At 45.0% G+C, this 143,349-nt stretch overlaps 4 protein-coding genes across 5 annotated transcripts; 2 read left to right on the forward strand and 2 right to left on the reverse strand.

Moving 5' to 3' along the window:
• Nucleotides 1–9,033: 9,033 nt before the first annotated feature.
• On the reverse strand, nt 9,034–28,673 carry KRCC1 (lysine rich coiled-coil 1). Of its 2 annotated transcripts, XM_082672138.1 has the most exons (4): nt 28,537–28,673; nt 19,141–19,247; nt 18,605–18,777; nt 9,034–10,398 (listed from the first exon to the last, which is right to left on the reverse strand). In XM_082672138.1, the coding sequence occupies exon 4, from the start codon at nt 10,377–10,379 to the stop codon at nt 9,606–9,608; it is 774 nt and encodes a 257-aa protein (XP_082528264.1). In that variant the 5' UTR covers nt 10,380–10,398; nt 18,605–18,777; nt 19,141–19,247; nt 28,537–28,673; the 3' UTR covers nt 9,034–9,605. The 2 variants fall into 2 exon arrangements, with proteins under 2 accessions (XP_082528264.1, XP_082528263.1); XM_082672137.1 differs by lacking the exon at nt 18,605–18,777.
• An 8,404-nt stretch (nt 28,674–37,077) lies between these two features.
• On the forward strand, nt 37,078–80,049 carry SMYD1 (SET and MYND domain containing 1). Its single transcript, XM_082672428.1, has 11 exons — nt 37,078–37,104; nt 38,000–38,210; nt 53,309–53,485; nt 56,038–56,251; nt 58,893–59,023; nt 61,391–61,429; nt 64,095–64,284; nt 70,898–70,990; nt 73,036–73,199; nt 74,345–74,513; nt 75,735–80,049. The coding sequence occupies exons 2-11, from the start codon at nt 38,074–38,076 to the stop codon at nt 75,891–75,893; spliced, it is 1,473 nt and encodes a 490-aa protein (XP_082528554.1). The 5' UTR covers nt 37,078–37,104; nt 38,000–38,073; the 3' UTR covers nt 75,894–80,049.
• Nucleotides 80,050–88,373: 8,324 nt separating this feature from the next.
• Nucleotides 88,374–94,390, reverse strand: FABP1 (fatty acid binding protein 1). The gene is made up of 4 exons (XM_082672787.1): nt 94,217–94,390; nt 92,103–92,275; nt 90,547–90,639; nt 88,374–88,493 (listed from the first exon to the last, which is right to left on the reverse strand). Exons 1-4 carry the CDS (start codon nt 94,281–94,283, stop codon nt 88,443–88,445), a joined length of 384 nt encoding a protein of 127 aa, XP_082528913.1. The 5' UTR covers nt 94,284–94,390; the 3' UTR covers nt 88,374–88,442.
• A 20,221-nt stretch (nt 94,391–114,611) lies between these two features.
• On the forward strand, nt 114,612–132,018 carry THNSL2 (threonine synthase like 2). Its single transcript, XM_082672304.1, has 9 exons — nt 114,612–114,691; nt 117,603–117,837; nt 119,076–119,270; nt 119,955–120,107; nt 123,345–123,575; nt 126,438–126,586; nt 126,693–126,818; nt 129,027–129,178; nt 129,670–132,018. Exons 2-9 carry the CDS (start codon nt 117,615–117,617, stop codon nt 129,893–129,895), a joined length of 1,455 nt encoding a protein of 484 aa, XP_082528430.1. The 5' UTR covers nt 114,612–114,691; nt 117,603–117,614; the 3' UTR covers nt 129,896–132,018.
• Nucleotides 132,019–143,349: the final 11,331 nt, after the last annotated feature.

A 143,349-nucleotide genomic window follows, 5' to 3' on the forward strand; every position in this document is an offset into this window, starting at 1 on the left:
TTGTGTCATATTTAAGATGTAATTTCCTAACCCTAGACCAGAGTTTCTCCACTTCAGCACTACTGGCATTTTGGGTTAGGTAACTTTTAGTTGTAGAGGTTGTCCTGTGCATTGTAGGGTGTATGGCAGTATCCCTAGTCTCTACCGGCTAGATGCCAGTAGCAACCATCTACTCCCAGTTTTAACAACCAAAAATGTCTCCAGGGATTGTCAAATGTCCCCTGGGGGGGCAATATTGTCCCTGACTGAGAACCATTGCCATAGATCGTAAAGATATATTCTCATAGGATGTCTTGTAAAAGTGTCATGGATGTATGATTCAGCTGGAATTGATTTTTGTCCAAGCTGTGAGGTAGGCATCCTACTTCATTTGTTTTCACATCCAGAGACCGTATTTCCTCAACACAGTTTATTGAGAAGTCTGTCTTCCTCGCTGCTCTGAAGTGCTGCTTTCGCTACATTAAAAAAACAAAATTCAACTGAGTAAATTTGAAGATCTAATTGGCTTTATTCAATAATCTGGCAGCTTCCCTTCTAGAAAATAGAAAGGGGCTCTGAGGAGTTGAACAAAATGGAAGGTTTTCATAGGCAGAAGGAGGGTGGGACAAGGAAGTTAAGAGTGGATCATTTCAGGCAAGGTCACTGTCCCTTAGAGGAAGGCAGGGGGGTTTAGGCAGATTACCTCACTGGAGCTGACCAGGTAATTCCAGATGGACTGGTTTAAAATTCCACTCCTGGGAGAGGCTGAAACTGTGATCACGTTAGGTATTAAGTCTCTGTGGGGCTTAGCACAGGTGATTCCATCTTCGGCTTGTTTCTTTGAACAATTATTGACCAAATGTCCATCTGTTCATGGCTCTGCTTCTGGGTTCTGTTGTATCTTTGCACCAATACCACTCTGTCTTAATTCCTATAGTTCATAATAAGTCTCAAATAGCTTCCAGAGCAAGTCCTCTCCCTAGCTTTTCCTTATCTGAGTATGTTTGGATTATTCTTGGCATTTTGATTTCCTTAAATCTGAAATTTGGCTCATTAATTTCCAAAAAACACTTGCGATTTTGCTTGGGAGTCACTGAACCTTTAGATCAGTTTGAGAACTGACATCTTTCCAATATTACATCTCTCAACATATGGATGTAGTTTGTGTCTCTATTTATTTGGCTATTCTTTATTATTCTGTATTCCTGTGGACAGACTTTGTCCTCTAAACCTCTCCTGATCACAGAATCACGAAAGGCCAGAACTTTTTTTTTTAAATTAATTAATTAATCTTATTTTTGGCTGCATTGGGTCTTCATTGCTGCGCGTGGGCTTTCTCTAGTTGTGGTGAGTGGGGGTTACTCTTCGTTGTGGTACACGGGTTTCTCACTGCAGTGGCTTCTCTTGTTGCAGAGCATGGGCTCTTGGTGCACTGGCTTCAGTAGTTGTGGCTCGTGGGCTCTAGAGCGCAGGCTCAGTACTTGTGGCACACAGGCTTAGTTGCTCCTTGGCATGTGGGATCTTCCCGGACCAGGGATAGAACCCGTGTACCCTGGGTTGGCAGGCGGATTCTTAACCACTGCGAAAGGCCAGAACTTTTAAGCCCTGGGCTCAATGCCACCTGTGATACTTGTGGAATCTGTGGGCTTGTGTACTAATTTATGTCAGGCTTCATTTCAAGTAGCTTTGAGGCAGTTCACAAAAATAAGAACTTTATTTGAAGAATGTTTGCAATGGGAGAAATGGGAGAAAGGAAGTTAAGGTGGGTCGGATTCTGACACCAATTCCACCAAGCAATTCACTCCATTCTGACTTTATCTTCTGGGAGATAGCATCAGATCCCACAGGCTAAAGGCTCAGTCCAAAAGACTCCCTGGTGATCTCCGCCCCCTTCAGAGGCCAATCACAAGTTCAAGTTGTCACCTATGCAGTTACAGATCATATGATTCAACAGCTGCCTCCCGGGGTTTTGTTAATTTGCTAGAGCAGCTCAAAGAATTCAGAGAAACATTCTACCTACTAGATTGCCAGTTTATAATAAAAACACATAACACAGGAACAGCCAGTTAGAAAAGATGGATACCTCATGTCCTTCAATGCAGTCGAAAATGCACACAAGCTGATCTCAGTCCATTTCTTAACTTCAAAACTCCACTTAATGTTATGTTATACAAAGCAAAGAGCATGTCAAATATTACGCTGAAAAAAACAGATTAACATCTGAGTCCTCAGACCCCGCCCCTCTCTAGGTCCTCCCTTCTTTCATGCAACCTTAGTTCACCTCATCCTCGGTCTTTTTTTTTTTTTTTTTAATTTTTGGCGTCGCCGAGTGGCCTGCGGCATCTTAGTTCCCCCACCAGGGATGGAACCCATGCCTCCTGCAGTGGATGCGCGAAGCCTTAACCACTGGACCTCCACGGAAGTCCTCTCACCTCCTTTCTTATGTGAATACTATACCGAAAACATTAGCCTCTTTCGCAGACATCTTTGTTGGCTTCTTGATTGATCAGTGACTTCTCGCGTCCTTTCTTGCGCGCGTCTCCCCTGGGTTGAAGCGCCAGTTAATTTGCGTGTCCTGCCCACTATCCGCCCCTGCGGGGCGTGGCCACCACAGCTATAGCCTCAGCGATCGCCGCCTTCTTAGGGGAAAGTCGTTTGAGACGCTCTGGGGCGATCCTAGTGCGGGGTGAGACACAAGTTCTGTCCGGAACTGAGGGGAATCTGGGGTTGGGTGACGGTAAGAGAAGGAAACGAAGCTGCTTCGTGCAGAGCTGTCAGCACTCACCAGAAGACAGTGTGCGCACGGATGTCGCTGACATGAGTTAGTGATGGAGGAGGACCAGGTGGCCTCGCAGCGCCCTGGGTACGCGAGCGAAGGCAGCAGCGCGACGAAACCAAGGCTGCGGGGCTGCACCGAAGGGCGCCGCTTGGGGCCGTTTCTCACTCGCCAGAGACCTTGGGCGGGGAGTGAAATGGAGGGGAGACCTGGGAGGGGAGAGAAGCCAGGCTTGCGGGGGAGCTCACAGTTGCTAGGTTCAGGCTGCTGCAGATGCGGAAATGAGGTCCCCTTGAGGCGGAGCCTGCTGCTTGGACGGGAACCTTCTAGCCCATCCAGTCCAACGCCCTTCTTTTCTGCCTAGAAACCGCCCGTTACTCCCTTTCCTATTAGACCAAGGTTACACCTAACTTTCCAAGCCCCTCCAGGACTCTGCCCACCGTCCTCTGCATATTCTCTCATACACCGTGGGGCCAGCGACTCCTTCCTTCCCTTCAAAGTCTGTGGTAAACCCAGTTCCTCACCCTTGGCCCCTTGGGGAAGGCAGCACCTATCTGCCAGGTACCCCGACCCAGCACAGCTCCTCCTGGACTCCAGCTCCCTAAATGGGGGGTGAGGATTGAGGGGAGGTGTTTCAAACCTCAGACCTGGAAGGAGATGGGCCTGGGCTCCAGAGTAACCCTGGACAAATTAATCTCTCTGAGCCTCAGCTTTCTTCCATGTAAAATGGTGGGAGTAATGGCAGTTCCCTTTGTGGTGGCCGTGGGCATGAGGTACACAAGGATGTACAACATCTGCCAGGACCCAGGGCCCAGTCGGTGTCCACTGTTATCAGGGACTCTGGTCTTCAGGCAACCTGTGATACATTTCTTTGATTTGGACATCCATCCTGCCTGGGAGGGTTGTCCTTTTCTTTGGCTTGTTTCTTTCTTTTTTTAAAAAAAAAAATTATTTAATTAATAATTAATTAATTATTTTTGGCTGCTTTGGGTCTTCGTTGCTGCACGCGGCCTTTCTCTAGTTGCGGTGAGCGGGTGCTACTCTTCCTTGCAGTGTGCAGGCTTCTCTTGTTGCAGCGCATGGGCTCTAGGCACGCAGGTTCAGTAGTTGTGGCACGTGGGCTTCAGTAGTTGTGGCTCACGAGCTCTAGAGCGCAGGCTCAGTAGTTGTGGCGCACGGGCTTAGTTGCTCCGTGGCATGTGGGATCTTCCCGGACCAGGGATCAAACCCGTGTACCCTGGGTTGGCAGGCGGATTCTTAACCACTGCTCCACCAGGGAAGCCCTTTGGCTTGTTTCTTGTCCGCAGAGGTCCATACTTTACGTTCCCAGAGGAGCCAGCTAAGTCACTGAGTGCCCCTGCATACATCGCTGTGGGGGGGGGGGCGCTGGAATGGGGTGGCAGGTGATGATAGTGGCAGGGAATAGCCTAGAGTGCACTCCCCCCCCAACCCCAATGACTAGTGCTGTGGCCTGGGGCATGCACCTGGTAGCTTGGCCTCTGCTGCCCCAGGCTCCCTCTGGCATTCTAGATTTGAGGACTGCTTACAAAGCACTACAGCTGTGTACCCCAGCCTGAGGACGGCCACCATTCCAGCCTGCAGAGGTTGGTTCTTTTTATTATTGAGTGTTTATGCTGTGCCAGGAACTTCACATATATTTCCTCGTTTAATCCTCAAAAGAGCCCTCCATGGGTAATTGTTTTATCTCTGCATCACAGGTGAAAAAACTGAGACTCAGATTAAGAAACTCACCTAAAGTCATGCAGTATATAGTTTTTGCTGCATTATAAACTGCCACAAAACTTATGATTTAAAACAGCAAACATTTATTTCTCACAATTTTGTGAGTTGTTTGGGTTGGCTCAGTGCGGGCTGGGTGGCCAAGGTGCCTTGTATCTGGTGAAGAGGAAAAGAGTTCAATGGCACCTGGGTGGTGCCGACGTAGCCACAAGTCTCTCATTATTCAGTACGGCTTGTACGAGGTGGCTGAGCTCCGAAAGCAGCATGAGGGCAAGCACAGGCACTTTCTAAATCCAGCTCGCATCTTATTTGCTGTTCTCCCATTGGCCAAAAGCAGGTCACATGGCCAAGCCCAGCCTTATTGGATGGGAAACAAGGGGTGGCTACAGGGAGGGGAAATTATCGCTGTCATTTTCCCCGACAACGAATCTACCACGCACAGCTTGTAAGTGCCCAACTGAAATTCAAAGCCAAAGTTGTCAGAGTTGAAAGCTCAACTGTCTTGGGGTCTGATAATTCAGAACACTCCATGCGTTGCCCAAAGTCAACAGTCAACTGTTTTGCAAATGTGTATACATATTGTTGTCATTAATAAACAAATAGTTTTAAATGTTTGTGCTGCTTCATTGATTCTTCTTCTTTAGAGACTCCGGTATATTTGGATCTCCTTTGCTCATCTCTTATCTTTATCGCCTTCTTGCAAGGTGTAAATTTACTTTTGTTGGATTATCTTCATTACTCTCTTTCTTACCGTTTATTTCCCTGTTCTTTCTATGGTGTCTATACTCTCTTGTATTCCTTTTATTTCTGAAATGATTTTTTTTTCTTTTACTAATTTTTTCCTGTGTCTGTCAAGGTCATTGTTTAGTAACATGTCTGGCTCAAATTTGATGCTCAATGAATATTTTTGACTAAAAAAATACAATTACTTTTTCTTTACTGCATTATATTTTATTTTTCTTGGAATTAATTGTTGTCTTTTTCAGTTGCATAGTTGTCTGGCCATTTTATTTCAGAGTTCTTTTTCCACTTTATGTGCTTTTCTTAAAGCTTTAATTGCTTTCTTGATGTCTTGCAGCCTTGTTTGAAGGGTCAGATTAGAGTTTTCATCTGCTTTGTGTTTGCATTTTTCTGGTGTCTTGTCAAAGTATTTTAGTCCAATTTTCTTTTGTAACACTTTGTGTGGCTAGATCATATTCTCCTCCACCTTTCCAAAGTTTAAATGAAATGTGGTGACCTGGACTACTGTGAACACATTTTTGTGGAGAGGGAATGGCCTAGGGTACCTTTCCCAGCATCATGGCTTGAGGGCTCCCTCTTGTTTCAGTGAAGGGCTCAAAATATGGCTACTTCTCTGCCTTTCAGAGCTAAGTTTGCTTCAGAAAAGTTTTTCTGCTCTATTTCCTATAGGCCTACGGGTCTTGCTTGGCAAGGTGGTATTCTCACCTCAGATGTATTTTGCTGTCGCAGAATTTTCTGGGTTCTTCATCTGGGACCTTCTCCCTACTATTGGTACCTTCTCTTTCCCTTACCTCTGGTGTTACTTCCCTGATCTATTAGGTTTCTTAGCCTAGCAGTTTTCTTTTCAGGTAAGGCTTTGTCTTTCTGGAAGGAAATATTTGCTGGATAGTTTTGAAATCCTCAGTGCTAGATGACCATGATATTATTTGGTCTCTCAGTACTCCTGTTGCTGGTTTTGCGCTCACCAGCTCAGAGCCTCTGATGACTTCTCCCAGTTTTCAGCTTCTCTCAGACCTATTAGTCCTGTTTGGTACAAATAAAACCAAAATAATACCAGAGATAAATGATGGTTTGGGTCAGGGTGGTGGCAATGAAGATGGGGAGAATTGGACAATAGGAGAGATAATTTGGTGATATAACCAGGAGGAATCACTGATGGCTCTGATGTAGGAGAGAGTCAAGTGTGCTTTTAGTGATTTTTGGCTTGAACAATCAAGATGGTGCTGTTATTTGCAGAGATGAGGAAGACTGAGGGAAGAATGACTGGTGACGAGGGATGTAAGTGCCCTTTTGGTGTTCTAGGTGGAAATAACAACAAATGCAGTTGGTTATGAGTCTAGAACTCAGGGGGAAAATCTAGTCTAGAAATAGAAATTTAGAGGTCATCAACTGTCTTAGTTTGGGCTGCTGTAACACGTTACCATAGACTGGGTGGCTCAGCTAGCTCTCTGACCTCTTCTTATCAGGGCACTAAGCCCATTCGTGAGGGCTCCACCCTCATGACCTAATTACCTCCCAAAGGTAGGGAGGTACCTGCTCCATATACCATTACATTGGGGATTAGATGTCAACATATGAATTTGGGGGATGACACAAACATTCAGTCCACAAATCAACATACAGGTGAATTTAAAGCCATGAGCCTGGATGAGATCACTTAGGATGTGCAATTAGAAAGAGTGGTGGTCTGGGATTGGCTCCTGATGCAATATACATGATGCATTTAGAGGTGGGTGGAAGAGGAACCAGTAAATGAGCCCATAAGGAGCAGCAGCTATGGAGGTAGGAAAAAATCAGGAGAATGTGGTGCTATGCAAGCTGAGAGAGGAATGTTTCAAGGAAGAGGGACTGATTGACCAAATGGAAGCTGCTGAGAGGCTGAATTGAATACAAATAAAAAATATCCATTGGATTTGAGAACATGGAAGTCATTGGAGACTTTGATAAGAGCAGCCTCGGAGGAATGGTAGGAACAGAAACTAGAATAGGTGGAGGTGAGAATGAGAGGTGTCAGTATAGACAGCTGTTGTAGACAAGTTTGATGTAAAAGAGAAAGGAGATAGCTGAAAGAGGATGTAGGGTGTCAAGGGAGTTTTGTTTTTCTGTTTGTTTGCTTTGTTTTTTGAAGAGGGGAAACAGAAGCTTGTTTGCATATAAAGGAATAATCCAGTAGAGGAGAGATTCAAGGTGCAGGAGAGAGATGAAGTCCTTGAAAAGGTAAAAGGGTGTAGGATTCAGTGCATGAGGGGAGGGATTTGTCTTTATTAAGAGCAGGGACACTATTATTGTAGAGAAGACAGAGAACAGAATACTTGAGGGAAGTTTATAGATCCAGTGGTAGGACAATGAATAAGTCCCCCTCTGAAGGCTTTTGTTTTTTTTATTGGAGTGTGAGGTGAGGTCATCAGCTGAGAGAAAGGGGGCCCTGTATGGCAGGTACCAGGGAGGGGAAGGTTTGAGGAGAGAGGGGAAAATATAAGACATCTCTGAGGATGGGAAATTTACTAGGGAAACCTGATGGGTTGGAGGTTTGTGGTCATTAGTGTAAAATAAAATGGGTCACCTACCCTCTCTCCCTCCTCCCCTTCCTTCTTTTTTTTTTTAATGTATTTTATTTATTTATTTTTATTTATTTATTGGCTGCGTTGGGTCTTTGTTGCCGCGTGCGGGTTTTCTCTAGTTGTGGTGAGCAGGGGCTACTCTTCGTTGCAGTGCGCGGGCTTCTCATTGTGGTGGCTTCTCTTGTTGCAGAGCATGGGCTCTAGGCGCGCAGGCTTCAGTAGTTGTGGCACGCAGTCTCAGTAGTTGTGGCATGCGGGCTCAGTAGTTGTGGCTCATGGGCTCTAGAGTGCAGGCTCAGTAGTTGCGGTGCACGGGCTTAGTTGCTCTGTGGCATGTGGGATCTTCCTGGACCAGGGCTTGAACCCATGTCCCCTGCATTTGCAGGCGGATTCTTAACCACTGCGCCACCGGGGGAGCCCTCCTTCCTTTCTTCTTTGCTATTTGGGACCCACTGAGGTAGGAAGCTAGGCAAGGTGGGGACCCAGAGAGGTGTCAGAGCTGAGTAAGGCAGCAGCCTAGCAAGGGTGGTGAGACTGGTTACATGCAGAGAGTTGAGTAGGGGAAGGGAATATATATGATTAAAAATAATTTAAGCAAAGTAATTTTAAAGTTAATATTACAATAAACATGTAAGCACAACATTGTAGAATGCAAAGAGAGTTTTCATATCACAGCATCTTGTTATCCAAAGCATTTTAGAGGCCAGTTCTTCTAGGTATATTTGATAATGAGGAAAATAAAGTGAATTCCCCAAAGTCACATAACAACTTGATGGCATAGTTGAGTCTAGAATCCTGGGATTCAGATTCCCAAGTCACCACTCTTTCTACAACAAAATAGCAGTGCTCAAAGACTTGATCTGCTTATCGTAAAAAAGTGGATTATCAGAATGAAAACACTGGTCAGGAAAGAATATTCCAATGGCTTTTTTTTTTTTTTTTTTGCCACATCACACACCATGGGGGATCTTAGTTCCCTGACTAGGGTTGGAACCTGTCCCCCTGCAGTGGAAGCTCAGATTCTTAACCACGGGACTGCCAGGGAAGTCCCTCTAATGGCATTTTCTTATAAATTCCCCAATTTCAACTATTTGGAAAAATTGTGGTCGTTCAGATTTCTGCCCTAAAAAGTGGGTTTATATATGCTCAGTTATTGCTCTTCCAGAAGAACATCTTTGTTGAATAGGAACACATCACTGTGTGCTCAAAAATGCAGAAATCAGAAAACAAAAAAAATTGTAGAAATTAGAACTTTATTATATTATAAACATTTCCAGAATATAAACTGATTTTGTATCAAGACTTCTTGAAACGTTTAAAACTGTATGTAACTTAAGCTTATTATAATGTATGTCATTTTCCACTTTCCAATCTAGAAAATATACTGCAAGTTAGATCTAGCGAAGGGAAAAAAAAATCAATCTAAACTGCTTCACAGATATATAAAAACACCCACCCCAAACTAAAAGCCAATCAAGAAATAGATTCTGTAAAGCCTATTAATCCTCCAATTTAAAATAAATGACCTCCCAAGGGAAAAATACTTCCACCATCATAGCAATTTGATGAATAAAAGCAGAGCCACCCTCATTAAGGGAAATTACATTACGCATAAGAAAAATGTAGTAATGATTTTAGAAGAGAAGAAAAGTAATTTCCATGTTGGAGAGCAAGTACATTAAATGTTTTCTGTTCACTTAGGCTCTGTACCTGTTCACATGAAAAGAGCGATATGAACGTGGACAACGTAAAACCAAGCTCCTCAACTATTTTTTCAGTTTAACCTCAGGAGAACCAATGCAAGAGCTTCAAAATCCAAGGATAGACTGGTCCCAAAGCATCTCCTCTTCTGTCCTTTCTTTCCCTTGTTCCTTTTTCTCTTTTCTACGCTTACGTTTCTCTTTCTTAGAGGCTACATCTCGGCTTTTTTTCTCCTTTTGGTTCTTAGGCTTTTCTGTACTGACTCTGACTGTTTCCGCCTCTGTTTTGTTTCTTTGGATGCTCTTGTGTTTGTCTAAATCTATTTCCTCATAAGCTTTCTTCCTCTTACGCTTGGGCCGCTCCTCTTCTGGCTTTTCCTGGCCTTCCTCTGGGTGCCTTTTTCTCTTCTGATGTATCTGTTTATAACTATCTTGATGGGCACTGGTACTGTTTTGTAAGGAGAGGTGCCTGTAAACTCCAGATGCTACACTGTATGAGCTACAGTTATACTCTTGTTGACTAAAGTTCAGGGCTACTGGTTTTCCTGAGAAACAGTCCCTGGTGAATTGACAGTTGCTCAGGGAGTCTAGTCTCAGCCTGCTGTCATGAGCTGGTAGCCACAGAGGTAACTGCTTCTCCACTGCTTGTGAGATATTGCATGGTCTTCGGTAGGTCTGGATGGGTTCATAAGGGAGTCTTTGATCAAACATTCTACACCTGGGTCTAGAATCAACCTCTTCTTTGTATCCACAGGTTTCCAAATAATCCTCTCTCATCTTTCTGAAACAAGTCTTTGGCTCTAAGCCTCTGGCTTTCTGCACTTTGATATAATCTTCAAGTTCATCTTGAAAAGAGTCAGATGTCTTCTTTGAACGATTCATTAGGTTGACAAGGGATTCTCTGTAGAGAAGATGGGAGAAAATTCTTCTTACTATATTATTTTATGCTGAATATTTCCTTTACTCTTGAAAAGAGTCTCAAAAAACAAAATAAAGAAGCCCAAACAAATTAAAACTACTTTGGCATGAAAGTTAAACATCATGACATTAAATGCCAAAAAGGAGCATCAGAAAGGTCAAATACTGCCTAGGCCACTCACAAATAATTTTATCTTTCTCAGAAGTGGGATGAAGAGGGTAGAAAGGAGCTGACATATAGAATTCTTTTGTAGGGCTAAAAACGTAAGGAATTAGGGATACAACAACTTACACATCCATGGTGACTGTCCTGATCTGAATGTTCAAACAATTTCTAAAGTTCAGAATAGTCAATTTTTTGTATACTGTTGTCTAAGAAAAGAAATAAACCATAGAGAAGTAATTTGATCTTTAAAAATCTTCTGTTTACTCACACAAAATAAAATGAACACATATACTCACCTGACTAGAGTATTTTAAGACTTAATAATAAAAGGATGTTTGTAAAATGGTTTGGGAATGCTGGAAATTAGAAATTCAGCTATGAGACAAAACTAATCGTAGGTACAGGGCATGAGGAAAGACGAGGGACAAGAGTTCCGTATCTTCCGAACAGGGTCTTGGATTTCATTCCATTACTTCTGATTGGTGAAAAAAGCATTCTAGAATGCCTTCTGGTTTGTTCTCTATTAAAGCACTGGTGGGAGGGGTAAGGAAGGAAATGGAGGTGACAGCTGAGAGGGGCTAGGATTTATATGTAGAGAAAAGTTTCAAAAGAAATTTAAATCAGATAATGCTAGTCTTTGTTTGCTTGTTTAAATTTCTTTTGGCAGGTGGGGGCAGTACAACTACTATTTCTCTTTCTCTCCCCCCACCTCAAATCCTGCGTTACAAATCTAGCAGAAAAGGTACTCACTATGAGATGATAATGCGCTAGATATTTTTGTGTTGTACTTTATTTCCAAAAATTAGGAGGCAGCGTAACCCATGTAGAATCACACATTTCTGTCCATTAACAGAACAAGTCTGAGAGCAAAATCTAGAGTCACTAGTGATCAGCTAGCTTTACTGGCAATTTGAGATTAAAAAGAAAATCTAAATGAAGCCTAATTTGGTGAGCCAGAAAATTCAGCCCTTATTCTACTCAAACAGTATAAAAATTCTGACTAGAGCAAAATAATGTAACAAATAATTGATTAAATATGGGTAAAAAAATTTGAACAGACACTTCAGAAAAGAATATATACAAATGGACAATAAACAAATGAAAGATGCTCAGTGTCATTCGTCATCAAGTAAATGTCAATTAAAAGCACAAAAAGGTACTACTTCACACTCACTAGAAAGACTGAAATTAAAGAGACTGGTGAGGATGTGCAACAACTGGAATTCTCATACATTGCTGGTAGGGATGTAAAATGATACAACTACTTGGAAGACAGTCTGGTAGTTTCTGAGGAAGTTAAACATACACCTCACATACGATCCAGTTATTCCACTCCTAGATATTTATCCAAAAGAAAAGGAAGTATATGTCCACATAAAGACTTATACATGAATGTTCATAGCAGTGTTATTTGTAATAGCCCTGGAAAGGAAAAAAAAAAAAAACCCAAATATTGATCAACAGGTGAATGCATAAATCAAATAGTGGTATCTCTATAGAATGGAATCAATGATAAAAAGGAATAGGTTATTGATACACTTGAAACAGATGAATCTCAAAATCATCATGCTGAATGAAAGAAGCCTGACAAAAGAGTACATACTATATTATTCCGTATATATAAAGCTCTTGAAAATGGAAACTAACCTGTAGTAACACAGTGGTTGCTTGGGGATGAGGCAGGAAAAAGTAGGAGGGAGTGATTGTAAATGGCACTTTTGTGGGTATGGATATGTTTACTATCTTAATTGTGGTGATCATTTCATAGGTATATACACCTCTCAAGACCTATCAAATTGTATACCTGGAATACATACAGTTTACTGTATGTCAACTATACCTCAATAAAACTGTTAAAAGTCACTAATAAGATTAAAAAGATGTTGATAATTGTTAAAACTGGATGGTGGGTACATGAGCGTTCATAATACTGCTTTCTCTCCTTATATGTTTAAATATGTTTTATAATAAAAAGATTTCACCTCATAGCCGCTAGGCTGGCTATAATCAAAAAGACAGAGAGGTGCCACTTGTTGAGACACAGATCAAGGAAGAGCCCCTGTAGCAATCATCTATCCTATAAGCTTATAGCCTCATCCACCAGAGGGCAGACAGCAGAAGCAAGAAAAACTATGATTCTGCAGCCTGCGGAAGGAAAATTACATTCACAGAAAGATAGACAAAATGAAAAGACAGAGGACATTGTACCAGATGAAGGAACAAGGTAAAACCCCAGAAAAACAACTAAATGAAGTGGAGATAGGCAACCTTCCAGAAAAAGAATTCAGAATAATGATAGTGAAGATGATCCAGGATCTTGGAAAAAGAATGGAGGCAAAGATTGAGAAGATGCAAGAAATGTTTAACAAAGACCTAGAAGAATTAAAGAACAAACACCTAGAAGAATTAAAGAACAAACAAACAGAGATGAACAATACAATAACTGAAATGAAAAATACACTAGAAGGAATCAATAGCAGAATAACTGAGGCAGAAGAACGGATAAGTGACCTACCTGGAAGACAGAATGGTGGAATTCACTGCCACGGAATAGAATAAAGAAAAAAGAATGCAAAGAAATGAAGACAGCCTAAGGGACCTCTGGGACAACATTAAACTCACCAACATTCGCATTATAGGGGTCCCAGAAGGAGAAGAGAGAGAGAAAGGACCCAAGAAAATATTTGAAGAGATTATAGTCAAAAACTTCCCTAACATGGGAAAGGAAACAGCCACCCAAGTCCAGGAAGCACAGAGAGTCCCAGGCAGGATAAACCCAAGGAGAAACACGCTGAGACACATAGTAATCAAATTGGCAAAAATTAAAGACAAAGAAAAATTATTGAAAGCAACAAGGGAAAAATGACAAATAACATACAAGGGAACTCCCATAAGGTTAACAGCTGATTTCTCAGCAGAAACTCTACAAGCCAGAAGGAAGTGGCAAGATATACTTAAAGTGATGAAAGGGAAGAACCTACAACCAAGATTACTCTACCTGGCAAGGATCTCACTCAGATTTGATGGAGAAATCAAAAGCTTTACAGACAAGCAAAAGCTAAGAGAATTCAGCACCACCAAACCAGCTTACAACAAATGCTAAAGGAACTTCTCTAAGTGGGAAACACAAGAGAAGAAAATGACCTACAAAAACAAACCCAAAACAATTAAGAAAACGGTAATAGGAACATACATATCAATAATTACCTTAAATGTGAATGGATTAAATACTCCAACGAAAAGACACAGACTGGCTGAATGGATACAAAAACAAGACCCATATATATGCTGTCTACAAAAGACCCACTTCAGACCTAGGGACACATACAGACTGAAAGTGAGGGGATGGAAAAAGATATTCCATGCAAATGGAAATCAAAAGAAAGCTGGAGTAGCAATACTCATGTCATATAAAAGAGACTTTAAAATAAAGAATGTTACAAGACACAAGGAAGGACACTACATAATGATCAAGGCATCAATCCAAGAAGAAGATATAACAATTATAAATATATATAGACCCAACATAGGAGCACCTCAATACATAAGGCAACCACTAACAGCTATAAAAGAGGAAATTGACAGTAACACAATAATAATGGGGGACTTTAACCCCTCACTTACATCAATGGACAGATCATCCAAACAGAAAATTCATAAGGAAACACAAGCTTTAAATAACACAATAGACCAGATAGATTTAACTGATATTTATAGGACATTCCATCCAAAAACAGCAGATTACACTTTCTTCTCAAGTGCTCATAGATCATTCTCTAAGATAGATCACATCTTGGGTCACAAATCAAGCCTCAGTAAATTTAAGAAAATTGAAATCATATCAAGCATCTTTTCTGACCACAACGCTATGAGATTAGAAATCAATTACAGGGGAAAAAATGTAAAAAAACAAACACATGGAGGCTAAACAATACGTTACTAAATAACCAAGAGATCACTGAAGAAATCAAAGAAGAAATCAAAAAATACCTAGAGACAAATGACAATGAAAACATGACGATCCAAAACCTATGGGATGCAGCAAAAGCAGTTCTAAGAGGGAAGTTTATAGCAATATAAGCTTACCTCAAGAAACAATAAAAATCTCAAACAAACAATCTAAACTTACACCTAAAGGAACTAGAGAAAGAAGAACAAACAAAAACCGAAGTTAGTAGAAGGAAAGAAATCATAAAGATCAGAGCAGAAATAAATGAAATAGAAACAAAGAAAACAATAGCAAAGATCAATAAAACTAAAAGGTGGTTCTTTGAGAAGATAAACAAAATGATAAACCATTAGCCAGACTCATCAAGAAAAAGAGGGAGAGGACTCAAATCAATGAAATTAGAAATGAAAAAGGAGAAGTTACAACAAACACTGCAGAAATACAAAGCATCCTAAGAGACTACTACAAGCAACTCTATGCCAATAAAACGGACAACCTGGAAGAAATAGACACATCCTTGGAAAGGTATAGACACATAGGTATAACCTTCTAAAACTGACCAGGAAGAAATAGAAAATATGAACAGACCAATCACAAGTAATGAAATTGAACCTGTGATTAAAAATCTTCCAACAAACAAAAGTCCAGGACCAGATGGCTTCACAGGTGAAACTGTAGAGGAAGGAAAACTCCCAAATTCATTCTATAAGGCTACCATCACCCTGATACCAAAACCAGACAAAGATACTACAAAAAAAGAAAATTACAGACTAATATCACTGATGAATATAGATGCAAAAATCCTCAACAAAATACTAGCAAATGGAATCCAACAACACATTAAAAGGATCATACACCGTGATCAAGTGGGATTTATCCCAGGGATGCAAGGATTCTTCAATATATGCAAATCAATCCATGTGATACACCATATTAACAAATTGAAGAAGAAAAACCATACGATCATCTCAATAGATCAGAAAAAGCTTTTGACAAAATTCAACACCCATTTATGACAAAAACTCTCCAGAGAGTGGGCATAGAGGGAACCTACCTCAACATAATACAGGCCATATATGACAAACCCACAGCAACATCATTCTCAATGGTGAAAAACTAAAAGCATTTCCTCTAAGATCAGAAACAAGACAAGGATGTCCACTCTCGCCACTATTATTCAATATAGCTTTGCAGGTCCTAGCCATGGCAATCAGAGAAGAAAAAGAAATAAAAGGAATACAAATTGCAAAAGAAGAAGTAAAACTGTCACTGCCTGCAGATGACATGACACTACACATAGAGCATCCTAAAGATGCCACCAGAAAACTACTAGAGCTAATCAATGAATTTGGTAAAGTTGCAGGATACAAAATTAATGCACAGAAATCTCTTGCATTCCTATACACTAACAACGAAAGATCAGAAAGAGAAATTAAGGAAACACTCCCATTTACCACTGAAACAAAAAGAATAAAATACCTAGGAATAAACCTTCCTAGGTAGACAAAAGGCCTGTATGCAGAAAAGTATAAGACACTGATGAAAGAAATTAAAGACGATACCAACAGATGGAGAGATATACCATGTTCTTGGATGGGAAGAATCAATATTGTGAAAATGACTATACTCCCAAAGCAATCTACAGGTTCAATGCAATCCCTATCAAATTACCAAAGGCACTTTTTACATAACTAGAACAAAAAATCTTAAAATTTGTATGGAGACACAAAAGATCCTGAATAGCTAAAGCAGTCTTGAGGGAAAAAAATGGAGCTGGAAGAATCAGACTCCCTGACTTCAGACTATACTACAAAGCTACAGTAATCAAGACAATATGGTACTGTCACAAAAACAGAAATATAGATCAATGGAACAAGATAGAAAGCCCAGAGATAAACCCACGCACCTATGGTCAACTAATCTATGACAAAGGAGGCAAGGATATACAATGGAGAAAAGACAGTCTCTTCAATAAGTGATGCTGGGAAAACTGGACAGCTAGTTACATGTAAAAGAATGAGATTAGAACACTCCCTAACACCATAAATAAAAATAAACTAAAAATGGATTAGAGACCTAAATGTAAGACCAGACACTATAAAACTCTTATAGGAAAACATAGGAAGAACACTCTTTGACATAAATCACAGCAGGATCTTTTTTGATCCACCTCCTAGAGTAATGGAAATAAAAACAAAAATAAACAAATGGGACCTAATGAAACTTAAAAGCTTTTGCAAAGCAAAGGAAACTACAAACAAGATGAAAAGACAACCCTCAGAATGGGAGAAAATATTTGCCAACGAATCAACGGACAAAGGATTAATCTCCAAAATATATAAACAGCTCAATATTAAAAAACAAACAAACAACCCAATCCAAAAATGGGCAGAAGACCTAAATAGACATTTCTCCAAAGAAGACATACAGATGGCCAACAAACACATGAAAGGATGCTCAACATCACTAATTATTAGAGAAATGCAAATCAAAACCACAATGAGGTATCACCTCACACCAGTTAGAATGGGCATCATAAGAACATCTACAAACAACAAATGTTGGAGAGGGTGTGGAGAAAAGGGAACCCTCTTGCACTATTGGTGGGAATGCAAATTGATACAGCCACTATGGAGAACAGTATGGAGGTTCCTTAAAAAACTAAAAATAGGGCTTCCCTGGTGGCGCAGTGGTTGAGAGTCCACCTGCCGATGCAGGGGATACAGGTTCGTGCCCTGGTCTGGGAAGATCCCACATGCTGTGGAGCGGCTAGGCCCGTGAGCCATGGACGCTGAGCCTGTGCATACGGAGCCTGTCGCTCCGCAATGGGAGAGGCCACAACAGTGAGAGGTCCGCGTACCGCAAAAAAAAAAACAAACTAAAAATAGAATTACCATATGACCCAACAATCCCACTACTGGGCATATACCCACAGAAAACTGTAATTCAAAAAGACACATGCACCCCAATGTTCACTGCAGCACTATTTACAATAGCCACGTCATGGAAGCAACCTAAATGCCCATCGACAGACGAATGGATAAAGAAGATGTGGTATATATATACAATGGAGTACTACTCAGCCATAAAAAGGAACTAAATTGGGTCATTTGCAGAGACATGGATGGATCTAGAGACTGTCATACAGAGTGAAGTAAGTCAGAAAGAGAAAAACAAATATCACATATTAACGCATATATGTGGAACCTAGAAAAATGGTACAGATGAACCTGTTTTCAGGGCAGAAATAGAAACACAGATGTAGAGAACAAACGTATGGACACCAAGGGGGGGAAAGTGGTGGTGGGGTGGTGGTGTGATGAACTGGGAGATTGGGATTGACATGTATACACTAATATGTATAAAATGGATAACTCATAAGAACCTGCTGTATAAAAAAAGACAAAAAAAAGACATAATAATAAGTGTTGACAAAAAGGAGGAAAAACTGGAAACTTCATTCATTCTTTTTTTTTTTTTAATTTAATTTATTTGGTTGCGCCGGGTATTAGTTGCGGCTTGCGAGCCCCTTAGTTGCAGCTCGCCTGGCTCCTTAGTTGCGTCATGCATGTGGGATCTAGTTCCCTGACCAGGGATCAAACCCAGGCCCCCTGCACTGGGAGCACGGAGTCTTAACCACTGCACCACCAGGGAAGTCCCACTTCATTCATTCTTGGTGCGAATATAAAATGTGCAGCTACTTTGGAAAACAGTTTGGCAGTTCCTCAAAGTGTCAAACATAGAGTTACCACGTAACCCCAGCAATTTCACTCTTAGGTTTCAACGCAAGAGGACTGAAAATCTATGTCCACACAAAAAGCTGTACAAAAATGTACACAGCAGCACTATTCCTAACAGCTAAAGGCAGAAATAACTCAGTGATCATCAACTGATGAATGGATAAATAAAATGTGGCAATTCACACAATGGAATATTATTCAGCAATAAAAAGGAATGAAATACTAATAAATAGTACAACGTGGATGAACCTTGAAGACATGCAGAGTGAAAGAATCCAATCCCAAAAGATCACAGATGGTGCAGAGATCAATGAAGAGGTGAATGGAACCTTACCCTTATCAGGTTGAGAACTTGGTGGAGAAATTTGATCATATTCACCCATTAATTGCTTCAGTTTCTTAGCATGAACTTTCCCCAAATAGTGACACGGTGCAACAACTGAGCTAAAAACCATGATGCAGAGATTTAAAAATCTATTTTTTGTACAATACTCCACTCCCATTTACCTGAAACCAAACACAATCTTGTTATAACAATTAAATAATTCAAAGTTTAGAATTACATCAACATAGATCAATCATCTGAAAATGCATAAAATGCATCTTCAATTTCTTATTTTGCTCCCTGTATATCTGAAAGTAAACCTAACTTTTTGAGTATGTATTTTACCCTTGAAAAATAAATAATATTGTTTATTTTAGAGAAAGCGATCCAAAGTTTACACCTCTGAATTTGAAGATAGCACTCATGAGTTTTAATATATCTGATCTGAATTAACACTTTTAAGAGTTTTGCTTGCTTTCAAGTCAAAGTACCAGCTTCAGTATAAAAAATACTAACAATTTAGAAGCCCTTTATTTTCAACCTACCTCATAATGTGAAATCCACTGCAATTCAAATTATGGCACTATTCCTTACAAGCCTTTTACAAAAGGTATCTGTAAAAAGTTCAGTCTTTGCTCATTCAACGTGGTATCTATGAATAAAATAAAGGGAGGTAAGACATTTAGGGTAATATTTTGAATCTTCAACTGAATATCATTTCATATACCATCTCAAACCTTAATTTCCTAAGTGCTTGCAAGGCTAACGTACTGGCTTTTTGCTTATTAGAATGACAATTTTAGTATAAAAACATCTAGTAAGCCTCTGATATTTACTATGGTAATACATTTTTTAGTCCAGAAAATACCATTCTGAAGGAGAAGTTATTAGGGCACCAGTAGAACTCTGGACTTTATGGAAATGAGCTGGGGCATCCAGCCTTAGTACTTCGTGTCTTACAGCAGACATGTTACTGACTTCTACTGACCTCTGTAATCGCTAAAATCCCAGAGGTAGCATCTCTCTCCCCACATTGGCTGTCTTCTCCCATCTGGTACTTAATGTAATTGACTAATTTCTCTAAATGCAGGACTTTACACTTCATCTTGTAATGGGTTTAGGCCACCTAAACCTCTGACGATCTTTAAAATTCAAATTGTTTTAATCTTGACATTTGCTACTTTTCCCACACATAGTTTTTATATGCATTCAGTCTATGTGTTCATCCATGTTACTGGTGAAAACTTTAAGTAGGAAGACAGTAAGATAATACCTATGGCATGCCACAAAGAATTCACCTCTTTCCTTCATCTAGGATTGATCTATTCATTCCCAATAAGAAAGACATTAAGAATTTCATAGAATCTGAGTTTATTCCAAAATTAAATTCAGCATCTTTATGTGAACACTCTATGCTTCTCCACCGCGCTCCCCACCATCTTCCTTCTTATGAGTCTGATTATTCAAATCCATTTGTACTACATAAATGTCTTATTTTTCCATTTTATTAATATTTGAAAAATACATGACATGTCTTCCTAAATTGTAACTATTCTTTCTACAGCAATCGTTCTCAATCTCAATCATTTTGACCAAAGCATTCTATACAGTCAGACAAGTGAACTCTTATTGCCTGGAGGTCTAGGGAGTATACAGCCTAGAGATCAATCACAGAAAGATGTATTTCAAGTTTCATGATTAACCTTAAAAACTCATGAACTTCTTGAATTCTAGTCTTAAAACATCCATTTTATGTAAAAGTTTTAACTTAATCTTTAAATAAAATGTGCCATTTAAACTTCAAGTACCTCCTGGCACACTGCTGGATACCCCAAAATCTCACGGAAAACTGAGTGTCCTCACTGAAGAATATGATCCCACACATTCCTCTGATCTACCAGATGGTTCACAAAAGAAAATAAGGCATGGCATCACTTGTACTTTTAGTAAACCTGAAACTGCCTTTTATGGTCACTTCAAAGTATTACATTTACAAGTCACCTATTAATAATTTGTTCTGTAACACTTACCCAGCATTGCCCTTACCATGTACCAGGTACTATTTCAGCACTTAAGAATAGTAACTAATTTTATCCTCCTAAGAAGCCTATGGGCTAAGTACTGTTATGATTCATAGTTAATAGATGAGGAAACTGAGGCATAGAAAAGTTGAGGAACATGTCTGTGATTGCAGTTAATAAATGACAGGAGCAGTCTGGCTCCAGAATCTGTTATTAACTGATATGCTTGGCTGCCTTTCGAAATGATGTAAAATTTCTCCACGTCTGGAATCCACTTCCCCGCTTTTACAAAACCTGAAATATTTTCTGATCTCCAGGGCTTTACACAGCTCTCCATTAAAAAAAAATGAAAAGTTAGCCACAAAATGGTGGAACGCATTCTTATTTCATACATCAGACAAAGGACTTACATCTAGAATAAATAAAGAACTCTATGACTCAATAATAAGACAAACTCAGTTAAAATGGGCAAACAATTTGAACAGACATTTCAGAAAAAATATATAAACAGCCAAGTAAATGCGAATTAAAACCAGAAGATAATACTACACCATCATCATCAGGACTAAATTAAAAGGACTGAAAATACCAAGTGTTGGTAAGGACGCTGAACAACTGGAACTCCCATACACTACTAGTTAGAATTTAAAATGGTACAACTTTACAATCTGACAATTTCTTTAAAAGTTAAATACCTACTATGTGATCCGGTCATTTCATTCATATGTATTTGCCCAAGAGAACTGAAAACATATGTCCATGCAAAGACCTGTACATGAATATTCACAGCAGCTTTATCTGTAATAGCCCCAAACTGAAACAACCCTAATGTCTATCAACAAGGGAATGGGTAAACAAAATGTGGTATATCCATACAACAGAATTATTCAGCTGTAAAAATGAACGAAATAGCAAGACATACAACATGGATGAATCACAAAATCATCATGTTGAGTAAGACACAAAAGAGTACCTACTATGAGTCTACTTATAAAAAGTTCTAGAAATGCAAACTAATCTATAGTGATAGAAAGCAGATTAGTGGTTGCCAGGGACAGGGGTGGAGGGAGGGATGGACTGTAAAGGGGCAGGAGGAAACTGCTGGGGTTGGTGGAAACATTCGGCATTTTGTTTAAAATGTCAAAACTCTGTCAAAAACTCATTGAACTGTACACTTTAAATAAGTGTCGTTTATTGTAAGTATACCTCAGTAAAGTGTACGAGAGGACCTTAAAGATCTATAATGAATGTTTTGAAAAAAAAATTCTACCTTAATTTGTTAAACTGGAGTTTTAAGTGTTGGCTTTGTTTCTAGAAAGATCACCCACCTAACAAAGCTCGAGTCACCTATGCAGAACTACTGGTTGTCATACTATGTTAATTATCTCACTGCTTCTAGGAGCCAGACATAGGGACTCTGGAGTCAGTTCTGGCATTTGTTAGTTATATGACCTTGGTCAAGTTTCTCAACCTCTAACACAGGATGTAACACACACCTCAGAGTTGCTGTGTGTCTTAAGGAAATCAGTAAATGTAAAGTGCTTAGAAGAGTGCATGGCACATAGTGAGTGCTGTACAGCTGCGCTGTTTTTATTGCTATTCAGGATTTCATCTACTTAACTGATAGAATGAAATGTTTTTCCAACCAATTATTCTAGTAACTACAGAAAGTAGAAAAGGTTATGGGTAAACAGGTCAGGAGTGCCTGACAGGAGTACCTATCTATTCTTTGTATTTCAAGCTAACTCATGTTTCAGAGGGACTTTGTTTTTTTGGTTTTTTTTTTTTTAATGAAAGCTGATAGTTCAACTTGATCCTTACTATCTTTTCTGATTGCTCTGATTTTAAACCAACTCTTTATAAAGATTTCAGTTTACGTCCTGTGTTAATGTCTGCTACATACAATGTCTAAAAGAATATGGAGTGTCAAGCAGAAATACGCAGGCTATTTACAAGCTGGTATTAGGTCTCAAGCAAGAAATAGTTTGTCTCTTCTGAAACTAACCTGGAGTATTTTTTCAGTTGTACCTTCTAAAATTTTTGGAAAAAATCTAGCAAAATTCTGAAAACTTGACATTCCTATTTGTACACCACAAGCCTAGTTATAGACCAACACTCACAATGCCATTTACTTCCAGGAAAGATATCATAGTGGAAAGAGAAAGAAAATGGAATCTTTTATTTTGGAGAAATGAAACTATGCACGTTGTTATTCAATTGCTGTACAAGGTTTGGTCTTTTTTATTTCAATATTAGTAGCTAAAGCCATTGCAAAAGCTAAAGTAATAAAAACACTGCACGTGAACTACTGAGTTAAATATGAAACACATGAAGAGTATGAATTACTCGTAATTCAAAACTGTCTAAAAAATGCTTCATATCTTAATAAAATACTAAGAACCACTCCACTTTTCCTAATTCTAGACCTGTCAGAGAGAATTTGTTACATTCCAACCACCCTTTTAGAAATAGCAAAACCTGAATTTAACTTTTGCATTGTATGAAACGTTTTTAATATGCCTCAATAGGTTTAATAGGTTGAACGAGCAAATCAACTCAATTTGAGTGAAAAATTTACTAAAATTTTTCACGCCCACAGCACATTACTTGATTTGTGTTGTGACATGGTATTAAAACATAGTACAGCATAAAGGTTTTAAAAATATTTATTAAATATCTTTAATCACTTAAGAAAAAAATGTTTGAGCAAAATTAGGAATGTTAATTTGCTGAGTTTTAGGTGTAATTAGGTTCCCTTTAATAAATTCTTCCTCTTTAATAAATATACCAAATTAATGGCATGGTCCTATACTTTTAAACTTAGTTCACTAAGAAGCATTAAAAGACAATTTTCCCCACTATTTGCATCTTCTTTCTCTCAGCAATGTTATGTAGCATTCACTGTACTTTGTTAAAGTTAACCAAAAGTATTTTGGTTTTTGATGCAATAGTAAATAGTATTTTTTAAAAAATCTCAATGTCTAATTGCTTGTTGCTAACATTTAGAAATACTATTGGATTTGTATATTGACCTTGTATTTCGTGTCCTTTATGATAAACTCACTTCTTATTCTAGTAGCATTTCCCAAAATTCCTTGGGGTTTTCTACATAGATGATCATAGCACCTGCAGATAAAGACAGTGTGATTTCTTCCTCTCCTATCTGTAAACGTTTTTCTTTTTCTTGTCTGACTATACTGGTTAGGGCCGCTAGTACAATACTGAAAAGAAGTGGTAAGGATGGATATCCTTGCCTTGTTCCTGGCTCTTGAGATTTGCAATCCTTTAATACCATTATAATCTTAGGAAAGACTAAGTAGAACACAGCACTAAGTTTTAGGAGACTAGGTAACTGATTCTGTTATCTTAACCAAAGTATGCTGGGACCTCCCTGGTGGTCCAGTGGTTAGGACTCTGCGCTTCCACTGCAGGGGGCACAGGTTCGATCCCTGGTTGGGGAACTAATAAGATTCTGCATGTCGAGTGGTGCGGCCAAAAACAAAAAAAACCCCAAAGGAACCATTAACCAAAGTATGCTGTTTTATTTCTTTTTGTTTTGACTTTGAGGGTCAAATCCCATTTAAGAAGTTTTGAGAGATGCAGCGTGTACCTGTTAGCATCATGAATATTCTTAACTGTGTTAGTTATTAACCTTGCCTTTTCAGGAAATGAGATTAGTATGTGACCTACGAGTTTGCCAAGCTCTAGCTATTTTACACTAATACTACAACCATAAAAGTAACTGAGGATTTACTATGGCATATTTCCAATGACAAAATACAAAGAAATTAACAAAATCATTAATTACAGGCACTAGTTACATGCTTAACATAAAATATGTCTTAACTTAAACTAAACCTTTGAACATCAATAATTATATGTAAGCTATGGCTAGCTAGCTCAAGGCTCTTGCTTGTGAAATTAGTTTTACTTGGACCCATGGCAGACATCCTATGTCAGAATGCCACCAAATACATGCCAGTCCTCCTAAAAGATCAGTAAACGTGAATGGGTCTGTGAATGCTCTTGTCCTAACACACAGTACCTGGTCCATAGTAGGAGCTCTAACTGTTTTCTGAATAACTGTAAGAAGGGCTGTTAGCTAGATTTTCTGTCAGTTGACGTGAATCTCTGCTTACTGTCAAGAAAACAAAGGAACATTTTTGGCAATTGCTATGTAAATGGATTTATGATTCAATAAGAATTCAGAAATGTTCTTCATTCTTAAAATGAGTCTCATTTTTTTTCCTAAAAAGCAGATAAGCAAGAACTGTTTGCTGTGGTTTTGTTTTTACTGATTTCTTAGGAATATTATTACTCAGTAGAACATTTTTTTTTTTTTTTTTTGTGGTACGCGGGCCCCTCACTGTGTGGCCTCTCTCGCTGCGGAGCACAGGCTCCGGACGCGCAGGCCCAGCGGCCATGGCTCACGGGCCCAGCCGCTCGCCGGCACGTGGGATCCTCCCGGACCGGGGCATGAACCCGTGTCCCCTGCATCGGCAGGCGGACTCTCAACCACTGCGCCACCAGGGAAGCCCCTCAAGAGAACATTTTTAACTATCAAAAATATCTGAGAAACTTGACTGAATGAATTACAAAGTGTCCTGGAAAATCTTCCCCTTGACCATAAATGCAATGCATATTTCTTTTCATATAAGTCTGGTCATGTGGTATTTCTTTGGGTTTTTGTGATTGAGTTTAATTTCTCAATTTCCTATTTATAATCTTACACCGTCTATATATTCCCTGATTGCTAATTTTTAATCCTTACTGACCTTTGTTTATTATCAAGCCCAATACAGAGGAGCTCCTTATAAGAGTGTTACAGCTATAGGTGAAAATGGATCTGCAGTTTTAATAGTATCAGGATCTTGAAAGTGAGAGTGGAATTTTAATAACTGGAAGCATGCCAATTCTTTGATACCTTTTGGAGGAATCTCCTAATATAGTCTTTTAAGAAAAAAAAAAGATACTGGCCGAGTACTAAGCAAATTTTTTTTCTCTTCTTGTTCATGTACTATTATATTGGCAATTACGTTAGGCTTTTATAAATATCTAAACTAAAAATACCTTGGGTCCTACTCCTACTAGTGTTTTAAACAGCATATCAAATATTTACCATGTGTTAAGTAGCAGTTAACTGAAAAGTTAATAGGATATTTACTCAAAGCGACAAGAGGTAATTTTTAGGTAACAAGTTGTATTTTGTTTTTCAAATCCTAGTGGTCTCAAGCATAACTCAACAGACTTCATTAGTCTTTGAATGTCATTTGATGGCCATTAGAGGTCAAAGTTTCATGTTTTATGAATTGCTGTTCTAGTACACAGCCAGGCCATGGAAGGAATACCAGTATGGGACAGCAAAATCAGTTCACAATTTTAGAGCTGTCAAGGAGCTCAGTTTAGTTAGTGCAGACTTCCTCAACCTCGACACTACTGACGTTTTCAGTAGGATAATCCTTTGTTGTTTGTGTTGGTGGCCTGTGCATTTTAGGTTGTTTGCGGCATCTCTGGCCTATACGAAGTAGATGCCAGTAGCACCTGTAATCACCAAGCCCTTTCTTGTCCAGTGGCAAAAACCAAGGGAAAAAAAAAAGGCTCCAAACACTGTTAAATGTCCTCTGAGGAGGGGGTGGGGCAAAAGCACCCCTGATTTGAGAACCACTCAGTTGGGCTAGTCCAACTCCCCTCCCCACAGATGACAAAACTCAAGTCCAGGAAGTTTGGGACTTAGGGTCATACAGCTAGTTAAGAAATTAGCATTAGAACTTAACAGTCAAGACTCCTATTCCAGTATTCTCATACCACCTTGAAGCAGTATAGAAAAGTAACTGCTAGCATCGTGTGAACTGATTTAAAGTGTTTAGTAATTGCACATATTCAAAGTCATTGCAAAAAACCAAGTCTGGCAGAAAGCTGTATTTTTTTTTTTTTTTTTGTAAGAAACTGTTTCCAAATCTTCCTGTGATGTGGCCATGGGAGCTAAAATGAATTGTAGTCTTGACACATATAAACTGCTCAGGCTTACTTGTTAGTGAAAGGCAGGAAATCTGGTACGAAAGCAGAAAATTCAAGAGATTTTATTTTTTAATATCCTAACAATCATACTAACCCAGGTTGATTGAAGACACTAAATCTAGTCTTCCAAAGGTTGTCTTCACTAAGGGACTTAATGGAACATCATTTGGTTGCAATGAAATTCTAACTTCCATTTTTAGTGAATGGAATTTATATAAAGTTCTTACAAAATGTTTTAAGAAATTTATAATACTTTACTGTTTGCCATTCCTCCAAGTGAAAGGTATAAAACATTACCGAATACCACACAAAAATAGAGTATATTGTGGAAGAGGAGGAAAATAAAAATTATTTTAATGAAGTTACTATATTTACTGTTGTCCCTCAGGAAAAAAGAAATTAAATTATCCAACAATGTTCTGGCTTCCACCATCTTTCTCTCTGGAGACAAAAAGCAACATAAGGCAACACTGCAAATACTAGAAATTAATTATGAAGATGGCGTAACGTTTTACTAGATCTTCTGCAGTGGGATCAAGCTCCACCGTCTAAAATCCTTTCCAAAACTTCCTTAAAGCCTAAACTCAGGGTTTGGAACCAGCAGTTTGTTTGCAGGTATACAATAATTGTAGAAACTCAAACATCTCTTAGATTGAGATGATCAAGAAATAGCTTTATGTGTTAGGGAAAATGTGCTGGTGAAAACTCTAGGCAGATATACTCCTTCCAAACTTCTGCACAAAGGCTTGACCAAACTTTAACTTGGCCTCCAGCAGCCTGTGGCTACGGCCCTCGGATGAACCAGCCCCATTTTGAGCTCACATCTGGAAAAAGTTGGGGCTGTCAAAAGACATTTACTGTTTGTTCTAGCCAACACCTGATGACAGGTCCCTGGCCGCTCTTTAGTACTTAACTAAAAAGGGATTACGATTGTGAACCCTTGCTCTGTCCCTCTGAGATGTATGTGTGTACCTCCTACAACTTAGGAGTGTCTTTCTCAAGGATCTGGAAGCCATTCCTTTGCAGTGTAATCATCAGGAAGGACAGGGCCTCTGTCTCCCAGTCCCTGTGGGAAAACAGAATCCTCACTTCCGTAACTGCCAGCGAACTGACACAGCTCGCCTGATGCAAGGACACTACCCAACCCTTTGTAATTCTGCACGTCCCTGCCTCTGCTTGAGCTCCACCTTGCCCCATTCCTACATTTTCTCTTTAAACCCCCCCGGACACCTCTGCGCAAATCGGAATGGAGCTCAGCTCTTTTCCTACTGTCAGTAGTTGCTGAATAAAAGCTGTTTTCGCCGCCCCGATGTCCTGCTTTATTAGCTTTGACGCGGGCAGGTACATATTAAAACTCAGACCACTGTCAAGATAGGGCTGTAAATCTTAGAGGCTTGTTTTACACGGCGTAATCCTCAAAAACCCGGGCAAACTCTACAAAGTGATCCCTCAAAAGCCTCACCCCCTTCTCTCCTCTAGGGCCCAGCACCTTCAAGCTCGCGTGTTTACTTCCTACTCTCCCCGAACTCCGAACTCCACTTCTCCCCACGTGTGAGTGAGGTCGCTACTTTCCAGGATGTTGATTTCACCCTGCGCAGGTCTACGCCCTTCCACGTCTGGAGCCTTTTCTCTCCTCGTCTCTGTCCCCTCGATCTCTGAGTGTCCTCATCACCCCCTTCCCTCTCCCTGACGCTTCAGATCCACGGCCTCGGCCTGGTCGCCTCTCTCCCGCTCCAACCTCAGCTTCCCCGGCAGCGATCCGTGTGGGGGCCCCGGCGCCCGTTTCCGGGCGTGGCGGGTGGAGAGGGGAGCGTACTCTCCCGGCCCGCCCGGCCTCTCCCGGGCCGTGGGGTCGAGGGGCTGAACGCCTGGGCCGCCCCCGCTGCCGGGGCGGGAACTCACCTTCTCTGAGGCAGGGGCGGCCGTCTACAACTACTGTCCCCCTCCCCGCCAACACCGCCGGCCGGTGGGTAGGCCGAGGTGGAGTAGGCGGAGAGGCAGGGACAACCGCTGCCTCCGCAGCCGAGCTAGCGGGGTGGGGGCAAGAGGCGGAGACCTGACTTCCGGAGGGGAAGTCGCCGCCACCACCAGCGGCTAACTGGACGGCACCGCCCCCATGGCGGCGAGGCGCGCTACTGCGCTTGCCCAGCAGCCCCGCTCCCAGAAAGCCCCGTTTAGCCCCGCCTTCCTGTTTACCCCGCCCCCTTCGTCCGCTACTTCCGGGGCTCGGTTCTAACCTGGCTCGCGCCTGCTGTTCTTCGGCTGCTCCGGGTCTCTCCGTTGGAAGGAAGGAAACGCTCGTGGGGCCGCTGACCTTGGGAGAGTGAATTTCAAACCACTAAGAAAAACAGTCAGGAAATCTACGGATTCTACCTCCAAAATATCTGAAAAATATATGCTTTCCTGTTTTATCTGTTTTTCTTTTCTTTGTTAGAACCTTTAATACACAGAGTAGACTGAGCAAAATCCTTGGTTATAATACGTTGTCATCATTGCTCCATAAGTGACGTTTTTCTCTCTCCTTCTGGCTCCCTCAGTATATGCGTATATATATACACACACACACACATTCATCCTTTCGTTCCCTGTCTCCCAAAGAAATCATTACCATGGTTTGTAGTCATCATTTCCTTTCATATGTATATACGTATCTTTAAAATATACATATTTATTTATTTTGGCTGCGCAGGGTCTTAGTTGCAGCACGCGAGATCTTTTCGTTGGGGCATGCATGCGGATCTAGTTCCTCCACCAGAAATCGAACCCGGGTCCCCTGCCTTGGGAGCATGGAGTCTTACCCACTGGACGACCAGGGGAATCCCCGTATGTATATACCTTTATCATATATATGTGTGATGAAAAAAAGTTTAGATTGTTTCTGAATCTCATAAGATTTATGTCTTTCTCTAGAAGTATTCAGGAACTTGTTTCACTGGACACTTTGAGGTTCATCCAGGCTGCTGCATATAGGTGTTATTTATTCATCTAATTGCTGTACCAAATTCCACCCATTTTCCTGTTGATGGGCGTGTCCCTGGGTGCACTGTGCAAAAGTTTCTCTTGGGTATGCTCTCCTTTCCTGTCACACTACTGTTGACCAATTTCAGGTTCTTATCATCTTTTGTTAGTGCCATGGCAACAGCTGCCTAACTTATCCTTCCTCTCATTTCCCCCCTCCAGTCTACTCTCCATACTGCCGAAGGGTTCCATCTGGACGTCATCCTGGCTCCCCGTATTCTGGTGGAGAAAGTCAAACATGACTGCTATTCCTGGACCTCTGTGCGCCTGCCTGATATCATTATCTTCCTACTGTTCTCACCTCCCCACCCTGCATTCACTTGACGATTCAGCAACATTAAACCTTTATTGATTCCCCTAAATGCCAAGCTAGTGCATAACTCAGTTTATTGTATCTTCTACTTCTTCCTGAAACACCCTCTCCCTACTTCCTAAAGAACTCTTCCTCCCCTTAGGAGTAAATACTATCATGAATTCAGTATTTCTCATTCTCATGCCTTTTAAAAAAATTTTATTTATTTTTATTTATTTATTAGTTTTGGCTGTGTTGGGTCTTCGCTGCTGTGCGCAGGCTTTCTCTAGTTGTGGCGAGCGGGGCTACTCTTCATCGCGGTGCGCGGGCTTCTCTTGCTGCGGAGCACAGGCTCTAGAGCGCTTGGGCTTCAGTAGATGTGGCATGTGGGCTCAGTAGTTGTGGCTCATGGACTCTAGAGCGCAGGCTCAGTAGTTGTGCCACACGGGCTTAGTTGCTCTGCGGCATGTGGGATCTTCCCTGAGCAGGGCTTGAACCCGTGTCCCCTGCATTGGCAGGTGGATTCTTAACCACTGTGCCACCAGGGAAGCCCATGCCTTTCTTTATATGTGTATTTTTACTACATACGTATTTATCCCTAACTAACATGAAGTATTGCTTTACATGATTTAAAACTTTATATAAATGTTATTATGCCTGCTGTTTATTCCCCTACAGTTTGCTTTTTTCACTCACCATTGTTTTTTGTTTTTTGTTTTTGTGTTTTTTTGCGGTACGCGGGCCTCTCACTGTGTGGCCTCTCCCGTTGCGGAGCACAGGCTCCGGACGCGCAGGCTCAGCGGCCATGGCTCACGGGCCTAGCCGCTCAGTGGCATGTGGGTTCTTCCCGGACCGGGGCACGAACCCATGTCCCCTGCATCGGCAGGTGGACTCTCAACCACCAGGGAAGCCCCTCACCATTGTTTTTTGATGTTAACCTCTGCTGAGATGTGAGGTTCTAATTCATTCCCTTTCACATCTCTATAACATCCATTGAATGAATGCACATGAGCTATCCGTTCTCCTTTCATAAGACTATGAGCTTATTTCCCATTTTTGCTTTTACAGACAGTGCTGTTTTAACCTTCTTGGGCAGTCTCCTTGTGTACACACCTGAGAGTTTCTCTGGCGTTTATACTTAGGAGATGCTGCTGCTTTTTAACTAAGAGGGCTCAATAATACCCACCTCAAAGGGTGCTGTGAAAACCTATGAGGTGGTGCAAATAAAGCACAATTTCAAGCATTCAAACATGAATTCTTGCTGTTAGACTATCTCTCAAATGTATATGAAAAGCTGGGACATAAAGGGTGATAGTCTGGTGCCAGAATGATAAAGAAGTGTAATACATGTGCTTCTGTAGCTCCCAGAATACCTAGCTGATTGTAATTTTCTGCCCATGTCATGCTGTTTCTTCACCTCCACATCTCTGCTCCTGCTGCTGTGTCCTTGGGCTTGAAATGGTCTCCTCCAGTTCTGGTTCTCCCCCTCCGCACTTATCCCTGTCTGCTACTTCTCTGAAGCCTTCCCTGATTCCTCAGGCTGCCTTAAGTACCCTTTCCCCTTTGCCTCCTACATCTCTCTCACCATCTTTATATGCTTTTCCATAATCCTCTCTAAATGGTCAATGTCTTAGATACAAGGCCTATGTTTTAATCATCTTTGTATCGGGGCACTGAGTATAGTACCTGGTACATGTGCTGATAAATGCATGTGGAATGAGTGAATTTAGGAATTCTTGGGAGGAAAGCAGTTAGGAGCTAAGGATTTCTAAGAGCAAAGGAAGAACGATGGAAGCAACTGTGCTGCTTGAGTAAGAACACAGGGACCAGAGAGAGTGTAAAGTTTTGTCAATGATGTAATTATACAGGATATAATGGACTATTCAGGAGGGAGTCTGCTCCTGTCATTCTGGAATGTGAGTGCTAGGTGTGCACAAGAACTTCTTTGATCCTGTGATTATGCAATGAATGACTAAATCAGCCAGTGAATACACTTGAAAGCAGTGAGCAACCCCTGGCTTATTTAACACTGCTAGGTCTAAAGCAGGATTGGCAAACATCTTCTGTAAAAGGCCAGACAGTAAATATTTTTGACTTTGTGGGCCTTATGGTCTTTGTTGCAGATATTCAACTCTGCTGTTGTAGCGTGAAAGCAGCCATAGAAAATATGTAAACAAGTGAGTATGGCTGTTTTCTTATACGATTTAATTTGTCATCATTGAAATTTGAACTTCATGTAATTTTCATGTGTCACAAAATATTCTTTTGACTTTTCCCCCCAACCATTAAAGAAGGTACAAACTGTTCTTAGTTCACAGGCCCAAAGGAAACTTGTTGACCCCTGGCCTAAATGAATCTTAGCTCTGGGTACAAAGGAAGGTCGAATCCAATGATAAAGGGCTGTTCTTCTACTGAAAAAGGCCTTAGAAAAAGATTTAAAATCTTGCAGCTCCCTTGATTTGCCACCAGATGGTGGTCCCTGCAGATGTGTGACTCAGACAGTGAGCCTTTCAACAGAAGGGATGATTGGAGTTTTTCCAGGTTGTGGTAGATCAACCAGTGCGGTATTAACACAGGCACACAGACTGTCTCAATGATTCAAAACGGTTACTCGAGGTTTCATTTCTCCACCTTCACACTTATTTGCACATATTCTCTGAACTGCAGCATATCCAACTGACGGGAACACAATCATTCTCTTAAGACCTCTGAGATTGTTTGCTTGAAGATCCAGGACAATACAAATACAGAATATGGTTAAAGATTTTAGGGCTGCAATGTGAAATCCGGGAACAGATTCTATCCAAGATGAAAGTTAACCAGTGGAGCTTATAGTAAGGGCTACTTGAAACCCATGTCTAGTTTTGCGATGTTACGCTACTAACGCTCTCCAAAACAGCCCTCAGTCCTGTCCTCTTCACAGCACCTCTTTCTACCCTTTTATTTGGCTGCACAGCGCGGCCTGTGGGATCTTAGTTCCCTGACCAGTGATCGAACCTGTGCCCCTACAGTGGAAGCACGGATTCTTAACCACTGGACTGCCAGGGAAGTCTAACCTTCTGCCCTTAAGGTGCACGACTGGGGATCCAGCATTACCCTTGCTGCCAACAGTGGCTGCCAACAGTTGCCCCACACCCCCTTTAGGGTATGGGAGTACTCAGTAGCCATAGTAATGTCCTTGGCATGTGTGTGTGTGGCCTGAGTGGGGAGGGAAGTTCAGCTAAAATAGAGGTAAATGGGACCGTAATGGTCATTCTCGTCACCCCTTGTCTGGAATCTCCCAGCTCAGACCACTCTCCTGGACCAGGGGTCCTTTGACTTGAACAATCTCATTTTTCTTCTTTTCTCACCACCCTTCTTTATCCAGACATGCCAAAGAAAGAGACCGGATGGTTATTAAAATCATTAACAATGGAACAATTTTCCATCTTTTTGGAGCAGAAAAGGGCTCAACAGAAACATGATCGTGGGGGTCTGTGAATCTCAAGTTTACGATCTTAACAGCTAAACCACATTGCCATATGGTTATGTCCACTCTGCCCTCCTAATTTGCTCTCTCAGGAAATGCAGAATGAATCTACTGCTTCTTCCATACTGTGATGAATGACGTTGAAGAAAGGTTTCATGTCCTTCCTGAATCTTTTCTTCTCTGGCTAAACAGCCCCAGTAGAGCAATAAGAAAACCTTTCAAAACTCTAGATGTGCTTTTCCTGAGGACGAAGACCAGCAATTCTCAATGGAGGCAGTTCCACTAGTTAGGGGGCATCTTAGAAACGTGGGCGTAACTTTTGGTTGTCACGATGACTGAGGGCTGCTACTCACGTGTTGTGGGCAGGGCTAGGGCCAGCAAGAAAGGTTTGGATCCCAGTGGGGAAAAAAAAAGAACTGGAGGGGGGCAGATGAGCAAAATACGTTTACATAGGATTTGTGTTAATACGTAATATAGCAGGGCCCTGTGCTCCCTTCCCTCTCACCAGCCTGATAACTAGAGCCGATATCCCCTGTCTCACTGGTCCTGGCCAGAGGTACTGGATGTCCTGGGAAGCAAGGGACAGCCCTGTACGTTAAAGTTTCTCTGCCCATCCTATACAACTTCAAATATCCCGATGTGTATTTCACTTATGTAAAACTGTTACCAAACTCAGGTTCGACTGCTCGCCACTCAAAAGCTAATAATTTGAGAGGCAAGTGTCAGTAGAAAGGAAGGATACTTTAATCAGAAAAGATGGCAATCTGGGGAAAAGTTGGACTCACGTCCAGAGGCCAACTTTGAAGATTCTGCTCAGCCGTGACAGTTTTTAAAGGGGAAAAAGGGGAAGAATCTCAGTGAATCATCGAGGCAGGAGGTTGGGTTCTGCATCATTCTCGGTTAGGTAGACTGGCTGACTCTTTCTTCAGATGTGATCTTGCCTGCATGATCTACCTGCAGGATTGCTTAAGGGGGCTGTTGGGGGTAGAGAGCTAGTCATTTGTTAGCTGTTTAATTCTTCATTTTTACCTCTTGTTATCTAGGGAAAATATCAACAGATTAGACAAAGCATGGTGTGTATTCAGGAGAACGTAAGTCAGGAGTTAGGTTAAATTGCCTGGTGATCTCATTCCTATAATTAGGTTCTTTCAAGGTTAGAGGGGAACAGAAATGGGCAAACAGGAAAGGGGCAAAAGAGCTGCTTTCAAAATCTTGTTTATATTTATCTGAGTCTAGAACTCTTTTATGTAATCTTAGAGCAGTTTTTATGAAGTTTTAATGCATGGTAAATTTTCCAGGAAGGCAACTTCTTGTTAACTGAAGAAAGATTATACTTTCTTTCATTCAGAGCTTACTAGGAGTCACTCACCATTTCAGAAAATCGTGTCACAGACAACAATGCCTTGTGTGGTATTTGTGTTCCCCAAATCAATCGACATCTTTAGCTCTCACCATCGTAGTGATTCTACTTAGAGGTGCAAACATCTGACTACTTTATCATGTTTTCTAGTGTAGTTGTACTCAAGCATGTGTCTTGTGAGCACATTGACATATTTAATTTACAATGAATATATATACTTTTATTATAATTTAACTTTCATTTTTATTTCTCCCTTATTATGTTAGACCAGTGTCTTAGTCCATTTGAGCTGCAATAACAAAATAGCAAAGACTGGGTAGATTGTAAACAACAGAAATTTATTTCTCACATTCCTGGAAGCTTGAAGTCTTAGATCAGGGAGCCAGCACGTTTGGCTGGAGGTTCCCTTCCAGGTCACAGGATTCTCCTTGTGTCCTCACATGGCAGAAGAGAAGGGCCTAGGGCATCTCTCTGGAGGCTCTTCTATAAGGCGCTATGTAATCTCATTCATGAGGGTTCCACCTTCATGATTTAAGTACCCCCCAAATGTTCCACCTATTAATACCATCACCTTTGGGGGTAAGGATTTCTACATATGAATTTGGTGGGGGACACAAACGTTCAGACTATAGGAGTTAGTAATTTATGTTTTTTAAGTTTAAGAACTGATAAATTCTGTATGAATTTTATTTCAGAGCAGCAAAAGGGATTTTTTTTGTGTGTGTGTGGTATGCGGGCCTCTCACTGTTGTGGCCTCTCCCGTTGAGGAGCACAGGCTCCGGACGCACAGGCTCAGCGGCCATGGCTCACGGGCCCAGCCGCTCCACGGCATGTGGGATCTTCCCGGACTGGGGCATGAACCCCTGACCCCTGAATCAGCAGGCGGACTCTCAACCACTGGGCCACCAAGGAAGCCCAGCGAAAGGGATTTTATATAATACTTACTATAATGAGAAACTAAGTATAATACTTTATGTGTTAGTTTCCTATTGCTGCTGTAACAAATTACTTAGTGGCATAAAATAACAAATTTACTATCTTAAAGTTTGCCGGTTAGAAGCCAGAAATGGGATTCACTGGGCTCAAATCAAGGTGTCGTCAGGGCCATGCTTCCTTTGAGGGCTCTTCGGGGAGCAGCTGTACCCCTGCCTTTTCTAGTTTCTAGAGGGTGCCAGCATTTCTCTGCCCATAGCCCCTTCCTCCAATTTCAAAGCCAACAGTATAGCATCTTCAACTGTCTCTCTGACTCTGACCCTCTTGCTTCCACTGTTACATCTCCACCTGACTCTGACTCCCCTAACCTCCTCGTATAAGGATTCTTGTGATTCCATTGGGCCCTCTTGGACAATCCAATCCAGGGATAATCTCTCTCTCTCAAGATACTTAATTTAATCACATTTGCAAAGTCCCTTTTGCTATGTAAAGTAACATATTCACAGGTGTGGGGAGTAGGACCTGGACATCTTTGGGGAACCATTATTCTGTCTACCACACTTTAATAATATAATTCTTGTTGTTCTGATAAGGTTGAGACTCAGTTGAAGCTAAAGCACTGGGTTTGATGCTCCCTCTCTCCTTCTGACTGTGGCAGGTAGAGTTCCTCCTTGACCCTGGCTTGGGCTGAACCTGTTCCAGGGGTATAAGTGTCTAGAGAAGAACGACACCATCCCTGCCAGGCTGAGCTGCTAGCTCCCAAGGGTGGACTCTGGCTGTTGCCAGGCAATGTGGATGCAGCCATTCTTTTGAAACTAACTAAAAGAACTCCTTTTTAATCATTTTTTTCCCCTGAGAGCATGTGATGTTTACTTTTGGGGGGCACCCAGTTTTAAAGGTCTTAACGTGTTTTGGTCTTTCGGATACATCAGAAGTCACTGAGTTATCCTCTGGTTCCAGGGGCTATGCGTTATGACCTAAAAATTGGGATACGTGGTCTGACAGAGGATTCTGCATCTGCTTCCAAGAGTCAAAGAAGTCTCAGGAGATGCAATTTGGTTAAAGACACATCAGAATTTCTAGCATATCTTGATGGTTTGGGGAAGATAACGTGACAGAATAAATAAAATAAATTTGCTATCATTTAATAAGTTCTGTACTAAGTACCAAGTGCTGTGCTATGTCCTTTGTATATATTATCTCATTTACCAGTGAGGTAGAAATTATCACTCTTGTTTTACAGGTACTATCTCAAAGTTGTTCTAGTAGGCTCAAAAGTCAAACACAGATCTATCTGACTCAGAAGCCAGTGCTTGTAGACTACTACACTCACAGAAACCCGGAGCACAGAAATCTGTACACAGATGCATCCCTGAAACTAAAAATATTACCTTGAAGGTAAGCCATAGCTCCAGATCTGCAAATGTCTTTCTTTTCAGCATCAGTGAGAGCTGCCTGGAGATCGAGATGAGTAGCATTTAGTTCAATAGAGATTTTAGAATAATCCTTCCAATGTCCTCATTCCTGGGAAAGAACAAGGTATTGGTATTTTTCTGGCAGCGGACACCCATTTAAGGGAGATTTGATAGAATGATAGACATGAGGGTTTTCATTTTCAAGGCCTACCTCCTCTCATAATACAGCCTGAGTAATACATCATCAGGGAACGCTCAGACCTCCATGCCCCAGGTGGGGATGTTGTGGGAGCCCCAGGTAATACTGGAGAAGAGGGATGTCCCTTGGAGCCTAAATAGTACTGTTATATACACGGCAAAGGGGTCAATTTAGCATCTGCTGCTCTCTGCCAACAATCTACCCGTGGGGGAGGGAGTAGGGAAACAAGGGGCCCATCTGACTTGAGAAAGTCCAAGCCTGACAGCTGAAGGGTCCCAGAGCAGCAAGCATCACCTCGCCTCTTCTCTTGGACCATGTCAGCTGTCTGCTTTGGATTGACAGAGGCATCTGGCTTCTAAAAATACCCTACTGACCAAGGGCTGCCTATTCCAACTACAGCTGGGCATGACTGCAATCCAGGACTTCACGACTCCTTGCAAAGGAACTTTTCCAAAGTTTTCAGGCCCAATTTGAGAAGCACACCAGCCCATGGTCATTTTCGACTTTGTCAGTTTTGCTGGGCGGTGAATGGGACCCTTCCCAGGTCACTGTCCTCTGGCCTGGCCCATCCCCGTCTCCAGGAAAAGAGGCAGAGGGGGGGTGAGGGCCCGGTGGCTGAGAGGGGGTAGGGAAGGGGAGGTGCCTGTCCATTTATAGTCTTGCTGTTGGGATGTTGAAGGTGCTGAAATAGCAGCGAGGACAAGGGACTTGGCTCAGTGTTAAATATCTGCCGAGCTGCCCGAAGCTTCTGAGATGACAATAGGGGGAATGGAGAACGTGGAGGTCTTCACTTCTGAGGGCAAAGGCAGAGGTCTGAAGGCCACTAAGGAGTTCTGGGCTGCTGACGTCATCTTTGCTGAGCGGGCTTATTCCGCAGTGGTCTTTGACAGGTACGGAATGTGGGTTGTCTTCTTTTCTCCCATTGGTTTGGCCGGTGCCGCATTCTCGAATACTTTGCTCTCAAAATCAGCAGGGAAAGGGATACAATCCATGTGACCATTGATAACGCAGGGCACTCGGACAGCTAAGTGTTTGCTGGCATGACTGTTTCTGCAAACAGTCATGGCCAATGGGGTTCGCTCTGGTGCCCGGGAGGGTTGCAAAGGTGAGCAAAAGCTTTGGGGCACGCTCTCAGAACACCAGTGAACTGGGCCGAGTGGGAGTGCTGTGTGTGGAGAGGGTGGAGGGACAGGGAGTGGAGAGGTGGGTGTGTTGCCCTAGGTAATGTTCTCGTATGGAAGCCTCCATGTTTTTAGTTTCTGAGGTGTAATAAATATATTAGAGGATTAAGTCATTGCTAAGACTTTAAAAAAGTAATTGTAAATACACAAGTAATCTGGAATCCACTTACCTGTAAAAATTAGAATATCTCCAATGAACTGGAATCCCCTTTCACCTTTCCCACCCCATGTCCCAGTCCCCTCTGTCTTTCCTCAGAGGTAACCCTTGTTATGATTTTAATGTGTTTCCTTCTAGAATGTTCTTGTACTATTACATATATCTCTATCTATCTATCTATGTATCTATGTATCTATCTATCTATCTATGTACCTGCCTGCCTATGTATATCCGTACTTATCAAGAAGTATGGCTGTCGTTTGTCTGTTTTTTCTTTTTAACAGAAATGGTGTCATACTTCTTTTTTCTTCTGGCTGCGCCATATAGCTTGGGGGACCTCAGGTCCCCGACCTGGGCTTGAACCCGGGCCGTGGCAGTGAAAGCCTGGAATGCTAACCACTAGGCCGTCAGAGAACTCCCAATGGTATCATACTTTGGATGTCATTCTGGAAATTGCTGTTTTCACTCAACGACATGTTTTGATATATATCCTTATGGGAATTATAAGTCTATAGCCACTTCTTTTAAATCCTCGAAGATCTGTGTTTTTCCTGCCACACGTAGATCTATCCATGTTGATACATGTGCTGTATGGACTGCTGTGGATTTTAACTGCTGTGGACTGTCTACCCTATAAATACATGAACTTTTGAAAATCTGTTCCCCTATTGAGAGACATTTGGTGGTTTCCAATTTTTCATAAAAACAAACATTTCTGTGATCAAAATCCTTGACTGTGTCCACTTGTATACATGTGTGATTATTCTCTAGGATAAATGGCTAGAAGAGGAATCACTGTGCCATAGGGTGTGCTGTTTTCCATTTTAATAGGATCTCCAAAGTGGCTCTATTAAATTACATCCCCATTTCCCCACAATCCTGTCCATACTTGACCACCAAACTTTTAAAGTAGTACTAAATCTTTCTTTATTAACAAAACAAAACAAAACCCTGCACTGTGATAAAATCATGACAGTATCCTCTGAGCCCCAGAACTGGGGTGACCTGCCTGACGTTGAAGTGGTCTGAATTAAGATGGCCTCTGATAATCTAGGCTTTGTGGTTGGCTCACTGTATGACCATCCTGAGAACAGGCACGGCTTTTCAGAGATAATTTGAGTAGCATTCAAATTCTCATTTCTTCCAGTTTACCAAGACCTTCAGGGAAAAGGCAGTGAACAGAGTACACGGCTAGCTACAGCTGAAGAATTTAGGGGGGCTGAGATGACAGTAATACCTCTTCAAGGGGAGCGTGTCTTTATTTACTTGTGTGTGTGTGTTGGGGACAGTTGAGGAGTCAGTTGGATTCAGAATTAAGACATAAAAAGCTAGAAACACGGGAACTCTGAACAATGATCTTGTTACTATTGCTGAGTTGCTACCTTGCCTTTTATGGAACACCTCTGTGGGTGTCTCCAATTCCCTAAAAGCCAATATAGCCAATCACGTTTCGTTTTCAAGAGCGTTTGGAATTGAGCAGGTTTTCCTTTCATTACAAGAGTAAAACTTAGGAAGAAAAAAAATGTATCTTCACGCGAAGCTAGCATTAACACTGTTGTCTATTTCCTTCCAGCTTATTTTAAAACATAGGTTTCATTTGTACTATTAGCTGGGATCTTATAAACTATCATGGCTTTTCATTTAATGATATAAGTACCTTCTGCGTTACTATACTCTCTTCATAAACATAGTGTTTAACGGCTGCGTGCTTTTTGACCACTCCTTTATAACTGGACATTTAGGTTGTTTACCTGTTTTTCTTACTATAAAGAATTCATCATTCATTTGAAGTAATAACTATAAAAAACTTTAGTGTATGTTGTGGATAAGATTCTAATAAAATCTTATATTATTGTTACAACACTAATAAAAATTAGGATGATTGGAGTAAACAATCTTTAAAATGATTAAAAACAATCTAAAAGACTATTTTAAAAAGTGATTTACCCAGCACACCTGAAATTAACACAACATTGTTCATCAGCTATATTTCAATAAAAAAGAAAGATAGATATTCAAATTACTGTTTCACAATTTTAAAAAAAGTGATATACTCAAACTCATCACTGCACAGATGAGGGAACTGCTCGGGCGCACCTGAGACAGCCCAGAGAGGCATCAGAGGAAAGCTTTGCTCATCCTGTCTTCACTCCAATTTTAGACTCCTGTGGAGACTCAGCCACTGTAGAGGAGAAAACTGACTGGAGAGGTAGGACCAGGTGACCCACAAAAGTCACTCTATAAAAGAGGCACCTTCTAATCCACGTTATTGCAAGCCATGTTATTTCTGCCTTACCCTCCAAACACAAACATGAAGAAAGATTTTATCTTTAGCTGAGTACTGCATTAAATGAAAATCTCTTCTTGCAAACGATACATGACATGTACATGTACGTATATATGTATGTTATGAAGCATTACAACAAAGGAACCCCTGTGAAACCACCATCCTACTTAACTAGAACATTCTAATACATGCATCTTCCCTATCTTTCCCTATCCTGTCTCATACTTGTTGCAAAGGTAACTACAGCAGTATCCTGAATTTTGTGTTATTTATTCCCCTGCCTTTTGAATACTAGTTTTATCACATATGTACATAGTCCTAAACAATATATACTTTAGTTTTTATAGTTTATTTTTCATCTTTTCTATATAGTTTTTTTTTTAAGATTTAATTTTATTGATCTTTGGCTGCTTTGGGTCTTCGTTGCTGCGTGCAGTCTTTCTCTAGTTGTGGCGAGCGGGGGCTATTCTTCGTTGCAGTGTGCGGGCTTCTCCTTGCAGTGGCTTCTCTTGTTGCAGAGCACGGGATCTAGGCACGCAGGCTTCAGTAGTTAGCATGCGGGCTCAGTAGTTGTGGCTTGCAGGCTCTAGAGCACAGGCTCAGTAGTCATGGCGCACGGGCTTAGTTGCTCCACGGCATGTGGGATCTTCCCTGACCAGGGACTGAACCCGTGTCCCCTGCATTGGCAGGCAGATTCCTATCCACTGTGCCACCAGGGAAGTCCCTATTTATCATCTTTTAAACCATGGTATAATGTTATATGTGGTTTTATGCCTCTTGCTTCTTTCACTCAAATGTAGTTCTATTATTCATCCATATGGTTTTGTGTTACTAATAAAACGAATAAGCTCTGTGTGTGTAGGTACCACAATTTATTTTTCCGTTCTCCTGCAAGTGGTTGCTGTGGACATTTTTGTTTGTATCTCTTGGTGAACAGATACATGAGGTGAGTATCCTAGGAGTGGAATTACTGGTTCATAATATATGTGATATTCAGCTTTAAAATATAATGCTGCTGGGCTTCCCTGGTGGCACAGTGGTTGAGAGTCTGCCTGCCAATGCAGGGGACGCGGGTTCGTGCCCCGGTCCGGGAGGATCCCACCGCGGAGTGGCTGGGCCCGTGAGCCATGGCCGCTGAGCCTGCGCGTCCGGAGCCTGTGCTCCGCAACGGGAGAGGCCACAACAGTGAGAGGCCCGCGTACCGCAAAAAAATAAAATAAAATAAAATATAATGCTGCACTGTGTCATGCTGACTTGCAAGTTGAATTGCGTCTTTGCTAGAATAGACTGGGCTTAGCATTAAGAGCAACAATCCAGGACTTTATAATATAGTCCTTAGTCTGGTTAGGATCTCTTTAATTTTGCTTGTTGGAAAAACAGCTGGTCTGCTTAAACATAAAGGAGCAAGAATAAAAGAAAGATAATCCATTCAGACCTGGCAAATGTGTAGCACTTGGGCTACCATGATCCCTGGCAGACATGGCTAATCAATCAGGCAATCCTTTCTTCTGAACTCCAAGTTGGCCTGAGAGTTCTTTCTAGCAGGGTACTCCAGGGAGCCACTGCTAATCAACCAAAACTGGTATTTAAAAGAAAGCCTATTTGCCGTCCCTTTTAGGTATTTTGGGTTGGGTGCTGGAAAGGGATGAAGGCGAAGTAAGTGGGTAAGGTCAATTTACCAAGGAGTTGTTTTACATGGATTTGGTCTTTCAAAATGGATGAGACCCCAGGGGTGGTGAAGGGGCTGTTCAAGGTTTCTCTCTGTCCTTCTAGCTCTGTACTTTGAGGGTTCCCAGTTCCAGGGAGAACAGAGAATAGGAGCTCCATGATTCCTTAGCCTGACTGATCTTGCTTATTTCTGCATGAGGTGGGGCTAATATGGAAATTCATTATGCTCTCTTGTATAGATTTTTTTAAAACTTATTTTAGAAAATATAGGAGAACCAAAGTAAGAAAATAAAAATTCTCTGCAACCTTAGCATTTACAGAAAACTACTGTTAACCCTCTGGTATATATCATTACAACTTTTTTTTTTCTTTAAAAATTGAGGTGTAATTGGCTTCTTACAATTCTTTTATGCAAATATGATGCATATAAAATATTTTCTTGATCCCAGCGATTTGTAGGTGGAGGGTAGTGGTGGGAGAAACACTGTATTAAATGTATACCTTGATCATAAAATGCTTCTCTAAATTCAAGATATTAAAATATTTGGGGGAGGTTATTTTACAATGAAAGGAATGTGACACAATATAGTATTTTATCAATTCTAGAATACACGTTTCATTTTAACACCTCTGAAATCATGATGTATCCTAAGATAGATATTGGCTCATTATGATTTAATTGGGAGCATTTTGATGCTGTTGTTTCTTAATGGTAAAAGAAAGTAGTGCATTTAATAATTGATGATATCTTAGATTCAATGTAATTAACATATACATTTTTTCTTTACACGAAAGTGGAAGTATTGTGCAATTTGTCTTCTTTACTTCACGATATATTGTGAGCAACTTTCCAAACCTTGATTATCCTTTCAAAGCATTTTTAATGACTGTATAACATTCCTTTTGTTGACTGTTGTCCATCAATTTGACAAGTGTTATATTTTGGGTATCAAGGTTCTTTCCTACTTTTCCTAGTAGATCTCTCCTTATGTCTCTGATTATTTATTAAAAATGAACTAGAAATGTATATATTTTGGATTCAAAAGACATTTTTAAGTCTCTTATTATAGATCTCCAAATCACCCCACCAGAGGGGATCAAACCAGTTTTCTCCATGAGTAGTAGAGCATTTGCCTCTCCTTCCCAACTCTGGCCAGCATGGAAAGTTATTTTTTACTTTTGTATTTTCCACCTTAACCTTTAAAACTTATTTTAGCATTATTTTGTTTTGAAATTTTTTATTATTATTAGGGAGATGAAAGGTCCTTAAAAATATGTTTATTGGGGAATTCCCTGGACGTCCAGTGGTTAGGACTCCGAGTTTCCACTCCTGGGGGCTCAGGTTCAGTCCCTGGTTGGGGAACTAAGATCCTGCAAGCTGCACAGTGTGGCAAAAAAAAAAAAAAAAGTTTATTGGTCGTTACATTTCTTCTTTTGTGATTTGTCTATTTTATATTGATGCCCTCATTTTAAAATTATGTATAGCTCATTTGTTTATTACTTCTTAATGTTCAAGACTTCTAAATTCTTTTGCATCATTTTGGTTTCTTAGCTCTTTGGATTTCTTTTCTTTTTTTTTTTAATATTTATTTATGTGTTTGGCAGCACTGGGTCTTAGTAGTGGCAGGCAGTGTCTTTAGTTGTGGCATTCAAACTCTTAGTTGTGTCATGTGGGATCTAGTTCCCTGACCAGGGGTTGATGCCAGGCCCCCTGCATTGGGAGTGTGCAATCTTAGCCACTGCACCACTAGGGAAGTCCCCAGCTCATTGGATTTCAATTCTTTTATAGTCCTCAATTAGTTTTGACTTTCTTTAATTTTTCATGTCTTTTATATTTAAAACTATCCATTTTTCTCATTTTACATGTATCTTTTAAAATGATGTCTAAGCTTTAAGTTTCTTTTTTTTCTTTTAGTTTACTTTTTTTCCAGTTACTTATTGTCATTGCATCTTTCATTTTCCTTTTTTAGCTTATTTAGTTCATTTTACATCAAATGGAATGAGAAGATAAATGGTTTTAGTCTTAAGTGTGACTCAGGCCTCAGCAAGGAGATTGGATCCTTATCTTTTCTGTGCTTGATCTTGGAAGGACCCTTCCAGCCCTCTGAAGTACAACCTCCATCTTTTCCAAACTGTAAAATCAATCAGTTGGTTAACCCAGTTGACCCACAGACTAAGGTCCATGGGGCACAATTTATTACAATATGAATAAGTCACATCATCACCATCACCTTCAAACAATACCCACAACCAAAAGATACATGCTCAGCCTGGAATAGATTCCAAAGAATTCACCAGGGGCATGAGTTTGAAGCATGTTTTACAGGAACATTGAAAAACTTCTCCTAATAGCCATCTACCGATACCAAACTGTTATTTGCAAGAAAGAGGGTTCTGAACTTTTTCTTTTTTAATTGACAGAAGAGTAAGAAATGGGCACCTCGAGCAGAAGATACAGAGTCATATTTCAGGTCAAAATGGGAGAGATAAAAAGTCCTAGCCAGAGCTCAAGTCATTTAAGAAGGTCTTAGATATCCTTACCTTTAGAGACACCAACTCACAACATGTCAGAGTGTAGTTTTGCTTACCACTTCTGAATGGACTTTCATAACGCTGCTTTTGAAATTGTTATTAAATTCCAGTTTGCATTTTTGTTTTTGTTTTAAAAAAATTGGAACTATTAAAAGGTGTTATCAGTCCCAATCCTTTTCCTGGGGCACCTGCAAGCTTTTAGGCCTTTGACACTGAGCTTCTATTACCTGATAGGTAGAACAGGGCTGTAGGCACAGTCTGGAGATGGAAAGTGCTATTTTCAAGGTTGTATATTTCCTGGTGACAACCTGGCAGAGATGATGTACACGAAGAGTCGGGCCATAGAGGGGAATTGAGTCATATGACCCTGAGGATCTCTTCCAGCCTGAAATTTCTGGGTTGCACCATTTCTTCAGTACATGCAAAGGACTCCAGTTCAGGAAGAGAAGGGTGCTAAGCTAATATAGGAATAAAGCTTGTTCTGATTATTATTTTATTTTAGCATCAAATACAAGATATGGCATAGGAAATGTGCTTGTGGGCATCTCTAGAAGCCAAAAATACGATTTGATTATTCTTTTTTTAACAGTTCCAGATGTCTTGAATTTAGAGTATATCTAGCCTACTGGTTCCTAACCTGAGTCCACGGATCCTTAGCTAAGGAAACACCTATAATTGGAGGATCAAAGTTTATGTGGATGTGCATGCATGCTTTTTATTTCTGGGGAGAAAGTTATCTCTTTCAAAACGATCCTCAACCCAGAAGAAGGTCAAGACCTATCGAATTCATACAATCGTCTCTTACAGATGAGGAAACTGAGGCTTTCGCCAGGTCACAGGCGTGAGTCATAGGGCAGGTATGAATCTCCCAGGATCTCGTCTGTCATCATTTCTCACTGCCTCCCATGCCCTGACACACAAGTGGGCCCAGCATTGCCTACTTAATTTTCTTCTGTTCTTGTCAGTCCAATGAATATTATTTAGCCTTAATAAAAGAAAGAATACCCATCAGTTTCAGAAGAATAAACATCTGGTTCTGGGGCTTGAGAATGGTTAGATCCAAAAACTCATAGGTAAGAAATAGAAATATACATGTGATTATACAGGAAAAAGAAGTGTTTATAATAACAAACCAATGTATTAGTTTCCTACTGTTGGTGTAAAAATTACTACAAATTTAGTGGCTTAAACAACACAAATTTATTATTGTACAATTCTGGAGGTCAGAGATCTGAAATGGGTCCACAGGACTACGTTTCCTAGACTTTTCTAGCTTCTACAGAATGCCTGCATCCCTGGGTTTTATCTTCAAAGCAGCTACATAGCATCTTCTCCTCCTCCGACCTCCTGCCTCCTTCTCATTAGGACGCTTGTGATTACGTTAGGCCACCCAGATGATTCAGGATTATCTCCGCATCTCAAGGTCCTTAATCTTAATTATATCTGCAAAGTCCCTTTTGCCATGTAAGGTAATTCGCAGTTTCCAGGATTAGGACATTGACATTTTTGGGGGGCTATTTTACAGCCTATCACAACCAATCATGAATTTCCTATTAATCCAATTTATCACCAAAGATGTTAAGAAGTGGCAAGGATAGTGGATTTTTTTTTTAAGTTCTTGACTAGGTCCTAAATGATTCTGTTTAAAGAGTTGAAAGTGCCCAAGAGAATATGAGAATATCTATCTATCTATCTATCTGAGTAGGGAAAAATAAAGATGAGAACATGAGAAAAAGAAAGGTATTTTAAAAGAAATTACTGTCAGCCGGGCTTGTTTGAAAATCAAACCGACTATGAGCTTCTTCAGGTCCTGTGGAGAGAGTTGGGCTTTCAGCCCATGTAATTCTATGTGGGCCCATGGGAACACCAGAATTAACCATGGCATATGCACAAACACAAGTGTAGCCTTTAATCTGGTAACAGCTGGTGGATAGGTGGTGGGGGATAAATGATGCTATAAATGGAAATAATTTAATAAAGGGATTAGAGAAATTCCTGAACAGATAGTTCAGAAAATGAGTAACTGTGAAAGTATTCAGGTTACAGCCTTAAACATTGGCACTTGATTTTAAGGGTAACCACAGTAGATTTAGAAATATGCTTTTAATTTGGTGCTTTAATTTAGCTGTGGAGGTCAGACGTGTTGAAATGTCATATGACCCGTTGTGAGCTGTGTTGCTAAATTTTGTTAACTAATCCTTAAATGCAGAAGTTTGGGGATAATAGCCTTTTAAACATAGATTAGGTCAAATGCCATGTTGTCCCCATAACAATGTCACCTTCACTCATTTGCCTCTAAAGATGTGTTCTGAGCCTGGGAACAGGGGTTTGGTCTCAGGTAGAATGTGGGAGATGCGTCCAGGTCTGAGTGGGGCGTGTGAACCTTGTCCTGGGAGTCGCGGCAGAGAAAATCTTGAGAAGTGCTATTTTAATGAAAGAGATGTTAAAAATAAATAGGTAATCCCTAGGTCTGACCTAGGGATGCAGTACCACCTAACTTCTTCTGCTAAGGTAACTAATCATGCAGATGTGAACCCAGGGATACCCCTTAAGTGTTGATGCGGGCCGTTTAAAAAGGACATTAGGTAGATGCCATAGGGAAAAGAAAGTGAGTGTACCAACTCTGGCCGTGTTTCTCCTTTTTGCAGAAGCCTCCAGTGGCTTCCTTCTGCTGCAGAATAAGGACTTGCTACTGAGAGTTGCATTCCAGGTCCCCCACAGTCCGGTCATTTTTCCAACATCTTTTCCCCATACGGTGCATCCTATGATCTGGTCAAACATCTCCTCCTCTCTCCTATATGTGCCTACCCCGACTCCTCCCCCTATGGAAGCCTTTGATTCGTGCCAGTGCCTCTCCATGGTGGAAGAATTTGACCTTCTGAGTACAGCTCAACTCATCTTTACAGGGTCAGAACAGTGCGTCGCCCCCTCCTCGGTGATCACCTTACCAGATTCCTCCCTCCCTCACCTTGAACCCTGCAGCAGGTTCCCAGCACTCCTGGATGGCATGCCTCACCTTGCTTATATATGTTTATGCCCCAGCCCAGCCTTGGGACTGCTTGAAGGCAAAGTTTGTATCTTCTTTGTCTTTAAGGCCCTCTGTCACCTAGCTCAATGCACAGCACATAATAGAAGCTCAATAAATATTTTTTAATAAACTTAAAAATTTTTAATTTACTTTTTAAAATTGAAGTATAGTTAAAAAAGAATATAAATAAAAACAAAAAATTAAAAAAATTGAAGTATAGTTGATTTACTATATTAGTTTCAGGTGTACAACATATTGATTCAATATTTTTATAGATTATACTCCATTTAAAGTTATTACAAAATAATCTATATTTCCCTGTGTTGTACCCTTATGGCTTATTTCTTTCTTTCTTTCTTTCTTTTTTTTTTTTTGTGGTACGCGGGCCTCTCACTGTTGTGGCCTCTCCCGTTGCAGAGCACAGGCTCCGGACGCACAGGCTCAGCGGCCACGGCCCACGGGCCCAGCCGCTCCGGGGCATGTGGGATCCTCCCGGACCGGGGCACAAACCCGCGTCCCCTGCATCGGCAGGCAGACTCTCAACCACTGCGCCACCAGGGAAGCCCGGTTTATTTCTTTATAGCTTATTTATTTTATACATAGTAGTGTGTACCTCTAAATCCCGTACCCCTATCCTGCCCCTCCTACTTTCCCTCTCCCCACTAGTAACCACTAGCTCGTTCTCTATATCTATGAATTTGTTTCTGTATTGTTATACTCATCCGTCTATTTTATTTTTTAGATTCCACATATAAGTGATAACAAACAGTATTTGTCTTTCTCTCTCTGACTTACTTCACTAAGCATAATACCCTCTAGGTCCATCCACATTGTTGCAAATGATGCCCAATAAATCCTTGTAAAAGAAGAAAGAGGGGAAGGAACAAGGAAGAAAGACAGAATTGAAAATATTGTAAAGTTCTCTGGGTACTTGAGGGATGTGATGTTCTTTAAGACATGTGCCCTCCCCCTCGATTTTTGAGGGGAGACCACTTTGCAGGATGAGAGTTTTTAAGCAGCCCAGGAAGCCAGCACTGCTGGTCCAGTTCTCTCTGGTTGTGCTCTTGGAGGACTCATCCACCTTGCAGACACCTTCTATTTGCATTTATCTGTCCAGTAACTGGTTATTTCCATACAAGGAGCTGAGCAACAGCTGCCTTTCCATCCCACTTGACTCTGACAGATGACATAGCCCAGGGCTGCAGAGCAAAAAGTGAGCGGGGACCGCTGGCTGGGGCAGGGCACACTCAGGGCTGCAGGCAAAGCAGGTAGGCTTGGTGGCTTCCTCTGCCTTCTGTGCTGGGAGCAGTGTCAGCCCTCAGGGACCCCTATGAGAATACTACCCCTGTGAGGATACTGATGACCTGTACTCTAAAGGGTTGTTGTGAAGGTTTAACACAAGAGAACTGCTAAAAAACATCTCTTTCAATTGCAAAGCATTGTGTGAATGGGACTCTTGTGGGGACTGGGAAAATGAGACTAAGGAGGAGAAATGAGGCTTGGTGAAGGTCACTAGCTAAGCTGGCTGGAAGAAGCACTCTTTCTCCTGTCATCTAAAAAGTGGTTTTAAGTGGCAGAGGGGATAAATTGGGAATTTAGGATTAACAGACACACACTACTATATATAAAACAGATGAACAACAAGGACCTACTATACAGCACAGGGAACTATATTCAATATCTTGTAATAACCTATAATGGTAAGGAATCTGAAAAAGAATATATATTATATATATGTATGTATAACTGAATCACTTTGCTCTATACCTGAAACGTTGTAAATCAACTATACTTCAATAAAATAAATAAATTAAAAAGTGGTCTTAGAACTTTAATTGAGGTATAGTTGATGCATGATATTATATGTTACAGGTGTACGATATAATGGGTCACAATTTTCTAAGGTTATACTCCATTTTTAGTTATGATAAAATATTGGCTATATTCCCTGGGTTGTACAATATATCCTTGTAGCTTATTTTATACCTAATAGTTTGTATCTCTTACTCCCCTACCCTTATATTGCCCCTTCCCCCTTCCCTCTCCACACTGGTAACCACTAGTTTGTCCTCTATATCTGTGATCTGCTTCTTTTTTGTTATATTCACTAGTTGGTTGTGTTTTTTATTTATTTATTTATTTATTTATTTATTTATTTATTTATTTATTGCTGTACGTGGGCCTCTCACTGTTGTGGCCTCTCCCGTTGCGGAGCACAGGCTCCGGACGCGCAGGCTCAGCGGCCATGGCTCACGGGCCCAGCCGCTCCGCGGCACGTGGGATCCTCCCGGATCGGGGCACGAACCCGCATCCCCCATGTCGGCAGACGGACTCTCAACCACTGCGCCACCAGGGAAGCCCGGTTGTGTTTTTTTAGATTCCACACATAAGTGATATCATATAGTATTTGCCTTTCTCTGTCTTATTTCACTTATCACTTCCCTCTAAGACATCACGTCTTTTAGATGCTCTCATGGTGGGGAAGTAAAGAAGGGGTGGTATTTCTATCATGGAAGTACCCTTGGCCCCCTACCTATAGGTTCTCTTCCAGTTGGGAAGTCGTCCTCTGTGGCGGCTGCCTGGGAATTAGTGGGTGCTGGAGGAGAGCAGGTGCTCAGAGATCACCTGGCCCAAACTCTGACACCTACTGAGGACTTGTTCTGTGCCAGGCTCTTAGCTGCTACTTTACACGTTGTTTCATTTAATCCTCGAATCACTCTGAGAGTGGGAGAAGTTTGGAACTTCTTTGTAATTTTCTTCTTGCTTGAGTTTTTTAAGATACCAAGTATGTTTCATTAAAAAATAATAGTTGGACTTCCCTGGTGGTGCAGTGGTTAAGAGTCGACCTGCCAGTGCAGGGGATGTGGGTTTGATCCCCGGTCCGGGAAGATCCCACATGCGGCAGAGCAACTAAGCCCGTGCGCCACAACTACTGAGCCTGTGCTCTAGAGCCCGTGAGCCACAACTACGGAGCTCGCGCGCTTAGAGCCCATGCTCCACAACAAGAGAAGCCACCGCAGCGAGAAGCCCACACACCGCAACAGAGTAGCCCCCGCTTGCCGCAACAAGAGAAAGCCTGGGTGCAGCAACGAAGATCCAACGCAGCCAAAAATAAATAAATAATTTTAAAAATTTAAAAAAGGTAATAGTCATTTGTCTAAATGATATCAAGATCTAAGTGTTGCTATTCTCATTTTCACATAAGGAAACGAAGGCTCAGAGAGGTTAGGGTACTTGCTTGAGGTCACACAGTCAGTAGATACTGGAATCAGGGGCTGAACTCAACTCTGACCTACTCCAGGTCTGACTTTCTGTAATACCCATCCCACCACCAACAAAAAGAGATGGAGACCAGAAAGACAAGCTTTTTTTTTTTTTTTTTTTAAACTTCCCCTTCCTGCCTACCTGATACTTCCACACATACTGCCCCCCTCCCGCCCCCCAAGAAAGGGTAGAATTTAGGTTATCTCTCATATCTACATCCATGCTACTTAAAGCTGCAGCATCAGTATCACCTGGGAGCTTGTTAGAAATGCAGAATCTCAGGCCCCACCCCAGACCTGCTGAATTAGAACCACATGATCTCTGATGATGTGCACACACACTAAAGTTTGAGGAACCCCTCTCTGCATCAGACCCACCCTCTTCCTTCTTCCTAGTTCCAGCCTCGTGGCTAAGCCTTAATGGCAGGTGGGGTGATGGAGAGAAAGGTCAGCCTCATCTCAAGGAAATCTAAATTAGGAGATAGCTCATAATACTTCCTGGATTTCACCAGCTTTTAAAAATTGACTCTAAGTCCTAAAAAAATTGTGGAATGAGATTTAAACAGGTGTGTGAGCCTGTAGAAAATACTTTGGTGGTTAACCTTTGGAACCCACTATGTGTTCACTAGGAGAAAAATCATTTCAGATTGATCACGTTTTCTTTTCATGAAAAGTAATTAAACGTTTATTACAGCAAAGTGATTGTAAAGACACTCATGAGACAATAGGAAGGTGAGATATTGTTGAACTGATAGTTGCATTGAGTCAAGGCCTCATAAGGGATTATATGCATGACTGTAAAGGTCTCTCCATCACCCAGACTGGGGTGAAATCTATACTGCAGCATCTTGGGGCTCTGTCCCCAGCCTTCTCCTGGTCAAAGCAGCAGTAGCGGCATAATTATGATGCGCTGCGGATTCTGTGCAACTGTAAGTATGTCAGGGTAATTCTACTCTTCCTCTCTCGTTGGGAAAGCTTAAGGGAATGCAAGGGAGAGAGGAAGACATTATTAGGGGAATAACCTTGCACCTACTGTAAGTTATAAAGAAGCACTAACCTTTCATGCCCTTGAGTACTTCATGACTAGTAACAAATTACTAGCATCACACCTCACAGCAGATGGGGACACAGCAGTTTGTGGAGTTGGCCACCCATCACTTCCACTCTCTCTCTGAGCCGGGAGAATACATCAGATAACATCTGTGACATCAGTAACCTTGTCCATCTTTACTCCTGCAAAACACTATGACATACATCATAACGTGTAGACTTCATTTTGTGTAAAACACGCCATGTTTCATGTCCCATCATATCGTAAGTAGTTACGATATTTTTATTCTTTGGGGAAAGGGACATTCCATTTCAACAATGAGAAGAATATGTCGCACAGTATGCCCTCTCCCGGGCCACGGTGCCAATGACAAGTGACTTTTGGCAAGAGGATTGGGAGGAATTTTCAGCCACTCCCTTGGCTTAGAAGACTTCCTTGGTTCCTCCGTTGTGATCCAGGAATACCCTGTGGCCCCCCTATTGTAGTGGGTGCTCATGCTGCATGGTGATCCCAAGTTCAAGTGTTCATCCAGCAACTTGTGGTATTCCCGGTATAAAGGTTGTAACTCTATGACCTCTTGCTGAATTAAATTGAAGGGCTTATATGAAGAGCACAGTAGAGTTCCCTACATTGGTTTCACTGGAAAATATCTGCCAGAAGCGTAGCTACAGCTAGAGGAGATCTTTGGAAACCCAAGCCCCTTATTTTGAAAAATGAGAATCTGAAGCTTAGAAAGACAAGGACAGCCAGTACCCAAACCCCAGTCCCCCAAAAGCCAGTGTGGTGTCCCCCAATCACAGGTTTTCTCCCTCCATTTCCAGCCTTGTGAACGTTGTGTGCCACACTTGCTTCAAGAGGCAGGAGAAGCTCCACCGCTGCGGGCAGTGCAAGTTTGCCCATTACTGTGACCGCACCTGCCAGAAGGATGCTTGGCAGAACCACAAGAACGAGTGTTCGGCCATCAAGAGATACGGGAAGGTGCCCAATGAGAACATCAGGTCAGAGCTGGGCCCCGAGGTGGAGACTGGGATTCCCAAATGTCAGGCGGGGGATGGCGGCAGGGACAGCATGCCCGGGTCCAAGCAAGCTGGGATGAGTGCAAATCAGGAAAGAGTCCCAGAGAGACAGGATATGGTCACTTCTTCCATGCTCTCCCTTGGTCTGGGAAGCCCATCTATGAGGGGATCTCCACTGGTGGAGCTGGTTGCAGGCTTGTTCCGTGCGGCTCCCCAGTGTTTAATTTTTTAAAAAAATTTTATTTTATTTGTTTATTTATTTTTGGCCGTGTTGGATCTTCGTTGCTGCGTGCGGGCTTTCTCTAGTCGCGGCGAGCGGGGGCTACTCTTGGCTGCGGTGCACAGTCTTCTCATTGCAGTGGCTTCTCTCATTGCAGAGAACAGGCTCTAGGCTCACGGGCTTCAGTAGTTGTGGCTCGTGGGCTCAGCAGTTGTGGCTCGTGGACTCTAGAGCGCAGGCTCAGTAGTTGTGGCGCACGGGCTTAGTTGCTCCTCAGCATGTGGGATCTTCCCGGACCAGGGCTCGAACCCGTGTCCCCTGCATTGGTAGGCAGATTCTCAACCACTGCACCACCAGGGAAGCCCCCCAATGTTTACTTTTTAAAAATTGATCTGCCTGTGTCAAAAAATTAATGAGTGGCAGAGAGTCACCAAAGTGTCCCTTGGTCACAGGCTTTATCTTGTGGGCATGGGCTGCTTAATGGTTAACAAGTGGGCCTTCTCTGCCCTCAGAGTGAAGTAAGGCCCTCTGTCTCATACTCAAAGTTCTGTACTTTCTATGCTGTATAGCACGGGGAGATCAGCTTTGTGACGACCTAAAGGGGTGGAATGGGGAGGGTGGGAGGGAAGCCCAAGAGGGAGGGGATATAGGTATACATATAGCTGATTCACTTTGTTGTACAGCAGAAACTAACACAACATTGTAAAGCAATTATAATCTAACAAAGATGTAAAAAAAAAAAAAAAAAAACCTCCCCAAAAAACAAAGTTCTGGGTTCTGGCTTTCTAGGGCCCTCCCTCTTGTCCCACGTTAACCACCCCCCTTCTCCTCCAGAGCCCTTTGCTCCTTCCAGACGAGGCCTTCCTTGCCCCTGCTCCCTGCATATGCACGTTTGGGGCTGCCTCAGGGCCTTTGCTTATACTGTTTCCCCTCTTAGATTGTCTTCTTTGCCTTCTCTCTATCTAATCATTAAGAATGTGAATAAGTTCACACATGATGTCGACATCCACTACCTCACTTTGTCTCCTAAACACCTCTGTGTTGGAGGAGGGCATTGAGAGGACACGACTTCTGGTTGACCTGCAAGCTGGACCCAGGTCTTCATCCCCTCCCCTGTCCTTGGAATGTGCTCGCTTGCCTTCCCCACCTCCCAGAAGCTGCCCAAGAATGTGGCATTGAGATAGCAATGTGGTGTTGAAACCACCTGGAAGGTATGACTGAACCCAGTGAAGGCCTCTTTATAAACCCTAAAATTCGGCTGGCAGGGACCAAGATCTTTTTTTTTTTTTAATTTATTTTTTTTGCGGTACGCGGGCCTCTCACTGTTGTGGCCTCTCCCATTGCGGAGCACAGGCTCCGGACGCGCAGGCTCAGCGGCCATGGCTCACGGGCCCAGCCGCTCCGCGGCATGTGGGATCTTCCCGGACCGGGGCACGAACCCGTGTCCCCTGCATCGGCAGGCAGACTCTCAACCACTGCGCCACCAGGGAAGCCCCCAAGATCTTTTTATCTGTGGCCGCCCAAGACAAGCCTCCTAAGTAAGTCCCCTGCTGATTCAAACTGACACCCACCAATCTGGAGTGGTCTGCCTCTCTTCCTGCCCTCTGTGGATGGGGGCCAGTTTGTGAACCAACACTCTGCAGGTTAGCACGGCAGGGGATACATATTATCCTCACTTTACTTGCCACTGGAGAGGTTCAGGGAGGTCAAGTGATTTGCCCAGGGTCACACAGTAAGAAGTGGAGTCGTCAGACTCCTTCTCCAGTGCTCATCTTAGCCACACAGTCAGGAGAGACCCAGGCTCCTGCACCTCACTGTGTCCCCAGGCCCCTTCCATGATTACCCAGACCCACGTGACCTGGCTTCTGCCCACCTCTCCACCTTTATGTGATTTCCTCTCCTTGCTCCCTAGCTCCAGCACCTTGCTGTTTCTAATCGTGCCAAGCTCTTTCCCTGTTCCTTCGTACTCGCTGTTCTTTCCCCATCTGCACAGGGCGGGCGCTTGTTCACTCCGCGGGCAGCCAGGGGGTGCCGTGTCAAGCCTCCCCCCATCACCTTGGTTTCCCCTTCCCCAACCGCTCCCTATCAGGTCACCCTGTTTGATTTGGGGCATAGCACTTAACAGTAGTTTAGATTATCTTTTCAACTTAGGTCTCCCACTCTAAGAAGCTTCATGCTACAAGAAATTCCATCCGTCTAGTTCAAAACGGTGTCTTGGGCCCGACCCTGTGCCGGGCGTGTACTAGACTCTCAGCAAGCGTTTGTCGAATGAATGAGCGCAGCGAGGCCTCTCTAACCCCGCCCCTCTGCGCAGGCTGGCGGCACGCGTCCTGTGGCGGGTGGAGAGAGAGGGCGGCGGGCTCACGGAGGGCTGCCTGGTCCCCGTGGACGACCTGCAGAGCCACGTGGAACACTTCGGGGAGGAGGCGCTGAAAGAGCTGCGGGGGGACGTGGACACTTTCCTGCAGTACTGGCCGCCCCAGAGCCAGCAGTTCAGCATGCAGTACATCTCGCGGATCTTCGGCGTGGTAAGATTTCTCCCAAAGTGGCCTTGGGGCTGGGCTGGCACCTGGGATTGTCCGACGAAGGACCTTCCGGATGCTGCCAGGTCCGTGTGGAAGGGGAGGCCAAGAGAAGTGCTGGACGGGGGACAGAGACCTCACATGACGAACTTTTACCCAGTTCTCTTTCCGGTCTTCCTTTACTCTGAGGTCACGCCTGCGTGGCTGAAGTCAGCACCCCAAGCGTAAACTACTCATTAGCTCTGAGCGGTAGATTTTGATGGTGATTTACCTTCTCGTTCATCTGCACTTCCTATATTTTCTCTTCTCCACATTGAAAACGAAGACCCAGTCACTATCCCTTCTTGCCCACCAGTCACTTTGGAAGTAAGACTCTTCCTTTTCCCACATCTGATGTGCTGATCATGGGCAACCAGGGAGAGGAGAGTAGGGGCTTTCTGGAGGGCACTGCCTTGAGCAACCTATCCAGGCCTCTTGAAGCCATGAGGGTCCGGGAGGACGGGGTGGGAGCCCAGGGGGTCAGCAGTCTCAGGCCGTGGGCTATGGGGGCACGTCTCCCATCTGGCAGGCCCGGCCCCTTGTGGGGTGCTGGTGAGTGGGCTGAGGAAGGGGTTATTGTGATAACAGTAGCATGATCACACGCAGCATCTCTCACCATGTGCCAGTGCTTCTGTAATAGTGAGAGTTCTCCAGAGAAACAGAACCACAAGGATGTACTGTGTGTGTCCATGTATGTGCATATATATATATATAGTATATTATACTCTATGCTTTATATTATGGATAGCATATATATATTCTATATGGAGAGAGAGAGAGAGAGAGAGAGGGAGAGAGAGAGAGAGAGAGAGAGAGAGAGAAGGAGCTTTATTTTAATGAACTGGCTCTTGTGATGGTGGGAGCTGCTGGTAGGCCATCAGGCTGAAGACCCAAAGAAGAATTGCGGTTCAAGTTCAAAGGCAGTCCACTGGCAGGATTCCTTCTTCCTCAGGGGCAGTCAGTCTTTGTTCTGTGAAGGCCTTCAACTAATTGTATGAGCCCATCTCCATTGTGCAGGGTAATCTGCTTTACTCAAAGTCTACCAATTCAAATGTTTATCTCATCCAAAAAACACCTTCACAGAAACATACAGAATAATGTTTAACCAAATATCTGGTCACCACAGCCCAGCCAAGTTGACAGAAAGATAACCATCATAGCCTTCCAGATATTATTTTGTGCAGTCTTTACAAAACAAGATGAAGTCCGTGGTTTTAACATTCCTATTTTATAGAACAGAAAGCCTAGGGCCAGAGAGGTTACAGGACTGCCAAAGGTCACACAGTGAGCTGGTGTCCAAGGAAGGTCTAGAAGCAGTCTGTCTGATGCCAGAGTTTCTACTCTCACATGTGGAGTTTCTATGCTCCACAGCCTTGGTGTGAATGGGTGTCATAGACTATCTTGAGTATCTCTAAGGTGGTCTGGGGACTACAGCCAAGGATGCTGTAATCACCAAGGCGTAGAGCTGAAAGGACCCATGAAGATCATCTAGTTTAACTTATTCAACCTACAGATGGGAAAATAAGAGCTCAGAGAAGAAAGAAATTTGCCCAAGGTAACACAGCTTATTAGTGGTACTGACGGGCTTAACTTCATGTACTTGCTGAATGACCAATGAGATTGATGGAGAAAGTGACTGTCCTCTAGTATCAATAACAAATAGCTATGTGCTATACAGATCAGTATATATCTATAAATGTATATTGTGTTATAAATATTATGGATAGCATGTATTTATATATATGATTTTTACATTTGGCAGAAACTTGTGTGCAGATATTAATGTATCCTAGGTAATATTTATGCTTATACATTTTTTATACCCTGAGAGCAGACATTTGGAATCTATTTCTATAAAAAAAAACTTTTTTTAAGGAAAAAGAAAGAAATCAGGTGCCGTATAAGCAGTAACCAATTTGATATGCCTGGCATTCAGAGATAAATGTTGCACTCATCAGATTTTAAAATTGTGGACAGGGAGTACAAGGTATCCACCAGACACAAAATCATCAAAAACAGATGTTAATTTTATTTTATGAATAGTTATAGGAGTTGAGAGTAGTCAAAGGTAGCAGAGGAGACACACACACACAAAGCAGAGAAGGGCACAGAGAGAGAAACCAAGATAGACGCTGGGGAAGACTCGTGAGACTCAGATACAGGAAAAAGGAGAAACTTCTCAGAACCAACATTTCCATCTTGGGCCTTTTTATTTTTTTACTTTATTTTACTTTTTGACTGTGCCACACGGCTTGTGGGACCTTAATTGCCCGACCAGGGATTGAACCTGGGGCCCCAGCAGTGAGAGCACTGAGTCCTAACCACTGAACCACCAGGGAATTCCCATTTTGGGCCTTTTTAGAATACAGCTACCCAAAACTTTCAAGGTGGTGGTGCATTTTAGCAAATAGGAGACTTTCCCACGGTGCTAATCTTGAGGGTCAATTGGAGTCACACAGAGAACAGGAGACTGACTGTCTCGTTTCCAGACTCTCTAAGCATTTCCAGGATGAGACCAGGTTTTCTATTTTTTAAAAAACTTTCAACAGCTGGAGGGTGTTCTGCGCCAAGTCTATGTTAGCTGACTCTCCTCTTTTCCCCTGGGTAGATTAACTGCAATGGTTTCACGCTCAGTGACCAGAGAGGCCTGCAGGCAGTGGGTGTGGGCATCTTCCCCAACCTGGGCCTGGTGAACCATGACTGTTGGCCCAACTGCACGGTCATATTTAACAACGGCAAGTGAGTATGTCTTCAACTTGGGTTGGTATGTTGGGGATGGGGAGACCTTACGGTATTGTCTCTACCCTTGATTTAAACCAAAAGTAACCTGTTGAACCTGAGCTAGCATGGATTCCAAATGGACAGAAAATAGAAATTTTATTCTAGAATAATTGTGAATGGGAGAAACATAATGAGGAAGATGGCAAAGAATTCCACATGAGGAATTTTGGAGTCTCTGTATGTTTCTTGAGGTTGCCTAGATATGTTAGATAAACCTCTAACTGCTACATAATTTAGAACTTGAAGCCTGAGATTTTTCTATCTAGAGGTCATTGCAGAACCTCATCAACTGAGAAGGCGCTTGGCAGGAACAGTCAAGTTCCCAGCAGAAATCAGAAGGCACACGCAGGGGTTACCCTAAGAGAAGTAAGAGCACAATTGACGGAAGTGTGGGTAGAGTCGAAGAAATTGACAAAGAATGGTGAAATGTCCAGGGTCTAGTGACAGAATGAAACCATTACCACCTTTTGACCTGGAGGGGCAATGGAGGAAGTACGGTTCTTGCAGCTGGTGAGAGCTGTAGCCATAGGAGGGGGCCCTTTCTCCCTGCCCACCCCCGCCACTCCAACAGCTTGGCTGTACCTGTAGAGAAACCAGCCACTGCTAGAACTGTGGTGTGGCAGAGGGAGAGCCAAGAGACTAAATACCCCAACCTCTTTCTCCTCCCATCTTCTGATCTCCTCCCATGGGCCAAACCCCAACCAGAAGCCAGAGGGCCAAGGAACCTGGGTGATGAAGCCCTCAGAGGTCAGCCCTGCCCCCCTGGAAGGCACAGGTCGGGACAGGAGGGCAGAGAATGGAATTTGGGGTGGGGCGCAAATGGAGAAGAGTCAGCAAACAGGATGAGCCCCTCGTTGTCCATGGCTTAGGCTGGGGGGCTTTGGGGGAATGAGGCCTAAACAATATTTCTTTTGCTCTTAGAGATGAGCTCTTATGACAGGTGCCAGTTGACTCTAAGCCATCAACAATGAGCAGGCTTCCCCCCAAAGATAATGGTTTCTGGTTCTCAGCCAAGACTCAAGCTTAAGTTCCAATAGAGCGAGGGCTCTGATTTCCCTTTTCCTTTCTATTTCTGGAAGCAAGGGCATGCATGACAGTAGCACTTGAGAAAGTCACTCAAGACAGGACAGTTCATTTTGCACCCAGATGATTATCTTTCCCCAGCATTTGTATTTCCCTTTGTAAGCCTCTTGGGGTCACTGGCCTGGACCTCATGGAATCCTCCCCAGAGGAGCTGGTGTCTGGAGTTACCCTGGTTGGCAGAGAAGATCAGATTCACATGTGGGGCTGGTCTTTCTGGACACCACTCCCCTAAGTGGTGGTGACCCAGAGCTCTTCTTGTCACCACATGTAGCAGCCACAAGAACCCGGGGGCCCTTTCTTCAGATCATCACCAGTGCCCGCTCTGGCTTCCACGCATCCACTAATTTCAAGCAGCCACATTGTACCCGAGCTTCTTGGATGTTGTGCAAGAGGGGACTGCAGTCACTGTCTAGCTGCTGCCATAGTGGAAAGAACACTGGACGCGGTGCTAGGAGCCCAATTCTAACCCCAGTAATTTCTGCATACTTCCTGAGTGATGGGTCTCCAGACACAGTTCAAACTGTTCCCAAAATAGACATTCAAAGAGGCCACCCTTATTTGTCCAAGATGCTTGTTAGTGGGACAATAATAGCCTCCCATGTGTTTTCTTAGCACTCGACTTTTATTTTATTCTTTTGGAAAAGAATGCCTGAAGGAAGGTTTATTTCAGTAGAAGAGAAAGCTGAGCCAGGGTTTGAATCATCCAAAGATCGCCTGATGCTGCTTCTTGGTGGCCACACAGCTGGGGACTCTAAGTTGAAGCCCTTATTGGTGTACCACTCAGAAAACCCCAAGACTCTGAAGGGGTACTCCAAGCCCAATTTGCCCACGATTTGGCGCTCAAACAGGACTGGGCAACCTGGAGCATCTTTCATGAATGGTTCCCATACTTTTTGTGCCCTGCCATTGAAAAATACTGTAGCACTCTACTTTTCGATGCGTTGTCTCGTGACGGTCTCATGACCAGGTTACAGATGAGAATACCGAGGCCCAGGGAAGTGAAGCAACTTGTCCAGGGCCGAATCCCTTTGAACCCAGAACTTCTCATTCCAAATCCAGTGCACTTTCCACTATAGCAGGCTGCCTCTTGTCAAGGGAGCCCAGCTAGGAGCGGCTGGGATAGAGATGGTTGTGATGACCAAAGCTTTGATGGCATAACCTGGAGTGCTGTGCGCCCTTGCTAGCCGTACGGGATAAGCCAATGGTAATGATTTCCATTTGGGTGTCTGTTTTGTTTTTCAGTCATGAGGCAGTGAAATCCATGTTTCACACCCAGATGAGGTGGGTCAGTCTTTGGAAACATCCCTGCTGCTCTGACCCATCTCCCTCACTTGCCTGGTTTGCTGGGGCTGCCCCTTCACGAGACCCCTTGGCTGTCTGTCCGTAATGTCCTTCTGCTCCCCAGAATCTTGTCTTTGCTGGATGCTGTGTGTTTAATGCATTTATAGTAATCATTTTGTTCCTCACCCACCCACTACCTGCTGTGCCTATGCTTCCCTCTCTTACTCCTCATTTCTCTCTCTCCTCCAACCTCAAAGCGTGAAGGTCCTTTCCAGTCCACATCATCTTAGCAAAAACCCACACTCTCCCTTTAAACCCTGCTTATCGTGAAATGAGCACTGTTGATATTACTGACCTACTAAAGGACTCTGTGTTTTTGTTTTTTTTATTTTTTGGTACGCGGGCCTCTCACTGTTGTGGCCTCTCCCGTTGTGGAGCACAGGCTCCGGACGCGCAGGCTCAGCGGCCATGGCTCATGGGCCCAGCCGCTCCGCAGCACGTGGGATCTTCCCGGACCGGGGCACGAACCCGTGTCCCCTGCATCGGCAGGCAGACTCTCAACCACTGCGCCACCAGGGAAGCCCAAGGACTCTGTGTTTGTTTATAACCTCCAACTTCTCACTCAGACTGGTTCTGATGTTTTTGATAAGTATTTATTCATAGTGTTCTCTTTATTGCTTCTGGCCAGCTATGAATTAGTGGTTTAGGTTAGAGTTTACTTCGGACTTTTCTTAATGACAGCTCCACAGCCCCAGTGGGCCTTTTTCTCAAGGTGGGCTTGAAAGTACTTGAAATGATCTTCGGATTAACAACAAAATGCTGTGTGGAAGTTTGGGCTTTGGGAGGGCAGGGGTAGGAGTGGTTGGTGCACCTGAGTCTGTGTTGATGTGCGTTGCGAGGGACTTTGGACGATTCACATCATCTCCTGGGTGTTTGGTTCTACATTTGTAGAGCAAAGGTCAAGGTGAGAGCGTGTCTAGGGACCTTCCTAATTCTAAGTCTCTGTGGCCCTGGACTCTGCTCCTGACCTCTCTACAAGAAATACTTAAGTTGCCTACTTGTGGCTCAATTGGCTGAACTGTAGAACTGCAGAGCATTAGAGATGGAAGAGGTCTGGGATCCAAAACAGAATAGTGGTCACTATTCCTCCCCTGATTCCCAGTGCCAGGTTAGGTAAAGTGGGGCATATTGTGCATTTCTTATACCTAAGTGACTTTACATTAATTTGGTTTTGAAAACTCTCTCATATCATTGAAATAATTTGAGATACTCTGAGACCTTGTAAGAATTGGATTAACCTTGGTGCGAAGCAAAGCTACTGGCCAACTCAACTGGTCATTGATTTACTGTTGAACGAGGACATGTCAATATAGTGAGCTGCCTCTGTGAAAGGGCTAGTGGGAGCAGAATTGCTTACTTATCCTGTATTATCACATATATTGGGCAAGGCAGTGTACCCCACTTTGAGAGAAGGTTCTTTAACCTTAAGCGGTCACCTCAGGGGCCTGGACATGCAAGTCACTGCTGTTCCTCGCTTGGCTGTCGCCTCCGAGCACGTGGAAGGGGCTCCCTCTGACTGGGACCTTTCTCTGGTGCTAGAATCTTCTCTTGCCTTTCACGTGGCATCTGAATCAGCCTCTCTGGGAGGTAAAGGAAATGACCATGGACTTCTCTGTAGATGCTTTCCCAGCCCTCTGCATCCTGCCCCTCACTCTCTGGGTGATGGGTTCCCTCTGGGCAGGGAGGCCCCCTGATGTTGTAGGGATACAGGAGCATAGCTTAGGATCCAGCTTGCCGGGCTCACCCCTCTTTCTGTAGTTTCTGGACTCCTGGGTGGAAGATGCATGGCTGAGAGGCCCACAGGCTGGTCTCAGCTAGTCTGGCTTAGCTGGGTGTCAGTTGTGCAGTGGGATTTTGTCTTCAGTACATTCTGTATCTATATTACATGGTGAGGTGTGTAGTGCTGTAAGTAATTGGAGGGTCAGGTCTAGGCTGGAAGGGGGTTACAGTGTCATCTGCTCTCGCTAACCACCTTCAACCCCAAAGCCATGTCCCCCAGTAAACACAAAAGTGAACAATGCAGTGGGCTAATAAAGAGCTAGCCTTTATTTGCCTCAGAGATCTGCAGGCATAAGTCTCCTCACATAAATTAGGTCTGAACCATTGGACCAAAGGTTAAGGTAAGAGGGGGCTTATAATTAGACACAGAACGGGCCAAGCTTCTGGGTAACTGAATGTGCGTGTTTCTGAGAGAAGCAGTCTCCAAACTAACCAGAAATGACTATCAAGGCTTCTCTTGTCTGGAGTTTTTGCCTTATTATTTCTCCATTCCTTTGTTACAGACAATCAGTAGCTAAATGCACTGGGAGACCTGCAGGCGTGGAACCTTTGTATGCTTTTATGATGGAGCCCAGACCTCTACTGGGAGTCTATTTGAGCTGATTCCAGAGCAATTAGCTGAATGGAGCAGATTTGATTGTTATAATGAGTAGAGTAGAACTCTCCAGAAAACTGTCCTTTACACCACATCTCCCCCTTTGGGGGGGAATGGAGTTTTCTCAGTGTTAGTGGAGGTCGTTGTCTTTGAGACTCAACTTCTTGAAACCTTGAAGAGCATACATCCCACCCCGGATCTGATGGACTCTTCTCCTTTACCCTGCTCCAGAATTGAACTCCGGGCCCTGGGCAAGATCTCAGAAGGAGAGGAGCTGACCGTGTCCTATATCGACTTCCTTAACGTCAGCGAAGAACGCAAGAAGCAGCTGAAGAAGCAGTACTACTTTGACTGTACGTGTGAGCACTGCCAGAAAGGGCTGAAGGACGACCTCTTCCTGGGTGTGAAAGACGACCCGAAGGTACAGGCAGCCCCACCACTGGGGTGCTTCTGGGCATCTTCCCCAGGAGCCAGGCGAGGGCAGATTCCACAGCTAACCAAGGCGCCACTGCCCTGGTGGACAGAGCGGGTGGTGGACAGAGCACGCAGATGGGTCCCAGCTAGCGTCCTGGTACCACTGCTTGCCAGGTGTCTGACTTTGGGGAAGTTACTCTGTTTTCTCATTTGTAAGATAGGAATGATGGCACCTGCTACAGGGGTTGTTATGAGGATTAAGCAAGATGATATATGTAAAAGGAGAGGCATAGAGAGTAGACGCTAAAGGAGAGGCATAGAGAGTAGACACTAAAGAGAGGCATAGAGAGTAGACGCTGAAGGAGAGGCATAGAGAGTAGACGCTGAGGGAGAGGCATAGAGAGTAGACACTCAGTAAATTTAAGTTCCTCTTCTTGCCCCTTTGCAGGTTAAGTGATGCTGAGAATTCCATATAGAGAGACCAGATGGGCAAAGAGACTTGTTGTCGGGTTATCACAAAGATATTCCTAGTCCCATGGAAATGGGCAATGGGGAGATGGAGCAATGTTTGGATTGCTTAATATGCTTAATTCCTGAGTAACTGTTGCCTAATTGATGGTGAGACCACTCAGCACTGGAAGTCTTACCAAGGGGGATGTCCCCCAGCGCCCCCTTCACAATAAGCAAGCCTTCGTAGAGGCTCCTGAAGAAGACCTCAAGACCTCAGATAATCAACTATACTTCAATTAAAAAAAAAATAAAAGAGAGCGAGAGACTTAGGAACGAAGGCACCTGGTCCAGGAATGCAAATATGCGAAGAGCATGACCTGCCGGGGGACCTGAGTCCTCGGCTGCATCTCCCTTCACAGACTGCGGTGCTCTGGCCCTGCACCAAATCCCCTGTGGGGAGGGCAGCTTTCCCCCCACCCGTGAGGCCTGCCAGGGAGAGCCTTTGGAATTGCCTACGGTCAGGTCTGAAAAATCACACGTAGGTTTTTAACCGGGAGCCATTCTCCTCGGGGAGGCTAACCCAGCACTTCTATATAATTCACAGTTCACCAGAGCATTTAAGATACAAATATACTTCTGAATTAACGTATGCATCCTAAGTGTGGGCAGGAACTTGTCTCTGGTTAGAGCAAAGGCTACAAGCAAAACTGACTTCTAGGTTCAGATGGTGGGGCCTCTCTCAATGACTTCATTACCCAGTGGTGTCAGTGCTACTGTCCAGATAGCTCTGTTCCCCCACTTGATGCACCTCTCTTTCATTTTCTGGCTATTCGAGGCTTCTTTTGCCACTAACTTATTTTTACTCTCAATATATAATATTTTTTACCCTTTGGCCAAGCAGTTCTAAGAATTTACCCTGCAGATATACTTGCGTATGTGCACAGGAATATATGTGTAAAGAGATAGTACATTATGGCATTATTGGGAACAGCAAAATATTGGAAAAAAGCTAAGTAACCACCAATAGGGAAATATTTAAGTTAAGAAAATAAACTAATGAGTTAGATCTTTGTGTACAGACATGGAATGAGCTCTCTTTCTTTTTTTTTTATTTATTATTTTTAAAAATTGAAGTATAGCTGATTTACAGTGTTGTGTTAGTTGCTGGTGTACAGCAAAGTGACTCAGTTATACATACATATATATATTCTTCTTCATATTCTTTTCAATGATGATTTATTACAGGATTTTGAATATAGTTCCCTGTTCTATACAGTAGGACCTTGTTGTTTATCATTCTACATGTAATAATTTGCATCTGCTAGTCTCAAACTCCCAATACTTCCCTCCCCCATCCCCCTCCCCCTTGGCAACCACAAGTCTCTATGTCTGTGAGTCTGTTTCTGTTTCATAGATAAGTTCATTTGTGTCACATTTTAGATTCCACATATAAGTGGTATCATATGGTATTTGTTTTTCTCTTTCTGACTTACTTTGCTTAGTGTGATAATCTCTAGGTCCATCCATGTAGCTGCAAATCGCATTATTTCATTCTTTTTTATGGCCGAGTAATATTCCATTGTACCACGTCTTCTTTATCCATTCATCTGTCGATGGACATTTAGGTTGTTTCCATGTCTTGGTAATTGTAAATAGTTGAGCTCTATTTCTTAAGGGAAAAGAGTTAAGGGGCTGGACATTGACGTATGAATTCGTTTCCTAGGGCTGCCATAACACAGTACCCCAAACTGGGTGGCTTACAATAGAAATGTATTGTTTCTCAGGTCTGGAGGCTAAAATCTGAAATCAAGGTCTTGGCAGGGCTGGTTCCTTTTGAGGGCTGTGAAAGAAGTGTCTGTTCTAGGCCTCTTTCTTTGGCTTGTAGCTGGCCCTGGGCCTTTTCACATGGTCTTCTCCTCATGTGTCTTTTTCTCTTCACCTGGCATTGTTTTTTTAAGAACACCAGTGCTGTTGGATTAAGGGCCCATCCTACTTGAGTATGACCTCATCTTAACAAATTACATCTGCAATGACCCCATTTCTAAATAAGGTCAGATTCTGAGGTACTGGGGGTTAAGACTGCAACATAGGAATTTAATTTGGGGGGGATGAAATTCAACCCATAACACTGTGTATGCTACCATTTCTGAAAATTAAATTTATTAAATTATTTCAATTAAAAGGGACACATGCCCTGACACAGATTCGCTCACCCCACCTGGGTGTGCAAGCAGAGTCAGTCTCCAAACAGACAGAAGTAGGAGGAGGAATCTGTAACCAGTGGATCAACGATGCCTAGTGTGGAGAAGTTGAGAGTCATCCCTCCCAGGCAGGATACAAAGCAGGAATGTGTTCCTTATAGGAACAACCCCATTTTCACAGAATCAAAGGTTCTGTTTTCCAGGAAATGTGTATTGACACTTATGTGTGGGGCACTGAACACAGTACCACAGGAGCTACAGAAAAGAATAAGCCACTGTGTCCACCCTCACCCTGACCTTCCAGAACCTGCAGGATAATATGTGTCTTATCAGCAAGCCAGCCAGCCTTCCCTCCTGGTGCCTGGCCCTGAGTATTTTTTTCATAACTTGCTTCCACCACTACCTAATTTTTCAAAGAGGCCAGACCCTCTTTTCTCCCTTCAGAAATTAAGTGAAACAACTGTGTAGTCATTTCTCTAAATTTTTCAATATTTACCTGGCAACTCCAATAGTTAAATAGGTGATGTGTGGCTGTTAGCTCCTGTCCCTTCACTTTAGATATGCTCACCAGCTGGTGACTGTATGCCCACGTCTTTCAGTCTGAATTAGCAGAGCTGACATCTCTCTTGATATAAAAACATCGATGATTTCTGCTTGAACCGACCTTGATTCAAAGCGAAAACTGTCTATTATTTTTATATCACATTGGGTTTCTCTGTTAAAATAAAGAAATAACTCAAAATAAAAATGACTCAACCAAAACAAGTAAGCAGAAGAAAAAATTGAGTATAACTTTTTAAAAGCAAGTGCATCTGAAGGCATAATAAAAAGCCATTATATTGTAGTGGAAAGAATACTGGAGAATTAGGAGGCCTGTGTTCTAGTTCTGGCTGTGACCCTGAATGTCTGAGCTTGGGCACGTCTCTTCCTTGTGGGTCTCAGTTTCCTCATCTGTAAAGTGGAGCATTGGACTAACTTATTAACAGTTCCTTCAAGCTTTTCTATCTATGATGTCATCACAGTTGCTTTTCTTTCTTTATTTAAATAATGCTTTATCCCAGCCTGACAAGCTCCTTTCTATACACCAGCCTTTGTGACTCATCTTCAAACCTTAAATTGGCATCAAAATTGTTTCTGACTCCTATGTATATATTATAAATAACTAAATAAATATAATAAAAACACACACATATAGACCTGGATAAAAATAAAAACCAAATCTTTTAAAAATGAGAACATAACACCAATTTCCCCCGATTGTAGCTTTGGACCCTCCTTGTTTAGGCTGTTTGGTTCTCTCTCTCTCTCTCTCTCTCCAGCCTTCAGCTATGGTTTTCACAATAGGAATGTTCCAGTTTCTCAAGATTGGGGAGCTAATGTCCCTCTTTCCTTCCCCTCCTCCTCTTTTGATTCCTCCTCTGGCTTCTACCCCTTCTCCTCCGGTTCCTTTCTCTTCCTCCCTGTTTTCTATTAATTGTGGTGTGCTCCTCGAGAGGGGAGCCTCTCTCTGTGGGCTTCCTTACATCCTATCTGCAGATCAGGTTTTCCTGCCTTTACTCCGAAAAGGGAGCCAAGTGGAACCGCCCATTTCCCTTCTCAGAATAGCTTTATCCCATGTTGCATGTGTCAGTTAACAACCTTTCAGCCAGGTTGTTTTGAGAACATTGGCAGTTGCCTCCTTGTAAAAATTTAATTCCCTTCCAGAGCTTAAAGTAACACTCTTCCTTACAACATCAAACTGAGCAAGGCTTTCATTAACACCTAACAGCTTGGTATTCCCTGAATTTACCCTGCAAGATATTGATTACCCCAGAAGATTCACTAAGAATTTTGAGTTTTAAAGACAACGGAACGTGCAGTGGGTTGGAGACTAGTGTGATTTTATGAGCCAACACTTGGGCAACAAACTATAGGTGAAACTAAAGATGTACGTTTGATGGATGGGTGACACACCTCCGAACCACCAGTCACAGAACTCTACACAACCAGGCAAGATATGGACTCCTCTCACTAATGTGCTTGATTCAGACAGGCTAAGGAAAGCAGACGCACGCTGAAATGACTGGTCTTGGGACCAAGGCATGGTCTGCTAACTAGCAGAATGCTGAGTAGCGCTCGGGCGGGAAGCCAACATTCGGGTCGTCAGGCAGGAAGGCAGCCAGAAGCCAGGAATCTCAGCCAAATCAAAGGTCAAGGTGAAAGTTAAGTCAGGAGTGAGACCGGCCAGAAGAACTTAGAGCATTGATGGATGCATCAGATGCTGGAGTCAGGCTGTGAGACAGACTTCCATACAGAAGGATATGGAAATGAAGGTAGTCAGAATTTTAGGGATGATCAAGAACTCTGCAGAAGCCAAAGTAGGTGAAGTGGGGAGAAGCATAAATATAATCCCACTTCCTTAAGTGATCTCGACCCTGAGGCAAGCTGTCCTGGGTTCGGGTTCTCCTATTACAAGATGGACACTGTGGAACTGGCTCAAGACAGCTGGGAGCCTGAGGGAAGACCCTTGATCTCCACGTATTAGGGGGCTGTATTTTTAAGGGAACAGATGCCCACTCTCCTGTAACTTTTTGGTAGTTTAGTGACGGTGACCTCACAAAATAATGTGAGCAGCAGATATAAACACAGCTGTTGATCCCGATTCTTTGTGGTGAAAAAATTGGACGACCAGAGAACTGATTAAATTGTTCTAGTTTTGTCCAGTGGAAAACTCTAGTTACTAAAAAGGCGATATAGGTATTTTTATATTTATATGCGAAAATATCCACAATCTACTGAGTGAAAAAAAAAGCAGGCAATAGACAGAAATATGTTATTATTCGAGTTAGAAAAAGATTGATGCTATTGACATATACACACTCATGCATGTGTGTACATGCAGGACTGCAATTCAGCCAGAACACACAGTCATACAGACATACTCTTTGTTGATGTGTCTGTGCCTTTGATAGGTCGGTGCCTTTCCTGTACCAGTTGTTACATAGTTTAAATATTTTTCCTCTGTATAGTCATTGGAAAATACTCCTCAACGTGCTGTGTCCATCTTCTTGTGGGTTCTGGGCATTTCTACTGTTTTCTCCGTACTTTTTCATAATGTTTTAATGTTTTACAGTTTGCATATGTTAATTTTACAGTCAGAATAAATAATAAAGGTATTTTTATTTTGGAAAAAAGTTATATTAGATTTGCCCAAGCAAAAAAAAAAAATCTTTTTTTTCAGAAAAAAACTTCTCTTTCTTTAGTATTTTTTTTTTTTTTTTTTTTTGCTGTTGAGTTTTTTGGGTTTTTTTTGCCACGTGGTACGCGGGATCTTAGTTCCCTGACCAGGGATCGAACCTGTGCCCCCTGCAGTGGAAACGAGGAGTCTTAACCACTGAACCGCCAGGGAAGTCCCCCCAGAAAAGAGCTTCTGACATGGATAAACATAGCAAGCAAACTTTTCCTTTGGTCTTTGAGAAATTTGGCACTTTTTCTTCAAAATTATCGTGCCTTCATGGGAACTGGCTTCTTAATTATGGTACCTCAAATATCAAAACCTCATTTTTTTTTTTTTTTTACAAGATCACTAGACTGCTTAGGCAAACATAGGGAGCCTGGTAGGTCTAGATTTCACGGCTGACGAGTTCTCTCATGGATATCCTTTTGGTCTAGACAAGGAAATAGGGACTGGATGCAGAGACACTTGGAAGGGTTGACAGCCCATAGCTACAGGGCCCTCTTTAATGAGCTCCAATGGCAAACTGCAGTATGATATTTTTTGGTCAAGTCCCCGGCCTCTGCCCTCAACCACTGGACCACCAGGGAAGTCCTGAGCTATAGGGACCTTGCGTGGCATTTACAGAACTGAAGCATTCAATGAAGAAGGCATTCATCTTGTACTACAGTGAATGTCAAAGGTGGCAGCTGTTCAAAGATGCAGTGGGTTGCCTCACAAGGGGGTCTCCAACTGAATGTCCCTCCCTTTTCCAGCCCTCTCAGGAGGTGGTAAAGGAGATGATACAGTTCTCCAAGGATACGCTCGAAAACGTTGACAAGGCTCGCTCTGAGGGTTTGTACCACGAGGTAAGAATTCATTTTTCTTTTTTTGCGGTACGTGGGCCTCTCACTGTTGTGGCCTCTCCCGTTGCAGAGCACAGGCTCCGGATGCGCAGGCTCAGCGGCCATGGTTCACGGGCCCAGCCGCTCCACGGCATGCGGGATCTTCCCGGTCCGGGGCACGAACCCGTGTCCCCTGCATCGGCAACTCACTGAAACTGGGTTTGAGGAGAGCACAGGCAGCCTGACAAACGTCCTGGGGCCAGGGGTGTCTGTGATATCGGGGATGGAGGAATGGAAATGGCAGTGGGTGTCTTGCTTTCTCGCGTCCTGGCTACAGTGTCCAGATCTACTAACTGTGCATTCAACCCTGGTTCTAGAAACACCAGGCGTTCTCAACTGGCTGTACACAAGAATCATTGAAAAAATCCTGATGCTCAGGACAATTCCTCCAGAACCTCTAGGAGTGGGACCCAGACATCAAGATTTGTAAAGCTCCCGAGTGATTTCAACAGGCACCTAAAGTTGAGACCCACGGCCAACACTGACCTGCAGAGCACGTGCCTGCACTGAATTCACAAAGGCAGCTTGTTGGAAGTACAGATTCCCGTGTCTCACCCCCTAAGGTGTGATCCGTCTAGTCTGCAACAGAACACAGGGACCATGAATCAGGATTTTTTCCTCCAAGCTCTTTAGACAATTTGGTAGCTAGGTTTGGATGGCACTAGGGCATGGCAAGGTGGGAGATTAATTTCTGTTCGTTTCTATCTGCTTTTCTCTGATCTTCATTCGCCTCCTTTCCTCACTCATTCTTTGCCCACTTTTGAGCCCTTACTGGGGTGACCAACACACGACATGCTCCTTGCCTCCCGGGAGTTCTGTCAGGTTGCGGGGAGAGAGTCCCATGAACAAAGTGTTGCTGTACAGTCCGGAAAATCTATGGCAGAGGCTCGCGGCAGGAGCTGGAGCTCCGGATTCCATTCCTCTGTCGTCTTCTTCGTTTGTCCTCTTCCCTGCTCACGCTTGGTAGGGTCGGGTGCAGGGCTGGACGCTGCTCATGGGCTTACAAGGATTGTCTTCAGGATAGATTGTCTGCCAGCTCACAGTTTGCCACGCCCCTACCTGGCTGCCTCATGGGCCTCTGGGAGAGTCTCAGAGAAAACTGGTTTCCACGCATTTGAAATGGAAAGAATTGTGTGACATTTCTCCCGTGAGAGTGGCAAGGGAAGGAGGGGAGAACTGTGAACCACTAAAATCTAGAGACCATCTGACTCTGTAGGGTGTAACTGAAGATATGTCTACACATGAATCAGTTGGAAAAGCCTGACTGTAAAGCCGCTTGTGGTCGGGCCCGTCTTCTTCCTCACCAGGACCCATGTGGCCTCCTCCTGATGGGTCGCCTGGCCTCTCTCTCTGCCAATCCCTCCCGTACACTTCGAGCAGGGCATGACTGTCCAACCTCACTGTGCATAAGGGCCACCCAGGGGCAGATGTGAAGGATGCCACGGTCCCTCCCCCGGGTATTCAGTTTCAATTGGTCTGGGGTAGGACTCAGACATCGGGATTTAAAAAAGCTCTCCAGATGACTCCAGAGCACAGCCAGGATGCAGAATCATGGGAATGATGGTTAAGATAAAGCTCCACTGCTTGATTTGAATACTTGCTCCATTGCTCACTTTCTGTGTAACTTTGGCAAAGCACTCGCCGCTCTGTGCTTCAGTTTCCTCGTCTGGGAGAATGGGAATATTAGTAGTGCCTATCTCATTGTGTCGTTGTGAGAAGGAGTACATATATATGTAGGAACATGGCTTTCATAACTCCCTGCTGACTTCTATGATAACTCCTCATTCTGCCGTATCAGCTGTGTCTCCCACTGTTACCCTTGCCATCCCTACATCTTAGCCAAACAGGGCCATTTTGCTATTCAGATCACAAACTTGTGCTTTCCCTTCTCTGCCGGTAGTTTCCTCAAGCTTCGAAGAGTGAGTGTCCAATGCCATCGTGATGCTCCCGTATGTGAGTCAAGCATGTGCTCTGGTGCAGGGATAACAGACAGGGCCTGTGTCTCCTAGGTTGTGAAGTTATGCCGGGAGTGCCTCCAGAAGCAGGAGCCAGTGTTTGCCGACACCAACATCTACACGCTGCGGCTGTTGAGCACCGTTTCCGAGGTCCTCTCCTACCTGCAGGCCTTTGAGGAGGCCTCACACTACACCAGGAGGATGGTGGATGGCTATATGTAGGTGACGATCCTGGGTCTCAGGTAGTCTCCTGGAAACGTGTCTATTCCAGGGATGGCAAAGAGATGGCATGCCTGTCGCTACCTCTCCCTCCTGTGCCCACAGCAGGCATCAGTAATCGATAACTGTCCTCTTTATAACTGAGTCTTTGTATCGTGGTGTTCTGAGCAATAATGTCCAAAGAATCAGATTTGATACCTGAGATGAAATCTATTTGTCATCCCTGGTCTTTCCCAAATCCTCCAGCTTGTCTATCATTTGGGAGGCATCTTCTGCTTGTGGTTTCCTTAAGGCTAAATCTGGCTTGATTTTAAGTGCTTAGAAAAGTTTCTCCCCCCTAAAAATCAACAGAGGCAATCTTGTCAGCTTTAGATTTTATTTTTTTTTAAAAAAAGTGGGACTTCCTTGGTGGTCCAGTGGTTGAGATGCCTCGCTTCCACTGCAGGGGGCGTGGGTTCCATCCCTGGTTTGGGAACTAAGATCCCACATGCTGCACAGCAAGGTGCAAAAAAAAAAAAAAAAAAAAAAGAGGTGTCAGCCATTCTTGCTTATAAATTGTAAAAGGCAGCTCCTTTGCCTTCCCTCTGCTAATGTCCTCTCTTGCCTTATGTGTCCACATGGGCATGTGGATTTGTATTTCTGGCCAAATGAATATGTTGGCATAAGAAAGTTGCATTTTTTTGAGTGGATGTTACTCATAAACAAAATCTGGGAAAACTGTACACCATGCGAAAAGGAAGTCCTGTTAAGAGAGTGCCAAGGAGGTGAAGATACAACCCTGTCCCAAGAAGGACATTCGAATTATTTTTTTTCCCCTGAACTTCCTAGCCCGTTCAAAGGAGGGCTGAAGGCTCCCAGCTCCTTGTACTCAAGTTCCAAGTACAATCCTGACCCTGTTTCCCCATTAGGACTTGGCTCAGTAGCTAGGTCGGAGCCTCAGCTCTTGCAGCCTCACCGCGTGGGGTGTTTGGCATCTCAGTGCATCTCTGTGTGCCCTAGTCTCCCCTGATGGTTGACGCCTCACAGCGCTGGTGGGAGAGTATATGGACTTCATCAGTGAGGTCACTTTATAAGTTGTCAGATGTTGTGCAGATAAAAGGTAGGTTGGGAATATGTGTCATCATTACTTGCTCTGCCCCTGCAGGAAGCTGTATCACCCCAACAATGCCCAGCTGGGCATGGCCATCATGCGGGCAGGGCTGACCAACTGGCATGCTGGCAACATTGAGGTGGGGCACGGCATGATCTGCAAAGCCTACGCCATTCTCCTGGTGACACACGGACCCTCCCACCCCATCACCAAGGACTTAGAGGCAAGTGGCTTCTTGGGGCGAGTCTGGGCTCTCTGAAGATGGAAGCTGAGGGCTAGACTCTGCTTTTGGAAAGACCCTAGATTGCCTGCTAGACCAGAAGGGAATTCAGAAATGCTTAGTCCACTCCCCTTGTTTTATATCTGAGCAAACTGAGGCCCAGAGAAGGGGAGTAACCTGTCCTTGGTCACAAAGCGAGTGGACAGCAAAATTGAGGCTTGAACGCTGGGATGCTCCAGGCCTGGACTGAGAAAACCTAATGGTGTACATGTGTGTGTAGCACGTACATTAGAAAACGTGCCGCATGGAGTAGAGTCAGGGAGCACAGGCTCTGGGACCAGACTGCTGGGATCCAATTCCGGTTTGACCACTTTCCAGCTTTGTGGCTACAAATATTGAGTGTGTGGGCCTCAGTCTTCTCATCAGAAAAATGGAGAAAAAAGGGTAAGGTTGTGGCAAAGGTTCAATGAACTGATGTGTGAAAAGCGCTCAACAGTGTCTGGTGAGTGGCATGCTCTTCATAGCTGCTGGCTGGCTTTGTGCTTTGAGGGCTGATTTATTTGAAAGTGACGGGGTTCAGAGGACTGTCCTCAGGCAGTAGTATAGGGAAAGAGGACAGACTTTGGTGTCATAGAATGTATGTCAGTACATTAAGCTTGTCAAATACAAGTGTTTGTCATTGTATTCACTGCTCTAACCTCAGCCCCTCAACGAAGGCTGGCCCTTGATAGATATTTCTTGAATTAACATATGGGAGAATGAGGGTTTTTCTGTGTCACATAGAAATAGTAATCTTCCCGGCCGTTGTAAAGTACAAGGGAATCTCACCCATTTCGTGTATGAGGAAACTGAGGGCTGAAGGGATTAAGTCACTTGCCTGATGTCCCACAGTGTTGATGGGACTTAAGTTCAGGAACCAGGGTTCAAATCCAGGTCCCCACCTAGCAGTTCCTAAGAACAAACATCCTCCGCTGAGAGCATTCCCTCAAGCTACTCTCTCAGGGGTCTGACTCCCTCTTCCTAACAAATGGAGTCCACTGCCAGGACATTAGACTCGCAGTGTATGAGTGTGTATGTGTGTCCTCTGGGGAGGTACAGTTGAATCTCAGTGGCTGGGAGCCACTTACCCCATAGTCTGTCATTTCCAAAAGGGCCAAGGTAGGTCAGAAACCAACACATCCTGGGGGTTTGTCCTCACTGTTTTCGGTGTATCCGCTCCCACAGGCCATGCGGATGCAGACGGAGATGGAGCTGCGCATGTTCCGACAGAACGAGTTCATGTACCACAAGATGCGTGAGGCCGCCCTGAACAACCAGCCCATGCAGGTCATGGCTGAACCCAGCAATGAGCCGGCGCCGGCTTTGTTCCACAAGAAGCAATGAGGACCTGCCTGGTGGGAGAGGGGCGCCGTGGCTGGGGAACTGGGGAGACATTCTGGAGGTGGTGGGTTTCTGGGGAGACCCTTGATGAGGAAATCAGCGTAACGCTCAGCCTTGTTGCCGCGAGAATGTCCTACTCTTTTTTCCCAGTGTCATTTCGGTTCATTTCAACTCAGTTCAATTCAATTTAACCCTATCCCAGACCAGTCCAACTCCTCCTACAAATATTTATTGGGATAAATATTTATAGGGATAAAGAAGCTCCAAATGTAGCTGGAGAGGCAAAATGTAAACAATTAAAGCACAGTGTGATAATAAATGCAATGGTAAACTCTATGGAGAGAGGGAGTACAGTGGAGGGCATGTGTCTGGTGTGTGTGTGTGTGTGTGTGTGTGTGTAGTGGTGAGGGTGTCATGGAGGAGATGACATCTGAGCTAAGGGTGGCAGGTACCTGGAGTCTCAGGTGGCCGCTCACCTATCTGTGCAGGTGTCTCTGGAATATTCGGGATTTGCTGACTGGGATGGGTGATGTTCAGTTTCCTCAGGCGAGTGTGGAGTTATGAAGAAGAGACTGTCTTTGGGCCTTTCAGGTCCTACTCAGAGAACTGAAACTTCTTCAGAAGGGCACGTATGCAGAAGGAGGGCTTTGCCCAAACCACTTGAGGCCTCAGTTTAAAGTCTGGGTTCCCAGCATTATTCTGAAACTACTTCTAGAACACAGAGAGGGAGTGTTTCCTTTTCACACTCTCCCTGCCAAGCCCTGTGATTCCCATGACGTGGGACTACTTGGATAATAGCTGAGATTTTTCTGACCATTGGCCTCCTAGGATTGGAGAAGTCTCTTCAGGGTGAAGTTGAGGGAGAAACTTGGAAACCCACATACCTGATGATCATGGGTCCAGCGGAATTGGCCTTTGCGTCTTTTATTTTGTCACGTGTGCCTGGGTGGCCTTTACCAGCTTAGAGTTCATCACTGGCCCCCAGTAAATCTCTATTTTTTAGTAACGAATAATTATGACTTCCCTTGCTTGATTTCTTTCATTGTCCATTCCCTGGGTCCTCTGCTTTCCTTACCAGAAGGAATGTCTAGTCTGGACTCTGCACACCTAGGTGAGGACCTCTCTGGGAGTGTGACCAACTTGCCCTCATCTCCTGGGAGGCTGCTCTGGTTTCCACCCAAGAGTGTGGGTCTTGGGAATCAACCGATCTAGTTGTCCCATTGGTCTGTTATCTTCTGGGATCCCAAACTTCTCACGAATGTTTTGGGGGATCCTGGACAAAAGCCCCCCCCATTTGAGAGTGTCACCAAGTCTTCTCTACTCTCTGGGGCCACCCTTGACCCCAGAGCTCTAGCTAACCTCTTGAGGTCAGGTGATCCCATCAGGCTCCATATTTGTCATCTGTGCCTAAAGTGTCAGTTCCTCCATCCCCACCCTTTCGTCCTCAGAATGATCCACTGCCTCCCTTGTAACCTGACCAACAGCTCTGCCAATGTGCCAAAAACTTTGTCCAAAAACTCTGCAAAGGTGCCGCCTCTGTGCGGAATACTGGCACCTGGCACCTGGCTCTTCATTGAGGACACCTGCTGCTTCAGAACTTTCACAGGGAGACTGACAGTTCTTCTAAGCTCACGTAAGGATGGCTCCAGCCCTCTGCCAGGGACCTAACTGTGCCGGTTCAAATGGTCTCTCTTCTATCCTCATATGAAACCTTCCCCCAAACCTCTTCCCTTCCTTGTCACTGTCACCTGCCACACCGCTGGCCATTCCCCCACATTCAAGGTCTTCTTTTCCGTCCCCTCTTCCTCAGATTTGGTGTCTTCGAAGTCCACTTTCACAGACCATCTAAACCACTTGTTCTTCATTTACTCAATTCCAGGTGTCTTTCCACTTCCCCCATTAAAACCCTCTCTTAGTTACACCCTGGACACTGTCATCCCCCATAATTCCTCCATTTTTTGGCCGCCCTCTGTGGCATGCGGGGTCCTAGCTCCCCGACCGGGGATCGAACCTGTGGCCCGGCACAGTGGAAGGGCGGAGTCTTAACCGCCGGACCGCCAGGGAATTCCCAATTTCTTCATTTTTGATGTCTGACTCTCTGGTCATTGCCTTCCATCTGTTCACTTCTCTTTTTCCTCCACCCCTGATTGCTAGATGGCATCGTATTTTCTCCAGTGTGTCCCCCCTCCTCCTGTCTTCACATCCTTCCAGATAACCAGGGCGTCAGCCTCTTTTTCTTTTTGCCCATCCCCCCTTCCTACTCGGCAGAGTCCAGGCCTGGATGAGTTCAGCTGTCTTGTTGTTCCTCTGTTGCACCTGGAGGTCTGAGCACAGCCAGGAAAACGGTACCTCTCACCTCAGGCGCATCCACGGCCTCTTCTCCAACCTCAGCTGGCCTTGGGGTGCAGCCCAGGCGTGCTCCCTGTGCTTCTCCCTTTGCCCAGTGGTTATTTCAGGTCCTCACTCCTGTCCTGGAGCGAGTCCTCTGCTTTCAGCAGAACCTCATCTCCTGCTTCACCCAGAGGCCAGGAGATGGGGTTCCTCAATTTCCTCTTCCCGCGTTCACACATGTTGTGTCTGTGCTCATCCTTCCCGCTTCCATCTCACACCAGTGGCATGAGAGCCCCTCTCCTCCAAAGCCAAACGCTCCACCTGTGCTTTGGATGCCATCCCCTCCTAGGTCCTTGGGGCCTTGCTTCCCGTTTATTCCTTCTCACCCTGGATTCTTCACATTTCTCTGTCTACTGGCTTCTTCAAAGCAGTTAATAGATGTGCTGGGGAAACTCTGATCATAATCTTCAAGGCTGAGTTGCTTTTTTTGTTTTTTTTTTGCGGTACGCGGGCCTCTCACTGTTGTGGCCTCTCCTGTGGAGGAGCACAGGCTCCGGACGCGCAGGCTCAGTGGCCATGGCTCACGGGCCCAGCCGCTCCGCGGCATGTGGGATCTTCCTGGACCGGGGCACGAACCCACGTCCCCTGCATCGGCAGGCGGACTCTCAACCACTGCGCCACCAGGGAAGCCCAAGGCTCAGTATTTTTAAAAAAGGCTTTGTCTCCCACAGTTATTATCTGCCTTCCTTTACTTTCCATTTCTTCCTGAACCCACTGCAGCCTGGCTTCCTGAGTCCATGAATGTGGCCCTTCCCACGGTTGACTCTTGGGGGGACTTTTCAGCCCTCATGTGATTTGGCTTCTCTGCCTCAGTTGGCATCACAGCCCATGATTTCTGGGCACCACATCCTTTGCGATGATCCTCTAATGAGGTTTCTCCCCTGGCCCCGTTTCTCTCCTGCCCCTGGCATTTCCTGGAGCTGGTTTTGTTCATTCGGGTCACTCTCAGTTTGTCCTCATCTCTCTCTGCACACCCTCCCCCATGAGCTCGGCCAGGCCCTTCGTTTAATCACTGCCGTGAGGCTGATGTCCTTAAACCTGTATCCCTTGACCTTGGTCCGCATACCCTCAGCCCCGCATACCCTCTTGAACATTCTGCAGGCCCATCAAACTTGGCGTGTCCAAAAGGAAGCTCTTTCTCTTTCCCTTCTCTCCACCCCGACACCTGTTCCTGCTCAGCGCTGCCCTCCTTCCACCCCTGAGGAGAACATTGACTTCTAGTCACTTCCTGAGTATCTATCGCATCTGAGACGTTAGTCAGGTCCCTTCAGTCACGGGTCCCCAGGTGGCCCATGTTCTTCTGTGTCTCTCTGAGTTTTGAAACATTCTCTCTAAAATACCCGAAACCTGCCAACTCATATTCATCGTTCAACACCCACTTTGGAAATCACCTCTTCTGTGAAGTCTTCCCTGAAAGCCTCAGAGTCAGCTGGCTGCCTGTCGGAGTCTGTCCTATTATCCTTGAGTCTCCCATCATCACACTCCCCTCATGGCCCTATAATTGCCTTTTCACTTGTCTGCCTCCAGCGTCAGATCGTGAGGCTCTGGAGGGCGGGAGCTTTGTTCCTTTATTCATCTTTCTATCCCCAGAACCTAACACAGGTCCTGGGACATAGTAGGTGGTCAGTTAATGTGTATTGAATGAATGAATGAATAAGTGAATGAATTTGCTTAGATCAGAGCAGAAGAGACATGAAACTGTGTATCTCGAGTTTTTATGTTATTGCAGTCCACAGAGGCCATTAAATTTTCTGTATTTCCAAGCAAATGAGTGTGGCTTCTTTCCTTCTGACAGTCTATTCATAGAACCCTCTGTCATGATGGAAATGTGTTCTATCTGTGGCCAATACAGTAGCCACTAGAATCATGTGACAATGGAGAACTTGAAATGTTTCTAATATGAATGAAAAACTGAAATTTTAATTATTTCATTTCAATTATAATAGCTAATGTGGTTAGTGGTTACTGTATTAGACAGTGCAGTTTTAGAGAATACTTCAGTGTAGTTCTCAAGATTATGGACACTGACACAAATTAAGTTCATATCAGCTCTCCTGATATTAACTAGATGACCTTGGACTGGTTATCTCATCCATGCCTCAGTTTCCTTATTTCTGCTTATCACATAGTGTTGCTATAAGAATTACATTTTTGGGCTTCCCTGGTGTTACAGTGGTTAAGAATCCACCTGCCAGTTCAGGCAACACGGGTTTAAGCCCTTGTCCAGGAAGATCCCACATGCCGCGGAGCAACTAAGCCCGTGTGCCACAGCTACTGAGCCTGTGCTCTAGAGCCCACAAGCCACAACTACTGAGCCCACGTGCCACAACTACTGAAGCCCGTGTGCCTAGAGCCCGTACTCCGCAACAAGAGAAGCCACTGCAGTGAGAAGCCCGCGCACCACAATGAAGAGTAGCCCCTGCTCGCCACAACTAGAGAAAGCCCACATGCAGCAACAAAAACCCAATGCAGCCAACAATAAAAAATAAATTAATTAATTTTTAATAAAGAATTACATTTTTTAAATGTAAGGCTCTTAGAACAGTGCCTGGCCCATCGTAAGTGGTCCATGAGCATTCCAACCATGCTTCTATCAGGGTGTCCCTTCTCCTACTAAGAAAGTGGAGGTGAAGGGTAGAGACAAGCAGTGGTATGCTGGACCAGCTCGAGACAGCCAACCGCATACACTTCTTCCCACCTCTGCATCTATCAGCATCATGTTGATAGCCCGCCATTAGCCACAGTGGGAATATTTACATCATGGTAATCGGTTTAACTCTAGAAGAACACATTAATTTGTAGTGTTGTCAATCTATAAGTATGGGGTTTGCTACATAACTGTAGCAGAACAGATACTTAGCAAGACCATTAAAGAAATCTTTACTTCAGCTGGGGTGAGCTCTGCATTCTGAAACCTCTATCCCGCAGGGCCACACAAACAAGTCTAAGACTCTGATTACTACCCCTCCGACTAACCCACTTGTTCACTGCCTCACCAGTGTATTGACAGACACGTGTCTTAAACGCCAGATATAACCACTGCTTGGGAAGATTGCTCAGGGCTTACTTCTCAAGGATGCAGAAGGGAATCTGTATGGAGGCCCTTGGGGAAGAATCTGTTTCTTGTCTTTTCCAGATTCTAAAAGCTTCTTCTAGAATGCCCACACTCCTTGGTTTGTGGCCCCCAGACAACAACACACCACTCCTTCTCTGACCCTCCTGCCTTCCTATTTACTGACAAGAATACTTGTGATTCCACTGGGTCCACTGGGATAATCCAGGATAATCTTCCCTTTTCAAGGCCTTCGCCTTAATCACATCCGCAAAATCCCTTTTGCCATGTGTCACTGGTCTGGGGGGTAGCATGGGGACATCCTTGGAGGCCATCATTCTGCCTAGCACAGCAGTCTTGTTACCAAGTCCTCAGACCAGTCATGCAGACACAGCAGCAAGTCTCTGAGCAGAAGGCTTGGGACTCGCATCCTGATCTCCAGGCACCAGGAGAATGAACCTTCCTTCCCATCCATCACATTGACAGCCATGTCCAACTTACCTTCTTTCCCTTCCTCATTCACCCAGCTTGAACCTATGATGGTGCAGCATTTCCCGACCCACAATGGTTTGCTGGTAAACATTCAGCAACTAAGTTAAGAAGAACCCGATTGGTAACGTTTGCTGATTTTTCTCAGTGTAACTATTCTCACCATGGCCAGTGCCAAGCTTCCAAGCTGTATGTTGAGTCAGGAGCTGCTCCTAGCTGCCTCCAGTACCCCATGCGACCCATGCCAGGCAGTTGGCCCCTTGCTGGGCCCTTCTGAACTGGAGAAGGAGTCCCTGCCCTTCTCTGGGAATAAAACCTCTCGGTCTGTGACCCTAGAGATGCTGGTAGTCAGACTCACTGCTGCCTGGAAAGTTCTGGGAGAACACAGCTGGCATCGAGGGAGAAAAATGAGTTGACAAGGAGAGAGAGAAGTATTGATGACGTTCTTGTAAGGCTTTGGATCCACTCCTGCTTGACAGTTACATGAGTCAGTGAACTACCCCGTCCCACCTTTAATTTTGGCCTAAGCCAGTTTATGTGGGTTTCTTTTTCTTTTTTAAATTTTAATTAATTTATTTATTGGCTGCGTTGGGTCTTCACTGCTGCGCGCAGGCTTTCTCTACTTGCGGTGAGAGGGAGCTCTTCGTTGCAGTGCGCGGGCTTCTCATTGCGGTGGCTTCTCTTGTTGTGGAGCTCGGCCTCTAGGTGCGCGGGCTTCAGTAGTTGTGGCACGTGGGCTCAGTAGTTGTGGCTCACAGGCTTTAGAGCGCAGGCTTACTAGTTGTGGCTCACGGGCTTAGTTGCTCCACGGCATGTGGGATCTTCCCGGACCAGGGCTTGAACCTGTGTCCTCTGCTTTGGCAGGCGGATTCTTAACCACTGCGCCACGAGGGAAGTCCTAAGTGGGCTCCTTTGATTCGCAGCTAAAGGAATTCCCATTGTGCTAGTTTGTCTCCATCTTCCCTTCCCTACGTTCCTTCTCCACCCTTCTCTGCCCGGCTCTGCGCCCAGGAGGGCTGACTTCTGCTTTCTTGTTCAGCCAGTGGGAGGCACTGGCAGGAGATGGGATGGTAGAAGGAGAGAGAGGTGGGTGTTATTCCCCACCATGTTCCCTCTTCCCTGGCCCCTCCCTGCCTAACCAGCGCCTGTTGGGTGGTTCTCGAAGGGTCCCAGCTCTCACTGAGCTCCAGTAATGCTGTCCTCCAGGTTGCCACTTCAGGCCCATGGGTGGTAATGGTTTTCTGTGGTTGCGGGTCCCTGGGTGCCTCACCTACCCCGTAAGCTCCCCTTATTCAAACCACACCTTTGTATATGGTGCTTTCATTAAATTCTCATCAAGAAAACCCTTTTGCGTGAGGCTTATTTCCTGCTGATACATCCCTGACATGTATCTTTCTTTTTAAAAAAATTCAAGTATAGTCGATGTACAATATTACATAAGTACAGGTGTACAATATAGGGATTCACTAGATAGGGAGTAAGTTTTAAAAGTTATACTCCATTTATAGTAATTGCAAAATTCTGACTGTATTCTCCATGTTGTGCAGTATATCCTAGTAGCCTATTTTATACATAATAGTTTGTACCTTTGACTTCCCCATTTCTATATTGTCCCTCCCCTCTGCCTCGTCCCCACTGGTAATCACGAGTTTCTTCTCTCTGTGAGTCTGCTTCTTTTCTGTTATACTCACTAGCTTGTTGTGTTTTGTAGATTCCACACAGAAGTGATGTCATCCAGTATTTCCCTGACATATATCTTTCCAATTTACTTCTCACACCTAGTCACTAGATCCCATTGACTCTAATTCCTAAATGTTCGTGAACCTTTCCACCCTGCTCCATCCTCACAGGCACTGCCTTGGTTCAGGTCCCCAACATCTCTGGCCTGGACCATCGCCGCTGTCTCTTCATAGTCTGTCTGTATTCAGCCGTGGCCCTCTCTTTGATCCTCGACACCATGGCCAGAATGATTTTTCTACAGTGCCTTTAGTATCATGTTCCTCTTGCAGCTGAAAACCCTTCAATGATTCCCTATGGTCTCCAGGGTCAAGTCTAAACTCCTTACGAGAATATTCATGACAGAGACTCTGTGTCCTTCTCAGCCTCATCTCTTGCCAAACCTCCATTTATACCACACCTCCCTGCCAAGCAAACACACTCAGATGCTTTGAGAGTCGGCTGAAACGTCACTTCCGCTGAGACATTTTCTGAGGCAGACAGGCTCTGGTGATTGTACACGTCAGCATCACAGCACGGATCATACTGTCGCCATGTGGCTTATGGGTTGGTCTCCCTGCTAGACATCACGTCTCCCAGGAATTACTGTCTCCTCAGAGCTTAGCATTGGCCAGCCCTGATCTGGCTGAATGAGTCTAGGTTGTGGAAAAGATACATGTAATTCCACATCTCTGTGTTTTACTGGTAAGAAATACTAGAAAATCATAGGATGGTCAAGATGCCTCCAGTATATATAGAAAAAATGGTCTGAAGATTGAGTATGAGCTGTTATATTCAACCCCCCAACCCCCCCCACAAAAAAATCACTTTCTTTATTCTAATGACAATCAGTTGAAACAACAACAGAAATGTCTACTTTTGTGTGGATATAGACACCAAAACTGACTCTTTACAAATCAATCCGCTGTCACAGGGGAAGAGCCGTCTCTGGTAGTGGGATGCCCACAGGACAGGCGGAGGGAAGAGGGAGGGGTCAGAAGAGACTAGGGGTCCAATTAAAAATAGCTGATACCATCAACAGCTGTTTATTCAATTTATTTAAAGCAGGCTTCAGGCCCAGATTTCTCTAGGCACCTGTACGAAATCCAAATTCAGCATTTAAAATGAATTCTCCTTTTCAGGCAAAAACATACAAACAACACCCTCCTAAATCCAGAGCTGTTCCCAGTTAGGAGGAGATTTTGGGAAGTTTGTCAGATCCCTAGAGGCTTTGCTGAGGAGAAGACCTCATTTCTACTACTTTCTGCCTCCTGTGTATTAAGAGTCAAAGAACGTCAGATGCACCATTTATCAGCTGGGTGGTCCTAAGCAAACCTTGTTTCTTCTCTGTGCTTCATCTGCTCACAGAGGTTAATTTCTCTGGGCAGTAACAGAGCTTCTGCTACTAAAAGTCTAAATGTCAAACCCAACCGCAGTTCCCTAGGAATCCAAGTGGCAATGATGACATGTTTTATTTGCATGGTACTGGCATCATTTCATGGGATCCTTACAAAAGCTATGAGAGAAGGTGTTGTATTGCCCATTTTACAGATGAGAAAACTGAGGTCCAAAATCATGGATTAGTTAACTAGAACCGTGCCTTCAAGCCCACTATTTTTACTTGAAATCATCTGCTTTTTAAAAAGTCATTTTAAAAAAGTAGTTCCACAAAATTAGTTCCTTGTAAGAGATTCAAACAATAATGCAAAAAGCTCTCTTGACCTCCCACCCAATTCCTGTTCCTGCCACAGAAGTCATGGCTATTATCTGGTGTTCCAGCCGTCCATGGTCATAGACATATCTGTATATCTATATAAATAGATAATTTTGTTTCATATTTTAATAAAATTTACATGATATTGTACTGTTGATATTGTTCTGAAACTTACTTTTTTTTTTTTTTTTAATGCTCGGTCTTAGAGATAGTCCTATAACAGTACATATAGATCTACTCGTCCATTTAATCTACCAAAGGTTATTTCAGAGTGTGGCCATAGCGCAGTTTATCTAATCCTTTTTTTACTGATGGACATTTGTTTCCAGTTTGGGGCTGCTGCATTTTTTATATGCTTCTTTGTGCCTGTGTTTAAACACAACTCTAGGGCGATGTACAACAGTGGCATTGCTAGGTGCTAGGAAATTCGCATTGAAAATATTAACGGATACTGCTAAGTGGTGCTCCAAATGGGCTGTACCAGCTTACGTCTCCACCAACTGATGGGAGAGCCATTCATCACATCCTTGCAAACACTGGATGTGGTCAATCTTTTTACGTTTTACTAGTTTGATTTGTAAAATGATATCTCATCTTACATCCCTCCTCTGTGATTAACAGTGAGACTAAGGATATTTCATATTGTGAATTCCCTGTATATGTCCTCAACCCACTTTTCCATTGACTTGTTGGTCTTATTGATTTGGGGGAGGTTTTTATATTCTGTCTATTAACCTCTGTTATGTAAGCCACAAATATATTCTCCCACATTATTGCTTCTTTTTGGAAACTGTGTTTACAGTGTCTTTCTTTCATATCAAATTTAAAATTTGTAAGGTGGTAAAATGAATTAATCTTTCCCTTCATGGATGTTGCACCTCGTTTAAGATGGTCTTCTATACTTCAAGTTATTTGTCTATCATCATATCTATTTCTAATATTTCATATTTATTCATTTAGCTCTTTAGTTCATCTGGAATTTATTTTGTGAATGGCATATTGTAGTCTCCTATTAGTTGTATTTCCCCCTGTATCTTCCAACTCTGAGTTCTTACTGAAACTCTGAAGCACTTTCCTTAAGTCTGCCCTAGTTCCTGAAATAATTGTCTCCCATTTTTTCCCCCAAGATCCTGCTCCATATGGAAGAAGGAGGGCTAACATATGAGGAAAACTATAGAGCAAGGAAGGAAGAACTTCATCCAATAGACTGGTGCAGATAAAAAGCCAGAGAGGGAAAGAGTACTTTCAGCTGTACAGTTTAGGAAGCCTTCTTGGAGGAGGTGGCACTTAAATTATGAGAGGAATGAGAGGTTGTTTAACTCGATTGCAGTGTATATTATAGGAAGGGTGTAAAGCTAGATAAGGTGGGACAGGACATAATGGAGCAAAGTTCGGCAACCTATGGTCCATGAGTCAGATCCAGCTGCCACAGCGTGCAGGAATCTTAGTTCCCTGACCAGGGATTGAACCCACGCCCCTGCAGTGAAAGCGCGGAGTCTTAACCACTGGACCTCCAGGGAAGTCCCCACCTGTTTCTATATGGTGTGGGAGCTAAGAATGGTTTTCCATGTTTAAATGGTTGAAAAAAATCAAAAGAAGAACAATATTTTATGACATAGGCAAATGATGTGAAATTTAAATTTCAGTGTTCATAAATAAAGTTTCATGGGAACACAGCCATGCCCACCTGTTTGGGTATTGTTCTGTGGCTGCTTCAGTGCTACAACAGCAGAATTAGGGAGCTGTGGCAGAGCCTGGGTGGTCCACAAAACTGAAAATATTTTCTTTCTGGCTTTTTACAGAAGAAGTTTACTGATCCCTGTTACGGAGCCTTGAATGCAGGTTGAGGAGTTTGACTCTTATGTGTAGGGCAATGCATTATGATCAGTGCTGTTTTTAGGGAAGATGACAATTTGTGGGGTGGAGATTCGCAGGTGAGAGAGAGGCAGGGAGATGCCATAGTGGCCTGTGAAACAATGCAATAACGAGTAACGGGGTTTCAACCCCAAAAGAGGGAAGGTGGGAAAGGTGACAGATTCATTCATTCATTAAAGCATCTTTGTTGAGAGCTTTCTGTGGTCTGGGCACCGTTCTGAGAGCTGAAAGATATAAGGTAGAGATGCTCGAGCTTGGTAGCTCTTTGGGTATGGGAAATGAGCTCTGTGTTCATTTGCTAAGGATGCTGTAACCAAGTACTACCGACTGGGCGGCTCAAACAACAGACATTTATTATCTCAGAGTTTTGGAGGCCAGAAGTGTAAGATCAAGGTGACCAAAGCTACGCTCCTTCTGCAAGAAGTAGGGAAGGATCTGGTCCAGGTCTCTCTCCTAGCTTCTGCTAGTTCCTCGGCTTGTGGTTGCATAACTCGTCTCCACATGGCAGACTCCCTGTGGGTGTATGTGTTCAAAAATTTCTCCTTTTTATAAGGACACCAGCCATATTGGATTAGGGACCCACCTTACTCCAGTATGAGCTCATTTTAACTTAACTGATGACATCTGCAACGACCATGTCTGAATAAGGTCACAGTCTGAGGTAGTGAGGGCTAGGACTTCGACATGTGAGTTTTGGAGAGATGCAACTCAACCCATCACAGCTACCAGAGCCTGGTACAAGGTGCCATTTGGAGAAATCCCTCTTCTCCCATATTCTGCTTCTGCCCGCAGCATGGAGGTAATTTCTACCTGAGATTCCTCTGTCTGCTTCTGGAAGCTTCTCACTCAGCCCTCCTCTAGGAAGGAGAATTGTCCCTAGGTGGGCCAGTGCCCGATCTTTTTGTTCATGTCCCCTGGTGGGTGGGGCTGCTGTGAGCATAGCCTCCCTTCTCCTGCCCAGTGTTTCTGCTGTCTCTGTCCCCATGGGGATGACCCAGCACACAGCTCGTCTCGTTCCAGCTCCTTGCCATGTGGCTGACTGGGACAGCTCATTCCAGGGCTGCTCTACAGATCCAGCCACATCATGTGTCCCTTACAGGGTCACCTGAGCAGGCAGCCTGGGGTCTGCTTTCAGGCTGAGAATCAGACCTGACTCTGTAGGATGGAATGTGCAGGTGATCAAGATTTACAAAAATAGAGGTGATCGGCGTTCAATAACCACATCAATGAAAAGAGGAAAACACACTTTTTAAAAACAAAGTTCACTTTATTACATTAATTGTATATACTAAAAGGATGTGAAATGCAGACTTGTCTAAATTTTCTTGCTGATTCTCTTGAAGACGATGTCCCCCAGTGTCATGGTCTGAAAGCCAGAAAAGACATCGTGAAACACTCATCTGATGTTGAATTGTAAGTGATAGTTAAGCCCCCAGTATGCTAACATATGTAGTAATTCAAAGACTCCTCTGTTTTCTATAGGACCGGAGGAAGGGTTGGCAATCTTTTCTAAAATCCCATTGGTCACTTTACTTCCTGATGTGCAGAGCTGTCCTGCCTTTTACTGAATTCCTTTCTACATCAATGACTGCTACAGCAAGACCATCCAAACCAGTCCAATCTGATCCAATTTCTCAAAGTTTCATTGAGCACCTACTACGGACCAAACATGTGTTGAGCACTGAGGACAAGTGTATGGGGAAACACCTGGGCATCCAGCCTGGAACTTAGTAGGTAGTGCATAATTTCCCTCCCAAAGCTGTGGAGCCTATAAAAACATTAGATTCATTGGATCCGTAAGTGTTTGAGTTTTTGAGGGTTGCTCCTTTCTCCCCCAGCCCTTCCCTCCTGCTGATTCTCTTGAACAAGACTATGGCAATGATGTGGGGTGATGTCATCAGGGTGAAAAGGCAGCCCTTTAGTTTCAACGGCAATGAAATGGAACGGAAAGATCTATGTTTGAACCCTAGTTCTACAACTCATTAGCTGGATGACCTTGGACAGGTCAACCTGTCTATTAAGTCCCCCATCCTGCCTCCCTCACAGGACATGAGAGGAATAGGGGCAATGGATCATATCAAAGACACTGGCCAGGACTGAGTCCAGGACAGCTTATCTACCACTGCCCTGCAGGTGCCTCTCTCTGCTGTGAATGTGCTGGAGACCGCAAATTTCATGGTTGACCCTCACTCTCTCCCTCGTTGAGCGATTTCTCCCCTTGAGCAGTGTTCTGCCTCTGTTACTCCCCAAAATACAACCTGGGGGCAAGGAAGAGCCGGGGGGACACTGTACTATAACTGCAGGAGAAACACTGTACTATTCACTCCCATATCGGGGAGAGGACGTGGCCGACAGCCAGACACCAAGGGTGAAGTGGCACACACAAACCGGAGTGTCAGGTCCATAAGCTGCCATGAAATTGCAGAGAATATGATTCTCCTTATAAATGCCCAAAGGGCAAAGGCATTTACTGAGTTCCCTGGGCTTGCAAGGCAGATGGAGGACTCTGTGTTCATTGGTTAGTGACGCAGAAGGGAAGGGTTATGGCCAACAATTACTGCAACGTCATAAAATAGAAAAAGCAATGAAACAGCCCAACTTTCTGCCAAACCAAGCCTTCCTTGAGCGTGGGTGCTGCGTCCATGGGAAGGTTTCTCCATGAATCAGAGGACCACAGGTGGGAATGAATGGATTTCTGTCCTCCAGCCCGTGAGCGAGACTTGTGTCCACATCCCAGCAGAGTCTAAGAAGTGTGACCTGTGCTGGTGGCTTTGCACGACCCTGTGTCTCCTACCAGGCTCCTCTCCTACCCCATCCTATTTGGGTGTTGGGGGAGGAAGGGGAGAGGAGGCAGGGGATGGCAGTGAGGAAGGAAGGAAGTGGGGGAGGTAGGAGTGGTCGACCCTGACCAGGAAAGTGGTGGTGGAAGGACAGCCTGAAGGAACTGGGAGAGGCAGGGAAGCACCAGCTGGAGCCAACACCAGCACATGGGGGGCTTTTGGTGAATTAGAAAAGTGTGCCCCTTCCTTAAGACACCATACTTCTCTATTGGAAAACTGCCCTAACACACTGCACTGGTTTTATTAGAACAAGATGACTTACTAGCATGCATTGCAAGCCAGTAAGAAATGTACAAAGCTCCCCCGTCTCCAGTAGGAGCTGGCTTCTCCTAGGGTGGTGCAGTGTATCGCCGTGGACTGCTGCCCTGTGAGACAGATCCAGCTCAGAGGAACCCTAGCTCTGCCATTTCCTGGCGGTATGATTGCCTCAGTTTCCCCATTAAGAAAGTTCAGTGTTGGTGGGAAGATTCGAGATAATGTGTGAAAGCTTCCTGGGCGCAGCGGGTGCTCAGTAAGTGGTAGCAGAGATTGACCCCTGGCTGCAAGCACGAGGAACCACAAGTCAGAGCGTCAACTTACGCTGATGGCTGTGTCACCGTTGAATTCAGTCACGGACTTGATGCCTTTGAGAGTTGTCACCAGTTTATTCTCACCTTCCAGCTGAACCACCGCCTGCATGGAACAAAAGGAACGGCCTGGGAGGAAGGGTCTGCGAGGGAGTAAACCTCTCGCTCATGAGGTTGGCTCCCCCGCATAGGTCTCTGCTTGCAGCAACCAAACCCTGTTCTCTGGCTCTGAACAGAAGTGAGGTGCGTGTAAGAACTGAAGAAAACGGCAGGGCTTCTTTTGCCAGACTTTTCATCTATGGGATGTGATCTAGGAGTCAGCATAAGACCCCTAAGCTGTCTCAAATCAAACACAAATAAAATTGATTCAAGTCGCAATTCTCCAAGCCAATGGAGGGAGGGAGTAGCAAAATTCAAAATCCTGGCCAGCTGGAAGAACACATATTTTTGCTTTGTATTATTTTATATTATTCCTTCTAGCACCTTTATCTTTCCTCTTGCGGTCTCCTTTTCATATGCATCCAGGAAGAGGTAACAGAAACCCAGCACGGAGCAGAAGACACTGGCCAACGTTAAAATTTGCCTCCAAAACGGACAATTGTAAAAGGCCTGTGGTAAAACCCATGACAGCCTGCCCCTTACCGTGGGCCGTATAAGAGAATTTCCCTCCTAAAATGTATCGCACATTTCCTGACCTGTAATGTTATATCTAGAGAAGCAGAAATCAAGAGCCAGCAGAAGAGGTAAAAAAAAGACCAACAGTTGTGCGGAGACAGATGCACAAAGTTGTCTGGGGTCAGGGGGTGTTGGGGGAGAGGAGTGAAGATGGCCACTCAGTGGTACTGGTGGTGCTGGGGTGTGTGGGGTTTCGGACGGAGGAACAGAGGCCCTTTGTGGGGGGCGCCCCCCTGCCTGGATCTCCCTGCCACCGCCTGCCCACCATCACACATCCCACACCCAGCTCTCATCGCACACCTCAGCCACAGCCCAGCGGAGGTGACACCGCCCCGCCCGCTGCCTTTGTTCTGGGAAGGGTGACTGTGCCCATTTCACAGATGAGGTAGCAAAGTCTAGGGGCTCATTGACCAACCCACAAGGCTTGGTCTGAAGGCCTGCTTTGGTTCTTTGGTGTCACAGGCACCTCCTTCAGGAAGTCTCTCCCCACGACCACCAGCTCCAGGCTCAGCAAAGCCATTTCCTTTGGCTCACGGATGAACTCAGGGCTCTGTTAGGGGTTTTGCACAGACTGCCACTTGCCCATTGCTGGGCCTGGGAGATTCTGAGTCTAAGACTCCCACTCTGGGCCTGGTTCCCCATACCCTCTATATGGGAGAGCTCGGACCCTTGGGCCAGAACTCCTCCAGAGGGTCGCAGGAAACTGGCAGCTTCCCTAAGAGCTTCTTCCTTAAGAGCTGTCTTTGTCTCTCTGCCTCTCACCCCGGCAGTGGGTTCAGAGATAGGGTATCAGCAGTGGGAATTGTGAGGTGGGAGCCTTGAGGGAGGAAGCCTGGGACCAGGCTCCAGGGAAAGTTCTGGAAGCAGAGGGTGGCTCGAGGGGGCACCTCCTACCTTGACCTTCTCCCCAGTCAGGAATTCCATCTCACACTCCTCCCCCAAGGTGAACTCGTTCTGGATCACTTTGGAGCCAGTGATGATGGTGAACTTGAAGTGGTTTCCGTTATGCACGACTTCTGACACCCCCTTGATGTCCTTCCCCTTCTGGATGAGTTCATCAGGCATACCTGGTGGAAAGCACTGGAAGTTCAGAGGTGGGCAGAGGTGGGAGCTGCAAGGTCACAAGAGAAACCCCGTGATGTGGAGGGGGAGGGGAGATGCCGTGTTTTCCCGGAGGCCCCAGCACTTTCTGGAGTCCTGTGAGCAGTGTGGGTTTTGACCTCTGAAAGGGAAGGTCAGTGGCCTGACCTGGCCTGATCTCATGTACCTACTATCTTGCCAGTTGGTTTATAAAAAAAACACACCCCTCTGCCCGGGGAAGCTTTTCTCGGCCGAGCACCTGCTTCTTACTTGCTCTCCCTCTTCGTTCCTCCTACTTTAAAGCCTTCAGACTTTGCTCCTTTGAGTGTAAAGGATTTTGTCCTCCACATTCAGGGGACCATCCAGCTTGTCTCCCAAGCCAGGTCCCCCCCGAGAGTGGAAGGGGAGCTCTGAATAATTATGCCAGAACGGCAGGCACACACCCAGACTGTGCCTGGCAAACCTATGTCCCCCTATCCTTACCTCCACCTCTGCCACTGAGGCTCCTGAGGAAGATGGACAAGGTGTCCCTTGCCCGGGGACAGAGCTTTACGAATTTCAGAGCATGTCTATGTTGTTACATGAATTGAGCTTCATGAAAACCAGGTGCATGGACAGCGGTGGGGAGGGTCCTGTTGCCCAAGTGGGGGATGCAGGACACAGAGAGGTGTTACGACGTGCCCTACAGGAGAAAGTCCTAGCTCTCAGCTTCCCCGAATCTCCTCCTCTCTTTGCCTCTGCTGTCTTCCCCACCCTCTCCTCTCAGCATCCTTCCTTGTCCCCCCGCCCCTTTGCTCCCTCCCCCTGGAGGACACTCCCCTCCCCCAGCCCCACAGGGGACACCCGCTCATCTCCCAAGGCTCGCCTTCGCTCCTCCCAAGGCTTCCCTCGATGCCCTCCCAGGACCACCACATCCTCCTGTAAGTGACCCGGTGGGGTGGGGCGAAGGGATTTTAAATGTGTCTCTGGGAACCAGAGCCGGCTTCAAATCCCAGCTCAGTTTGGGATTACTGCCTATGTGACCCCGGTTGGGATTACTTCACCTTTCAAGGCCTCAATTGCCTCAATTATAAAATGGGAAAAATAATAGTATCCAACTCAGAGTCTTCTGGTGAGGCATTCACGGGATGTTGCCTGTTCAGGGCTTAGCACAGGGCCTGATGCTGAGTCAGCACTCAGGACACGTTAGCGCATGCTTGACTTCATTTATTTCTTCTCTTTTTCTCTAAATTGTGACCTTGGAAACGTGGCTCATTGCTATCTGTCTCCGTGGTACCTGCCCAGCATGGCACTCATCTCAGCGTGCGGTTGGCCTTGAATCAAAGTTTGTTAGAAGAATGAATAAATGGGGCTTCCCTGGTGGCGTAGCGGTTAAGAATCTGCCTGCCAGTGCAGGGGACACGGGTTCGAGCCCTGGTCTGGGAGGATCCCACATGCTGCAGAGCAACGAGGCCCGTGAGCCACAACTACTGAGCCTGCGCGTCTGGAGCCTGTGCTCCGCAACGGGAGAGGCCACAACAGTGAGAGGCCCGCACACTGCGATGAAGAGTGGCCCCCACTTGCCGCAACTGGAGAAAGCCCTCGCACAGAAACGAAGACCCAACACAGCCAAAAATAAATAAATAAATATTTTTTAAAAAAGAATGAATAAATGAATGAACGAGTGAATGAACAGGGTCACACCATGAGGTACCAGTAGAGGCGGCTTCAATCCAGATCAGACCCTAGTTCAGTGCTATTTCCACTTGCCTAAGGCGTGGCCTTGTGCAGGGAGGACTAGCATGCACTTCGAAAGTAACAGAACAGGACCCCTGGTCTGTGTAAAGCTTGGACCGCTCCTCGCATCCAGACCTCAGGACCCCAAAGCGCCACCACGTGTAGGACCAGACCGTCATGGCCATGGCCCCCAGCCTTGGCCCAGCACTCACCGACTGCCTTCATGAAGGTCTCAAAGTTTTCCTGGCTCTGCACTTGGTACTTGCCGGAGAAGTTCATGGTGGCGACGAAGCTCCCTTCACAGCTGAGTCAACAGCTCTGCTGGCAGGGCTGCCAGCGTGGGCTGATTTATAGGGGGCTCCTTCCCCTTCAAATGTAGGTCATAGGTCAGCCGCTGTCGACTCCTTTATGGCCAGGTTCAAACATTAACTCCTGAGAGCAATGGTCAACGATTAAAAAAAACCAGGCTGGGCGCAGCAGTGATTTGCTCCAATTCAGCAAACCTTGATGAGAGCCAATCAGGTCAAAGCCCTATGGCTCTGCAGACTTTAAGGTGCTGCTATCCCATGAAATGTGTGTGTGCGTGTACGTGTATGCATACATACCTACACACGCATATATGTGTGTGTGTGCATGTGTATATGTATTTATACGTATATACGTGGAGGTGTGTATGTGTACGTGTGGATCTAGATTTAGACACTCAGAAAAATACCAAAGAATCCCTTTAATCTCAAAACCTCACCTTAGTTACCTTATGATCTCTTCTCATCTTTATCATCACACTAAGTTAATTTTTACCAAGTTGTCATCAGTCCCTAGAGCTGCTTTGTATTCTGGGAATTCCTCACAGTCTCCTCCACAGTCCAAATCAATCTCCTTTTGGCGACTTTCCACTAACCACTTTGGCAGGGGTTAAGAATCCACCTGCCAATGCAGGGGACACGGGTTGGAGCCCTGGTCCGGGAAGATCCCATATGCCGCGGAGCAACTAAACCCGGGCGCCACAACTACTGAACCTGCGAGCCACAACTACTGAAGTCTGCGTGTCTAGAGCCTGTGTTCCGATACAAAAGAAGCCACTGCAATGAGAAGCCTGCTCGCTGCAACTAGAGAAAGCCCGTGTGCAGCAAGGAAGACCCAACACAGCCAAAAAATAAAATCTCCTTTTGGAAGTGTGAAAGCGTACCTTTACACCAGGTGTGTGGAGAATGAGATGCATTTAATTAGGCAGGGACAAGATAGGGGAAGGCAGAAGGTAGGACCTGTTGGACCCCCTGAACCTGTCGGGGTGCTCATGCCTCTATGTTGGCTTTCACAGGGCTCCCCCTGCCCTTCTGTCCTTCTCCCCCTGGTAGCCTCCTCTATGAATCCTCTGGGCTCAGAGAACACTTTGCAAGTACCTATATTGTCATTCCTACTGGGATTATTTCTCTCTGCCTTTTTTTCCACTGTACTTCTTCCTTGGTATTCCCAATACTGGCACGTAGTAGACGTCCAATTAATGACGAGTCAGCAAATAAAAACTGTCAGCAGATAATGAGTCCACGGTGTTTCTTGTTAAACAAAAACGAGAGATACAGAGTAGTCAGATTGGGCAGGGCTGGGCAGCCAGGAGATTAGTGTGTGTGTGTGTGTGTGTGTGTGTGTGTGTGAGAGAGAGAGAGGGAGAGAGAGAGAGAGAGAGAGAGAGAGAGAAAATGACAGGATAAGGGAGAGAGGGTGAGGGAGCCCGGGGTCTGTGTTTGGTGAGGCTGAGTTGATGAGGCAGCAGGGCTGTTCTGGGCAGGAGACTGAGAGAGACACATCAGTTGCATCTTTCTCCCTCCGGGGTGATGGGGGAGGAGAGAGAACAGTGCAGCAGGCAGAAAGGAGAGGGGCCAGCAAGAGGGTGTGGGGTGACCGAGTCACTAAGGCATCCCCAGTGGCAGGGAGGCAGGCAGGCTTCCAGGAAGGCTGGTGTTGAATTTGAAACTGCCAACTGAATCCCCATCTGTCTTTCTTCAGTTCTCTCCCCAGCTACTTCCATGCTTCAGTAAAGAATAACCCATGAATCAATAGATGTGCAAGAGGAACATGATGGGCTGAGTTTCATCTCTGGGTTGATGTAATGCAGCCAAGACAGCATCCTGAAAACAGTACCAGGAAGCCGAGTGGCCATGGGGTGCATTTTCCCCAGGGATCCCCCTAAATCCTAGGTTGGGCTTTAGAGGAATTCAAACTAATTTTGTCCAAATCCCAGAGTACCATCTAATCCCTGCTGGTATCTGGGTTACGTAGGGTAACGCACTGGCTAATAGCTGACGTGTGTCTGCCTAACGACCGTGCGCTGGTCGAGCCCCGGGCTAAATTCAAGTTATACCTGAGACACTCCCCAATCCCTCCCCGCCATCAAGTGCTCTATCTGGGAGGATCTCCTGGCAGTGCCCTGGACACAGCACGCTCTCTCAGGCAGCCACTACCTGCCCAACACCCCTCCTCGGGTACAGGGATGCCCGGTATATGAATTCCACATCCAGACCCTCTCCCCTTGACCATGGATGTCAAATGACACAACCCACAGTACTGCTCATTGGGCTCTACGGTGGCTAGGGGGACAGAGCATCATAAAAGTTTCCCCATGGGGCAGGACGGCACCAATCCCAGAGGCCTCTCAGGAAGCCTGGACCCTTTTCTGGTGTCCGAGGGAGAGCAGTGCCTGTGAACTGACTCCCTGCAGACGCTTCTGCCTGCCCTGCCCTTCCTGCCTCTCCGTCCAGGCAGTGCCTGGTATGACCAGCTCAGAGGCTGGTCAAGGGGCGAGCACAGCCGTTGGAGACGTGACAGCTCCCATGGCAAAGGGGCAGCCTCCTCTTGGCTAGACTGTATGTGGGGTGTGTGTGTGTGTGTGTGTGTGTGTGTGTGTGAGAGAGAGAGAGAGAGAGAGAGAGTCTTGAAGTCACAGAAATTAGTGGCCATTTCAAAATTTACCACTTGTAAGTATTTTTCCATAAAATTAAAAAAGGGTAATGACATCTCCCGCCCACAAGCTAAGTAAACACAAGAAGAGATAAGCCTAATTGCAATGACAAAGTTCAAGTGGCTTTCAAGAAAGAAAGAATCCCACTTCACGGGCCCGGCTTCTGATTTTTGTCCACTCGCAGACTCCAGCCCCCTCCAAGCCCCACCAGACATCCCCTCTCCTCACTTTCCCTACTCAGATGAGCAACGTGGAGGCGTGGGAGGGGTGACAGCCTCTTGGTAGCCAGGGTATGACTGCCAGTTATTTGAGGCCAGGCACCTCTGCACTTGGATCTGATCCCAGGATGTCTGCAGTGTCCGTTTCCCCACTTCCTGGGTGTTTCAGGAGATGCCATGTACTTCACTAGAGGCAGGGCTGCAAGAGGGGAAGGACTTGAGTTTGGGTCCAGCTCTTCTGGCTAACAGACGTGTGACCCTGGACAAATCATTCAACCTCACTGGGCCTCCACTTCCTTATCCAGTAAATGGTCCTGACATTCTCTGCCTTGTGAAAGCCCTGTGTCGACCCAAGTCCTTCAGGAAAGTGAAGTCAGAGGGGATCAGAGCACTTGGCGTCTGCTTGTGCCAGGTGTCCAGAGGTATCTCCGGCCCAGGGCCAACTTTTATGTTTATCTCCTGACTTGGGGACTAGCTTCCTTCCCATCTCCCTGGGCCAGTGGTAATGTCTCCAGGTGCCCCAGCCTCAGCTCACTGCTTACTTCTCTGACTTACAATTCCTACGGTGCTCCTGGCATCTGGGGGTTTTTCTTTCTTTCCTGAGACCTCAGCTGTACATCGGAAAAGGCAGTATGGTTCCAGCTGCACATTTGATGCGTCCTGAGGGAAGAATTTGTATCAGCTTCGCGGGCTGTGTCATCAGTCCTGCAAGTCCTCTGTTTTTATCATGTGCTGTTTCAAATCTTTTTGGTGGGGGGACTTCCCTAGTGGCGCAGTGGATAAGACTCCACGCTCCCAATGCAGGGAGCCTGGGTTCAATCCCTGGACGGGGAACTAGATCCCACATGTATGCTGCAACTAAGAGTTCGCATGCCACAACTAAGGAGCCCACATGCTGCAACTAAAGGAGCCCTGGAGCCGCAACTAAGGAGCCTGTGAGCTGTAACTAAGGAGCCCACTTGCTGCAACTAAGACCTGGTGCAACCAAATAAATAAATAAATATTAAAAAAAAATTTTCGTTGGAATTTCAGGATGTACATCCTTTGACGAAAACCTTTAAAAGACATTCTTAAGCCTTGCTTTTCATATGCTTATTCTGTCTCTTCAATCATTGTAAATTCCTTCAAGAATCCCCCCTATAAAAACTGTCCGGTACCTAGAATGGGATCTGCCTTGAAACCACTCCATGTCCTTGGCCTTTTAGAGGTCTGCCTCCTTGAAGAGGCCACAGTGGGACAAAAGGACAAATATGCCAAACAAGAATTGTGGGTTGTGGTTTGCCCTGTAAAGGGAATCACACTTACACAGACTATACTGAAAAACGCATTCAACAAAATTTCCCTTTACGCCATAACTTTTAGGAATATCCCTATTGTGTAAAGTGAGACTTTCCTGTGATTTCCTTTGGGCCCCCCAGTGAGTTCTCCTTTCCTGTGACACGGTAGAGTAGAAAATCCTGTGGATTACGTGGCAGGGAGTGGCACTAACTTGAGGGCTGATGTAATCAAGGAAGAACTCAAAACTTATCTGCAAGGCTGGTTCCTAAGTCTCCTGTGTTGGCTGTAAAAGCTAATCATGTTTGCTTGTCCTGTGTCCCTGTGTCCTTATGTCCCTTGCCCTCTGAGGGTTGGAGGCTTCCAGTTGGCTTCAAAGTCAGCCTGACACTTCAAAGTGAAATCTGTCTCCAGCAGCCCTTGGCCAACTAGCCACCCCGACCCTGCAGCCCTGCATTCTCTCTGCCTTAGAATCATCAGCCCCTTAGAGCCAGAATGGTCACTCCACTGACACCCCTCCAGGCTCAGCTCCACAGTCCCTCTCCATATAGCCCTCCTGGGGGTTCTGTTCCTCTAGATTGACATCCCCAATCGTCACTTCTATTTGATTCCATGAATTCTATCACGTTAAGAGTGATAAAATGCGGCTTCCACTAATTGACTACTACGTAGGTGCTTCCTCTGAAAATTCTTCCTGAATTCTCAAAGCAATACTCTAAGGTAAGCATTATTATCCCCATTTTTCAGGAGAGAAAAGTAAGGTAAGAAGAGATTAGTAATGGCTACCTGGCTACCCAAATAGGAAGTTGCCAAATAGGAGCTTGAACCCCGTCTGCTGGACACAAAGCTTATTTGGGTTTTTTTTGTTTTGTTTTGTTTTTGCGGTACGCGGGCCTCTCACCGCTGTGGCCTCTCCCGTTGCGGAGCACAGGCTCCGGACGCGCAGGCTCAGCGGCCATGGCTCATGGGCGCAGCCGCTCCACGGCATGTGGGATCTTCCCGGACCGGGGCACGAACCCGCGTCCCCTGCATCGGCAGGCGGACTCTCAACCACTGCGCCACCAGGGAAGCCCAAAGCTTATGGTTTTGCCTTTTGTTTTTTCCACATTATAATTTTTAAAGGTATATCTTGGTTATTCTGATAAAAATTCTTCTAAACCAGAGCTTAACATTACCCTCTCCATGGAGCACGGGTCTAGAAAATGTTGACAAGACAATAGTCCAGGTGCTATTGACCTCTTGAGTCATTGATGGTTGGGTTACTGTTGGTTTAGAAATGTCCTGTTACTCTAGGTCAAATGACTGGACAGTCCATGTGCACGAAGACTGATCTCGAAGAAATGAAACGTCCTGAAGTAGCTGCTGAACCCTTGTCCAGTAGAGGCGCCGTGCAAAGCATAGTTTATTGAATTCTAATTCTTTAAAGCTAGTATCTGCTGTTCTTCCTGTATTGGATTTACTGGAATATCCAATTTGGGCCGCTCTGGAAGCACTCACCTGGTGCTTCATGGTGACTGCATGCGCCATTCTGTTCCCTCCTCCAGGGTAGACTTTCCCCAGCCTCGGATCCCACCGAAGCCACAGGCATCGGTTAATTCATCTTCTTGACTGTTCACTCAACAAGCAATACTCTGACCTACGGTGTGAAGTTCCTGCAGGGGTTATATTTTGAATCTACAAAGGAACTCCCTGTCTAGTAAGGAGCGTGAAGAGAGTCAAAGCTGCCCTTTGAAGAGCATGAAGTTTAAGTAATACTTCAAAATGTAGGGGATGATTGAATTAAGAGTAAGAAGTAATTTTAAAAATATATTTATTTAGTTATTTTATTTTTATTTGGTTGCACTGGGTCCTAGTTATGGCAGGCGGGCTCCTTAGTTGTGACATGCATGGGGGAATTGCGTTCCCTGACCAGGGATCAAACCCAGGCCCCCTGTATTGGGAGCACGGAGTCTTAACCACTACGTCAGCAGAGGAGTCCCAAGAAGAGATTTTCTGGTCAGGGAAAGAATCAGGATAGTTTCATGAACAGAGAACAAAAAAATATACTGTTGTTGAAGAAAGGCGTGTCATTTGGGGAGGAAGGATAGAGAGGAGGATGGAAGAGTCTGTGTAGGGGAACCGGAGATGGGAGCTGGAGAGGGAGGCCACAACCAGATGGTGATGGGGAGGCTGGACTGTATTCCCTAGCCTATAGTTTCCCCAAATGGGATATATATCAGTACAAGAGATGATTTTAGATGGGATATAGATGGACAATTTACATATTAATAGTTTTGCACTTAGTCGAACATGTATTAGAAAAATATACATCAACTTATGACCTCATGAATATTATTGCCTTGGATAAGGTCAGGTTGTTTTTTTTAAGGAGTCATTTAGAGAAAAATAGTACATAACTAACAGTACAGGAGTCCAGGGTGGAGAACAGATATTACCCTAGGTATTTCAAATGCAGGAATTGAATATGGGAGATTGGTTACCAAGGTGATGGAAGAGCTGGAAGAGCAAAAGGGAATTCGAAGCTGGAACCCAGGGGTCTACACCTGGTTCTACAAGGTTGGAGGTTGCTGGTACCTTCAGTTCTGGATCCACCTTGACCAGGCTGCTGGAATCTAGAGCCACTGCACTCCTGCTGTCACAGCAGCAACCACGAGAACTTCAAGTAACTGCTGCAGAAGGAAGAGTGTCTCCTCCTGCTGATTTCCAGTTGCCCTCTGGTTGGATGATTGCCATACCCTACGTCCTAACAGAAAAGCAACTGGCAAAGGAGTTCAGAAAATATTATTCGTAGACTCCAGCCCCCAAAACACAGAGCTGAGTGGTGAAGTGGGGGGAAGGGGCCAAGAAACACAGGCAAAAAAAAAAAAAAAAAATCTGGGCACAGGACATAAGGAGATGTGACAGCAATAAAGTAGGGAAGCTGATATGCTAGTGACAAAATTTTAGATATTGCTATGCTAGGTGATGGAAAGTCAACCAAAGTTCTTAAGCAGAGGAAGGCTAATCAGATTTGTGATTTTGGAATATTACTCTCTAGGTAGCGTGAAAGACGGGCTGGATGGAGAGAGAGCTGGAGGTGGAGAAATTGGTTAGGAAACTCCTGCAAAACTTCTGGCAGGAGAGGAGAGGAGCTGAACTTGGGAGGAGGTGAGAGTGTATGAATTGGAGAGCTATTCTGTGATTGTAACTGAGAACATTTGGGGATCCATTAAAGGCGGGTGAGAGGGAATGGGAAGAGTTGAAGATGCTCCTGGAAGCCCCAGTTTGGCTTACCATGGCGATGTTAACGCCATCCACACAGGTGGGAGATGTAGGGAGAAGACAGTCATCCTTGCCCCTTCCCTTTCCCCTCCTCCTAGCTGGAAGTATTTCCTCCTCACTCTGAACTCTAGTCACTATGCCTCTCTTACTGTTTGTACCACTCTATCTTACAACCTTTCCTCGGTTTTTTTTTTTTTTTTTACATCTTTATTGGAGTATAATTGCTCCACAATGGTGTGTTAGTTTCTGCTCTATAACAAAGTGAATCAGCTATACATATACATATGTTCCCATATCTCTTCCCTCTTGTGTCTCCCTTCCTCCCACCCTCCCTATCCCACCCCTCCAGGCGGTCACAAAGCACTGAGCTGATCTCCCTGTGCTAGGCGACTGCTTCCCACTAGCTATCTACCTTACATTTGGTAGTGTATATATGTCCATGCCTTTCTCTAGCTTTGTCACAGCTTACCCTTCCCCCTCCCCATATCCTCAAGTCCATTCTCTAGTAGGTCTGTGTCTTTATTCCTGTCTTATCCCTAGGTTCTTCATGACATTTTTTTCCCTGAAATTCCATATATATGTGTTAGCATACTGTATTTGTCTTTCTCTTTCTGACTTACTTCACTTTGTATGACAGACTCTAGGTCTATCCACCTCATTACAAATAGCTCAGTTTCATTTCTTTTTATGGCTGAGTAATATTCCATTGTATATATGTGCCACATCTTCTTTATCCATTCATCCAATGATGGACACTTAGGTTGCTTCCATGCCCAGGCTATCGTAAATAGAGCTGCAATGAACATTTTGGTACATGACTCTTTTTGAATTATGGTTTTCTCAGGGTATATGCCCAGTAGCGGGATTGCTGGGTCATATGGAAGTTCTATTTGTAGTTTTTTAAGGAACCTCCATACTGTTCTCCATAGTGGCTGTACCAATTCACATTCCCACCAGCAGTGCAAGAGTATTCCCTTTTCTCCACACCCTCTCCAGCATTTATTGTTTCTAGATTTTTTGATGATGGCCATTCTGACTGGTGTGAGATGATATCTCATTGTAGTTTTGATTTGCATTTCTTTAATGATTAATGATGTTGATCATTCTTTCATGTGTTTCTGGGCAATCTGTATATCTTCTTTGGAGAAATGTCTATTTAGGTCTTCTGTCCATTTTTGAATTGGGTTGTTTGGGTTTTTTTGTTATTGAGCTACATGAGCTGCTTGTAAATTTTGGAGATTAATCCTTTGTCAGTTGCTTCATTTGCAAATATTTTCTCCCATTCTGAGGGTTGTCTTTTAGTCTTGTTATGGTTTCCTTTGCTGTGCAAAAGATTTCAAGTTTCATTCGGTCCCATTTGTTTATTTTTGTTTTTATTTCCATTTCTCTAGGAGGTGGGTCAAAAAGGATCTTGCTGTGATTTATGTCATACAGTGTTCTGCCTATATTTTCCTCTAAGAGTTTTATAGTGTCTGGCCTTACATTTAGGTCTTTCATCCATTTTGAGTTTATCTTTGTGTATGGTGTTAGGGAGTGTTCTAATTTCATTCTTTTACATGTAGCTGTCCAGCTTTCCCAGCACCACTTATTGAAGAGGCTGTCTTTTCTCCATTATGTATTCTTGCCTCCTTTATCAAAGATAAGGTGACCATATGTGCATGGGTTTATCTCGGGCTTTCTATCCTGTTCCATTGATCTATGTTTCTGTTTTTGTGCCAGTACCATAATGTCTTGATTACTGTAGCTCTTCCAGTCTGAAGTCGAGGAGCCTGATTCCTCCAGCTCCGTTTTTCTTTCTCAAGATTGCTTTGGCTGGGCTTTGCTGGTGGCACAGTGGTTGAGAGTCTGCCTGCCGATGCGGGGGACACGGGTTCACGCCCCGGTCTGGGAAGATCCCACGTGCCGCGGAGCGGCTGGGCCCGTGAGCCATGGCCGCTGAGCCTGCGCGTCCGGAGGCTATGCTCCGCAACAGGAGCAACGGGAGAGGCCGCAACAGTGAGAGGCTCGGGTACCGCAAAAAAAAAAAGATTGCTTTGGCTATTCGAGGTCTTCTGTGTTTCCATACAAATTTTGCGATTTTTTGTTCTAGTTCTGTGAAAAACGTCATTGGCAGTTTGATAGGGATTTCACTGAATCTATAGAGTGCTTTGGGTAGTAGAGTCATTTTCACAGTGTTGATTCTTCCAATCCAAGAACATGGTATATCTCTCCATCTGTTTGTATCATCTTGAATTTCTTTCATCAGTGTCTTATAGTTTTCTGCATACAGGTTTTTTTGTCTCCTTAGGTAGGTTTATTCCTAGGTATTTTATTCTTTTTGTTGCAGTGGTAAATGGGAGTGTTTCCTTAATTTCTCTTTCGGATTTTTCATCGTTAGTGTATAGGAATGCAAGAGATTTCTGTGCATTAATTTTGTATCCTGCTACTTTACCAAATTCATTGATTAGCTCTAGTAGTTTTCTGGTAGCATCTTTGGAATTCTCTGTGTATAGTGTCATGTCATCTGCAAACAATGACAGCTTTACTTCTTCTTTTCCTATTTGGATTCCTTTTATTTCTTTTTCTTCTCCGATTGTTGTGGCTAAAACTTCCAAAACTATGTTGAATAATAGTGGTAAGAGTGGGTAACCTTGTCTTGTTCCTGATCTTAGTGGAAATGGTTTCAGTTTTTCACCATTGAGAACGATGTTGGCTGTGGGTTTGCCATATATGGTCTTTATTATGTTGAGGTAAGTTCCCTCTATGCCTACTTTCTGGAGGATTTTTAACATAAATGGGTGTTGAATTTTGTCAAAAAAATTTTTTGCATCTACTGAGATGATCATATGGTTTTTCTCCTTCAATTTGTTAATATGGTGTATCACATTGATTGATTTGCATGTATTGAAGAATCCTTGCATTCCCTGGATAAACCCCACTTGATCATGGTGTATGATCCTTTTAATGTGCTGTTGGATTCTGCCTGCTAGTATTTTGTTGAGGATTTTTGCATCTATGTTCATCAGTGATACTGGCCTGTTGTTTTCTTTTTTTGTGACATTGTTGTCTGGTTTTGGTATCAGGGTGACAGTGGCCTCGTAGAATGAGTTTGGGAGTGTTCCTCCCTCTGCTATATTTTGGAAGAGTTTGAGAAGGGTAGGTGTTAGCTCTTCCCTAAATGTTTGATAGAATTCGCCTGTGAAGCCATCTGGTCCTTGGCTTTTGTTTGCTGGAAGATTTTTAATCACAGTTTCAATTTCAGTGCTTGTGATTGGTCTATTTATATTTTCTGTTTCTTTGTGGTTCAGTCTCAGAAGGTTGTGCTTTTCTAAGAATTTGTCCATTTCTTCCAGGTTGTCCATGTTATTGGCATAGTTGCTTGTAATAATCTCTCATGATCCTTTGTATTTCTGCAGTGTCAGTTGTTACTTCTTTTTCATTTCTAATTCTATTGATTTGAGTCTTCTCCCTTTTTTTCTTGATGAGTCTGGCTAATGGTTTATCAATTTGGTTTATCTTCTCAAAGGACCAGATTTTAGTTTTATAGATTTTTGCTATTGTTTCCTTCATTTCTTTTTCATTTATTTCTCATCTGATCTTTATGATTTCTTTCCTTCTGCCAACTTTGGGGGTTTTTTTGTTCTTCTTTCTTTAATTGCGTTAGGTGTAAGTTTAGGTTGTTTATGTGAGATTTTTCTTGTTTCTTGAGGTGGGATTGTATTGCTATAAACTTCCCTCTTAGAACTGCTTTTGCTGCATCCTATAGGTTTTGGGTCATTTTGTTTTCATTGTCAATTGTCTCTAGGTATTTTTTGATTTCCTCTTTGATATCTTCAGTGATCACTTGGTTATTTTGTAGTGTATTGTTTAGCCTCCATTTGTTTGTATTTTTTATAGACTTTGTCCTGTAATTGATATCTAGTCTCATAGCATTGTGGTCAGAAAAGATACTTGATACGATTTCAATTTTCTTAAATTTACCAAGACTTGATTTGTGACCCAAGATATGATGTATCCTGGAGAGTGTTCCATGAGCACATGAGAAGAAAGTGTATTCTGTTGTTTTTGGATGGAATGTCCTATAAATATCAATTAAGTCCATCTTGTATAATGTATCATTTAAAGCTTGTTTCCTTATTTATTTTCATTTTGGATGATCTGTCCACTGGTGAAAGTGGGGTGTTAAAGTCCCCAATTATGATTGTGTTACTGTCAATTTCCCCTTTTATGGCTGTTAGCATTTGCCTTATGTATTGAGGTGCTCCTATGTTGGGTGCATAAATATTTACAGTTGTTATATCTTCTTCTTGGATTGATTCCTTGATCATTCTGTAGTGTCCTTCTTTGTGTCTTGTAATAGTCTTTCTTTTAAGTCTATTTTGTCTGATATGAGAATTGCTACTCCAGCTTTCTTTTGGTTTCCATTTGCATGGAACGTATTTTTCCATCCCCTCACTTTCAGTCTGTATGTGTCCCTAGGTCTGAAGTGGGTCTCTTGTAGACAGCATATGTACAGGTCTTGTTTTTGTATCCATTCAGCCAGTCTATGTCTTTTGGTGGGAGCATTTAATCCATTTACATTTAAGGTAATTATCGATATGTATGTTCCTATTACCATTTTCTTAATTGTTTTGGCTTTGTTATTGTAGGTCTTCCCCTTCTCTTGTGTTTCCTTCCTAGAGAAGTTCCTTTAGCATTTGTTGTAAAGATGGTTTGGTGGTGCTGAATTCTCTTAGCTTTTGCTTATCTGTAAAGGTTTTAATTTCTCTGTCGAATCTGAATGAGATCCTTGCTGGGTAGAGTAATCTTGGTTGTAGGTTTTTCCCTTTCATCACTTTAAATATGTCCTGCCACTCCCTTCTGGCTTGCAGAGTTTCTGCTGAAAGCTGTTAACTTTACGAGGATTCCATTGTATGTTATTTGTTGCTTTTCCCTTGCTGCTTTTAATATATTTTTTTGATAGTTTGATTAATATGTGTCTTGGCATGTTTCTCCTTGGATTTATCCTGTATGGGACTCTGTGCTTCCTGGACTTGATTAACTATTTCCTTTACCATATTAGGGAAGTTTTCAACTATAATCTCTTCAAATATTTTCTCAGTCCCTTTCTTTTTCTCTTCTTCTTCTGGGACCCCTATCATTAGAATGTTGGTGTGTTTAATGTTGTTCCAGAGATCTCTGATACTGTCCTCAATTCTTTTCATTCTTTTTTCTTTATTCTGCTCTGCAGTAGTTACTTCCACTATTTTATCTTCCAGGTCACTTATCCGTTCTTCTGTCTCAGTTATCCTGCTATTGATTCCTTCCAGAGAATTTTAAATTTCATTTATTACGTTGTTCATCATTGTTTGTTTGCTCTTTAGTTCTTCTAGGTCCTTGTTAAACGTTTCTTTTATTTTCTCCATTCTATTTCCAAGATCTTGGATCATCTTTACTATCATTACTCTGAATTCTTTTTCAGGTAGATTGCCTATCTCTTCTATATTTATTTGGTCTGGTGGGTTTTTGCTTGCTCCTTCAACTGCTGTGTATTTCTTTGTCTTCTCATTTTGTGTTTGGGGTCTCCTTTACGCAGGCTGCAGGTTCATAGTTCCCGTTGTTTTTGGTGTCTGTCCCCAGTGGCTGAGGTTGGTTCAGTGGGTTGTGTAGGCTTCCTGGTGGAGGGGACTTGTGCCTGTGTTTTGGTGGATGAGGCTGGATCTTGTCTTTCTGGTGGGCAGGACCATGTCCAGTGGTGTGTTTTGGGGTGTCTGTGAACTTATTATGATTTTAGGCAGCCTCTCTGCTAACGGGTGGGGCTGAGTTCCTGTCTTGCTAGTTGTTTGGCATGGGGTGTCCAGCACTGGAGCTTGCTGGTTGTTGAGTGGAGCTGCGTCTTAGCACTGAGATGGAGATCTCTGGTAGAGCTCTCGCCGATTGATACTACATGAGACCGGGAGGTCTCCAATGGACCAATGTCCTGAACTTGGCTCTCCCAGCTCAGAGGCTCAGTCCTGACACCCAGCTGGAGCACCAGGACCGTGTCAGCCACACGGCCATGTACGTGGGGAATTTCTTGCATTTTGGGAAGTCTGAGGTCTTCTGCCAACATTCAGTAGGTGTTCTGTAGGAGTTGTTCCACATGTAGATGTATTTTTGATGTATTTGTGGGGAGGAAGGTGATCTCCGCGTCTTACTCTTCCGCCACCTTGAAGGTCCCCCTCTCATTCCTTTTTTAGCTTTAGATATTATCAATGACTCATTATCATGGAAGATTAGGATCATGAGGCTTATGTGGTGGTTTTCAGGTGCGCAACTGGGCACATCTGTGTCGTCTTGCTGTCAGGGAATGCCCCAGACGTGCCCCATATCAACTGCCACAGAAAGTCCAGCCGCTGGGGAAGAAGCTTTTTCTTCCTGAAGGAGGATGTGAGCAGAACATCACAGTATCCTCTGCATTTAGAAATTTTTTTTCTCCTCACTGGGTGGAGCTTGGGCGGGACACTCAAAAGTGATAGAAGGTGGTCCCAGCTGGAGATCATGAAAAGAATTTAAGTATAACATCACCAATCTGTACACCAGATACCTGGCCAGGAGGTAGGGGGGACACAGTAAGAAAAAATAATTCTCATGGCAAAATTCTAGTTTTGCCAATTTTCTAGGAAAACATCAGGCAGTAATTTCCAGTCTACCATGGACACCAATATTCCAGTATTTGCTTGATTTTTCAATCCTTTAGGCGCATGGATATATATGTCATATACAACTTTATGAATTAAAGTAAAAAAAATGGAAAACCCTATTGCCATTCCCAAGACCCCTCCCCGTGCCCCCCTTCCCCGCATCAACCAAAATCGGAACTGGAACAGACAGCAATAAGCCACGGTAGCCGGTCTTCTTGACCGAATACTGCCATCTAGTGGCAAAGAATGTAAACACCCTGGTTTATGCTGGAATCAGGAACCAGAGAGTTGGAACACAGGTTGGCAGTACCAGGCGCGAGAGAAGGGAGCCACAAGCTCTGTATCACTCAGCTTTCTGCATGGCGTGAATGGGTAGAAAGAAGCCCACTTCTGTTCCACCTAAAGCTGTAAATCCGAGTCGCTCAGGCTAGACCAGGGGCCTCCTGCTCTGTGAAGCCGTGGCTGCATCTCCTGAGCCCCAACTCTGTGTGCTGAGCCAGGCCTGTGCTTGCTTCCCCTGCAGCACTTCTCGGTTGGGCTGTGTGTGTCTTTCGGTCTGTCCCTACCCCGCTGTTCTGCAGACTATGGGATCCTGATGGGCAGAGCCTGGAGCCTGGCCCAGTGCCTGGTACTTTTTTAGGTGTCCAATATATATAAAATATCTTTAATCATACATCATATATATATATATTATGGAATAAAAATGAGTGAATGGCAGAGTAAGTGTTCGTCACTTTAATAATGTCAGTTCCAGAGAATGAGAGCTCTACTCCTCTTAAATCATTTTCTAAATGTGGAGGATACTGTGATGTTCTGCTCACATACTCCTTCAGGAAGAAAAAGCTTCTTCCCCAGCGGCTGGGAACTGCTGGGAGAAGACCTTCGACCCACAGCCTTCTTTGGAGGTTGTATCAGCTGACGGTACAATTGTAGACAGCGATTGTATCAGCCTCGTCCAAGGTCATACCTCCCCCACGGGGTAGCCGTGTCCAATGACTGACCAATGCAGGAGTGATTTATAGAATCATATCTGATTCCTGAAGACACTGTGATGTCTCTAAGATCTGCCCCCAGGGACCTAGTGTGCCTCCGTCCCCAAGCCCTGGCTAACTTGCTCCATTTCTGCACCAGGGAAAACGGACCGTTCTCCCCTCCCCTCCTACAGCTTGGGATACACCTCCAGCATTTTTGCTCCTTCCTTTCAGGTAGCTCAGCTGAGTATCATAGGTTTTTTAAATGTTTCCTGTGTTTTAAACTGTTCCCCTTCCCTCTGTGCCCCTGTGTGACTCGCATTGTTTCCTGGCCCTGGTGCTTTCCCTCCTTCCCTTGGCAGGTGTTTTCCTGACTCTGCTTGTGGAGTCGTGTTGTGAGATAGATGGTCAACAAGTTCCGAGTCTCCCACAGAGTATTCAGACAAATACTTCCCACCTTCACTCTCTGCCTGTCATTCTACTTAGGAAGAAGCTGCTAGACCAGGGTGGACAAACGTTTTCTGTAAAGGGCCAGATAGTAAACATATTAGGCTTTGCGGGTGTGGGTGAAAAATGTCACCTGTCGTATCAGTAAACAAAAGATGTTGGGGCCATCAAGCCGTTGGCCACTGCAGCCTCCACCCACTGTGCACCCTGAGGGGACTCAGGATGGAGAAAAGCAAGATACCGGCCCTAGACAGCTGCGGTGCACATCGAGGGAATGATTTCAATGAGCCCAGACTTTTACATCTTCCCATACATAGAAAAGCGCTCAATTCATTAACTTGAGATGTCTGGTTTCCTTTAATTAATAGTAATCTCTTAATGTTCCGACTACCTGGTCTTTGTTGCAAAAACTCCTGTATATCCTGGCTTCTCCCTTACCTCTTCAGAGCAGTCCCTCAGAGCTATCTGAGAGGCTGCCTCCCGGGCTTAAGTCTTCAGCCAGTCCACCGAATAAAACACAATTCTCAACTTCTGTGCATTTTTTTTTTCAGTTGACACGGGCCATAGCGTCTATGGTGCAGATTCTCCACTATGTTGTCTTAGTGCAAAAGCAGCCACAGGCGGTACTCAGATGAATGGGCACAGCTGGGTTCCAGTAAAACTGTATCCAGAAGAACAGGCCGTGGGCCAGATTTAGCCCGTGGGCTATAGTTTGCTGACCCCTGTCCTAGACAGTCAACCTCTCCTCCCAGCCTCGGCTTGATCTATGACTGACCTGCCTGACTCGTGTCCCATGTTGTCTCAGGCTTGTTCTCTGTGACCCTGACCTGTGTCATCCACATGCCGTGGATAATACCTGTGTCAACTTGATGGTCACTTATCGTTTTGTAACTCACCTGAAGTAATAAATTATTATATGTTGACCTTACTCTTTTGTCTTTCTATAATTTGTTGAGAAAGACAAAATAGAGTAACCACACTCAGAGCAGCATTTTTTGCGGTACGCGGGCCTCTCACTGCTGTGGCCTCTCCCGTTGCGGAGCACAGGCTCCGGACGCGCAGGCCCAGCGGCCATGGCTCACGGGCCCAGCCGCTCCGCGGCACGTGACCACTGCGCCACCAGGGAAGCCCGCAGCATTAGTTATTAAAAAGAGTTAACTGATTGTTCTCATTCCCGGTCAGGGTGCTGGTAAGAACCTTGGGACCAGGAGGAAGGGAAGGTGTCAGGGTAGAGAGAGGGAAAAGCATCTCCGTTCCTGTAGTAATGTCTTCCTTAAGCAAATACTTTACGAGGCATTTACTATATGACAGGCACTGTCTGAGCACAGGGGATACATCAGAGAATGGAACAGAACGATTCCCTGTTTTCCTGGGAGCTTCCATTATGGTGAGGAGAAACCAGTGACCCTCTAGAGTGTCTGGTGGTGATATTTATGGAGAAGAGTAAAGCAGCGTAGAAGGATAACTAAGTACTGTTTTAGACCAAGTGGTTTTGGAAGCCCTTTCGCATTAGGAGACCTTGGAGCAAAAACCTGACTGCACCGAGAGGAAGAGCATTCTGGGAAGAGGACAGAGCAGTTGCAAAGACCTGAAGTGACACCATGTTTGTCACATGTTGGAAGAGGTGGGCACCATTGTGGCCCGAGCAGACAGAGCGAGGAGGAGAGTATAGGGGATGAAGTAAAATGTTAATGCTCTTATATTTCTAATTGCCTCTAAAAAGGAGCTGTTGCTCCAATTATTTCCTGAAATATGAATCCAGGCTCATTGTCATGAAGGACGTCATGCTCTATACTAAGAGCTCGTGACGTCACTAACCCCTTCACGAACTTCTGTGTTGGACATTTTTAGGTGTCCAAAGGCCATTTGGAAGCACTGTAAGGTGAGCATTACCCTGAGTCAATCTTCCTCACCACCCGTGAGAGGGTCCCCATAAAAAGCTTCCTCTCTATCCCCCCCAAACGCTTTTCCTATTTCCCTAGTTGCCATTTTTGCCTTTATTCAAGGCAGCTTGTTAGCTCATTCTTCTTCTTTTATTATTTATTTATTTTTGGCTGTGTTGGCTCTTTTTTGCTGTGCACAGGTTTTTCTCTAGTTGTGGCGAGCAAGGGCTACTCTTCGTTGCGGTGTGCAGGCTTCTCATTGCGGTGGCTTCTCTTGAGGAGCACGGGCTCTAGGCACACAGGCTTCAGTAGCTGCAGCACTTGGGCTCAGTAGTTGTGGCTCGCAGGCGCTAGAGTGCAGGCTCAGTAGTTGTGGCGCACGGACTTAGTTGCTCCACGGCATGTGGGATCTTCCCGGACCAGGGATCGAACCCGTGTCCCCTGCACTGGCAGGCGGATTCTTAACCACTGCGCCACCAGGAAAGCCCTCCTTGTTCTTCTTGAGGGTTTTTTTTTTATTACAACGGTCAAATGCAAAACTTCTCTAAATATGCCAACAGATCACTTGAATCAGAGTCACCTGGGGCACTAGTTAAAAATAAAGATTCCTGGGTCCCTGCCACTGACTTTCTGAATCAGAATATTAGAGATGGCACCCGGGAATCTGCATTTAAAACAAACTTCTTAGGTACTTGCTACTCAAAGTGGAGTTCTCAGACCAGTAATATTGGTCTTGCCTGGACACTTGCTAAAAATGCAGAATCTCACGCCCCACCCCGGATCTACTGAATTAAAATCCATATTTAACAAAATCTTCAGGTGAAGCTTTGGTATATTAAAGTTTGAGAAGCACAGGCCTAAATGATGTTTATACGCCTGGGAGTGTGAGAACCACTGACCTAACGCCATCAAAAGGTTCTTAGAATAGGGTCTACATTCGGGTTTGGGCCACGGGAAATGGTTGCTTGGCTCACCCAGAGGAATAAGAAAGTTTCACAGCCTGCAGATTCCCTTTCTGCATTTAAGATCACTTCAGTCTATGCGGATTGTCTAATTCTCAATGTATGGAACTGCAAAAGTGCGTTCTCATGCTGAAGCTTGAAACTTTCTTGCTGACCATTGTTTTCCAGGGATGTTTAACACGGCCACCACTAGTGTGATGGAATTTCACACTACTATCCAATCAACTTTTGTAGGCTGGCCTTTGCTAAATGAGTTACCAGCGACATCCAGATGGCTAATATTTTAAACAAGTCAATTTTGTTTTCTATGCATTTTATTCATTCATTCAATAAGCATGTACTGAGTGTGGCCAGTAACTGTTCTAGGGGAGAGAGTGGTGGATACAACAAATAAGGTCCATGCTCTCATAGAGCTTCCATTAGAATAGAGAGGAGAGAAAGACAGCCAACAAGCACATGAGTCTGAGAGCAATAAATGCTATGAAGAAAATAGAAAAAAGAGCAACACAAAGTAATATTAACTGCAGAACTGTTTGTACCCTTCTCAAATGTAGTCTACAAGTTTATCAAAAGTTATTGAGTAAAACCAGTTATCAGAACATTAAAAGGCATCTGCTTCTTATTAATTAGGCACAATTACTGCTATTCCAAATAAATTCAGAAATGGAGGACGTTATTTAGTATGATAGAAAAGGGTGCATAACTAATACATATAAGAACCATACAGGGACTTCCCTGGTGGTCCAGTGGATAAGGCTCTGCCCTTCCAGTGCTGGGGAGGTGGGTTTGATCCCTGGTCGGGGAGCTAAGATCCCACATGCCCCGGCGTGGCCAAAAAAAAAAAAAAGAACCATACGTATAAGAAGCGTCCAGCAGTAGAAGATGCTTTGTTGGTTATGAGTATTGTAACAAACTCTGCGGCATCTTATGGCATTTTTGCCATGGGTCTCAGTTTCCCTGGCCTTTGAGTTATTAAGTACACTTGATGCAGGGGATGGAAACTCTTTGCAGGTCCCTGCCTGACCTATATTCCTCTCTGGGAATGGCCCCTCTGGCCGCTGTGTGAATTCCATGACAACAATCTCTAAGCTGAGCAGTGACCAGTCAGACTTTCTCTTTCAGGAATTTGAGACCCACTCAGACTGGAGTCAGTCGACGGCAGGTGCGTGGACCTATATGGATGTGGACACCATGTGTGGGCCAAAGTTTGGAGGGCAGGTAACTTGAGTAAGCAGAGACCACAGGTTTAGGAGAATGTCATAAATAGAAGGAAGATAGCAGAAGTAACGGCAACACCAGAGGGCGGCCATTCCCTCCATCCCCATGACGCCCAGTGGGACCACCTACAGTGACCAAGCCCGGCCTAGAGGCAAGTCTAAAGCTTATCCGGCATCTGTCACATCCAGTTCCACAAATTTTGCCATCTAAGTGGGTCGGGTCCCAGGAGCAGGGACGTGAATCCAACGGCATTTGGCTATATCTGGAAGACATTTTTTCACGTCTTGCTTTCTTTCTTTAAAATAAATTGGGGAGGCATTTTACCCTAGAATATATCTGTGCTTAATAAAAAGTGTTTTCCTACAATACGATGTCACGTATCCCTGTGGATTCTGAATTCCTGACTCACTAACCCTAGTTTGAGAAACAGTTTGTCAGCCTTCCAGTTTTCGTAGGTGGGAAGCATGAAGCCCAGAGACGATAAGGGCCTTTCTTCTTTGCATCTTGCGCTGTTTTCTACCCTGCAACGTGCGACGATGTGGTGCTTCCGGGGTTTGCAAGGAAGATTTAAGAGACTGTGAATAAAGCGCTTAGCAAAGTGCCAGAAAAGCATACTAAGTGAAGAATAAATGGTTTCCCTCTCGTTAGCATTCCCTGTCGCTCCCTCCTCCACCTCTTCCCACGCCGCTTTCTTCCGCCTTTAGCCTCCCTGCCAGGTGGCCCGGTTCATCCTCCGACCGGAAGCCTGGCCGCTGCCCCCGCGTCCCGCGCGCACGTCCGGAACCAGGCACTCCCGCCGCGCCCCATCCGCCTCCCGGGCCGCGCCCCGCCACTCCCAGGGCCTGGCACCAGGTAAGCGCGCCCGGCCCGGACCCCGCAGCCCTCCCACTCTCCCGCCCAACCAGCCGATTCCGGGACGGGGATTGGGGTTCCGCCCCCACGCGAGCGGGCGCCCCAGCGGCCGAGCCTCCAGCACGCGCGCGCCGGCCCCCGGTCCCCTTTCCGGGTCCTCTTCCAGCGATCGCGGCGCCCTCTCAGGGGTAATCGGTAGCGAGACTTTTGAGCTCTGGAACTTTCGCTGAACCCGGATTTCAGCGTGGCTGGATCGGCCTCCCTAACCCCTTTCTTCAGTCTCTAGTTCGGTCGCTGCGACTTGGAGGAACCCGGGAGGGTTGAGCGTTCCCGATGCTTTGCACTTTTGGCAGGATTTCTGCAATTCTCAGAGAGCCCCGACACTGAGAAGTCTGCGGCGTTTTCAGAGGCTGGGAGTGGAGCCTTATCCCTAAGACCTTATCAAAACCGTCTTGGCTCAAGACCAGGCCAGCCGGAGGACTGGTGCCCAGTGACCTTGGAGAGGCCGGCGCCTGCCGTGGGCCTATCGGGGCCTCCACCCTAGGGGCCGCAGTACGAGGTCAGCGATCGGCTGCCAGGGGTTCGGCCGCAGAGGTTTAAGTCTTCCCCATGGCCTCACCCCTGCTCAGAAATCTCTTCGCCTCCTGGAGGAACCCTTCTTGAAACGTTTCCTTGTCTTGCGGCGCTCTCTTGTTTCCCTTGCTTTTCATCCAGATTATTGGTCAGAGTTTTTCTAACCTGGAATAGGGCCCAGCGGAGTCACAGGGGCAAATTATAAAATCGTGCGCCAGAGGCCCCTTAGTTCAGTCCCCGTCGGATGCTTGGAGCCCCCATACAGCCCCCATACAGCAGTCCAACCAGAGTGCCTGATTTTTTTCGTCAGCTTCTCCACGTCCTGTGGCAGCGGCTTCTACTACTGGGCTTCTCTCTCCAGTTTACCTTACGCTGAACCCAGTGGTGTATAGCGCCTGTAGCTTTGCCGTGTTGGCCTCAGAAGGCTGCCCCTTGGGGTCTTTGGATAGAACGGCGGCGGCGGCCCTTCCTGGTGCAGACAGCCGCCCGTGTGCTTATCAGTCCACTTCTTCCCACTGACATGTGCAGAGCCCGGCCTCAGGCCCTCTCCTTTGTTCCTGGGCCAGGTGGAGGCGGGAACGGAGACCAGCGCCCCGGGAAAGTGCATTCCGCAGATATTTTCTTTCGCGCTTCTCTGTAGCTCTGACTGCCCTCATGCTTGCCACGGCTTCTCTGGCAGCCCGGTTGTCTTCTTGCCTTTAATCGGACCCCGGGAAGTGGCCAGGCACGACCGCCCTCCCGTTACTCCAGGGTCTTATGCATTGGCTTTAACCCTTGCCGCAGAGTTACAGAAATTACTCTTTTGCTTGAAGGCACTGCTAGCCCTGTGCCCTCCCACCCTGTTGTGGTTTGTGAGACACTGGGCCTTCTTTGCGTACTCCCTGCAGTTGGCTTTTGGAGTTGCCTGATTTCATTTCTGTGCCGTGCACCCCTATACAAGGTGATATGTCCCAGTTTGCCTGAGACGGTTCTGGTTTATCCCCATTGTCTCAGCGTAATTATTAATAACGTCCACTTTCACTTTCACTTTCAAAAGATTCATGATTTGGACAATTCAACTTGTCTCTGCCTCTCAAAGTTGGATGCATTCGTGTTCGTAGGCTTGGGCGTGGCACAGGGCAGCCCATGTAGGACTTGCTCTGGGCTCAGGTGTGTCAGAGTCACAGTCTAGGGAACCAGAATTCCTCCAGGTCAATGCTAGCTCATTCCCTTTCTCATAGGTGGAAGGCTTCAGGTGGCTTTGTCCCCAGAGGGCAGGGGTTCCCCTCTGGCCCTGGCACAGAAGTAAGTCCAAGCTGGTACTGAGAGCTATGTCTAGTCAAATTCATCCCCAGAGGTGTTGTGGGGATTTATAATCAGAATTCACAGCCATGATCCAGAGAAAGGTGTTCCGAGCTCAAGCCCAGCTGCTTAACATGGTTCTTGGCTCCCGGGAACCTAACTGATGTGAAGTGTGACCAGAGTTAGGCCTGGGGTGCCCTTGGACCCTATCCCCTTCCATGCTAATCAGAGTTCTGCCTCCAGACAGGACCAGTGAGCCGGGCCAGATGATAGTAAGAGTAGCATATCAGCACTTCTAACTATTTTAGGATCGGGCTGAGAGGCAGGGCACTGCTTTTCACCTGGGATGACTAACCGTACTAGTTTTCCTGGGACTGAGGGGTTTCCTGGGACTTGGGGCTTTCAGTTTTAAAACTAGGAAAGTCCCGGGCAAACTGGGATGGGTTGGCCACCCTATTCTTCATCCTTGCTGCATATTAGACCCACCCAAGGAGCCTCATGTAGAGATTTCAATTTAATTGATCCAGGTAGAGTCCCAAGTAGGGGTATTTTTTTTAAACACTCCCAGGCTGATTGCAACAAACTACCAGAGTGGAGAACCATTAGGTTATAGGCAGCATTGCTAAAAATCCATGGAAGGTGATGATTATTTTTTTAGCAGCAGAAGATACATCTCTCAAAAGGGAGTGTAATCAAGTGTGTCATCCTCTCCTTATCGAGGGGGGTATCAAAATGACACGTGCCTTATTAGTGTTATTCCTTCTCCCCACTCCAAGGACTTCTTCCTCATCAGTGAGGACCAAGTGTTCTCCTTTCCCAGAATGCTCCAGTACCCCCTCTCCCGTGGCAGTAGGTCAGTAGAATGACCTCATTTTGATGGGAGAGGTCAGGATTTGCGCAGTCTCAGGTGAAGCTGGCCTGAGATTTCACAGAGCTCCAGCCTCCCAGTCTGGATCATGGCCCAGGGGCTAGCCGAAGGGGCTGGGTGTACTTCAGCATGGTCCCATGGGGTACTGAGCTTGGAGATCAAGTGTCTCTGGGACTGTTCCCTCTGCAGGCCTCCAGGATCATGTGGTACGTCAGTACTCGGGGGATGGCCCCACGGGTTGACTTTGAAGGGGCCCTTTTCTCTGGCTATGCTCCGGATGGGGGCCTCTACATGCCCGAGAAGCTGCCTCAGCTGGACAGAGACACCCTGCGTCAGTGGAGTGTGGTCTCCTACCCCAGCCTGGTGAAGGAGCTGTGTAGCCTCTTCATTGGCCCCGAGCTCATTCCAAGAGATGACTTAAATGGTGAGCAGACCCTGCCTTTCTACTCTCCCATCTCACTCTTCTGCCAGCCCAGCCCACCGTGGAGTTGCAAATCCATCATTTAACCCCTAGGAGGTCCCTAGCCACATTTCCGAAACTTTGGAGTTTTTTCCAGACTCTGGAATCCCAGAATTGGAAATATCCCCAAAGTGTTCATTCATTCCAGCTCCCACCTCCAGTGAGATGAATGGCAAAGTGATCTGCGGAGATTTTTTTTTTTTTTTTTTGCTTATTTTTTAAAAACCCTTTCAAGGGATTTCTCTGTTGTCCTGAGATGCTTGAATGTGGGGTATTTCCTTCCTGCATATAAAACACCCAGACCCTCAGATTGCTGTTTTATCTCCTTTAATGGTAATTCCAGAAGGGACTTTGAGAGTGTTTTGGTCCAGCTCATTTCAGACTGTTATGTGCCTACAGATTCTCTGTGGGAATATCTTTAAAATGCAGATTCTGATTCAGTAGGTCTAGGGTGGGCCTGAGAATTCTACATTCCTATCAAATGTCCAGATGATAATAGTGCTGCTGGTCTGTGGACCAAATGTAATGGTGAGAGTTTGGGGCTGAGAAGAAGAGGACTCAGAATGTAGTTCGATGACCCGCACTGATGGTGTTGCCTGGGTACATATTAGAATTCTCAGACTTCTCTGACCTACAGACCCCAAACCTGCATTTTAAGATCCCAGGTGATTGGTTCACTAATTAAAGTTTCAGAAACACTACTCTAGATGACCTTAGCCTTAGGTAGGATTCTAAGTAAACCATCTCAAGTTTCTGGCATCACAGGTGTGAGATTAAGTAATGCAAAAACAAACAAGTCTCTGTCTTTAGGAAGGAAAATTAGAAGAGATGAGACATTTGCTTTGTTTCTTATGCAATGGTTTAATTGAATCTCATTGGAATACATGCACACAAGAAATCCAAATGATGAAGAAATTTATAAAGTGAAAAATGAAAGTCTTACAGCACCAATTCTGGTCTCTGGAGCCATCACTATGAGGAATCCATGAACAGTTTAGTTCATGCCTTTTCAGACGTTTTTCCTAGGATTAAACAATTATATTCATACACAGTATCCTTTATGATAAAAACTTCTGGTCTTTTTATCTGGTAACAAGGGAAAGAAACTTCAAATGTAAAAGTGTAAAGAGACTGAGAGTGAACTTGAGGGACAAGAGAATGGCCTTTAATCACCGTCCAACGTCCCCTCTCTCCCCTCGCAGATCTGATCGACCGAGCCTCCCGCAGATTCCGACACAAAGAGGTGGTCCATCTATCCAGACTGAGGAATGGGCTGAACGTGCTGGAGCTGTGGCATGGGGTCACCTACGCGTTTAAGGACCTGTCCCTGTGCTGCGCAGCACAGTTCCTGCAGTACTTCCTGGAGAAGAGGAAGAAACACATCACCGTGGTTGTAGGTATGCATCATGGCCGTGCGCCCTGGAGCCCTACCGTGCCCCAGCTTGCCAGGGTCCGCCCACAGGATGCCCTCCACTGACGTCTCTCGGGGAGTGTGTTATTGGTTCTTCCAGAGCAGGGTTCCTTTTCTTAAATTGAAGTATGGTTGATTTATAGTGCTGTGTGTGTGTGTGTGTGTGTGTGTGTGTGTGTGTGTGTGTACAGCACAGTGATTCAGTTATACATTAACTATCTATCTATCTATCTATTCTTTTTCAGATTCTTTTCCCTTATAGGGTATTACAAAATACTGAGGACAGTTCCCTGTGCTCTACAGTAGGTCCTTGTTGGTTATCTATTTTATGTATAATAATGTGTATATGGTAATCCCAACCTCCTAATTTATAGAGCAGGGTTCTTAAACTTTTCTTGTGCCACAGACCCTTTTGAGTCTGGTGGAGCTGTGGAACCTTCTTAGAATAATATTTTAAATACATAAAATACAGAGAAGGTATGGCGCCAAGCTCACAGATGCCCTGATTTCTATCCGTGGTCCCCTTGGAGGTTCAAGGACCCCAGATTAAGTACTGGGTTCCTACCCTCCAGGATATTGCCTCACTTGGCAACCGTGCTTTAGGGGCCATTGCTTTCCTTCTCCATCTCCCTCGTCCTAAAGAGGAGGGTTCCTCCTTCTTCCCATCCAGGAACTTCTGGGGACACAGGGAGTGCTGCTATCGAGAGTGTTCAGGGGGCAGAGAACGTGGACATCATTGTTCTGCTGCCCAAAGGTCGCTGCACAAAGATTCAGGAGCTCCAGATGACGACAGTGCTGAGAGAGAATGTCCACGTGTTTGGAGGTGAGTGCTGGGACAGAGGCTCCGGGGACAGCATGGCTTTGCCTCGAGTGGTCTGTTTTGGGAGATGGGCTGGAACAAAACTAGTCAATCGACTAGCTGACCATCCTTCCTCCTCCCCTTTCTCTCTCCTTCCCTTCCTTCATCAGGCATATTTAGAGGTTGGTGTATGCCTTGACTTAGCTCTGAGCAGGCTCGTGGCTACACAGTTTCAGAAACTCCTGGAGGTGACAGGTGCCTAAACCAATACTGACAGTACAACCGAGGAAGCGCAGGTTGAAAATCGTACCCCAAAGAATGCCACTTCCCTGCATGTGCACCCTGCTGGTCCATATCTACAGGCAGCTACCCAGAGTCATAGCCTGAGCCAACTGACTTCTGGGTTCTGGGCCAACTGGGTTCTGTCCCAGGGCACTGAAGTTCAGATGGCAAAAACACGTTTAATAATTATTTTTAAGAGAATGTGCCGTCGCGTGTTGGCAGCTCATGCCCTCCCTTGCAGTGTTGAATCAACTAAGCTATGCACTTGGTTAGCAGGTCTCAGTATTTAAAATAAGAAGCTACTCAGTGGAACCCATCGCTAGTGACCCCCCTTCCTGAGCCACATCACGAATCGTAGCGTTTGTGTTTGCAGAGAGGCAAAAACCATCTCCTTAATGTCTGGCCATCTGTTCTGAGTGCGTTTAATCATTACGGAGTTCAAGAGTGTAGGAAGGCGGGATGGGTTGGAGTGGAGTCATACTTTTTATTTTTTATTTCTACCTCTGACACCCTACGACACCCCAGGTAGCCCCAAGGAAGGGGTTGGAATATGAGCAGTAGGGGTCTTGGTGAGGTTTTGTGCACTGTGGCCTTGGGCAAGCTGTCCAGGTGGCCTGGCTTGGTTTGGTCACTCACCTGGCAGGACAGCAAATGTGGTGGCAGAAAACCTTCCTTCTATAACTGGCCTGGCCTCCTGTTATAATCCCATAGGTGATGTTTTTATAGAACACCAATTTTGTCAAGGACCAAAAGAACAGTGAGAACGAACCTTACCCATGGGAGTAGCATGAATATTCTTTGTCTGTTTGTTCAAGAGCAAACAAAAAGCCCCTTCTACTCTTTTCTTTAGCAAGCACATACGCATTCCACTGAAAAGTTTATGGTTTAGCTGAGGCAGGTGTTGGCAAAAATCTTACACATTAGCCTTAGTAATGAATTACCCATATCTGGCTGCATTTTCCTGCAGTCACGACAAGATTTTAATGTACAAGGTTCAGGTTCCTGAGTGTCCCTGTTACACCCTAAGCACCAAAATTGCTCTTTATGAATCTAGGACTGTCTTTACCTAGAATCAAAGCAGAGAAGAGCTTTTCGTACCTCTAATCTGCACCTACGCCCTTCTCTCCTTGTCCACAGATGTTGGAAGGCTTTGACCTAAGGGCATGTGTAGAAGCGCCGTTCCTGACCATGGGGTGGAGAATGGTGCACATTTGAAAAATAGTGGCAGGGACTTCCCTGGTGGTCCAGTGGTTAAGACTCCGCGCTTCCAGCATAGGTGGCGTGGGTTCGACCCTGGCTGTGGAACTAAGATCCCGCATGCTGTGTGGCATGGTCAAAAAATTTTAAAAAGAAGAAAGAAAGAAAGAAAAGAAAAATAGTGGCAGACACGTAGATGGTGATGAACACAGCATGTCATAAATGTGCTATTGCCTGAGGCAAAGGGCATTTCTGTTTCATACGTGTTCTGCGCTTCAAGAAAATAAGGCAGGAACCTTTAAAGGAATTAGCTTTTGTTTCTAAAACAGGACTGTTCAAATTCTTCCCTTCCTTTCTGGAATCTTCTGATTTGCTTTCCAGGAGGACGTGTGTTAGTTCGGGAGCTAACGGTGGGCATGTGTTTTCTGTTGGGCTGGTGAGCTCAGGGAGTAGAGATGGGCCACTGGGTTGTTGTGTGTTGGACACTAATGTTTTCTAAAGTCATGCATTTCCATATACATTGTATACTTGGTTCTTCTTAAGCACGGGATAATCAGCAAGGGCTAGTTACATATTACTTGGGATGTTTTTGGTTGGAAGTAACAGAAAATCTAACTCAGACTGGCTTGAACAGGGATACTTTTCAGCTCATGTCCCTGGAAGTCTAGAGGTGGGATGGGCTCCTGACTGGCTGGTTCACTGGAGCCAGGTTCTCTGCTCCATCTTCCATTCAGCCTCATTCCTCGTGTGGCATATGATGGTTACTGAAGGTAACCAAGTCTCTCTTCCTGTGGCTCTCTCTTAAAAACAGTGAATCTTTTCCTAGCACCCCAGCAAATATCCCCCCTGTACATGGATCTGGAGTCAGTCCTGCAGCCTCATTACTGCTACACGATGAAGGGTGGAATGAATAGGAACCTCAGTGCCGGCCTTCCCTGGTGGCGCAGTGGTTAAGAATCCGCCTGCCAGTGCAGGGGACACGGGTTCGAGCCCTGGTCCCGGAAGATCCCACATGCCGTGGAGCAACTAAGCCCGTGCGCCACAAATACTGGGCCTGCGCTCTAGAGCCCGCGAGCCACAACTACTGAGCCCGCATGCCACAAGCCCGAGCACCTAGAGCCCGTGCTCTGCAACAAGAGAAGCCACCGCAGTGAGAAGCCCGCGCACCGCAACGAAGAGTAGCCCCCGCTCGCCGCAACTAGAGAAAGTCCGTGTGCAGCAACAAAGACCCAACTCCGCCATAAATAAATAAATAAACAAACTTATTTTTAAAAAAAAAAAACCTCGGTGCCTACTCTGGCATTTCCCCTGATAATCTTCCCCCACTGTCCTCCAAGTTTGGACCCAGTGGAGAAACAGACCCAGGTTTCAGACAAGAGAACAATATTGGCTGGATTGCTGGTTGGGCTGGGTTGAGGGATGCAACTTGGACTAGGGACCCACGTGGGAAGAGCGACTCTTTCCCTCCAGCCCCTGATGGAGGACGGTGAAGTAAAGCCCAGCCTCTCACCATCTCACCATCTGATAAACCATCCCCAGAGACTGGGGAAGAGGGCATGGAATACAAAGAGGAATTCTCCCCCAATATCCCAGAAAGCTGACATTTTCTTTCGTTTTAGATAATGGTAGAAACATTGGAAATGTGACCCCAAGGATATGAGACATGGTTTGAGTGAAGGTCCCAGCAGGATGGTCTCTAGGAGTACATGCTGACCTTATGGGCACGTGCTGGCCCCCGGGGGGGTCCTTCATGATAACTCCCTCTCCTCTCTCCTCTGACAGTGGAGGGGAACAGTGATGAGCTGGACGAGCCCATCAAGGCCGTGTTTGCCGACGTGGCCTTTGTCAAGGAGCACAGTCTGATGAGTCTGAATTCCATCAACTGGTCCCGGGTCCTCGTGCAAATGGCCCACCACTTCTTCGCTTATTTCCGGTGTGCACCAACCTTAGACTTGCACCCACTGCCCCCTGTGGAGGTGGTTGTACCATCGGGGGCTGCCGGTAGCCTCGCAGGTAAGGAGACCCCTGGGCGGAAATGGGCTTTCCAGAAAAACGCCTGTGGTCCCCGTCCTCCCAGCTGCACTTTGGTTGAGGATAAAGGTTGGGTCCTAAGTGATGGGAAATGACACACAAGAAGCTTCCAGAAAACTTGTCCCAACTCCCTGGGGGTGACGTCCTGGCCTCTTGCCACAGGGGAAGGAGGATGGGTTAACCCCGAGGTGCTCCGGCTGCCTGATCTGATGTGTTTGCTCAGCAGAACGTGGGGAGACTAGGCCAAGGTTCAGCCGCTGGCCCGGCTGGCAGTGCCCTCTGCCAGGAACGTGGACTTTCCTCCCAGCTCCAGCCAGCTGCCCGCTCTGAAGATAAGGGCTTGCCTGGCACGGCGTGTTTTCCCTGGAGACCGTGTGATGTGGAAAGAGTCCTGGACTTAGGCTTCTGTGCCAGTTCTGTCCTTTACTCGCTAAACGTCTTGTCTCTTAGATTCAGCTCCTCAGCTATCAAAGATTGGAACACTTATCATATCTCTCGCAGAAATAAGATTCTTTATGCGTGTCTGTGAACTTTATGAGGGTCAAGAGCAACAGAGCTACGTGGCATTCAAATCATTTCCTATAATAATACTTAACATTTATCAAGCACTGACGATGCATCAGGTACTGCTCTAAGTGCTTCTCTCGTATTAACCCCTTAAATCCTCACATGCGCGTATGAGGGGGACGATACTATTATTTCCATTTTATAACGAGGAAGCTGAGGCACAGAGAAGTTGGTCAGCCTGCCCCTGGGTACACAGCAGTCAGTCCCAGAGCCAGGATGGCAGCCCAGGCAGGCTGGCTCCAGAGCCTGAATCCTCACAAGCATGCCTCCTGATTGGCATGCCTTTTTTTCTGATGGTTCTGTTAGTGGCATCGCTTTGATGGGCTTCCAGGACAGCTTAGGTGAGACCATGAAAGTATCTTAGCGGTCAGGAGGCTTCCTGACTTCAGCTAACACAGGGATGGAAAGAACGTCAGGCTGGCTGGTAGACAAGGATGGCTCAGCCTTCTTCCCCATCCATGGCTGCCCATTTGCGTCACCCTCCAGGGAGCGATGCCACCTGCACACGTCCCAGTATCTGCCACAGTGCCTGGCACAAAAGCAGTGTTTGCAGAGGGGACTCCGATCCAGCCCTGCTCCATCAGGAACTAGCTGCTTGACTTTAAGCCCCCGGACCCCTTGAGCCTCCGTCGCTCCTCTGTCATACAAGGATATCATGATGTTTACTGAGGATCACGTGAAATAAGACTGTGAATGTGCTTTGCAAAATTAAGAGTGATGTTGGGCGGTGCGGTTATCCTTAACTCCTTGCACCTACTCATCAGAGATAAGCCATTCATGGCAGTAGGAACCTTCCCCCAAACCACGTTGCCTTTCTGGGCTTTCCGTCCTTCAGGGTGAGGAATTCCTTGTTTGTTCCATGCCAATAGACACCGCTATTAGGGCTGCTCTGTGCCCCCTCAGTCCCTTTCCAGGGGATGCAGTCTGAGGACGCTGGTTCTAGGAGACTGAGTCAGGGGACTCAGCATGTGCTCTAGACTTAGACAGACCTAGTTCAAATCCTTAGTCTGCCACTTAGCAGGCTTTGGATGGGTCATTTCAACTTCTCAGAACCTCCATTTTCTCTTCTGCAAATGGTGGCGAGCATGTGTCAGTACCTGCCTGGGGGCAGGGTTTGGCACGGGAACAGTGTCAGGGCACAGTCACCTTCTCCTACTCTTTCCTTCTTTTTTTTGTAACAGCTTCATTGCTCTATGATTCACATATCATACAATTCACCCACTTCAAGTATATAACTTCATAGTTTTTAGTATACACAGATTTGTGCGGCCATCACCATAATCAGTTTTAGAACATTTTCCTCACCCTAAAAGGAAGTCCTGTTCCTTTAGCAGCCATTCCCCATTTCCCCTCATCCCTCCCAGCTTTAGGCAGCCACTAATCTATTTCGTCTCTATAGATTTTCCTATTCTGGACATTTTATATAAATAGAATCATCCAATGTCTGACCTTCCTTCACTTAGTGTAATGTTTTCCAGGCGCATCTATGTTGTAGCATGTATCAGTACTTTATTCCTTTTTACGGCTGAATACTAGTCTATTGTACAGCTATAGCACGTTGTGTTTATGCATTTATCAGTTAATGCACATTCGGATTGTTGCCGTTCTTTAGTCGTTACGAATAATGCTGCTATGAACATTTGTGCTTAGGCCCTGCTTTCAGTTATCTTGAGTATATAGAAACTAGGAGTGGATTTCTGGGTCATATTGGAACTCTGTGCTTAACTTTTTGAGAAACTGCTGGACTGTTTTCTGAAGTGACTGCACCATTTTACACTCCAGCCAACAGTGTATGGGGGAGGGGTTCCAGTTTCTCCACATCCTGACCAAGACTTGTTATTATCTATCATTTTGATTCTAGCCATCCCAGTGGGTATGAAGTGGTATGTCACTGGGGTTTTGGTTTGTGTTTTCCTGATGACTAATGATGTTGAGCATCTTTTCATGTGTTCATTGGCTATTTGTATATCTTCTTTGGAGAAATATGTACTCAAGTCCTTTGCCTAATTTTTAACTGGGTTATTTTTATTGTTGAGTTGTAAGAAATCTTTATATATTCTGGCTTCAAGTCCTATGTCAGGTATATGATTTGCAAATAGTTTTTCCTCTTCTGTGGGTTGTCTTTTCATTTTCTTGATAGTCTCCTTTGAAGCACAAAAGCTTCCAAAAGCACAAAATCTTCTTAATTTTGATGAAGTCCAATTTATCTACTTTTTTTTCTTGTGTTGTTGTGCTTTTGGTGTTGTGTCTAAGAGACCATTGTTCTCCTCTCTTAAGCTGGCTTCATCGCTCAGAAGATGGGCCTGCCCATCCACCTGGTCGTGGCAGTGAACTCCAATGACATCATCCACAGGGCCGTCCAGCGGGGAGACTTCTCTCTGTCTGAGGCCGTCAAACCAACCTTGGCATCAGCTATGGACATTCAGGTGGGGCCTGTGAGGCGATGTGCAGGTCTGACCCAGGTGTTGGTTGGGTGGAGGTGGACAAGGGCTGAGGTCAGCGTGACCCTCGGGACCCCGCCTTTCTGCCCAGGTGCCGTACAACATGGAGAGGATCTTCTGGCTGCTCTCTGGCTCTGACAGCCAGGTGACGAGAGCCCTCATGGAGCAGTTTGAAAGGACCCGAGGTGTGAGTCTGCCCAAGGAATTGCACAGCAAGGTCAGTTACCACCCATACACCACGGAGAAGGGAAAGGTGCAGCCACAAGACCAGACTTGGGGTTTGAAAATCTGTTCAAGGAAAGGGGGTGCTTGTTTCTTGAGCACCTACTATAAGCCTGGCACACCTGCCGTCACTTCATGTGGATTTCTTTGTTGAATGAGGAGAGGCAGTAGAGGTTATTGGTTTAGAGTCAGGTGGGGCTTAACTCCAAGCCAGCTGTGAGACCTTGGACCAGTTTCTTAAATTCCGTGTTTCAATTTCCTCATCTATAAAATGGGGATAAAGAGAATGCCTGCCTCATAGCATTGTTGAATTTTAAGTCAAATAATACCCATGAAGAACTTTGTATACTGCCTGGCAATATAGGGCTTAATATATTAACTGTTGTTTTTATTTATTATTGTTGATTTCCAATAATAACTGGAAGCCACTTTTCCCATCCAGTATGAGCAGAGACTATTGTTCTATTAGCTTTTTTTAAAAAAAAAAAAAAGAAAGAAGGAGAAATTTTATCTCCTCAGATGGGTAGGAGCCTAGGGAGGGATTGCTTTTATTTTAAGGTAACCTGGCGATGAAAACTTATTTAATATAAAAAAAGAATTTCATATGTTGAATTTGCTTTTAATTTTCTCTACCACATTCCCACCAAATCGTCATCCAGACTGTGTATATCTCCAGTGCCTAGGACCTCACTACCTCACATCAGCTCTAATCATTATGAAGGTCTTTATATCAAGCTAGAACCTGTTACTTCTTAGCTTGTGCACTGGTGAGCCATCTGATCCCCATACTTAAAGAGAATCTTCGTTTACCTGCTAAGGCTTCCTTTAGCTGTCCCTTACATGACGTAATTTTCAGTGGTCCATGTCCATCTTAAAGGGTTGTCTCCAGAACTAGATACACCCACACAGACTGGAGTGGAATTTCTGTCTTCTGGAATCTATGCTGCTTTTGGTGCAACCTGTCTTAGTTAGTTTGGACTGGTATAACAAAGTACCACAGACTGGCGGCTTAGAAACAACACAGATGTACTTCTCACAGTTCTGGAGACTGGAGGACTGAGGTCAGGGTGCCGTGGTTGAGTTCTGCTGAGGGCCCTCTTCTGGGTTGCAGTTGTCTGCCTTCTCATATGTGGAAGGAGATTTAGCTAGCCCTCTGACCTCTTCTTATAAAGACGCTAATCCCATTCATGAGGGCCCCACCCTCATGACCTAATTACCTCCCAAAGGCCCCACCTCCAAATACCATCATATTGGGATTAGGGCTTCAACATATAAACTTGGGAGGGACACAAACATTCGGACCGTAACACAGCCAAAGTTCAACTTATTTAATGGTTTGTATTGACATCCACAATCCTTCTCCTCATGTAAATGAGATGCTCCATGAAGACAGACACCATATCCCCCAATTCTTCGTTCTCTCCCCCGCCGTACACGTGGAAGATATTCCAACTGCTGGAGCAGCATTCATTCATTCATTCATTCACTCACTCATATTACATATTGACCATGAGTCAGGAGCTATGGTTGGTGCTGGAGATACAAAGATAAATAAAACACACGCATTGTCTTCTGTGAACCCTAATGGGTCAGGAAGGTATCTAAACAATTTATAATGCCCTCTGGTCTCTATTGGTCGCAGTTGAGTATATGCAGGGTTTTGGGCACATTGTAAGCATGCAGTGAATTTTCTGAAAATTCAGAGAATGATCAAATAAACCATCTACACCAAGGGAGCACTGAGAAGGGAGTCTTCCTCTTTCTAAAGGTAGTGGGGAGTTTTCCTAAAGGAGGTGCCACAAGAGCTGGGTGGGAACTGACGGGAAGCTATTCTCACATCCACAGGAAGGGGGCGTGCCAACAACAAAGCAGCAGGAAGGCTTGAGTGCCCTTACCCTGTGTTCCGTCCCGTTGTCGAACAAGACTACATACACTAATTTGCTGATTCATGAGCCAAATTCTAACTAAATGTGTTGACCTGAAACTCAAAGGTATCCTTCCCCTAACTTGAGTGAATCCATTTGAAACTGGGAAACGTGGGAAACCAGATTTTTCTCTGAGCTGGATCTGAGCCATTCAATCTGAACGTTTCATTCGCGTTTCTGGTGCATATCTGGCTATGTTACGTGGTGGGAATTTTCTCCCCTTTTCCCCACTTCCCCTCAGCCCTGATTCCCACCCCTCTGACCCTGAAACCTGTCAGCTTTCAGAGGCAGTAATTTCTCAGTCAGTGTCAGACGAGGCCATCACCCAGACCATGGGCCGCTGCTGGGAAGAGAACCAGTACTTGCTGTGCCCTCACTCGGCCGTGGCTGTGAGCTACCATTACCAGCAGGTGGACAGGAGGCAGCCCAGGTACAGGTGGTGGGTGCCTGTGTGTCGGGGGGACCCCTTGGCTTTCAGGGGTCCTCCTCTTCCCCAAGCAGGGGAGAGAGGAATGTGAACAAATGGACATTTTTTTTTTGGCTGCCCCTTGCTGCACGCGGGATCTTAGTTCCCTGACCAGGGATGGAACCCATGCCCCCCTGCAGTGGAAGCACAGAGTCTTAACCACTGGGCGGCCAGGGAAGTCCCACAGATGGCTTTTATGAGCATGATGGGTGCTGCGTGGAACTGTGTCTTGAGACTGTGGTCCTGGAAGGGGGAGCTGGGCCTCCAACAAGGAGGAGCAATTTGCTTGCAGAGATAAGTTCAAGGGACCAAACAGGTCTTTTTCTCTCTCTCTTTCTCTGCACCCTACCTCTCCCCTTCCCCTGTTCCTTCTTCTCCCTCCTGGCCTTCGTTCTGTACCTGTCCCGCTGTCTTCTGTCTTCCGCCCCCTGTTCCCACCTGCCCTGCCTCCGCAGCCCTCCCCGCTGTTGTCTGGCTCCCGCCTCTGCAGCCAAGTTCCCGGAGGCCGTGCTGGCTGCCGGGCTGACCCCGGAGACTCCCGCGGAGATCCTCGCCCTGGAGCACAAGGAGGCGCGCTGTACCCCGATGCGGAAGGGTGACGACTGGACGCAGATGCTTCGGGGCCTGATTGAGGACCTGAGCCGGCAGCGGCAGGGGCGCTTCCGGAACGCGCCGGCATAGCCAGGCTTCCTTTAGGCTTCGGACCCTGGGAGGTGTCCCCTCTGAGCTGCCTGGTGCACCTTCTCTCCATGCTTCGGACCCTGGGAGGTGTCCCCTCTGAGCTGCCTGGTGCACTTTCTCCCATGCAGGTGCAGGAGTTTCTCAGGGGGCTGCCCAACTGGATCTGGAGCCAGCGGGCTGTGCGCTGTTCCCTGGCTGCTCTGTGCTCTCACCGTGGCTGGCTGGCCGTGTTGGGCCTGGTCACCGGGGAGGCGGGGAGGGAGTCGTGGATGATTGCTGGGGGTGCACCCCCAGGGCCAGACAGTGCAGGAACATCACTGCTTCCTGTGAAACTTTCAGGGCCTGCAAATGAAAGGTCTGGGGCTCAGGGGCAACCTTGGCTCCAAGATTTTGGACCCCCAGATCCTAAAACCTGTGCAGGTGGGGCCCGCTTCTTCCATTACCGCAGGTCTGGCTCTGAGCCTTAGTTTATCTGGTCCCCAGGTCAGATCCAGACGTCTTGGCCACAGGGCTTCCACCCTGTCAAACGTTGGGAATCCCTGGAATAAAAGTGCAGGTTCAGTGCGATGGTGACTCTGCGTGCCCTGTGGGCAGAGCCCGGTGCCTGTCAGGTGGTGATGGTGGGACCATGGTGTCCCTCATCCATCTGCTGCCCCAGGTTGCCAGCAGGGCAGGTGGCACAGGAGCTGGGGTTCAGGATCACCAGATCCAGGCCATGTAGGAAAGCAGGAGCCTCAAACTAGGTCAAGTTGCCCTGTTGCTCATGTACCAGGTTCACCATCATTAAAGCAAGTCATGATCATAGCAGCGAGAAGCAATGATCCCTCTTTAAACACTAAATAAAGTCCAAATGCCTACATTTCCACAGGTACCTCCATAATCACGCTGCTTCAGAGAAGTCAAGTTGTTCTTTCCACTGAAGACACGACTGACGCTCTCCCCTCTCCATGCCTTTGACCCTACACTTGCCTCTGGGAGACTGTCCTTCTTTGATGAACCCACAAGTCCCATCTCACAGGCTATTTGTCTTGGTTCCTGGTACTTGTTTACCGTGTCTTGTTGACTCGTCAGCGCAGCTGGAAATAAGGACTCCTGTTTCCTAACTCTGGCAGAACTCCAGCTGTAGCTTCCTTAAGCTGTGTATTCCCTTCTGCCCTGTTTCATGGTTATCCACTTGAGACATTATCTTCCTGTCTCTAAGCTCCTTGAAGATAGGAACAATTGTTTAACGCAAGTGCTAAAACTTTTTGGATTTGCCCCTATTGATTAAAAATCTTTTAATATGTTCTCCCAACATATGTGGACTAAATTATGTATAAACTACACAAACCGTGAGCTAAAATAGACATGAAGGAATAATAACAACACCTATATTTATCTTTTCTCCCCATTCTCCAATGGATTGCCCGTGGGCCTGTCTTTGGCAGTCCTGGTTGAACACAGTGCCTGTTACATTCCAGAACCAGCAGGAACCAGGGGCACATCTGCCAGATACTGTGCGATGACTCTCAAAGTGTGGTCCCTGGGTTTATCCAAAATACACTCTCCTGGCCCCTACCCCAGACCTTCAAAGGCAAATCTGTGGGCGTGCGTGCGCCATCTTCAGTCCTTACAAATGCCCCAAGTAAGTTTCCACCCTCTCACTCGGGAAACCTTGGCCAGAGGCTTTAAGTGTATGAATAATTCTCTTCCACAGGGAGATAGGCCTTTTCACAAGGGCGTGCTTTCTTCCTGCTACTGTTTTCATGATCTAGCCTGCACTGTCCAGTTCAGGAGCCACTAACCATATGTGACTGTGGAGCCCTTGCAATGTCAATAGTCTGACTGAGGAACTGAATTTTAAATTTTATTTAAGTTTAACTTACATTTAAATTTCAAAACTATTACTTGATTCAGTCATTGGAAAGCTTTTAGGTATGATTGGAAAATGCAGATATGTGAATCTGCTTTTTCAGCTGTGAAATTTATGAAGTACATAAAATACAGATAAGTATTTCCAATGAAAATTCAATGTTCTGATTGACATGTGTCACAAATGTAAACTGCATATTGGATTTCAAAGGCTTCCAATGAAAAAAATTTAAACTATCTCATTAATAATTTTATACAGATGACCTGTTGAAAGGATGATATTTTGATGTGTTGAGTTAAATAAAACACGTTATCAAAATTAATTCCGTCTTTTTCCTTTTCCTTTTCCAGGGACATTTAAAGTTATATATGTGGTTCGCCTTTGTCTCACGTTGTATTTCTACGGACAGCAGTGATCTAGGCTTTGGGTACACATGAACACACGGCAGATAGTTGTGGATTTAGTTATATTACTGGGTTCAAATCTCATGTAGATTGAGGGAGGGGGTTAGACAAACGCAAACGTGTACGTCAACACAAGCCTGAGGCTCTGGTCTCTGGGGGCCCCTCTGGAAGGCAGTTAAGGCAGGCACAGCATGGAAGTATTTTTGGCCACTAGAGGGCGCTGTTACTACCACTCTGAGGGCCGCTGTGAAAGGAGCCAGTGGGCATCTGGTCTCCAAAGCTGCCTTTCCCGGCCCCCGAAGTCTAAAGGAGCTTCTGGGCCACCCAGCTTGATCTCTGCCTGCTACCTCCACATCAGAACCACTAGCCCCGCATCTGCTTGATGCCCAGGGGCTGAAAGGAGAGGCCGGAGGGCATCCTCTTACTGGAAAACTCGACATCGAAGCATGGCATTCAGTATGTAGACGGCAGGAATGCTGGACGCACAGGAGGATGGGCGAGCATTCCTAAGGGAATGACCGTGACCCTTACAGCCATCAGCACCTGACAGCTTCCGAGACACTTTAATATCCACAAGAGCATACCTGATGGGGCCCCCAGGACCCACTTATCTATTAGGCAAGACCAGGCTGATACTTCGGGGTCATGAGATACTTAGAGGCCCGTGAAAATATTTTTATTTCTATTAAAAGAAACAATGAATATAATCCGGCTTGGATTATATTCATCTTTATACCAACAGTTTAGTAAAAACGAACTTTAAATATTTTTGCAGAAGAACCCCTTGAAAGCAAAGCTGCCTGGAGCCCACGAAAGTCATAATGCGGCCCTCATAGGGCCCGCTCTACGCCAGGTAATACTTCCCCAGAATCAACTAATTTAATGGTGACAAGCAAGCTGTGAAATACGTGTTACTACCGTCTGTGTTTTAGAGATGAGCTAACCCGTCAGGGTGGTACCGCAAGGGAGCAGAGGGGCTGGGACTTGAACCCAGGCATGTGGCTTCAAGTTTGACGTGTACTTTCATCTCATCCTGTTGCATGGAGCTGGTCCATTCTGCTGTGGCCCGCCACTCTCCATCCTGCCCCAGGCCGTGGCCCTTCCGCGGGGTCCTCTTCCACCCTCCCTTTCATGGGTGGATTTGGGAGCGTGGCCATGATGCTCCAGGAGGTCCACCAGGGGCTGCTGCAAACCTGCTTCCCAGGTCTCTGCACGGGCCCTGGCACCCACCTGCTGCATGCGGCCAGAGCCAGTGGTTCCTTATTCTTTGCTGCCGCATTTCTGAGCATCTCAGGGCAGTGCTGGGAGTTACAGGGGGTCACAAAACCCTTCACCTTCTGGAGGCTTTGGAGTGATATCCAACTCTGAGAGCCCACTGCACCTGTGAGAGGAGACCCAGAATAAAGCCATTGGACACAGCACAAAGAGACATGAAACATGAACTACAAGATATTCTGGCCACAGGGAATCTTAGGGCTGAATGGAGGAGAGGACAGGAATGAGATGAAGTCTGAAGAAACATCCACCCCTGTGAACATATACACAGGCACACAAACACAGACAGACACACACACACATACAAATACATACCTACATACACACTCATCCCCCTCAATGGAAAAAGCAAGGATCCTGGTACCAATTGAAATTAGAATCAGGTTGAAGTTGTCCTTCTGAGTCGTCCGCTAACTGGCGGTGTGCCCACACACAAGCCATTTCATCTCTGTGAGCCTCAGTTTCCTCATCTGCTAATTGTAACACTTACCTCGCTAGTTTATTTTGAGGATTGAGATCATGTATTTCCAATTCCTAGGTAAATGCTAAAATGCCATACAAGTGCTTCTTACTAACATAATTTAGTCTGCAGTGAACAGTTTAGTACTTTTAAGCTATCTTGCATTTTTTACTAATTGCTTCCCGGATTCGTCTTCTTTTGCCTCTTCCTGAAGGATGAAGTTCCTTCGTGGCCCTGCGGTGCTGGGACAGCTCTGGGTGCAGGGTTGGAGTTGCCCTGGCCTGCTCAGTGCACCCAGCGACAAGCCCTGTGGGGGTCATTTGGGGGTTGAATGTCATGGATTAGTCAGTAGGGGCTCTGCTGGGCAGTTAACAAGCCTCATTAATTTGCAGTGATTAGGATGGTGGGATGATTCCCTTTCCTGAGCACTCATGATGGGCTGAGCCCTTTGTGAAGCACGTTCCAGACATTGGCTCCTTCAGTCCTCACAAGGACTGTATGAGAAAGTACCATTAGGGGCTCCATTCTAGAGATGAGGAAATGAAGCTCAGAGAGGTTAAGTAATTTTCCCAAGGCCACCCAGCCAGTGAGTCCTGGAGGAAGGATGTGAGGCCGAGTTAACCTCAGAGCTAGACTAGGACAGGAACTTTGGGCCCGATGGTTTCCAAGTTTTCTTCAATCAGAGTCTGCGAGCTCGATGGCGAGAGGGCTGCGTCTGAGGGTGGAGGAGAAGAGAAGAGGACCCATCACTAGGAGAAGGGCCATCTGGGGAGAGGGGCACAGAGCCAGTGCCTTTGCAGGGAGCTCTCCTCTGGCTCAGGCTCCCTCTTGGAGCTGGGTTCCTCTCGGGGATGCTGGAAGCTGGGTTCCTCGCGGGGATGCTGGTGTCTGCTGAGTGGATTGGGTATGGTTACAGGACAAGAGGGAGGTGAGAGTAATTCTGTGGGATTGTCAGCTGCTGGCAGGGAGGCCCAGACTGGTGGTTCCCACTGGAAAGACTCAGACTTAGATGGATGAAGTCGGGGAGCCTTTGTTGAGTTTTCTGTGTCCCCAAATAAATAACGGGTGAGCAACACAGGAAGGGCTGGGCTATTAGCCTCCTGGAAAGAGGAGAGGGCCAACTTCTCTGTCCTGCTCACTGCCTCTGTCCAAAAAAGCATCTCCCCAGAATTCCCTTTCAGGCCCAACCCATCAGTTTATCCATTCCACAACCTGGGCATCTCCCAGGTGCCAGCTGGGCAAATGCTGAGGGCCACTGTGCTGACTGCCTACCAAGTGCTGGGGAGAGAGAAAAAATAGGAAAAGATGGGGCTGGGGTTGACTTATGCAGAAGGATAAAAGTTTGTGGCAGCACCCAGGGGCTGTCCCAAGGCTGTGAGGGACTGGTTACTGGTTCTCCAGGGCAGGAGCCCAGGCAGTCCCCCTGCGGCCCCCTCCCGCACTGACCCTCAGTGTTGCAGTGATTGGTTTAGAGCCTGCTCCCCCGCTACTTAAACAGTCCTTAAAGGCTGCTGTCAAATGCCCCATAAGCCAGGACCTGGCGTCCACACCTAGCCTTCACTGAGTATGGAACAGAACAGGCGGGAGGAACTGCAGGGCCCAGAGGAGGAAAGGTGACTGGGCAGGAGAGGGTGGGGCTGGAGTGAAGAAGGCTGGGCTGGGTCTCCAAGGGTCTGCTAGGTACCAAGGGGATGCTCCTCGGTTCAGGACTGTTCCCTTCTCCTCTTCAAAGGTTTAGCCATCACAAAGATCTATTATAAGAAGGCAAGGGACCTCCTGTTGCAGCAGAAGTGTCTGTGTACTTGCTCCTTGGGGAGGGGACCTTCTTTTCTCTGAATGAATGCGCAGGCCTTAAGTCACCAAGGCCAAGGTCCTGTAACAGGTGCAGAGCCAAGAACTGAGGCAGGGCTCTGCATGGCTTAGGCCAGGGTGAAGCCCCTGGAGCCTCCCCTTGGTTTAGCTGCTAGGGGGACCTATTGAGTGTCACCTCTCCAGCCTCCCCTTGGTCTCCTAAGTCGCTGGAATCACTGGCTTCCACCATCCCTGATCCAGACCTCATCCCCAAGCAGGGACAGCGCTTGTTTATAAAACGGATGCAGTTTAGGTCTTGAGGGTTCAGAAAGGTCAGGGCGCAGCTCTGGGTAACCTCCTGCAAATGGACGTCCCTTCGAGCTGCGTTCTCGCCCTCTCTCCCCGCCCCCCCTCAACCCCTGGACAAAAGCGCTCTCCAAAATCTTCTTCAAGCCCGGAATGGCCAGCAGAGAGCAGCAGAACACACCCAAAGTCCCTCTCCCTCCAAAGGTGACTGACCGCACCCCGCAGGCATGCAGGTCTGACCTTGTTCTCTAGGAATTAGAGCCCCTGAAGGTCAGAAAGGGGGGTGGGCCCCAGAGATTTTTCTTTTTTCTTAGCTCATTGTTTCTCAAATTTAATATTGGGAAGTTCCTCCTTTAAAGTTTAAAAAAAAAAGGTATATATATATACTCACATATATATATATGTATATATATATACTCACAAAGTATATATCACATATAATTCCAGTGTTGTCGTAAACAGTTTTTGCTTTGTAATAATGCTACTGCAACATGTACAAACATGAAACTACCTATGAACCCCTTATATTGATATCTCCCAAACAAGGAGAAACAAACATTCAAATTAAATGAGAACAAATCTACAAACAAAATCAGTAAAATTCAGAGTAATCTCATTAATGTGTGTAATCCATCGTGTACTGCACTCAAATTTCTGGTGCCCTGTGACAGTGGCACTGGACTCCTCAGACAGGATTTTCGCTGTTGTTGCTTGTTTAGCGTATTTACTTTCCTTTTGTGGTGGAATAACTTTGCTCCTTCATCACTTTTCATACATTAACCACCGGGAAACATCCCAAGCACAGCACGTTGTGATGTCGTATAACCTTTACGTGGCACCAGCTCATCATATATTTGCCACATCTGTCTGCCTCTCCTTACTGGCTTGTGACAATTGAGATGGTATTGTTGCTTGCAATTGTAAATACAGGTACAAATGCAGACACTGAAATTATGTGATGACTTACTTTTTTTTTTTTTTTTTTTTTGTGGTACGCGGGCCTCTCACTGTTGTGGCCTCTCCCGTTGCCGAGCACAGGCTCTGGACGCGCAGGCTCAGCGGCCATAGCTCACGGGCCCAGCCACTCCGCGGCATGTGGGATCTTCCCGGACCGGGGCACGAACCCGTGTCCCCTGCATCGGCAGGCGGACTCTCAGCCACTGCGCCACCAGGGAAGCCCGTGATGACTTACTTTTAAGGTGGCTGGCAGATGATGCAGAAAATGTCTTGAAAAAATTATCAAATGAAATCACACACACAAATACACCATTGATTAAGAATTCTTAAACAGCAAGAGTACTTACTGTATGATATTACTTATATGTGGAATCTAAAAACTAATACAAACTAATGTATATGCAAAACAGAAACAGACTCACAGAACTAGAGAACAAACTAGTGGTTACCAAAGGGGAGAGGGAAGGGGGGAAGGAGGAAGTTAGGGGTATGGGATTAAGAGATACAAACTACTATGTATAAAATAGATGCACGATAAGGATAAATTGTATAGCGCAGGGAATTATGGTCATTATCTTATAATAACTTTTAATGGAGTATAATCTGTAAAAATACTGAATCACTATGCTGTGTACCTGAAACTAATATAATATTGGTAAATCAACTATACGTCAATTAAAAAAATAAATAAAATAAAAAAAAGAATACATGTCTGGATCCCTGTTTGACAAACATTATCTCCCCCAACCCTTGCTTTTTACAGATGAATGAACAGGCTCAGAGAGGAGAGTTGACTTAGCCAAGGTCACACAACTAATCAGATGGGGCAGCTTGAGGACTCTGAGACTCTCTCATTTTACACAGTAATACTTCCCATTACAGGCTTGACCCAAGGAAAGGAGTTTTAGGGATTCTCTTAGGAATTAACCATTGCAGTCTGGGTAATTTCCTGCACATTTCAAGCAGCCATCTTTCCAAGCTTGGAACAGGAAAGAAACTAGATATACACAGCCACTGCCACAGATAGGAAGAACTTGTCTAAAGCCCTACCAGACTCCATTTTCTGATATATATACATGTATATATGTATGTGTATATATATATATATACACATACATATATACATGTATATATGTATGTGTGTATGTATATATATATATATATATATATATATATATATATATATATATATATATATATATATGAAAGTTTATGGAGAGAACAAAATATATACTTATTAAGCCTTTAAGATATTGAGGCCTTATTGGATACTACTTTTATGGCTTGGGGAGAATAGACTATCTCTTCCCCAACTCCAGGGGCAGGTTTTTAATTTGAGGTCTTTTAACTCCCAAAGGTCCATGGATAGAATTCTGGAGGTCTGAGAACCAGATGGGAAAAAACTGCATCTTTATTTTCCCTGGCCTGTACCTGAAATTTAGCACCTCTTTAAAATATAAATGTTGGCAACAAACCAATTAACACTAATAGCACCTGGGACTTTTTGGAAGATAAAAATCACAGACATTTTCACATGGCGTTATAGTAGCAGCTGTAGGTGTCTTGAAATAGCATTAACACTCATCACTACTTTAAAATAATATTAGATCTGACACTATATTATGTTATTTAATTATTATTAAAGAGTGTATATTTCTATATTACATATATTTAAAAGTATTTTGGTAACTGTCTTTCAGTATAATTAGTTTCCTTTCTTATCCCATGTATTTTATTTTGTGCATTTGAAAATATTCCTCCAGGCTACTGAGGAACACACAAGAAAATTACTCTTCATTTGGGGAAAATAAATCTGTAAAGTTACCATTTCTTGTTCATCAATTATAAATTGAGCACATCCTGGGTTCTATATGGTACATTATCGCTAAATCTTATAACACTGAGCTGGACATTATCATCCCCTTTTATACATGAGGAAACTGAGGCTCAGAGAGGTGCCTAATATCACACACTCCACAAAACATAATAAATATGTCCAGTACTGTAATAGAAATAGGGACAAAATGAGAGTAACAGTGTCTGGTTTTGTTCACTACTGTATCCCCCATGCCTGGCGCTTCTAAGTTGCTCAGTAGATATTTGTTGAGTGACTAGATGAGAAGACATCATGTAGCCCCCATGAGGATGACAGAACAGAGATCAGGACAAGGTCGTCAGCCCTCAGGGAGGCTGCGAACCTCTGAGCTGAGCAGCTCTGCAGCCTCCCACCTCTGGACTTCTAGTTAGAGGAGATAACAAGGCTGGTTATATTTAAATCCATTTTAGTTGAGTTTTCTGTACTTTGTGGCTAAAGGCATCCTAGTGAAAGGATGTGTATGAAGAGAGAGGTGGGGCCATATCAGAAAAGACTTCCACGCTCTTCTAAGAAGTTTGTGGTTTATCCTCAGAGGTGATGATGGGGGTGGGTGGGGTGAAGGATTACATGATTGGAGGGAGGGACTGAAATGGTGTGATTTATGCTCCAGAAAGCATATTTTGGAGGTGGTATGGAGGATGGGATTGTGCAAAATGGTTAATAAAATGGTAGAATAGTGCAAAGATGATAAACAAGCAAACTGGGGTGGGACTTTGTTCTGCTCTCAGCTTGAGGGAAAAAAGAAATAAAGTAAACATGTTGAAATTTGAAATTTACTGTAGAACTCAGCTTCCAGGGGACCCACCATGGAGTTGATCCAATCTCACAGATGGCAGAGAGGACAGGCTGCTGGGAGGATGCTCAGAATGGTGACCTGAGATCCTGCCAGCACCAGGGCCATCATCAAATAAAGGGTCAGTCTGGGAATTCCCTGGAGGTCCAGTGGTAAGAGCTCCACGCTTTCACTGCCGTGGCCCACGTTCAATCCCTGGTCGAGGAATTCAGATCCCACAAGCTGCACCTCATGGCCAAAAAATAATAGAAAGGGTAGGTCTGCCCAGTGCCATTTAGTACCAGGAATCTTCCCTTCTAGTCTATACAATTCTTTGAAAGTTGATAATCTTTCTATGATTTAAGTGGTTACTCTCAATGAGCCAGAGTACTCCCCTGCCCCGCCTTTTTTTCTAGGTAAAAGAAAGCTTGCTATGTTTGGGTGTGTGGATCTGTGTGTAATCAGCTCAAGGGGCTGGGGCAGAGCGTTCTAGTCATCTAGACCTGTCTTGGGGACAGAGGTGGTGCTTGTGGTGGACAGGGGAGTGGCTTGGGAGTCAGGAGAACCGGTTCCTGCTTCTGCTTCTGCCACTGTCCGGCTGTGGTCTCAGATGTGCCTCGTCCACTCTCAGCGCTGTGAATGGTGGGGTTGGCTTCACATTCTCTGTGTTCTTCCCAGTCCCAGTGGCCCTGGACTCTGACAACCTTCCGTTGGGCTGCATCGTTTGCTTGCATTGGTCCTTCAGAGGGAGGGGATGGGTTTCCAACGTTTCTAATTAAACCGCTGTTCTCAGTGTCAAATAAAACGTTGGTATCAGTGGCCAGCTGAACATTCAGCATTTATAAAACCCCTACTATGTGCTCAGTACCATGCAAGGCATGAGGAAGCATCTTGAAGAAGAAGGAAGCTCCTGTTCTCCAGTAGTTGCCAGAAGACCTGTACACACCCACACACACCCACACACACACACACACACACACACACACACACATGCACACACACAAATGTGAAGTGCTGGGAGCCCTGGGTAATTTCCTGTGGTGGTTCTGAGAATGGAGGAAATCACTAGTGCAGTGTTGGGCAGTTAGTAAAAGCTTCTAGAGGGAGTGAGTCAAGTGTGTTTCGGGTTTGGGCTAGGGGAATTCTTATCAGCTGTTATGGACTGAATTGTGCCCCCCAGATGTTCATACGTTGAAGTCCTAAACCTCAGTGCCTGAGAATGTAACTGTATCTGAAGACGGGGTTTTTTAAAGAGGTAATTAAGGTAAAGTGAGGTCATTAGAGTGGGCCCTAATCCAACATGATTGGTGTCTTTATAAAAAGAGGAGATTAGGACACAGCACGTACAGAGGGAAGACACAGGGAAAAACCATCTTCAAGTCAAAGAGTCAGATCCTCCCCTTATGGCCCTCAGAAGGAACCAACCCTGCCAACACCTTGATCTCAGACTCCTAGCCTCCAGAATTATGAGACCATCAATTTCTCTTGTTTAAGCCACGCAGTTTGTGGTCCTTAGTTATGGCAGCCCCAGGAAACTAATATATACCTTAAAATACCTTTTTAAAATAAATAAAATAGCATCCCCCCATCTTCAAATAAAATGTATGGTCCTTATGTTCCTGTAAGATACCCATGCTTAGTCTGTGGCCTAACTCTACCCACTTGGAAAGTCATGGGCTTGCATTCATTCATTCATTCATTCATCCAATAATTTTTTAAGGCGTGCCGGCTATAAGCTAGACATGGTTTTAGGTGCAGGGATATAACAGATAAAGTACCTCCTCCTCTGGAGCTTTCATTCTGGGGAGGGAGGGGGGCAGGCAATAGAGGAATAAATAAATAAGCAAGATAATTCCAGACTGTGATAAAGGTGTGAAGGAAAATAAACAGAGGGGTGAAGATGTGATGGACATCAGAGGGGTAGGGCCAGCTTTTGGTGGGTGGTCAGGAGACGATCTCTAGGAGTTGACACCCCAACTGCGGGGACTGGGTAGCCTAGCATAAGAACATTCCAGGGGGAAGTCACAGCCAGAGCAGGGGCTTAAGGGTGGTGCATGCTTGGGTGTCTGAGAATCCCCAAGAAGGTAAGTGTGTTTGTGGCAGGGTCCATAAGGGGAAAATGGGATGAAATGAGCTCCTGAGCCTGGCAGGGAGCCCGTCATGCAGACCTTTTCAGGCCCAAGAGAGGCTTAGGACAAAATGGTTTAACTTGCATAATTAAAAGTCTGTACCATATGATTCAGCAATTCTACTTCTGGGTATATAGCCCAAAGAACTGAAAGCAGGGACTTGATCAAGTATTTGTACACCCATGTTCATAGCAGCATTATTCACAGTAGCCAACACAAGGGAACAACCCAAGTGTCCATCAAGAGATGAATGGGTAAACAAGCGGTATATCCCTACAGTGGAGTATTATCCGGCCTTAAAAAGGAAAGAAATTTTGACACTTGCTACAGCATGGACGAACCTTCAGGATATTATGCTGAGTGAAAGAACCAGACACCAAAGGACAAGTACCATATGATTCTACTGAGATGAGGGGGCTTCCCTGGTGGCGCAGTGGTTGAGAGTCCGCCTGCCGATGCAGGGGACATGGGTTCGTGCCCCGGTCCGGGAAGATCCCACGTGCCGCGGAGCGGCTGGGCCCGTGAGCCATGGCCGCTGAGCCTGCGCGTCCGGAGCCTGTGCTCTGCAACAGGAGAGGCCACAACAGTGAGAGGCTCGCATACCGCAAAAAAAAAAAAAAAAAAAAAAAAAAAGAGAGATGAGGTACCTAGAATAGGCATTTTCATAGAAACAGAGAGACAGTGGTTGCAGCGGAGAGCGAATGGGAAGTTAGTGTTTAACGGGTACAGAGTTTCACTTTGGGATATGAAAATGCTCTGGAGGTGGATGGTGGTGACAGTTGCCCAATATTGTAAACGTACTTAATGCTACTAAACTGGACACTTTACAATGGTTAAAGTGGCACATTTTCTGTTCTGTGTATTTTGCCACAGATGTAAAAAACTCAGTCTGGTTGCAGCTCAAGAGCAGAGGGAGGAGAGGCCGGAAGAAAGGGGGCAGCCCAGGCCACTTCCCCATTGCTCTGCACCCTGTAAGGCTGGCTCTAGGATTTCCACCCAAGGACTTTCCCAGGTCCCAGGGCCATGGATGTCGAGCCTCGGTCCAAGGCTCCCCGCGTAGGAAGCACACCGTGACCTTGCCTTTGGTGTCACACTGCTGCTGAGGTGGGAGGTTGTGAGGTGGGGGCCTGTGCCACCAGCTGCCGCCCTGACCCCTTGCAGCCTCCCCGGAATGCAGCAGCCTGAGCGGCCGGCATCAGACAATTTCTGCAGCCTCCTTCCTGCGCCGGCCCCTGGTGCCGCCTGGGCAGGCCTGCACGGGGGAATAACCCTGCCCCGAAAATAAAAAAAAAAACAGGCGAGAGAGGGAGAAAAGCAGCACAATTAAAATCTTAGTGTATGAATAATTACATTGTTAAAATCCCAACATTTTTTTTTTTTTACATCAAAAGGAATTCTGTAACCAGAGGTTTAATTTGCAGATTTAGTGGCATTTGGCAGATTAAAAGTAGGTGCTGTGAAGTGAGTAAGCGTGGGATTTGGGGCTGGAAGCAAAGAATGGGGGAATCTGCTGGGCCAGAAATCCCGGCTTTGAGCTGCCTCGGAGCTTTGTGGCCTTATTTCCTCTGCCCGCAAGCCACGCTGGACCGCTCTGCTCTCGGGGAAAAGAAAGCAGGGAATAGAGAGGGAGAA

The sequence above is a fragment of the Grampus griseus genome (assembly GCF_964374135.1).
Source record: "Grampus griseus genome assembly, chromosome: 15".
In the NCBI taxonomy this organism is placed as follows: domain Eukaryota; kingdom Metazoa; phylum Chordata; class Mammalia; order Artiodactyla; family Delphinidae; genus Grampus; species Grampus griseus.

Excerpts from the sequence above, each read along its gene's own strand:
- SMYD1 (XM_082672428.1), top strand. The coding sequence starts at position 38,074 with ATGACAATAGGGGGAATGGAGAACGTGGAGGTCTTCACTTCTGAGGGC. Across the intron at positions 61,430-64,094 it reads ATGTTTCACACCCAGATGAG|AATTGAACTCCGGGCCCTGG; the intron begins GTGGGTCAGTCT and ends ACCCTGCTCCAG. Across the intron at positions 64,285-70,897 it reads GTGTGAAAGACGACCCGAAG|CCCTCTCAGGAGGTGGTAAA; the intron begins GTACAGGCAGCC and ends TCCCTTTTCCAG.
- FABP1 (XM_082672787.1), bottom strand. The coding sequence starts at position 94,283 with ATGAACTTCTCCGGCAAGTACCAAGTGCAGAGCCAGGAAAACTTTGAG. Across the intron at positions 92,276-94,216 it reads GACCTTCATGAAGGCAGTCG|GTATGCCTGATGAACTCATC; the intron begins GTGAGTGCTGGG and ends GCTTTCCACCAG. Across the intron at positions 90,640-92,102 it reads TGACTGGGGAGAAGGTCAAG|GCGGTGGTTCAGCTGGAAGG; the intron begins GTAGGAGGTGCC and ends TGTTCCATGCAG.
- THNSL2 (XM_082672304.1), top strand. The coding sequence starts at position 117,615 with ATGTGGTACGTCAGTACTCGGGGGATGGCCCCACGGGTTGACTTTGAA. Across the intron at positions 120,108-123,344 it reads GAATGTCCACGTGTTTGGAG|TGGAGGGGAACAGTGATGAG; the intron begins GTGAGTGCTGGG and ends CTCCTCTGACAG. Across the intron at positions 129,179-129,669 it reads GTGGACAGGAGGCAGCCCAG|CCCTCCCCGCTGTTGTCTGG; the intron begins GTACAGGTGGTG and ends CTGCCTCCGCAG.